Consider the following 144,179-nt stretch of genomic DNA (forward strand, 5'->3'; position numbering starts at 1 on the left):
CTTCTTCCATTCTGACTGACACTTGGTACGTTCTACACCAATCCTCAAGGATAATTCAGAAGTGAGACTATTATCTGGCACTGAATTCACACTTCCTAATGGGAAATGACCAGGTCCAGAAAATCACCTAGTGAAACATAGATAAAGCACACACAATGCACAACAGAACCAGAATTTTATTGGGATCAAAGACTTTTAAATGAGAGGAGACACGGTCCTTGCAAGAATCCGAATGTGAGCTGGACAATTATCTCACTCTCATCAGTTTCTCTGGGGATGCAGTGTCCATCTCACTGCTGTCTGGTCAGTTCATCTGTTCTCATTCAGAGTGAGTTGTGGCTGACCACATGGTGGCCTGGGGTCAAGAGGTTAGAGGGTAAAGGTCAACTTGGATAGAGGGGATCTTGTGTCATGCTAGTGAGGTCAGGTGTTGCTGATTTACTCAACTTATAATAATCAGGGACAAGGGGATGTCAGACTGGGCTTGTATCAGTTCAAGCTTAGAAGAACCAGATGATCTGATGGAGGTGTATGACATCTGAAGAGGACTTTACATTCACATTGTTATGTCCACTCATTTCTAGCCAGACACTAGCCTCTCATTTAAGATAAGAGAGTTTTGTTTTTCTCTCAAAGATTCCCGAATCTTTGAAATTCATTTTTTTAGGGAAACATGGAGTAGTGGTACAGTGGTTAGCACTGCTGCCTCACGGCATCAGTGACCCTAGTGTGGTTCTACCCTCGGACCAACTGTCTGCGTGGAGTTTGCACATTCTGCCCCTGTGTCTGCCTGGGTTTCCTCTGGTGCTCTGGCCTCCTCCCACAAGATGTGAAGGTGAGGGTGGATTGGCCATGGGAAATGCACAGTTCCGGGATAGGATAGCAGAGTGGGTCTGGGTGGGATAGTCAGTGCTGATTCAATGGGATGAATGGCCTGCTTGCACACTAAGGATTCTAGAACCGCCTGGAACCTGTAACTGACCAGCTGACACGTGGACACTTTTCTTACACTGCTTTTATTCAAGCCTGCAGAGCCATTTCCACAAGATGGCAACAAACTCCCCAAATACTAAAATACATCCGTTTTATATACTGTTGTTATTTTAAGAGCAGTTTACATATACCAAATCAATAGTATACAGTTGTTTTATGGTTATCGTTATCCAGTTACAATTAGTGGTTCTGGTTATTTCATCTGCCTTACCTTATTGTATTCAACCAACTACAAAATCCAATGTTCGAACAGTATTTTTCTTTTTGTCGTGACCGTTACCTTGAATACTGACTTGTGACCTCCTTATTGCTCTCAAAGTTCCTCATTTGTCCATACATTGTCAAGGTTTTACTTTAGTCGAATGTGTTCCTGGCTTTTTGCAGTTAGCACCCGATCTTCTGCCCTGGTCAACGTTTTCCCTTTCCAGGTCTATACTGAGGATTTCATGAGAAACCTCAGAATGTGGTGAGACTGTGGAACTCACTAACATCGCAACAGGTTGGCATGAAAAGCATTACAACCAAGGGTAAGCCAGCCAATACAAATGAGTGTCACTGTCACCAGATTCACAACACAATGAAATTAAAACATGCAAAGTCCCTCAAAATTTCTCAACTGTTCCTAACCAGACTTGATGAACAGATCTTGCACACCAAAATTATAATTTAAACAAAAACCAACAATTATAAATACTGAAACTTTGCTAGGGCAAAGTTAAGCACGATAATCTAATTAATAGCAATGATCATTTCCCCACCATCTCAGAAACAGAGACTGAAGAAAGAAAATTTTAAAATTACCAATTCAAAAATGGATTGCCAAGCATTTGTGCAATCCTTAGACAATGGATTGTTCACAGGCACGTAACTGTAAATCTAAATTCAAAGTCACTGCTGAATACGAATGGACACCCCAAAGTATTTAGCTATTTATTGTAGACTCGTTCCCAGAAAGAGACAACAAATCTTTATGTGGGCAGAAAAAACTAGAAAGAACACTCCCGGGCACAATGAGCAGCAATGCCCACTGGAAGCAAAGTTGGGGGTGGGGGGGTGGGGGCACGCTGACTCTCCCACTGCAGTCACTGTCAGAATGGGAAGGGTTCAGTCCTGGGAGTGACCCACAGCAGTGTCACCGGCAGAATCAGATTGTTGAGAGCACTGGTGCTTCCACAAGTTGCAGGATGATGAGAACCTCTGCCCACACTAGGGACAGGACTACGGCCTGTCCCCAGTGTGGATCCGCTGGTGCCTCAGCAGGTTGGAGGAATTGCTGAAGGCTTTCCCGCACTTGGGGCAGGGGAAGGGCCTCTCCCCCGTGTGGACCCGCTGATGGGCCAGTAGGTGGGATGTCTGGGTAAAGCCCTTCCCACACTCGGGGCAGGAAAATGCCCTCTCCCCGGTGTGGACCTGCTGGTGCCTCAGCCAGGCAGAGGTATCCTTGAAGGCCTTCCTGCACTTGGGGCAAGTGAAGGGCTTCTCCCCTGTGTGGACCCCCTGGTGCCTCTTCAGGTGGGAGGAACTGCTGAAAGTCTTCCCACACTCTGGGCAGGCAAACGGCTTATCTCCAGTGTGGACTCGCTGGTGCCTCTGCAGGTGGGAGCTATTACTGAAGGCATTCCCGCACTCGGGGCAGCTGAAAGGCCTCTCCCCGGTGTGGATCCGCTGGTGCATCAGCCGGGCAGAGGAATTGCTGAAGCCCTTCCCGCACTCGGGGCAGCTGAAGGGCCTCTCCCCTGTGTGGACCCGGTGGTGCCTCAGCCGGGCGGAGGAATTGCTGAATGTCTTCCCGCATTCAGGGCAGCTGAAGGGTTTCTCCCCCGTGTGGACCCGCAGGTGCCTCAGCTGGTTGGAGGAATTGCTGAATGTCTTGCCACATTCAGGGCAGCTGAAGGGTTTCTCCCCCGTGTGGACCCGGTGGTGGGTCAGGAGGGCAGAGGAATAGCTGAAGGTCTTCCTGCACTCAGAGCAAGTGAATGGCTTATCAGCTGTGTGGACCAGCTGGTGCCTTTGCAGGTGGGAGGAACTGCTAAAGGTCTTCCCACAGTCGGGGCAGCAGTAGGGTCTCTCCCCTGTGTGGACCTGCCGGTGCCTCAGCAGGTGGAAGGAATTGCTAAATCCTTTTCCGCACTCATGACAGGAGAATGGCCTCTCCCCGGTGTGACTGCGCCGATGAGTGTCTAGGTCAGACGGGAAATGGAAGCCTTTCCCACAGTTGTCACACTTCCACGGTTTCTCCACAGGGCGGGATTCCTTGGGTTTCTCCATGACCGAAGCTTCATCCGCACACAAAAGCACGTACAGCTCTTCCTCGGCGTGAATTCCTCTTCCCAGGCCGTATAACTTTTTCAGGCTCCACACTCAGAGCGATGCAATAATAGGGTCTCTCATCTCGTCCCACTGATGCTGAAAACGTATTGAAACAGGAACGAAAAAGCTTGGTTCCTTCTCACAGAATCATAGTCGAAAATTGTTGCAGTCCTGATGAATTGAGTGACTGTCAGTCATTGACATGAAAGTGAGGACTGCAAATGCTGAAGAGTCAGAGTTGAAAAGTGCGATGCTGGAAAAAGCACAGCAGATCAGGCAGCATCCGAGGAGTAGTAGAGTTGATGTTTCGGGCATAAGCCCTTGATCTGTTGATTTTGAAACTTCTGTCTTCAGATCTTCAAATACTCTTAAAAAAAAATTACAAAAATCATCACTGTCAGTCCAGGGTAGAAATTCAGAACAAGCAACTCTACTTTCTGCACAACGTTGTTTTCTTTTTCCACAAAATTGAAAGCACCATCTCTCTCTCTCTTTTTCTCGAGTTTTGGATACCTCCACCTGAAAGTTATTATCTTTCACGATGTTGGGATACTGCTGAGAGTGAGCAGGTCTGATTTGGGAAGCAAAAAAGTGTCAATTCAGGATGAACCTACAGCTTCTGGAGAAATAACCAGACACAAAATGGTTAATGTCCGGGGAGATGGTGAGGAAGAAATGAGACATCAAGGCATTGGCACCAACACCAGAGAAAAACTGAACATACAGACGTAGTAAATATTAGTGGCAAGCCAAAGTCAGAGATATACAGCAGAGAAACAGGTCCTTCGGTCCAACTCATCCATGCTGACCAGATATCCTAAATTAATCTAGTCCCATTTGATAGCACTTGGCTCATATCCCTCTAAACCCGTCCTATTCATCTAACCATCCAGATGCCTTTTAAACTGTTGTAATCATACCAGCCTCCACCACTTCCTTTGGCAGCTCATTCCTTGCACGCACCACCTTCTGCATGAAAAAGTTGCACGATGGGCCCCCTTTAAATCTCCCCGCTCCTCACTCTAACCCTATTATCCTCTAATTCTGGACTCCGCCAATTCCCCACCTTGTCATCTATCATACCCTATCTATGCCCCTCATGATTTTATAAATGTGTATAAGGTCACACCTCAGCCTCCCTTGGGTAAACCTTACCCTTGGATAAACAACCCCAGCCTATTCAGCTCAAACCCTGGCAACCTCCTTGTAAATATTTTCTGAACCCTTTCAGGTTTCACAACATCCTTCCGATAGGAGGGAGACCAGAATTGCACACAATATTCCAAAAGTGGCCTAACCAATGTCCTATACATCCACAACATAACTGCCCAACTCCTCTACTCAGAGGATTGGGAATTTTTTTCAAAATGCACAAAAACACAACCAGGAAAGAATGCAGGGACAAACTGAACTTTTGATGGTCAGCTTGGAAGCACCAATGCCTCAGGGCAAAGATCCTTTTGTTACACAATGATTGTTCAATTTTGTGACCAAAATAATTGGATTTGTAATTACTTATATCAGATATTGTCATCATCTCAGGCAAGAACACAACCAATTTTTTTCCGACAGTACATTTACATGATTCGATACATTTCCCTATTCCTTACTTTACCAGATTACCAGGAATGGAGGGTTTGAATTATAAGTAGAGGCGGGATAGACTAGGAGCTGGAGCCTAGAAAGTTGAGAGGTGATGTTGTAGAGGTTTAGAAAATCGTAAGAGTATAGATAAGGTGTCTTTTCCCTAGGGTTGGCAGAAAAGCAGCTCATAAAGTCAGTACCGTATGGAAACAGGCCCTTCAGCCCAACAAGTCCACACCGAGTCCGGAAGAGTAACCCACCTAGACATATTACCCAACATTTACCCCCTGACCAATGCACCTAAGCTGCACATACATCCTCACCCCCACGCTGTATTCCATACCAGGTGCCGTCGCCACCTCCTCCAGGTCCCGCCCCCACACTGTATTCCATACCAGGTGCCACCTCCATGTCTTCTTCAAATACCACCAGGGATATATTTCCCTCCCCTCCCCTATCAGCATTCCGAAAACACCACTCCCTCTGTGACTCACTCGTCAGGTCCACACCCCCCACCAATCCAACCTCCACCCCCGACACCTGCCCCTGCAACCGCAAGAAATGCAAAACTTGCACCCACACCTCCCCCCTTACTTCCCTCCAAGGCCCCAAGTTATCCTTCCATATCCGCCACAAATTCACCTGCACTTCCACACACATCATTTATTGCATCCGCTGCACCCAATGTGGCCTCCTCTATATTGGGGAGACAGGCCGCCTACTTGCGGAACGTTTCAGAGAACACCCGGACCAACCACCCCGTGGCTGAACACTTCAACTGCCCCTCCCACTCCACCAAGGACATGCAGATCCTTGGACTCCTCCATCGCCAGACCATAGCAACATGACGGTTGGAGGAAGTGCGCCTCATCTTCCACCTAGGAACCCTCCAACCACAAGGGATGAACTCAGATTTCTCCAGTTTCCTCATTTCCCCTCCAACCACCTTGTCTCAGTCAAATCCCTCGAACTCAGCACCGCCTTCCTAACCTGCAATCTTCTTCCTGACCTCTCCGCCCCCACCCCCACTCCAGTCTATCACCCTCACCTTGACCTCCTTTCACCTATCGCATTTCCAACCCCCCCTTCCCCAAGTCCCTTCTCCCTCCCCTTTATCTTAGCCTGCTGAGCACACTTGCCTCATTCTTGAAAAAGGGCTCATACCCGAAAGGTCGGTTCTCCTGCTCCTTGGATGCTGCCTGACGTGCTGCGCTTTTCCAGCAACACATTTTCAGCCACCTTCATGTTGTCGCCTCCTCCTCCAGGCCCCGCCCCCACGCTGCCTTCTATATCAGGCCCCGCCCCCACGGTGCCACGCTGCGTTCTACCCCAGGCCCCGCCCCCACCGTCTCCCAGGCCCCGCCCCCACGGTGCCACGCTGCGTTCTACCCCAGGCCCCGCCCACACTGCCGTGTCGCCCACGTGGAGACCTCGAGCTGAAAATGTGGCTTCTTCAGGGCTCATCCCCGAAACGTCGATTCTCCTGCTCCTTGGATGATGCCTGACCTGCTGCGCTTTTCCAGCATCGCATTTTCAGCTCTGATCTGCAGCATCTGCAGTCCTCACTTTCTCCACGTGGAGACTCTATCCAGCACCGGGCCTTTCCAGTCCAATGTGAGTTCCGGGTCGGTAGCCAGGCCATCGCGACCGCCCCAGTACTCACCCGCAACCTCGGTCTCCGGTAACGCTGCCCCGGAATCTGCCGATAACAAAACTCGGACCGACCTCGACTTCATTCCAGCTTCTGACTCAAAGTAGACAGGCAGGAGGCTGAAAGAACACAGCGAGCCAGGCAGCAGCAGGAGGGGAAGAAGTCGACGTTTCTGGTGTAACTCTTCCTCAGGTTTGGGGGTGGGTGTCGGGGGAGCTGCAGATAAAGGGGGTTGTGGGGGCAGGGTGGCGGAGTGGGGATTGGTGTAGACAGGTAGAGGGTTTGACGTGGTTGGCCAATTGGAGAAACGAATCCGGTTGGTGGCCTACGGGGGTTCGGGGGAGGGGAGGAGAGGGACGGTATTTGAAATTGGAGAACTCAATGGTGAGTCCTCCAGGCTGAAGGCTGCCCAAGCGGAAGTTGAGGTGTGGTTTGTCATGGCAATAGAGGAAGCGGAGGATGGTCAAGTTGGAAAGGGAATTACAATGAGCGGATCTGGGAGGTCCTGTCGGCCCGGCTGAGATGGTTGGTGAACTTTCCCTCAGTTTATGTTTTGTCTCCCCGATGTAAAAAAGACCACATCAGGCGCATCTGATATTGTAAATTAGGTTGAAAGAGGTGCAGGTTAACCTCTGTCTCAGCTGGAAAGACTACTTGGGGCTCTGGATTGAGGTGAGGGGGTGGTGCCTGCTTGGAGCATTTCTATCTATACACAGTATCACCTTTCGTAGAACAAAAAATCCTAAGGAGCACCATAAAACATAAGATCACTATCTTGGTCATAGCATCATACAGCATGGAAACAGACCCTTCGGTCCAACTAGTCCATGCTGACCCTGTTCCCAAACTAAACTAGTCCCCCTGCCTGTGTTTGGCTCATATCCCTTCAAACATTTCCTATTCATGTACCTATCCAAATGGAGATTTGGCCGAGCAGGGGAGTGTAGCTACATCATATACTCTAGTCCGGCGGAGCAATTCACTTCTAGGGGGGCATCCTTCACGACCGAGCGTTGAGCTTCAGGAGGGACGCACATGGAACTGTGAGGGAAGAGGGACAACCACCTACCTAGCCAGATCAGCCAAATCAACCCTGAAAATCAATGGGGTGACAGATGTCGCACCCAGATCGCACCATGGGTTGGGGGAGTTCAGAACTATAGGGCATATGTTTAGGGTTAAGGGGGGGTGAGATTTAGAGGAGACCGAAGGGGCAACTTTTTCACATAGAGGGTGGTACGTGTTGAGTTGCCAGAGGGAGTGGTGGAGGATAGTACAATTGCAACCATTAAAAGCCATCTGGATAGGTATATGAATAGGAAGGGTTTGGAGGGATATGAGCTGGGTGCTGGCAGGTGGGATTAGATTGGGTTGGGATATCTGGTCAGTATGGAGAGTTGGACCAAAGGGTCTGTTTCTGTTCTGTTCATCACTTTGGCTCTATGACTTTTAAACATTCAGCACTTCCTCTAACAGTTCACTTCACACACAAACCTGTGTAAAAACAGTTGCCCCTCCAGTCCTTTTGTCAGTCTTTTTCCTCTCACTTTAAAAATATATGCCCTAATTTTGAACTCCCCTACCCTTAGAGAAAAGACATTTGCTATTCACGTTATCTTTGCCCCTCATGACTTTATAAACCTCCATAAGGTGGCCCCTCTACCTCCTACACTCCAGTGAAAAAACATCCCAGCCTATCCAGTCTATAAATCATTCCAGCAACATCCTGGTCAAAAAGGGTGAGTTTTAACAATTGACCATAAGGGCAATGAAGACTCAACCAGCTTACAGTGGGTTTGGAATCACACGTAGGCCAGACCAGGTTCAGACAGCAGAAAACCAGATGAGTTTGTTTTAAAGGATTAGATTAGATTCCTTACAGATTCTTTACAGTGTGGAAACCAGCCCTTCAGCCCAACCAGTCCACACCGACCCTCCGAAAAGTAACCTACCCAAACCCAATTCCCTCTGACTAATGCACCTAACACTATGGGCAATTTAGCATGGCTAATTCACCTAACCTGCACATCTTTGGACTGTGGGAGGAAACCGAAGCACCCGGAGGTAACCCACACAGGGAGAATGTGCAAACTCCACACAGACAGTTGCCCAAGGTTAACCACTGAGCCACCGTACCGCCCATTTTTACAACAATCCACAACAGTTTTGTAATTAGACTCTTCATTCCAGATTTATATTGAATTTACATTCCACCATCTGTCTTAGTAGGTTTTGAACCGAGGGAATGTTTACCTCTGTCACCACTGCAAAGAATGTCAAACATGACCTTGATAAGAACAGTTTCAGGGGCGGAAACCAGACTAGAGGGCTTTAAATGTGGAAGTCTGGAAAAGATGGGAATGGCTATTTCAACAACATTACATCCAAACCAACACTTCCATTGACGCGATAGTAACAGGAAATTTTATTTTAGTTAGAAGATTTTCAGCAACACTGAGTAAGAAGGAACAAAATTGATATAAGAAACACAGCAATTGCTACAATGTGCTCACTCCCAATATAAGGTCATCTGGTGTTCAATTAACTGTCTACAAGAGGCAATATTGGAAAGGAATGACCCAGTTCAAGGATATAAGAGGGGAGACACAGACTCCTTGGTAAAGACATACAATGGGCGGGAGTAGGCCACTCGGCCCTTCGAGCCTGCTGCAACATTCAATAAGATCATGGCTGATCTGAATATAACCTCAGCTCTACATTCCTCCACATCCCCGACAATCTGTCACCCGCTTGGTTAGCAAGAACCTATCTACCTCTGCCTTAAAGATACTGAATCCTGAATACTGACACACAACCCTGAGAGAGAAAAGAAATCCTCATTTCTGTCTTAAATGTGCAACCTCACACTTTTAACATATGACTCCCTAGTTCCAGATGTTAAGATAGTGATACAAGCTGCATTCAAATAACATCTGTGGTATAGTCAACTGCCTTAAAGTGCCTCAGCCAGTCAGGCAACACTGGTGGAGAGTGAGAGAGAGAGAAAGAAACTGAGTCAATATCCTGTCCTAAGTCCAGAACAGCTGTGAAGAAGGGTCAAAATGCACTCGAAATGCTAACTCTGATTCTTTCTCAACACGTGCTGCTAGTCCTGCTGAGTTTCTCCAGCAATTTCTGCCTGTGTGTATTTCAGATCTCCAGTATCCGCAGTTCTTCATTACACTGACTTAGATTAGATTAGATTACTTACAGTGTGGAAACAGGCCCTTCGGCCCAACAAGTCCACACCGACCCGCCGAAGCGCAACCCACCCATACCCCTACATTTACCCCTTTAACCTAACACTACGGGCAATTTAGTATGGCCAATTCACCTGACCCGCACATCTTTTGGACTGTGGGAGGAAACCGGAGCACCCGGAGGAAACCCACGCAGACACGGGGAGAATGTGCAAACTCCACACAGTCAGTCGCCTAAGTCGGGAATTGAACCCGGGTCTACAGGCGCTGTGAGGCAGCAGTGCTAACCACTGGGCCACCGTGCCGCCCACGAAGCTTAGGGAAGCTCAAATCCCATTAAAGGGTAACGCAGAAGGGCTGGAATTACTCAGCAAGTCTGGCAGCAGCTATGGAGATAAAAACAGTTAGCTCTTCAAGTCATTGAATGATCTTACATCAGGGAAATATTTTTGGGGAAGTTGTAACTGCAACATCTGGGTGAACTCTCTCAGCCATGGGTCAGGCTGACTCAGCATTCTGGTCCAAATTACCATCCTGCTCATTACCTGTTACCTGCTCAATTTGTTGCTCTTGTTATATTTCTACGGTTGCCACATTCCTATGTTTTAAAATGATATTGCAACCAAATATGAATTTTCCAATGTAAGTAATCAGAGGGTTTCGAATATAAAAGTTAACTTTTAAACAAAAAGTATTTATTCATTCTTGGGGTGTAGGCATCGCTGGCAATGCCAGCATTTTTACCCATCCTTAACCATCCTGTGGTTGGTTGGAAAAGAGAATGAAGGTGTCTGAGATGGTCTTGATCAGCAGAGCAAAGCCCAAGACGGGTGTGTTCAAGTAAAAGTATCCTCCACTCCCACAACCAAGTCTGCGTTCACTGCAATTACAGAGGTCTTCATGACAGATGGAACAGCTCTCTCCATCAGCACTCTGTCCCATCTAAAACTCCCAGGACAGGGACAGCATGGGAATACAATCAGAATAAAGCCTCCTCTACTCTTTTCAGTTGAAAGTGAAGCAACCATGACACTGTCCCAAACACTGCCAAGAAAGACACATCATTGGGTTAGATACAGGGTAAAACTCCCTCTAACGTTCCCATTCAAACACTCCCAGGACAGGGACAGCAGAGGGTTAAATAAAGAGTTGACCTTCTTCCATTCTGACCGACACTTGGTATGTTCTACACCAATCCTCAACGATAATTCAGAAGTGAGACTATTATCTGGTACTGAATTCACATTTCCTAATGGGAATGACAGGAACAGAAAATCGAGTGAAACACAGATCGATAAAGCACACAACGCGCAACAGAACCAGATTGGGATCAGACATTTAAATGACAGGAGATATTGTCCCTGCAACAATCCGAATGTGAGCTGAACAACTTTCACACTCGAATAGGTTTCTCTGGGGATGCAGTGTCCACCTTACCGCTGTCTGGTCAGTTCATCTGCTCCCGTTCAGAGCTGAGAGTTGTAGCTGACCACATGCTGGCCTGGGGTCAAGATGTTAGAGGGTAAAGGTCAACTTGGATTGAAGGCATCCTGTGTCATGTCAGTGAGGTCAAGGGTCGCTGCATTACTTAGCTTATCGGGGTCAAGGGGATATTGGGCTAGGCTTCTATCAGTTTGAGTTTCGAAGAATTAAATGATCTGATGGAGATGTATAACATCCTGAGAGGACTTAATGTGAATGTATGAATCCCTTTGTGGCAGAGACTAGAAATGAGTGGACACAGTTAACAAATAAGTGGCCTCTCATTTAAGATGGAAAAGTTTTGCTTTTCTGTCAAAGGTTCCCGAGTCTTTGAAATTCACTCCCTCAGAGCTGCACAGGGTGGTGGCTCAATGGTTAGCACTGCTGTCTCACAGCATCAGGGTCCCAGGTTTGATTCCACCCTCAGCCAACTGTTTGTGTGGTGTTTGCACATTCTCCCCATGTCTGTGTGGGCTTCCTCCCACAGTCCAAATGATGTTCGGATTAGGGTGGATTGGCCATAGGAAATGCAGGGTTACCAGAATAGGGTAGTTGGAATGGATGGTCAGTGTCAACTTGATGAGCTGAACGGCCTATTGCACGCTGTAGGGATTCTAGAACTGCCTGGAGCCTGTAACTTACCAGATGATACGTGGACACTTTTCGTACACTGCTTTTATTCAAGCCTGCAGAGCCACTTCCATAAGTTGGCAACAAACCCCCCAAATGATCTGTTTGATATACTGTTCAATTATTTTAAGAGCAGCTTACCTATACCAAATCAACAGTATACACTTGTCTTAGGGAAATCCACAGTTGAAAAATGTGGTGCTGGAAAAACACAGCAGGTCAGGCAGCATTCGAGGAGCAGGAGAATCGATGTTTCAGGCATAAGCCCTTCTTCAGGAAGGGTTTAAGCCCTTCTCCTGCTTCTCAGATGCTGCCTGGCCTGCTGTGTTTTTCCAGCATGACATTTTTCAACTCTGGTACTCCAGCATCTGCAGTCCTCACTTTCTCCGTAGGGAAATCCACATCCAATTATGATTAGTAGTTCTGGTTATTTTATTTGTCTTACCTTATTGTATTTAACCAACTACAGCATCTCAACACTTGCCTAATTACAATATCCAATGTCAATAGAGTACAGTTTTTTGTCATGACTGTTATCTTGAACACTGACTTGTGATCCCTGCATTGTTGTCAAAGTTCCTTATTTTTCCCTACATTGTCAAAAGTTTTACTTTGCCGAATTCTTCCTGGCTTTTTGCAGTTAGCACCTTATATTCTGCTCGTCAACATTTTCCCTTCCAAGTCCGTACGGAGGATTTCATGAGAAATTTCAAATGTGTGGTGAGACTGTGGAACTCACTACCACAGTGAGTAGTTAGGGTGAAAGCAAGGGTAAGCAAGCCAATACAAACGATTGTCATGATCACCAGATTCACAGCACAATGAAATTAAAACACACAATGTCCCTCAGAATTTCTCAGCTCTTCGTAGTCAGACTTGAAGAACAGATCTTGCACATCAAAACTAAACAAAAGTTAAACAAGACAATTTAATTAATAGCAATGATCATGCCCCCACCATCTCACAGACAGAGACTTAAGGGGTAAACTAAAAAAGAAAACAAAGAAATGACCAATTCAACCAGTTTCCAACAATTGATTTCCAAGCTTTTGTGCAATTTTTGGATGATGAGTCGTTCACACGCACATAACCGTATATCTAATTTCAAAGTCACTGCAAATGCGAATGGTTGTCCCGATGCATTCCGCGCCTTCTTACAGACTGTGACTCATTCCCAGAAAAAGCCAACAATTCTTTAACTGGACAGAAAAAAAAAGTAGCTTCTGGGCTCAACATGCTGCAGCTCCCACTGGAAGCAAAGTTGGACGGAGGGAAGTCCAGCAGGAAATAAAAATAGCTCACTGACTCTCCACTGCCAGAACAGGCGGGAGTTTCAGTCCTGGGGGTGACCCACAACAGCATCACCGGTGTAATCCGATTGTTGGGAGCACTGGTGCCCCCCGCAAGTTGCAGGACAACAAAAACCTCCACCTGCACTAGGGGCTGGCAAATGGCCTCTCAACAGTGTGGATCTGCTAGTGCCTCAGCAGATGGGAAGAATTGCTGAAGGCCTTCCTGCACTCGGGGCAGGGGAAGGGCCTCTCCCCGTGTGGACCCGCCGGTGGGTCAGCAGATTGGAGGAATGGCTGAAGCCCTTCCCCTACTCAGGACAGCTAAAGGGCCTCTCCCCCGTGTGGACTTGTTGGTGGATCTGAAGGGTGGAGGCCTGTGTGGATGCACCGATGGGTCTCTAAGGCAGAGGGGACACAGAAACCTTTCCCACAGTCGCCACACCTCCACAGTTTCTCCACAGGACAGGATTCCCCGGGTTTCTCCATGGCCGAAGCTTCAGCCGCACACAAATGTGTGTAGAGCTTCTACCCGCCGTGAATTCCTCTTTCCAAGCTGTATCATTGTTTCAGGCTCCACACTCAGTCCACTGCAACAGTACGGTGGCTCATCCAGTCCATCGGAGTGTCTTAAGTCTGTGAGGGGGTGCGGGGGGGTGGGGGGGGGAGTGTGTGTGTGTGCGCGGGCGCGGGGGAGTGTGTAGTGCAATGGTGATCACCTGTAATGTGACATGAACCCAAGGTCCCGGTTGAGGCCCTCCCTATGGGTACCAAACTTAACTATCAGCCTCTGCTGCCTGTCCCGAAGTCCACCTTGGAGGATGGTCACCCGAAGGTCCGAGGCTGAATGTCCTGGACCACTGAAGTGTTTCCAAACTGGGAGGGAACCCTCCTGTCTGTTGATTGTTGTGCGGTGCCCATTCATCCGTTGTCGCAGCCTTTGCTCGGTTTCCCCAATGTACCATGCACAGGCTTATACTCCATCACACTCTTACATTACCAAACATGCACATAGGCAAACACACGCTCTTACACAAACTCTCAGACACAAACTCACATATACACACACACACACTCTCTCATGCATGCAGAGACACACAAGTCTATGGGATAAATTTACATTTGCAGATAGATTCAATTTTGATCAAAAAGCACAATCTGTAGGTAATCAATATTTTAATAATTTTAAACATTGTAATATTTTAAAACTTCCGACTTTGGAAATGGAACCAGTCTGATTGCCTGTATCCCAATCTTCAGACTCGAATCTCACACCATTCATGTACTGAGCTGTGATGTCACCGATTTTTATAAAACCTTAAGTCATCTCGAGAACCTGACTTAAAAGTACTTCTGGGCTTTACATATTAATGAACCTAAACCTGCAACCCATTCTAAAAGAATGAAGACTAAACCGCAATCTAGGGTTGTTCAATATAGCCCAGTTGCACGACACTGATATTTTCTATAAAATCTGTGTCTTATGATCCTGCTCCACTGCTACCTGAAGGAGCAGCGCTCCAAAAGCTAGTGCTTCCTAATAAACCTGTTGGACTATAACCTGGTTGTGTGTGATTTTTAACTGTATCCACCCCAGTCCAACATCGACTCCTCCACATTGTTTACAGTGAACACAGCCCACACCTCCTGATGCGGTCTGTAAACCTTACAATGCTGACGACATAACGCAGTACCTGCACTCCTGGAAAATTTCTAACCATACTTCCTGGTGCTGCCAGTAAACGTTACAATGGCATGATGCAGTGCCTGCGCTCTTGAAAAAATTACCATTTCTAACGATACTAGCTACTCATTCACTGCTGCAACTGATACACAACATTGGAAACTTAGTGCAGGAGGCTGAAAGAAATGAGCAGTTTTAAAACAAAAACCTGTTGCAGCTCAAAGCTTCCATGAGTCTGAGACTGGTGGTAAGTTCAGGTAACCTTTATTGCAACCCAACTTTGTTACAGCTTCAGATCCTCCCAGCAACAAGGCATAGAAAAAGTAGCTGCTTTTTAAACAGCACAAGGTCAGAGCATTGTCAGTCCAGAGAAGAAATTCAGAATATGCAATTCTACTTTCTGAGGAACGTTTTTTGCTTTTGTTATTCCACAAAATTGAAAGCACAATCCCACTCTCCCACTCCCTGTGTTCTCACTCTGCTTGAACTAATTCTCCTGAAGATTCAGGATCTCACAGACAGAAAAACAAAAAATATCAAAACTGGCATCTCTCTGAATTTTGGACAACCCCATCCAACAGTTAATATCTTTCACAGAATGAGCAGGTCTGATTTTGGGAAGCAAAAACAAAAGGGTGTGTCAATTCGGGGTGAACCAGCAATGCAGCTTCTTGATGAAGAACCAGACATTAAATTGTTAACATCCCCAGGAAAAAAAAGGGTGGGTGTGGAGGAGGTGAGACATCAAGGCATTAACACCAACACTCAAGAGAAACTAAACATACAGACATGGCAAACATTGTTGGAAAGCCAGGGTCATGGAGATATACAGCACAGAAACAGGCCCTTCAGACCAACTCATCCGTCCAGAAAATATATCCTAAATCAATTAGTCCCATTTGTCAGCACCTTAGCCGATAACCCTTTAAACCCTTCTTATTCGTTTTCCTCATTCAGATGCCTTTTCAATATTGTAATTGTACCAGCCTGCATCACTTCCTCTGACAGCTCATTCCTTTCACGCACCACCCTCTGAATGAAAAAGTTGCCCTTTTGCTCCCTTTTAATCTCGCTACCACCCCACCCACCATCCCCCTCCACATCCCCCAACAGTGAACCGATGACCCTCTCATTTCGGACTCCCCTATCCCCAGGAAAAGAGATGGTCTATTTACCTTATCCATGCCCCTCATGATTTTATAAATATCTATAAGGCCACCCCTCAGCCTCTCACACTCCAAGGAAAACAGCCCTAACCTATTCAACCTCTCCCTATAGCTCAAATCTCTCAACCCTGGCAATATTCTTGTAAATCTTTTCTGAACCCTTTCAAGTCTCACAACATCTTTCCAATAGGAGGGAGACCAGAATTGCATACAACATTCCAAAAGTGGCTGCGGTTCTGTTGGGCAATGGTAATTTAGTTCCAAAATGTTAATTCCTTCACCGAGAAGGGAATAATTTGCAACGTAGCTGAGAGAGGCCCCTTGCGGATGAGTGAAAAACAGAGAGAGAACTTTCCATTAAAGGTGGAGAGGAACAGAGTTGATTCTGTGATTGGGGACTTAAATCTAAAGCGAGAAAATTACAACGGCAAAGGCACAAACAGGCCACAACAAATGAGGGAACATTATTTTAAAAAATGACAAACATTTAAATAGCACCTGGAGGAACTGCAATAGTTGTCACTTCCTGTCTGGCAAAATAAAATACAAAAGGTGGTGGTCCAGCCACAGCTAACAAGGGACATCATGGATCGTACTGGATCCAAAGAAATGGTGTACAAATTGGCCAAGGAAAAGCAGATCTGAAGACTGGGAGCACTTCAGGTTTCAGCAAAAGGATTGATTAAAAAGGGGGAAATGGGATATGTAAAGACAAAAAAAAAGGATTAGTGAAAATAATTACAAATGAGAACAGGCAAAGTTCTCATGTGGATCAAAGAGATGGCAGACCAATTAACCACACATGTTGCTTCTATCATCACAAAGCAGGACACAAGTAACATCCCCAAAAGTTTGGGGAACACATGGTCCATCGAGAGCAGAACTGAATAGTTGTTGGGGAAATTGATGGGACTAAAAATTTACAAAGCACCGGCACCTGATAATCCAAACTCCAGGGTATGGACTGAGATAAGTCAGTCCATCGCCCGCGCTACATTGCCCGCGGCAATAGCTGCCGCCGCCGCCAACGACGACGTCACTTCCGCCCCCACCGACCTCGCAGCCTCCGCTATCGCCGCCCAAACAACCGCCGGCAGATTCGCGACCTCCGCGGCTATGGGGAATAACTCTGTCTCTGCGGTCGCCGCAGCCACTTCCGCCCCCAGTAACGTCACTAACCTACACGCCCACAACGCCGCATGTGTCTCCGCCCCCACGCCGATCTCCACGCCTAACCCCGCCCCCCCGGCGAGTTCCGTCACCACGCCTAAACCCGCCCCTTCGCCGATCTCCGACTGCATAACTAACCCCGCCCCCACGCCTATTTCCGTCACCACGTCTAACCCCGCCCCTTCGCCTATCGCCATCACCACGCCAAACCCCGCCCCCACGCCAATCCCCGTCCCCGCCCCCAGACCTAACCCCGCCCCCACACCCACCTCCAGCCCCACACCAGGTCCTAGCTCCTCGTTCCCAGCCGTGTTTTCACTATCCCTCCAGACCGACCCCTCTCTGAGGATGAAAGATCAGTCCTCAGCAGAGGCCTCACCTTCATTCCCCTACGCTCCCGGATTAATGAGTTCAACACGCCGCGTGACATCGAACAATTCTTCCGCTGCCTTCGCCTCCGTGCCTACTTCTTTAACCAAGACTCCCGCCCACCCTCTGACGACACCTTCTCCCGCCTCCAACACACCCCATCCACCTGGACACCCCGTGCTGGCCTCCTACCTGCCCTCGACCTCTTCATAGCCAACTGCCGCCGCGATATTAACCGCCACCTCAACTCCCCCACCCCTCTCACCCACTCCAACCTCTCAACGCGCAGCCCTCTACTCACTCCGTTGCAACCCAACCTCACTATCAAACCAGCAGACAAGGGAGGCACGGTAGTAGTTTGGCGCACCGACCTCTACACCGCTGAGGCCAAACGCCAGCTCGCAGATACCTCCTCCTACTGCCCCCTTGACCATGACCCCACCCCCCACCACCAAACCATCATCTCCCAGACCATCCATAACCTCATCACATCGGGGGATCTCCCATCCACCGCCTCCAACCTCATAGTCCTACAACCCCGCACCTCCCGCTTCTACCTCCTGCCCAAAATCCACAAACCTGACTGCCCTGGCCGACCCATTGTCTCCGCCTGCTCCTGCCCCACCGAACTCATCTCCGCATACCTTGACACCGTCCTGTCCCCCTTAGTCCAAGAACTCCCCACCTGCGTTCGGGACACCACCCATGCCCTCCACCTGCTCCAAGATTTTCGCTTCCCCGGTCCCCAATGCCTTATTTTCACCATGGACATCCAGTCCCTGTACACCTCCATCCCCCATCACGAAGGACTCAAAGCCCTCCGCTTCTTTCTTTCCCGCCGTACCGACCAGTACCCTTCCACAGACACCCTCCTTCGACTGACTGAACTGGTCCTCACCCTGAACAACTTCTCTTTCCAATCCTCCCACTTCCTCCAAACAAAAGGAGTAGCCATCGGCACCCGCATGGGCCCCAGCTATGCCTGCCTCTTCGTAGGATATGTGGAACAATCCATCTTCCGCAACTACACTGGCCCCACTCCCCACCTTTTCCTCCGCTACATCGATGACTGTATCGGCGCCGCCTTGTGCTCCCACGAGGTGGTTGAACAGTTCATCCACTTCACCAACACCTTCCACCCCGACCTCAAATTCACCTGGACAGTCTCAGATTCCTCCCTCCCCTTCCTCGACCTTTCTATTTCTATCTCAGGCGACCGAATCAACACGGACATCTACGACAAACCGACCGACTCCCACAGCTATCTGGACTACACCTCCTCCTATCCTGCCCCCTGTAAAAACGCCATCCCATTCTCCCAATTCCTTCGACTCCGCCGCATCTGCTCCCAGGAGGACCAGTTCCAAAAACGCACAACCCAGATGGACTCCTTCTTCAAGGACCGCAATTTCCCCCCCGACGTGGTCGACAATGCCCTCCACCGCATCTCTTCCACTTCCCGCTCCTCCGCCCTTGAGCCCCGCCCCTCCAACCTCCACCAGGACAGAACCCCACTGGTCCTCACCTACCACCCCACCAATCTCCATGTACAGCGCATCATCCGCCGTCATTTCCGCTACCTCCAAACGGACCCCACCACCAAGGATATATTTCCCTCCCCTCCCCTCTCAGCATTCCGTAAAGACCACTCCCTCCGTGACTCCCTCGTCAGATCCACACCTCCCACCAACCCAACCTCCACTCCCAGCACCTTCCCCTGCAACCGCAGGAGGTGCAAGACTTGCGCCCACACCTCCCCCCTCACCTCCCTCCAAGGCCCCAAAGGAAACTTCCATATCCGCCACAGATTCACCTGCACCTCCACACACATCATCTATTGCATCCTCTGCACCCGATGTGGCCTCCTCTATATTGGGGAGACAGGCCGGCTACTTGCGGAGCGTTTCAGAGAACACCTCTGGGACACCCGGACCAACCAACCCAACCACCCTGTAGCTCAACATTTCAATTCCCCCTCCCACTCCACCAAGGATATGCAGGTCTTTGGACTCCTCCATCGTCAGACCACAACAAAACGACGGTTGGAGGAAGAACACCTCATCTTCTGTCTAGGAACCCTCCAACCACAAGGGATGAACTCGGATTTCACCAGTTTCCTCATTTCCCCTCCCCCCACCCTGTCTCAGTCAAATCCATCGAATTCAGCACCGCCTTCCTAACCTGCAATCTTCTTCCCGACCTCTCCGCCCCCACCCCAGTCTGACCTTTCACCCTCACCTTGACCTCTTTCCACCTATCACATTTCCGACACCCCTCCCCCAAGTCCCTCCTCCCTACCTTTTATCTTATCCTGCTGGACAAACTTTCCACATTCCTGAAGAAGGGCTTATGCCCGAAACGTCGATTCTCCTTTTCCCTGGATGCTGCCTGACCTGCTGCACTTTTCCAGCAACACATTTCCAGCTCTGATCTCCAGCATCTGCAGACCTCACTTTCTCCACTGAGATAAGTCATCCAATTGTCAAATCTTGGGCTGATATTAGCAGGGCTTACACACTTAACAGGAAGGTCTTGGAGAGTGTTACTGAACAACCAGACCATGGAGTGCAGGTTCATAGCTTCTTGGAAGTAAAGTCGCAGGTATTTAGGATAGTGAAGGTGGCATTTGGTATTCTTTCCTTTATTGGTCAGAGCATTGAGTACAGGAGTTGGGAAGACCTTTTGCAGCTGTACAGGACATTGGTTAGGCCACTTTTGGAGTATTGCATGCAATTCTAGTCTCTTTCCTATCAGAAGGATGTTGCTAGTGTTGGAGGATTTAAGCCACAGGGAGAAGTCAAACAGACTGGTGCTGTTTTCTTGGAGAGTCGGAGTCTGAGCAGTGACCTTATAGAAGTTTATAAAATCATGAGGGTCATGGATAGGATAAATAGATAAAGTATTTTCCCTGAGGTGAAGGCATACGTTTAGGGTGAGCAGGAAAAGATATAAAAGAGTCACAAGGGGTAGCTTTTTCACACAGAGGGTGTTGCATGTATGGAATGAGCTTCCAGAGGAAGTAGTGGTGGCTGGTGAAATTGCAACACTTAAAAGGCATCTGGATAGGTATATGAATACAAAGGGTTTGGAGATATATGGGCTGGGTGCTGGCAAGTGGGACAAGATTAGGTTGGAATATCTGGTTGGCATGGACGGGTTGGATTGAATGGTCTGTTTCTGTGCTGTACATCTGTATGACTCTATGATGTTTGTCTTGAATTTCCCATCGGAAACTTGTGACATCCACTAAACAAAATGTACAGAAGACGTCACTGTGAGTACAAGATTAAAAGCTCAGGGGACAGTTCTACTTTCCACAGAACACTTATCTTCTCTAATAGCTGGAAGTATTAAAAATTTCAATCCTACACATTGTCTCTCCCCCTGCATTGAAATTCACATCCACTTCCTCATGTCTTTCTTCCACTCCTGGTGTTCTCCCTTTTCTCCAGTCTACAAACTGAAACCATCAACACGTCAATACTCTCCAGGTGACTGCGATCACCACTTTCTTGTCCAGCGCCACAAGTTATCACATTCAACTCAAATTCAGGATCTCTCTCTCACTCCCTTTTCCTGTGTTAAGGGCAGATATACCAAACTCAGCGCCAGGTCTCTCAAAGTGAAATGAGGAAATTCTAGTTGACACAAAGGCTGTCACGAGGTTGGAGTTCTCTCCCGGAAATGACCGTGGATGGTGCCTTCACCAAGATGGCCGCCCACCTCAAGACGACATGCGCCTTACCCTCACAAAGATGGCGGCCGGTTGCACTGGCAACCCGAGAGGTCCTTCTCCAATAAATACTTGACCTGTGGGGCTTTTATTCGCGGCCTCAGGCCTCCCCCTAGGAGTTTATAAACTCCCCAGTCTCCCTCCTCCCGCGTTTTCCAATCCTACCCTGTCTCCTCTCCCTGGGGGCAGGAGCCAGGTCTTGGCGCTCGGGCCTGGCGACCTCCCCGGGATGTTCCTGAAACCTGGTCCTGTTCTGAAGGAGGATCACCGGACCCGAGACGCGTTTGGGCGGGGGGTTAGAATAAGGGTGATGTCATCACCAGCTGAAGGGACGTGATTGGACGAGTCTTCCAAGAATTTGAAAACAATGGGAGCGGGGCGATAGGTTTGCCCGCCCCCAGCCACCTGATAGATGGGTTTATTGGGGCTTGCTGGGTCTGTATTGTCTGCACTTTTGTATGTAATGGTATTGTCTAATATACAAATGTCATTGTCACTGTCTTATATGTGGAACTGGGATTTGAGGTTTGTCCTCCTCTCCCTGTAAATTGGTTGAACGGTAGGGTTCAGGGCCCAGCTTTGCTGCTCCTCTCCCTTGTAAAATTGCTGTCTTTTGTGTACAGCTGTCAATGTTTTTTTTTGTAAACTGTTTTGTAATTTGTTTAATAAAAAAAAAAATAGATGGGTTTATTTTCGGTTTGAACAAAAGTATGTTTTCAATTTTCAGCCTGTTCAGAAATGGTATTCCAGACGTCTGGAAAGCTGAAACATTGGGAAACTTTCAGACATAAACAATGGGATACTAATAAAATGAATAAAAGGAGGTAAAGTAACCAAAGAAACCTAGCACAAAATATCAAAAAGAAAAGCAAACGCTTCTCGTCATTTGCTAAAGGGAACAGAGTAAATGTTGGTCCCTTGGAAGATGAAACCGGTGAGTTAATCGGGGGAATACTGAAATGGCAGAGCTTCTAAATTAATATTTTTCCTCAGTTTTCACCTTGGATGACAGCAGTACTTATTGGAACAGCCAAGGCAGAAACCATAGAAAGCGTAGCACTTAAACAATCAACGTCGATAGGTGCACTATGAGGATTAAGGGTAGACAAGTTCACTGGGCCTGATGGCCTACATTTTAGGGTACTAAAGGAAGTAATGGCGGAAATAGTGGAAACATTAGTTACAATATTCCAAAATTCCCTGGACAGGAGAAAGACTAATTGAGTGTATTTAAGACTGAGATAGGTCGATTCTTGTTTGACAATGTGAACAAAGGTTACGGAGAGAAAGTGGGAGAATGGAGTTGAGAAACTTATCAGCCATGGCTGAATGGTGGAGCAGACTCGATAGGCTGAATGGCCTGATTTCTGCTCCTATATCTTATGATGTTATGTTTCCAGTTGATTGGAAAAATGCTAATGTAACATCTGTATTTAAAAAGGGAGGGAGGCAATATATAGGAAATTGCAGACCAGTTAGTATAGTATTTGATGTTGGGAAGGTATTCGTATCAATTATAAAGGAAGCAATATCAGGACGTTTGGAAATTCAAAACTCCATCCAGCAGAGTCAGCATGGTTTTATGAAGGGCAAATCAGGTTTGACTAAGTTCTTTGAAGATATAACAGGCGAATTGGATAGTGGGGATCCTGTAGATGTAATATATCTGGCCTTCCAGAAGGCATTTGTGAAAGTGCCACTCAAAAGGTCAATTCACTGGTGGGATCATATGAGTTTAGGGGTGATTAATCTGCTTGAATAGGTGACAAGCTGATGGGGAGGAGACAGACAGTCTGAATCGATGGCTTTTATATTCTGGATGGCAAGATGTAACTGTTGACGTGCCACAGGGTTGGGTCCTTGGAGCCCAACTATTTACAATCTATATACAGGGATTAAAGGCTTGGATTCAGGGATAAAAGGCATTATAGCCTAATTTGCAGATGACACAAAATAGGCATGATGGTAAATTGCATTGAGGAAATAAGAACCTTACAACTAGATATAGATAGGTTAGGAGAGTGAGCCAAAATTTGGCAGATGGAGTTTGGTAGATAAGTGCGAGGTCATGCATTTTGGTCACAAAAACAGGAAGGAGACCTATTATCTAAGTGGTGAGAGGCTTTGGTGTGATCTGATGCACAGGGATCTGGGTATCCTCGTTCATGTGTCACAGAAAACTAGCATGCAGGTACAGCAGATAATAAAGATAGCGAATGGAATGTTGGGTATTACAGGTAAAGGAATAGGATATAAGGTTAAGGAAGTGTTGCTGCAACTGTACATGGTATTGCTGAAACCACACCTGAAGGATTTGGCTAGTTCTAAAACCCTTATTTCAGAAAAGATGTAGTTCACAGGAGGTCCACTAGATTGATCCCACAGATTTTTTTAATATAGGTTAGATTACATTACAGTGTGGAAACAGGCCCTTCGGCCCAACAAGTCCACACCGACCCGCCGAAGCATAACCCACCCATACCCCTAACCTAACACTACGGGCAATTTATTATGGCCAATTCACCTGACCCTGCACATCTTTGGACTGTGGGAGGAAACCGGAGCACCCAGAGGAAACCCACGCAGACACGGGGAGAACGTGCAAACTCCACACAGTCAGTCGCCTGAGGCGGGAATTGAACCCGGGTCTCTGGCGCACCGTGCCACCCACAAAGGTTGTCGAATGAAGAGAAATTGAAAAGTTTAGACCGATACTTTTGAGAATTTAGAAGAATGAGAGCAGATCAAATTGAGGTATTCAAGATGATAAAAGGTATGGATAAAGTAGACATGGAATGGACGCACCCTCTTGTGGGGCATTCTAGGAGAGGTCACAGACTAGGACAAGGGGGAGCAAATTTAAAACAGAGTTGCATGAAACTACTTCTCCCAAAGGGTTGTGAATCTGTGGAATTCGCTCCCATAAAGTGGTGGAAGCTGGGACAGTGAATAAATTTGAAGAGGTGTGAAATAGGTTTTTAATTGGTGATGGGTTGAAGAGTTATGGGGAGAAGGCAGGAAAATGGGGGTGAGGAGCATATCGGCCATGATTGAATGGTGAAGCAGTAAGATTTACAGGGATGTTGCTGGGACTGGTGGTTTTGAATTGTAGGGAGAGGCTGGGGCTTTTTAAAACCTGGAGCGTCATAGTCTGAGTAGTAACGTTATTAGAGGTTTCTAAAATCATGAGCGTCACAGATAAGACGAATAGCCAAGGTCTTATTTCCCAGGATGAGGGAGTCAAAAACTAGAAGGCATAGGTTGAAGGTGAGAGGGCGAAAGATTAAAAAAGGACCGAAAGGGCAATGTTTGGACACAGAGGGTGGTGCTTGTATGGGATGAGCTGCCAGACGAAGTGATGGTGGTTGGTACAATTACAACATTTAAAAGGTGAATGGATGAAGAGTTTGGGTGTAGAGGGATTTGGGCCAAATGCAGTAACTTGGGACTGGGTCAGTTTGGGACATCTGGTCAGCATGAATGAGTTGATCCAAAGGATCAGTTTCTGTGCAGTGTGACTCTATGTCTCTCACTCTATGACTGAAAGCAGGCCTTTTTACTGATAATCTTCCTGTTGGATTTTTTTGGTGCACTCAGTTTCAGGAGATTTGTGGTGGGTGAAATTGGCACACGTCCTGTATCCTGGAAATGCTGGAAAATAAAAATAAATAATTCTGTGTGAATAGTACAATCCACATCCCCCGACATGAATGGCACAATCCTCTCCTTCCCCTCTGCACCTCACCACCAACCCCCCCCCCTCCCCCCCATCCCGAATGGTACAATCATCCTATCTTTCTACCCCTTCCCATGAATGATGCAATCTTCCCCCTCTCAATGGTACAATCCTTTCCTCCCTCACCCATGTAGGGTCTAATTCTCCCGTCCTCCGAATGGTACAATCCTTCCAATTGTCAATGGGAGAGTTCTCCCCTACCCACATCCGCCATGAATGAAACAACCCTCCCTGTCTGGACTGTACAATTCTCCTTTTCCCATGTCCATGGGATGATTCTTCCTCACCCCCACCCCCACCCCCATGAATGACAGCATCCTTTTCATCCCCATTCGCCGCCCCCCACCACCACCCCGACCAGGAATGGAACAATCCTCTGTCGGGGAGTCCAAAACTAGCGGGCATAGGCTCAGGGTGAGAGGGGAAAGATATAAAAGAGACCTAAGGGGCAACTTTCTCACGCAGAGGGTGGTACGTGTATGGAATGAGCTGCCAGAGGAAGTGGTGGAGGCTGGTACAATTGCAACATTTAAGAGGCATTTGGATGGGTATATGAATAGAAAGGGTTTGGAGGGATATGGGCCTGGTGCTAGCAGGTGGTGCTAGATTGTGTTAGGATATTTGGTCGGCATAGATGGGTTGGACCGAAGGGTGTGCTTCCATGCTGTACATCTCTATGACTCTATAAGTTTAAAGACTTCATATTATGTATGTACACTATCTTTGCCACTTGTAATATTTCATCCTCCTGAAGAAATCCTTCAAAAAATATTAGTACCAGGTATGAAACTGACTGTGTGACTACTTCAAGTGAAGGAGTTAATAAGATTGAGAAAGGAGCGGCTGAATATCCAAACCTACCCATGTTACAGTCAAGAAGGCACAACAATGCATTTTCTTCCACATGAGGCTTAAAAATTCAGCATGTCCATAAGATCCTCACCAACATTGACAGATGCACCATAGACAGATGCACCATTTCTGGCTGGAAGAAGGCAGAGGGTAGTAGTTGATGGCAAAGGTTCATCTTGGAGTGCTGTCACTAGCGGTGTTCCGCAAGGATCTGTTTTGGGACCATTGCTGTTTGTCATTTTTATAAATGACCTGGAGGAGGGGTTAGAAGGTTGGGTGAGCAAGTTTGCGGATGATACGAAAGTCGGAGGAGTTGTAGACAGTGAGGAAGGATGTGGCAGGTTACAGCGGGATATAGATAAGCTGCAGAACTGGGCAGAAAGGTGGCAAATGGAGTTCAATGTAGCTAAGTGTGAGGTGATTCACTTTGGTAAGAGTAACAAAAAGATGGGGTACTGGGCTAATGGTCGGATACTTGGTAGTGTGGATGAGCAGAGGGATCTTGGTGTCCATGTACACAGATCTTTGAGAGTTGCCACCCAGGTAAATAGTGCAGTGAAGAAGGCATATAGCGTACTGGCTTTTATTGGTAGAGGAATTGAGTTCCGGAGTCCTGCAGTTGTATAAGACTCTGGTGCGGCCACATCTGGAGTATTGTGTGCAGTTTTGGTCGCCATACTATAGGAAGGATGTGGAGCCATTGGAACGGGTGCAGAGGAGGCTTACCAGGATGTTGCCTGGTATGGTAGAAAGATCGTATGAGGAAAGGCTGAGGCACTTGGGGTTGTTTTCATTGGAGAAAAGAAGGTTTAGGGGTGACTTGATAGAGGTGTACAAGATGATTAGGGGTTTAGATAGGGTCGACAGTGAGAATCTTTTTCCACGTATGGAGTCAGCTATTACAAGGGGGCATAGCTTTAAATTAAGGGGTGGTCGGTATAGGACAGATGTTATAGGTAGGTTCTTTACTCAGCGAGTCGTGAGTTCATGAAAGTGGCAGTGGTGGACTCTCCCTCATTATGGGCATTTAAGCGGGCATTGGATAGACATATGGAGGATAGTGGGCTAGTGTAGGCTAGGTGGGCTTGGATCGGCGCAACATCGAGGGCCGAAGGGCCTGTACTGCGCTGTATTCTTCTATGTTCTAGAAAGCATTGTATCTGGGTGCATCATGGCCTGCAACGGCAACTGCCCTGCCCAGGACTAGAAGAAACTACAGAAGGTTGTGTGCACTGTACCTTCCATTCTGGAAGCCAACCTTCCATCCATGGAATTCATCTTCACTTCTCATTGTCGTGGAAAGGCTGCCAACATCATTCCCGCAGCCACCCCCACCCCGGCCCCCAGGAATGTTCTCCTACACCCTCTTCTGTCAGGCAGAAGATACAGAAGCTTGAACATACGAACCAAAAGTTTGAGAATAGCTTCTTCCCTGCCATTATTAGACTGTTGAATGTAACTCATGAATTTGAAATCTGATGTTGACCTTGCTTTGGTGCACCTTCAGTGCAGCCATAATCCTACACGCCTCGCTCTGTCTAAGCACAGTATGACCTGCATGTCCTTGTTTGCTAGGATCTGACTGTACTGCTCACAAATCAAAACTTTTGACTGTACTTAGGTACATAGAACAATACAACACAGTATAGGCCCTTTGGCCCTCGATGTAGTGCTGACCCTTTATCCTACTCTTAGATCAAACTAATCTACATATCCTTCATTGTACTAACTTCCACATGCCTATACAAGAGTTGCTTAAATGGCCCTAATGTATCTGATTGTACTATAACCGCTGGCAGTGTATTCCATGCACCCACCATTCACTGAGTAAAGAACCTACTCTAACATCTCCCCTGAACTTTCCTCCAATAACCTTAAACTTATGCCCTCTTGTAAGGGCATTTCTGCCAAGGCTATCCATTCTATCTATGCCTCTCAACATCTTGTACACCTCTATCAAGTCACCTCCATCCTTTTTCGCTCCAATGAGAAAAGCTTTAGCTCCCTCAACCTTTTTTCATAAGACATGCCCTCCAGTGCAGGCAGCATCCTGGTAAATCTCCTCTGCATCCTCTCTAAACTTCCACATCTTTCCGACAATGAGCCAACCAGAACTGAACACAATATTGCAAGTGTGGTCCATACAGGATTCTACGGAGCTGCAGAATAGCCTCATAGCATTTACACGAAGTCTTCCTGCTAATTAAAGCCAACATACCATACGCCTTCATAACAGCCCTATCAATCTGCATGGCAACTTTGAGGGATCAGTGGACATGGACCCCAAGATCCCTCCATCCCTCTACCTGCCAAGAATCTTGCCTTTAACCCTGTATTCTACATTCAAATACGACCTTCCAAAATGAATAACTTCACATTTTTCCACGTTGAACTCCACCTGCCACTTATCTGCCCAGTTCTGCATCTTGTCAATGTCTAATTGCAAACTAGAACAGCCCTCCACACTACCCACAACTCCACCAACCCAATGTGGGACATATGGCAATAAATCAAGTCAAAAAGCTCTCACAAAGAACTCTCAGAGGGAATCTCCCCCCTGACCAGTGCCGTTTCTCATGTAGATCCAATATTTTTGTATCTATGTTAGAGTGGTGCTGGAAAAGCAAAGCAGGTTAGGCAGCATCCGAGGAGCAGGTAAATCGACGTTTTGGTCAAAAGCCCTTCATCAGGAATGACGTTGATTTTCCTGCTCCTCAGATGCTGCCTGATCTGCTGTGCTTTTCCAGCACCACTCTAATCTGGACTCTGGTTTCCAGCATCTGCAGTCATAGTTTTTACCTACATTCTTGTATCTATTCTGACTGCAGATCAAGAGGCCATCCTTTTTACGAGAGAAATAAATGTGTCAAGTTGAGGAAACAAAGCCTGTCAATGTCTTTAATAGACACAGATCGAGACCAACATTTTCCAGAGACTGTCCCCTCCCCTGGATTGACTTGCTTTCCCTCCAGCTGCAACAAACCAACAGTTGAACCCGAGGATGACAAATAGAAAAGGAGGGGAGGGTGAGAAAAGAGGGTGTTGTGCTCACAGATAGAACAAAGAAATTTTATAGTCCAGGAATATGCCCTTCAGCTGTCCAAGCCTGAGCAAATCCAAATCTTCTCTCTGTCTAAACCTGTTGCCCAATTCCTAAGCATCTGTATCACTCTGCTCCCCACCTACTCATGCATCTGTCCAGGTGCATTTTAAATGAATTTACCGTGCCTGCCTCTACTACCTCTGCTGGCAATACATTCCAGACACCCACCACCCTCTGTCTAAAGTACTTGCCACATGTATCCCCCTTAAAAACTTTTCACCTCTCGTTATTGAATCTTTCATCCTGGGAAAGAAAGCTCATCTCTATCTACCCTGTCTATATCGTTCATCATTTTGTAAACCTCAATCAGGTCCCCCCTCAATCTCCTTTTTTCTAATGAAAACAAACCTAACCTACTCAACCTTTCTTCATAGCTAGCATCTTCCATACAAGGCAACATCCTCATAAACCTTCTCTGCACCCTCTCCAAATTGTCCACATCATTTTGATAATGTGGCGACCAGAACTGTACACAATATTCTAAAACTAGTCGAACCAACATCATTTAAACTTTTAACATGACCTGCCAGCTCTTATATTCAACACCCTGTCTGATGAAGGCAAGCATACCATATGCCTTCTTGACCACTCTATCCACCAGCAACCTTCAGGGGACAATGGACCTGCACTCTCAGATCTCTCTGCTCATCAACTTTTCCCAAGGCTCTTCTGTTCACTGTATAATTTGCTCTAGAATTAGACTAGCCAAAATGCATCACCTCATATTTGCCTGGATTGAACTCCATCTGCCACTTCTCTGCCTAACTCTCTAGTCTGTCTATATTCCCCTGTATTCTTTGACAATCCCTTATGCTTTCCGCGACTCCACCAATCGTTGTGTCATCTGCAAATGTGCTAATCATACCAACAGTGCTCTCTTCCAGAGCCCTGATCCCTGTGGAACACCACTGGTCACCTTTCTTCATTTCAAGAAACTCCCTTCAACTACTACTCTCTGTCTCTTGTTGCTCAACCAGTTCTTTATCCTCCTAGCTAGAACACTCTTTGATTGGTAGGAGGACCAGACTCTGATTGGCAAGAGGACCAGACTCTTTCCGGTCCTCCAGGGTTTCCCAAAGGTTGGCGAAGGCGAAAGTGAGGACAGTAAATGCTGGAGATCAGAGTCTAGATTAGAATGGTGCTTGAAAAGCACAGCAGATCAGGCAGCTTCCGAGGAGGAGGAAAATCGACATTTCGGGCAGAAGCCCTTCATCAGGATCAAAGGTTGGTCTGCCGTCCATCAGAACAATGTGGGACGGGCCACATTCCGATCTCACACATGCGCACTGCCTGCGATCGACGGAGCGGGTTCTGCAGCGCATGGGATTGTGGGAGATATAGCCGCCAGTAACGAGGTGAAATGAAGTGTCTCACATGCCGTCTTAATCGTACTATTCACGTGATATTGAAGTACACGTTAGAGCCAACCTTGAATCAATTTTAAATGTATACACTGAATGAAATACTATAGGTGTTTAACTCTAAACTCTATTTCCAGTTCAGTGCCAGTATATTGCTCCTTATCTGTCCTCAAATAAGGACCGAATCAATGCCCTCCATCTGTCCCTCCTTAACGTTAATTTTTCTTTAGTTTGTACAATTCAACGCTCTGTTTCAATGATTTATTAAAAGTTACTCGCGGTAAATAGGCGTTGCTGGCTGGCCAGCATTTTATTCCCCTTGTGGTGGTGGGCTGCCTTCTTGAACTGCTGAAGTCTATATGTTGTATGATAACCCACAATGCCCTTAGGGAGGGAATTCCAGGATTTACACCTAGCAACACTGAAAGAATAGCGATATGTTTCCAAGTCAAGATGGTGAGTGGCTTGGAGGGGTACTTGCAAGAGGTTGTGTTCCCCAGTATCTGTTGTCCTGGTCCTTCTAGATGGAAGTAGTTGTTGGTTTGGAAGCTATTTTCTAAGGATCTTTGGTGAATTTCTGCAGTGCATCTTGTAGATAATACACACTACTGCTTCTGAACAGTGGGGCAGAGGAAGTGAATGTATGTGGACATCGTGCCAATCGAGCAGGTTATTTTGTCCTGGATGGTATCAAGTCTTTGCTTGAAAACTGTTGAAGCTGCAGCCATCCAAGCTGATGGGAGAGTATTCCATTACATTGCTGACTTGTGCCTTGTAGAAGATGGACAGATGAAAATATTTGACAAATAGACTATTTCCACAAGACCTAGTATTCCCAAAGTTAAAGTATTTTTAATAACCCCTTTGTATTTTCCAGAATTTCCAGGATTGGGGACTTGCACCACTTTAACCCACCACAAATCTCCTGAAACTGGGTGCAGTAAAAAAAAAATCCAGCAGGACGATTTTCAGTAAAAAAAAAAGGTCTGGTTTTGATCATAAAAATAATCAATTTATAGAGTGACACTGCATGGAAACAGACCCTTCAGTTCAACACATCCACGCTGACCAATTGTCAATGGACAGAGAGCGCTGGGGGTTGTTGGGGAAATAGACAGGGGGTGCTATAGGTCACGTGGATGAATGGACGGGGCACTGTGGGTGGCGGGGCAGAAAGGACAGGGGATGCTGTTTGTGGCAGAGCAGAATAGATAGGAGGCGCTGTAGGTGGCGTGGGGGGCAATGGACCGGGGGAGCTTTGGGTGCCGTGGGCGATTGACGGGGGGAACTAGACAGAGGGTGCTTTGGGTGGCACAGGGAATGGATGGGGGCGCTGTAGGTGGCATGGGGAATGGACGGGGAATCCGAATTTCCAGTCCCTTAATCCACATCCCTGCCACTCTGTGACAGCACCACCTGTCTATTCAAGACTGTCACCCGCAGTGCCGCCTGTCTCTTCCCCCCCGCCACACACAGCGTCCCCTGTCCATTCCCCAACGCCACCCACAACACCTCCTGTCCCTTCCACCCCGCCACACACAGCGCCGCTGGCCATTCCCTCTGGCACCCACTGCAGCCCCGTCCATTCCCCATGCCACCTACAGCGCCCCCATCCATTCCCTGTGCCACCCAAAGCACCCTCTGTCTAGTTCCCCCCGTCAATCGCCCACGGCACCCAAAGCTCCCCCGGTCCATTGCCCCCCACGCCACCTACAGCGCCTCCTATCTATTCTGCTCTGCCACAAACAGCATCCCCTGTCCTTTCTGCCCCGCCACCCACAGTGCCCCGTCCATTCATCCACGTGACCTATAGCACCCCCTGTCTATTTCCCCAACAACCCCCAGCGCTCTCTGTCCATTGACCCCCACATTCCACAGCATCCCCTGTCCAGTCCCACCTGCCACCCAATGCACTCCAAGTCCATTCTCTCTCTATCCCCAGCTTCTTGTCCATTATCCCTCTCTAACCCGAACACCCCGTCCATTCTATCTCCCCATCTTCTGCCCCTGTCCTTTCTCTCCCCACCCAGTGCACCCCATCCATTCTCTCTCTCCCCACGCTCTGCACCCCCAACCATTCTCTCTCTCCTCACACTCTGCACCCCACACTATTCTCTCTCATTCCTTCCCAACACTCTGCCTCCCCCATTCTCCCTCTGTGGCCCCTCTCACATTCTCTGTCCTGCCATCCTCTGTTCCCCCCCCCCATCGTCTTTCTCTACCCCCACCCTCTGCTCCCCTGTCCATTCTGCCTCTTTTCTCCCCAGCCCACAAACCCACCCCCCGTCCTTTCCGGTGCCTTGAGACCTCTTTGATCGCTGTATCAAGCCCTTCCAAGAAGAGTGAGAGAGAGAGAGACAAAATATATGTGATGACTCTACCTGGGAGACGGGAGGGACGAGAAATTGTTAATCTTTAAAAGTGAGAAAAGCTAAAATGTTATATTTAGAAACATCGTTAAAGTCTGAAAGCACGTACATTTGTTTAAAAAGAGCTCCTGAAATCGTTCTGAAACTTGCAGTGAAATATGCGCAGTTAGGCTACAGCTCAGGACAGGCTGTAAGGGGTGAATGGCCTACACCTAGTCACGTGAAATTGGTTCCCTTGTGAATTAGAGTTGTAAAGCACGGGAACAAAACCTTGAGTGCAGGCCGACCAGATATCCTAATTTGGCCGATATCCCTCTAAACCCTTCCATCCAGATGCCTTTTTAATGTTGTAATTGTACCAGCTACCACGACTTCCTCCGGAAGCTCATTCCAAACACACACCACCCTCTGTGTGAAAAGTCGCCCCTTCGGTCCCTCATAAATCTTTCCCCCCTCACCCTAAATCTATGCTTCTCGTTCTGGATTCGCCCCTTCCACTACCCTGAGGAAAAGGCATAAAAATGTTGAGCAGCCAGACAGAATGCAAAGGAAAAAAATTGTGGCTCGACACTCTTTTTCTCCTATTGACATTTGAACACTTAACTATCAGTAACAGCAGCATCTCTACGGAGCATACTGCGCATGCTTTACAGTGTCAGTAAGGCACTACGCATGTTTCTCAGTGTCAACAAATCACTGCGCATGTTCCTTGCTGTCCGCGAAAAAGGCGCGCGACCTACTTTTGATGAACCAATAGGAAACCAAGAGGACCGGAAGATGACTGGTCCTCCCGTCAATCAGAGCCCCCAATGTCTAAATGCGGAAGTTTGACCATGAGCTTCTGAAGTTGCTGCTGGTTCTCTCAATGAAGATTGTGCTTCACTCTGGACTGCAACTTCCTTCCTCTGTCCAACTTCTGTGAGCACATAATTCTCTTTTCCGACTCCGTGTTTCCATTTATTTTTCATTCTTAAATTAAGGGGCGTGGGTTTCCTCCAAGTGCTCCGTAGTCATCCCACAATCCAAAAACGGAGAGATTAGGTGAATTGGCCATGCTAAATTGCCCATAGTAATCAGGGATGTGTAGGTTAGGTGCATTAGTCAGGGTAAATTGAGAGTAATAGAGTAAGGCAATGGATCTGGATGGGTTGCTCTTTGGAGGGTTGGTGTGGACTTGTTGGGCTGAAAGGCCTCTTTCCACACTGCAGGGATTCTATAAATTGTTGACTTGTAGCAACTGAAAGGTAAGGAGGGGGCAGACTCGGGAAATATTGGTCCAGATCAATGTCTGAATTGGCAAAATACACAGGCAGGATGCTGGAAGAACACAGCAAGCCAGGCAGCGTCAGGAGGTGGACAAGTTGATGTTTTGGGTGTAAACCTTCTTCAGGACTGAGCGTGGGAGCTGCAGAACAAGTGGGTGCTGGGGGCAGGGTGGGGAAATGGGGACAGGTGAACACCTGGTTGGTCAATGGGAGGAAGGAATCTGGTTGGTGGCAGGGTGGGAGAGGGGATCGGGATGGGAAAGGAGGTTACTTGAAATTGGAGAACTCAATGTTGAGGTGTTGTTCCTCCATTTTGCAGTTTTGTTTGTTGTGGCAATGGAGGAGGCCAAAGATGATCATGTCAGAAAGGAAATGGGAAGGGGAATTAAAATGGGTGGTGACTGGGAGGTCCGGCCGGCCTCTGCGGACCCAGCTGCGATGCTCTGTGAAGTGTTCCCCAAGTTTACACTTGGTCTCCCCGATTGTAGAGAAGGCCACAATTGGCAAACACATGGCAAATACAGTACCACAATGTGAAGTTATAGCCTTTGCTGTGAAAAAAGTAGAAAGGAGGTGTATTGTTTAAGTGGTGATCTATTGGGATGTGGTGAAAGTGAGAACTGCAGATCCTGGAGTCGGAAAGTGTGGCACTGGAAAAGCACAGCAGGTCAGGTAGAATCCGAGGAACAAGAGCCCTTCATCAGGAATGATGTGTGGATTTACAAAAGGGCCTCAGCGTCCTTCTACACCAGTCACTGCCAGTTGTCAATCAGGTGCAGCAAACCATCAGCAAGGCAAGTGGTATATTACCAAGAGGAATTGAGTTCAGAAGTGGGGATGTCTTCCTGCAGTTGGGGTGTCATTGAATATATTCAAGGCTGAGTTAATCTGATTTTTGAACAAGAAAGAAGGGGATGTTTATCGGGGAAGGCAAGAAAATCCTTTTAAGACCAGTACAGAACAGTTACAGAGTCATACAGCATAGAAACAGATCCTTCAGTCCAAATAGACCATGCTGACTGTGTTCTCAAACTAAAGGAATCCCACCTGCCTGTGTTTGCCCCATATCCCTCTGAACCTTTCCTATTCATGTACCTATCCATGAACATCCATATGTCTTTTAAACATTGTAACTGTACCTGCATCCACCACTTCCTCTGGACATTCATTCCACACACAAACCACTCTCTTAAAAGAAAAAAGGTGCAACTCAAGTCTTTTTAACATTTTTCTTGTCTCACCTTCATAATTTGCTCATGAATCTTGAAGCCCCACCTGTCGGAAAGGATACCTGCTGTTCACCTCCTCTATCACCCTCATGATTTTAAAAACCTCTCCTGTGCTCCAGTGAAAAAGTCCCAGCCTATTAAACTAAATGTAGGGATATTCATATCCAGTTATGATCTGTTCAATGCTGGTGCAGGCTTCAAAGACCAAATGGCCGACAACTGCTCCCAATTCTGTGTCCAGGACAGAAATAGACCATAAGACCTAGGAGCAGAAATTAGGCTATTCAGCCCATCAGGTCTGCACATACCATTCAACCATGACTGATGGGGTTTCTCAACCCCATTCTCCCACTTTCTCCCCGTAACCCTCAGTCCCCTTGATACTCAAGAACCTATCTATCCCCGTCTTAAATATCCTCAGTGACGTGGCCTCCACAGCCTTCTGTGGCAAAGAATTCCATAGATTCACCGGTCTCTGGCTGAAGGAGTTTCTTCTTATCTCCATTCTAAAAGGTCTTCCCTTTACTGTGCCCTCAGGTCCTAGTCTGTCCTCCCAATGGAAAAATTTTCCCAACATCCACTCTGTCCAGGCCATTCAGTATTCTTTATGTTTCAATTAGATCGCCCCTGAGTGTAGGCCTGTTAATCAGCATGAACCAGGCCCTTCAAGATGAGGTGCAGCAGGGATTAGATTTCGCGAAGTGAGAATGGAGGGAGAGTGGGTGGGATGGACATTTTCAGCTTTGAGGGAATAAGAGAGGAAAAAGAGTTCCCTATGAATTATAATTGATCGATGGATCATGGATTGGCAGATGGAGTTTAATTTGGAGAAATTAGTCAATCCAGGCAGGACAGACACAGTTAAGGGGAGTGTTGTAGAACAAAGTAACCGTAGAGTGCAGGTTCATATTTCCTTGAAAGTGGAGTCTCAGGCAGACAGGATAGTGAAGAGGGCATTTCATGTGCTTTCCTTTATTGGTCAGAGCATTGAGTATAGGAGTTGGGACATCATATTGCAGCTGTACAGGACATTGGGTAGACCACTTTTGGAATACTGCATTCTGTTCTGGTCTCCCTGCTACAGGATAGATGTTGTGAAACTTTGAATGGCGTCAGAAAAGATTTACAAGGCTTTTGCTAGATTTGGAGAGTTTGAACTACTGGGAGAGACTGAATAGGCCAGGGATATTTTCCCTGGAGCATCGGAGGCTGAGGGGTGATCTTACAGATGTTTGTCAGGGGCATGAATAAGGTGAATATCCAAGGTGTTTTCCCCAGGGTAGAGAAGCCCAAAACTAGAAGGCATACGTTTGAGGTAAGAGGACAATGATTTAAAAGGGACCTGAGGGGCAACCTTTTCACTCAGAGGGTGTTGCATGTATGGAACGAACTGGCAGAGGAAGTGTGGAGACTGGTACAATTACAACATTTAAAGGCTGGATGTCTATCTGTTCTCAGCTTTGCTAGATTTCTGCTCAAGCTTTGACCCCCCCTTTTACACCTTTTGGAACAGTAAAACAAGACCCAACCCACAATCTCCCAGCCTGTCAACCATCCAGACACAGAGTGTAGTCATAGCAGGGAATAAAACAAGAAAAATGAAACAAAATTACAAATTAATAGGTGATCATGCTTAATGCTTTGTTCATGAGGAAGTAAACCAGAAATAGGGCTCTCTCAGGATTCTTCTGGTGCCCGACTTAAGGAATTCTGTCTCCCTTACATCTAACTATTAGTACCCAGCTGTGATTTACAATATTGACACCAACAGAAATAAGGCATCTGTTATCAAACAGACATAGAAATATACAGCACAGAAATAGACCTTTTTTCTCTATCATGCACATTCACATGTATAAGTCCATGGGGGAGAATTTGTACTTGCAGAATGGTATTTGCAGATCCATTCTATTTTGCTCAAAAAAAATGTACAGCCTGCAGGCAGTTGATCCATGTACTATTTCGTAAATTCCACTTTGAAAATAGAATCAGTCTGACTCAAGATTGAGATACAGGTTGATTCTGACCTCACACCTTAAATACATTGTCTGAGCTGAGATGTCACCTTTTGCTATAAAACCTTTAGTGCTCTTGAGAAGGTGACACACAAGAAGTTATGGGATTTACATAGTAATGATACCTGCAACCCATTCTAAAAGTTGAAAGACTTAACAATTCAGGTTTGTTCAATATATCATTTCAGTGGCAGGTCACTGTAATGATTTTCCATAAATTCTGTCTTATGATCTTATTCTCCACAACCACCTGATGAAGGAGCAGCGCTCCAAATGCTAGTCCTTCCAAAAAATCCTATTGGACTCTAACCTGTGATTTTTAACTTTGTCCAAGTTAGGGTGGATTGGCCATGCTAAATTAGCTATAGTGCCCAGAGATGTGCAGGTTAGGTGCTTGAGTCAGGGGTAAATATAGAGCAACTGTGGGGAGGAGAATGGGTGTGAGTGGGTTACCCTTCGCAGGGCCAGTGAGAACTCATGGGGGTTCTCTGAAGGGAAGGGATTTTGACAAACTCATTTTTTGGCTTCCCAAAATCAGACCTGCTCACTCTCAGCAGTATCCCAATGTTGTGGAAGATATTAACTTTCAGGTGGAGTTATCCAAAATTCAGAGAGATGTCCCTCTTGATGTTTTTGCTTTTCTGTAAGATCCTGGATCAGTACCCTCAGGAGAATTAGTTAGAGTGGAGTGAGAACAGCAGGGGGGAAGAGAGAGAGAGAGAGATTTTTGTAGAATAACAAATCTGAATTTCTACCCTGGACTGACAGTGATGACTTTTGTAATCTCTCTTTACAAAGCATCTGAAGAGCTGAAGATGCAATATTCAAAATCAGCAGTGAAGGGCTTATGCCTGAAGCGTTGACTGCCCTGCTGCTCGGATGTTGCCTGACCTGCTGTGCTTTTCCAGAGCCACACGTTTTGACTCTCCAGTGTCTACAGTCCTCACTTTGACATCAAAGTCTGACATTCATTCAATCCATCAGGACTGCAATGATTTTTGACTGTAATTTTGTGAGGAGCAAAACGTTTTGGTTCCTGTGGAGTATGTTTTCAGCATCACTAGGACTGGATGAGACCCTACTGTTGCAGCACATTGTGTGGAGTCTGAAACAGTCAAACGGCCTAGATAGAGGAATTCACGGTGGGGAGAGGCTCCACACATGTCTGTGTGCGGTAGGAGCTTTGGCTATGGAGAATCCCGAGGAATCCTGCCCATTGGAGAAACGATGGAAGTGTGGTGACTGTGCGAAAGGTTTCCGTTTCCCATCTTGCCCTGGAGACGCATCGGCGCAGTCACACAGGGAAGAGGCCGTTCCCCTGCAGTGAGTGCAGGAAAGCCTTCAGCCATTACTCCGACCTGCTGAGACACCAGCTGGACCACCCTGGGGGAGAGGCCCTTCAGCTGCCCCGAGTGTGGGAAGGTCTTCAGCAATACCTCCTACTTGCTGACCCGCTGGCGGGTCCACACAGGGGAGAGGCCCTTCAGCTGTCCTGTATGTCGGAAAGCCTTCAGTAATTCTTCCTCCCTGCTGTGGCACAGGCGGGTCAACTCGGGGGAGAGGCCATTCACCTGCCCCAAGTGCGGGAAGGCCTTCAGCAATTCCTCTGACGAGCTGAAGCAAAAGTGGGTCCACGAAGAGGAGAGGCCCTTCCTCTGCCCTGAGTGCGGGAAGGAATTCATTCAGGTGGGCAATGTGCAGAGGCACCAGCAGGTCCATACCAGGGAGATGCCCTTCAGTTGCCCTGAGTGCAGGAAGGGCTTCACCCGCTCCTCCCACCTGCAGAGGCACCAGCGAGTTCACATGCTGTCGCAGGGTGATTGAAAGAGCGACGGCTGAGTGTCATTATCGACTGCACTATTAACCAAGTTCCGGGGATTCCCAGGTTCAAATCCTGCCGCTGCAGATGGCGGAATTAGAATTCGGTTAGAAATCTGGAGTTCCGAATCTAACGATGAAACAATTTTCAGGGGGATGGGCCTGGAGAAACTCCTATCTGATTCACTTACATCATTTTTGGGGAAGGATGCTGCCGTTGTGGGAATGGATTCACTCAGTTGTCCCAGCTGCATCCTTTACTCATCTGGCCTACACGTGACTCCAACCAAAGTAATGTAGTTGACTACACTGCCCCAACCTGGCAAATGAGCAGGGAGAAACTTACTTGGATACAGGATATGGGTTGAAATTGCTGTGTGAGGAAATACTTCCTATAGGTTGAGGCTGTACTAAGGATCCAATTACAAAGGGACAACTCAGTGGTGAGCAATATTAAAGAAAGATGGGGTGAGTACGTAGTGGAGTGTGTGCGCTTTGACCTTGAGCTGTTTTTTTTAAAAATAACTATTTTTTGTACGCGATTTTCCTGGGGGGGATCTGAAGCTGTAACAAAGTTGGGTCACAATAGAGGTCACCTGAACTTACAGCTGGGTTCAGGTTCTCATTGAAAGCTTTGAGCTCCAAGAGGTTTTTGTTTTAAAGCTGCTCATTTCTTTCTGCCTCCTGCACTAAGTTTCCAATGACGTGTATCAGAAGGAGCAGTGAATGAGTAGCTGGTATCGTTAGAAATGGTAAATTTTTCAAGAGCGCAGGCACTGCATCATGCCATTGTAACGTTTACTGGCAGCACCAGGAAGTCTGGGCTGGGTTCACTAGAAATGATGTGGAGGAGCTGGTGTTGGACTGGGGTGGATAAAGTTAAAAATCACACAACACCAGGTTAAAGTCCAACAGGTTTATTTGGAAGCACTAGCTTTTGAAGCGCTGCTCCTTCATCAGGTAGCTGCGGAGCAGGATCATCAGGCACAGATTTTATAGCAAAAAGATCACAGTGTCATGCAACTGATACGGCATATTGATCAAAACTAGATTGCGGATTAGTCTTATAAATTAATCTTATGTAAGTCTACAAGGTCACCCCTCAGACGCTATTCTTCCGTCTCCCCTCACCCAGGTAATTAAGAGACGTACCAGAGTTTGGTCCCTTCCTGAATTCAATCCAGTTGCGACAAGTGAACAGATCTCTTCTTCTTCCCCCCCCCCCCCCCCCCCCCCCCACCCCCGGATTCAGTCCAGTTGCTCCAACTGAACAAATTTCCCTCCGCCCCCCCTCCCATCCCCCGCTGGATTCAATCCAGTTGCTACAAGTGAACAGATTTTCCCCCGTCTCTTCTCGCAGGATGAAGAGTTAGCTAGACGGAGGGTCTGCGTTGTGATGTCATCAATGGATCGGCAGGCAGAGGCAGGCCTAAGGTTTGGGAGATGGAGCGAGACAAGGGGTTGGGCCAAGACAGTGGGCAGGGCGAGGCAGGCAGCAGAAACCCCCACCGCGCCTGCTACGGACGGCTGGCCTGCACTTCCCTGCACAGTTTGCAAAATTACCAACCTATCAAAGAATACCCACAGTGTGGAATAGGCCATTCAGCCCAAAGACTCCACATCAACTCTCCCAAGGGTAATCCACCCACACTCATTTCCCTATTGCTCTACATTTACCCCTGACTAATGCACCTAACCTGCACATCCCTGGACACTATTGTGTCTGAATTACCCGAATGAGGAGTGACAGTAGGATTGATTGGGATGGGGCAGTGGTTGAAATCTTTTCTGTTTTTATTTTTAAAATGCTCCTGAGTCCCACAAATAAATGCAACCAGTACAAGTATGCACATGCAATACTCCTCATTGTAGCTCCAACCCAGATTTGCATCTTCTGTTCCTCCTCCACCTTGGCTCCAGCACACTCTTCTTCCTTCCCTCACCTCATGGATGGTAAAGAAGGCATTTAGCACCATTGCCTTCACTGCTCACATCATTGAGTGTAGGAGTTCGGATATCATGTTAAGGTTGTACAGGATGTTGGTATGGCCACTTTCTGGGTACTGAGTATAGTTCTGGTGGCTCTGTGATAGGAAGAATACTAGTAGAGACGGTTCCGTAAAGATTTACCAGGATTTTGCCAGGACTGGAGGGTTTGAGGTATAAGGAAAGGTTGGGACTGTTTTCATTGGAGTGTTGGGGTTGAGGGGTGACCTTACTAAGATTTATAAAATCATGGAGAGTGGAGGTAAGGTGAATAGCAAAGAGCTCTTCCTTAAGACCATAAGACACAGGAGGGGAAGTAAGGCCATAAGTCCACTCCGCCATTTAATCATGGCTGATGTGCATATCAAATCGATTTACCCGCACTCTCCCCATAGCTGTTAATTCCTTGCGATACCAAGAATTTATCAATCTCTGCCTTGAAGACATTTAATGTCCTGGTCTCCACTGCACTCCACGGCAATGAATTCCACAGGCCCACCACTCAGTCTGAAGAAATGTTCGTCACTTGCATTCTAAATTGACCCCCTCTAATTATCAGGCTGTGTCCATGGGTGCAAGTCTCCCCACCTAATGGAAAAAAACTTACCAGCATCCACTCTTTCTAAGCCATGCACTATCTTGTAAGTTTCTAATAGATCTCCCCTCGACCTTCTAAACTCTAATGAATATAATTCCAGGATCCTCAGCTGTTCATTGTATGTTAGGCCTACGATATCAGGGATCATCTTGTGAATCTCCGCTGGACATGCTCCAGTGCCACTGTGTCCTTCCTCAGGTGTGGAGCCCAAAATTGGACACCGTATTCTAAATGGGGCCGAACCAGAGCTTTATAAAGTCTCAGTAGCACATCGCTGCTTTTACATTCCAACCCTCTTGAGATAAATGGCAACATTACATTGCTTTCTTAACCACTGACTCAATCTGCAAGCCAACCTTTAGACCAACAGTCCCAGATCCCTTTCTACTTTGGCTTTATGAATTTTCTCACTGTTTAGAAAATAGTCCATGCCTGTTTCTTTTTTTCAAAGTGCAAGACCTCACATTTGCTTACATTGAATTTCATCAGCTATTTCCTGGACCACTCTCCTAAACTGTCCAAATCTTTCTGCAGCCTCCCCACCTCCTCAGAACACCTGCCTGTCTGCCTAACTTTGTATCATCAGCGAACTTCGTGGGAATACCCCCAGTCCCTTTATCCAGATCATTAACATCTAAAGTGAACAGCTGCAGCCCCAACACTGAGCCCTGCGGGACACCACTTGTCACCGGCTGCTATTCTGAAAAAGAACCTTTTATCCCAACTCTCTGCCTTCTGCCAGGCAGCCAATGCTCAATCCATGCCAGTAGCTCACCTCTAACACCATGGGCCCTCACCTTACTCAGCAGCCTTCCATGAGGCACCTTATCAAAGGCCTTTTGGAAATCTAGGTAGGTGACATCCACTGGGTTTTCCAAGTCTAACTCACTTGTTAACTCTTCAAAGAATTCTAACAGGTTTGTCAGGCACGACCTCCACTTACTAAATCCATGCTGACTTATTGTAATCCAACCATGCACTTCCAAGAATTTAGAAATCTCATCCTTTACGATGGATTCTAGAATTTTACCTACAACTGAGGTTAGGCTAATCGGCGTATAATTTTCCATCTTTTGTCTTGATCCTTTCTTGAACAAAGGACTTACGACAGTGATTTTTCAATTGCCTGGGACTTTCCCTGACTCCAGTGACTTTTGAAAGATTACAACCAACATCTTTGCGAATTCTTCAGCCACCTCCCGCAGAACGCCAGGATGTAGCCATCAGAACCAGGAGATTTCTCAATCTTTAGACCTTTTAGCTTTTCCAGCACTTTCTCTTTTGTAATGGCGACCATACTCAACTCTGTTCCTTACCTCCTTAATTGTTAGGATATTACTCATGTCTTCCACTGTGAAAACTGATACAAAGTATTTATTAAGTTCTTCAGCTATTTCCTTATCGCTGTTGAAACTTTATTGCTGGAACAGCACAGCAGGTCAGGCAGCATCCAGGGAACAGGAGATTCGACGTTTCGGGCACAGGCCCTTCTTCAGGAATGAGCAGAGTGTGTTCAGCAGGAGAAGATAAAAGGTAGGGAGGAGGGACTTGGAGGAGGGGCGTTGGAAATGTGATAGGTGGAAAGAGGTCAAGGTGAGGGTGATAGGTCGGAGTAGGATGGAGGCGGAGAGGTCAAGAAGAAGACTGCAGGTCAGGAAGGCGGTGCCGGGCTGGTGGGATTCGGCTGAGACAAGGGGGGGGGGGGGGGGGGATGAAGAAACTGGTGAAGTCCAAGTTCATCCCCTGTGGTTGGAGGGTTCCCAGTCGGAAGATAAGACGCTCCTCCTCCGACCGTCGCGTTGTTGTGGTTTGGCGGTGGATGAGTCCAATGACCTGCATATCCTCGGTGGAGTGGGAGGGGGAGTTGAAATGCTGTGCTACAGGGTGGTTGGGTTGGTTCGTCCGGGTGGCCCAGAGGTGCTCTCTGAATCGCTCCGCAAGTAGGCGGCCTGTCTCCCCAATATAGAGGAGGCCACACCGGCTGCAGCGGATGCAGTAGATGATGTGGGTGGAGGTGCAGGTGAATCTGTGGCGGATATGGAAGTTTCCTTTGGGGCCTTGGAGAGAAGTGAGGGGGGAGGTGTGGGCGCAAGTGTTGCACCTCCTGCGGTTGCAAGGGAAGGTGCCGGGAGTGGAGGTTGGGTCGGTGGGGGGTGTGGATCTGACAAGGGAGTCGCGGAGGGAGTGGTCTCTACGGAAAGCTGATAGGGGAGGGGAGGGAAATATATCCTTGGTGCTGGGGTCTGTTTGGAGGTGGCGGAAGTGACGGCGGATGATGCGCTGTACATGGAGATTGGTGGGGTGGTAGGTGAGGACCAGTGGGGTTCTGTCCTGGTGGCGGTTGGAGGGGCGGGGCTCAAGGGCGAAGGAGCGGGAAGTGGAGGAGATGCGGTGGAGGGCACCGTCGACCACGTCGGGGGGGAAATTGCGGTCCTTGAAGAAGGAGGCCATCTGTGTTGTATGTATTTTGAACTGGTCCTCCTGGGAGCAGATGCGGCGGAGACGAAGGAATTGGGAGAATGGGATGGCGTTTTTACAGGGGGCAGGATGGGAGGAGGTGTAGTCCAGGTAGCTGTGGGAGTCGGTTGGTTTGTAGTAGATGTCCGTGTTGATTCGGTCGCCTGAGATAGAAACAGAAAGGTCTAGGAAGGGGAGGGAGGAGTCCGAGACTGTCCAGGTGAATTTGAGGTCGGGGTGGACAGTCTCGGACCATTACATCCAATTTTGCCTTCTCTCTTTCAAACTGCACACTGAACTCTACCATATTATAACTGCTGCCTCCTAAGTGTTCCTTTGCTTTAAGATATTTTTATAAAGTCTGGCTCATTACATAGCACTACGAATTGAAATATGCTCAGTTCGGCCACAGTTGAGGACAGTGTGTAAGGGGCAAATGGCCTATTCCTAGTCTTGTGAAATTGGTTCTGGCTCTGTAGAAATAGAACCATATAGTTGTACAGCACAAAAACAACCCTTCAGTATATGATGACCAGATAGCCTAAATTAATCTAGTCCTGTTTGCCAGCACTTTGTCCATATCCCTCTAAAACTTCCTATTCATATACTTATCCAGATGCCTTTTAAATGTTGTATTTGTACCAGCCTCCACCATTTTTCCTGGCAGCTCATTCAGTTCACACACCAACCTATATGTGAAAAAGTTGCCCCTTGAGGCCCTTTTAAATCTTTCCCCTCTTGTACTGGACTCCTCCACCCCAGGGAAAAAACCTTATCTTTTTGTCCTATCCATGCCTGTCGTGATCTTACAAGCCTCCATCAGGTCACCCCTCAGCCTCTGGTGCTCCAGTGAAAACGGCCCCAGCCAATATAGCCTCTCCCTGGAGCTCAAACCCTCCAACCCTAGCAACATTCTTATAAATAATTTCTGAACTCTTTTAAGTTTCACAACATCCTTCTTGTTTAGTGAGTAATAGGCTGTGAACAATCTATTTTGTTCAGGTCGTAAGAGGGAGCTTTTCTTGAGGTGAACTAACTTTCACACTTTTTTTTCTAATCCATGGGATCCTTTTAAATTTTTCCCCTCTCACCCTAAACCTGTGCCCTCTAGTTTGGGATTCCCCTCCCCTGGGGAGGAGAAAAGCAAGGAGAATGAGAAGTGCAACCACAGGGAAAAGAAATTGTGGCTCCTGCCTTTTTATTGGCAATTGGATACAAAAGCTGTCAATAACAACCGGCGCCGACCGCCATTGGTCAGATGGAGTAGGTGCGCTCTGATTGGACGGGGCGTGGATGACGCGCGTCACAGAAGGAGGAGACAGAAAGAAGAGAAAAACAAAGATGGCGGCGCGAGGCTGCGGTTTTCTCATCGACTCAGCGGGCGGTTTCTGACGGAGGGAGGGGGGCAGACAGGCACCGTTTACCTCAGAAAATACCTTTAAAATACATTTCAAATTAAAGCCGGAACTTTTCAAACAAAAGTTGTGAAGAAAAGGAGACAGTCCCCGGTGGGGTTTATTGTTTATTTGCGTATAATTCCCGGGGAGGGGGAGGTGACGGTTACCGGGTGAACGAGAAAACAAATTAAAAATGTCGGCGGTGGAGGAGAGAGAGCCGGCGCCCGCGGCTTCTTCGGCGGCGGGAGGTGGAGGAGCGGCGGCGGCGGGGGGTAAAGTCCGGCGGAACACAAGCTGGAGGAGAGGCTGCACTCGGTGCTGTGCTGGACCGTGAGCCTGGAGCTACCCGCGGCTTCACTCTACCAGGTACCGGGCTGGGCTGAGGGGGAACCCGGGGGATAAGGCGGATCGCCATTAGCCTGGAGCCACAATCACTCCCATTCCTCAAACAAACATAATTTCTATTAGAATCACCATCTAATCCTCCATACACCTTCTATAATCCATGTAGGAGAGCAGGCTGTACCATCTGACTGAACTGTTCCGATATTCAATTGTGTATAATGTATAGATATCTTTTTTTATAAAATATACAATGTTATTTAACACGAGATATGAAATACTGTCATCATGGGATTTGCAGCACTTCACAGCGCTGTAGAAGGTCACAGGCAATATTGTGTACGAGAGCCTGTGTAAACCTCTATGGTTATGTTTTATAAATGTGATTTGAGGTAATTGCACGTAAAATGGGTCGGATTGTGTGTGTGTGTGTATGTAGGTATGTTATTTAGATCCTGGGGTTTTATCTTGCCCAGTGATGATTTGGCTGTGGAGGGAGGGGAGTGAGGGTACTAATTAATCTTTCTACCAAATCCATCATTTTGTTGAAGAGCTTCATTTCTTTGCGATTGTCATCTTCCAAAGAATCAACCTACCCAGTATTTAAATGGACATGTGCACATGTATAGTTGTATATGAATGCTGGAAATCTCTTTTTTTTAAAAAAAATTCTTTACTTTATTTCCTGTTCTCCATGCATGGCGAATTGGACGTCTTTGATTTCTTTTTCTTGCAAGTGTTGTGAAAAGTAGTCTGATCATGTAAAAGTCGACCCTAGTTCTTCATAGACAACAGACCCATGTTTGTGAGACAGTGTGATGGCCGTCATGTTCCACTCCAGCTCTGCAGTCTGTCGGTTGTTCAGCTCTGTTCCTGTCTTCCAGTGCGTTGTCTGTATGCTCCACTGTTTTCAGAATTACCATAATTGTTTTTGCTTTATTCATCAGTTGAGCGTCTGCTTATGATACGGTATGAATCTTGACAGGCATGAATTTCAGCCCCTCAAGTAGTATCCAAGTAACAGTCGACCCCCTAAATTTAACCTTAAAAAGTAGTCAAAAATTTTACTATTATTTGAGTATATATGATATAAATGAATTAATGTTCATTGCTTCTTCGCTTTACGCTATTTTGCCTTATGAAAGGTTTCATAGGAACGCTCCACTTTTGGATAGTGGGGAAAACCTGCATCAGTACAACAAGCCATTCTTATTTGGTTTAGGCACCCCTGTCAAGCCTGTGCCAATTCTTAATTCTCACTTGGACCTGCTATTTATTGCCCATGTGCGGTTTCTATCCTTCTGTTCATCTCGCATTCATGTGTCTATCAAGATACACCTTAAACGTTGCTAAGATGCCTCCTTCCACCACCCATCACCCCTCTGTGTGAAAAACCTTCCCCTCCACTTCTCCTGTAGACTGCCCTCCTCGTGCCTTGAACCTGTGCCCTTTTGTTGTTGATATTTTCACTCTGGGGAATAAAAAAACCTCTGAGTAACATAGAATCCCTAGTGTGGAAAAGACCATTCGGCGCAACATGTGCACACTGACCCTCTGAAGAGTAACTGACACAGACTTATTCACCTACTCCTATTACGCAACATTAGCCCTTGACTAAAGCACCCTCTCCCAGAGCATCCACGTCCTTCTGATAGCATGGTGACCAGAACTGCATACAATATTCCGAATGTGGTTGAAATAAATAGCTGTAATGTAACTTGCCAACTCTCACACCCAGGAAAGGCAAGCGTCCTATGTGCCTTCTTGACCACCATACCCACCTCTGTTTCCACTTCCAGATCCCTCTGCATGCCAGTGCTCCTAAGAGTTCTGTCATTTATTGTACAGTTCTTGTATTTCTTTCTCCCTTGTGGCTGTATCCAGCTTCCCTTTAATTCTACTCCCTCTTCATCTCTTTGCCCACTCATCACCTCTCCACACATCAGCATATGATAAGACCATAGGAGCTGAAATTAGGCCATTCATCCCATTGAGTCAACTCCACCATTCAATCGTGCTGTTAACTTTCTCAAGCCCATTCGTCCCGGAACCCTTGATCCCCTTGATCCTCTTGATACTCAAGAACATTTCTGTCTCCATCTTAAATCTGCTCAATGACCTGACCTCCACAGCCTTCTGTGGCTGTGAATTCCATAGATACACCACTCTCTGGCTGAAGAAGGCTTTCCTTATCTCCCAACTAAAGGGTCTTCCTTTTCTTCTTAAGTCTGTACTCTCGGGTCCTACTTTGTCCTAACAATGGAAACATCTTCCCAACATCCACTCTGTCCAGGCCGTTCAATATCCTGTAGGTTTCAATTGTAACCCCCCTCATCCTTCTAAACTCCATATAGTCCCAGAGTCCTCAAAAGTTCCTCATATGTTAAATGTTTCATTCCTGGGACCATTCTCGTGAACCTCCTCTCAACACCCTCCTGGGCCAATACATCCTTGCTAATAGGAGGCTCAAAACTGCTCACAATGCTGCAAATGTGGCCTGACCAGAGCCTTATAGAGTCTCAGAAGTACATCCCTGCTTTTGTATTCAAGTCCTGTCAAAATAAATGCCATTATTGCATTTGCCTTCCTAACTACTGACTCAACCTGCAAGTTTACTTGGAGAAAATCCTGGACTTGAACTCCCAAGTCTCTTTGCACTTCAGATTTCTGTATTTTCTTCCCATAATCCTTCTGTTCCAACCGTGACTGTCTGGTGTCAGGGCAGCACTAGTGATTTCCTGACATGTGGATTGTATTTGGGGATACCAAGGAATGTCAGGAACTGCGAGTATCTCAGGAGCAGTCGTTATTCCTGGAAGAGGCAGACAGGAATGTGGTGTGGTCCTGTAAACTCCAGAACTTTGATAACTTCATGAGTCAGCAATAACGCTTTCTGGACCAAGAAACGAAAAGGTCAATGAGAAAATGCCAGAAGGGAGTTAACAAATAACATACATTAACTATCGCTGGGAAGAAGGAGGCAAAACCATGAGCTGTTTCTTTGGACAGATGAGATAATGGTGTTTAATAACTGTGTGACAAAAGGACAATTAATTCTGCTTGTAGAAGGAAGGCCTTGGTGTAGAGGGCATACAAGGAGCAGGAAAATCAACATTTCGGGCAAAAGCCCTTCATCAGGAATCCTGTATTCCTGATGAAGGGCTTTTGCTCGAAATGTCAATTTTTCCTGCTCCTTGAATGCTGTCTGAACTGCTGTGCTTTTCCAGCACCACTCTAATCTCGACTCTGGTTTCCAGCATCTGCAGTCATTGTTTTTACCTTGGCGTAAAGGGGTTAATTGCAGGACAGGCTGTTTCAAACAGGTGGAAAACCCTCAAGGATAAGAAGGTAAGCTACAGACCTGAGGTCTCCAGAAGTGTGGGGAGATGGTGTTAGAATCTAAAGAAACGTTACACCACAAATCTGAAAGTAACGGAACTCCACCAGAATTCAACTCCAGAACGTTTCAGCTGCAGTGCTTGGAAGAACAACCCTGCATCAAACCCCTGTAAACTTCCAGAGATGGGCACTGTTGGTAGAAACAATGTTAAATTCCGCCATCATTTGGGTGATAGCCAAGATTTGGGGGGTGAGGGTGAACTTGGTTACTTGAGGGGTTTTATATTTTGGTTCCTACCTACAATAAAGTGCAAATTATGATTCAACAGTTGGTTGTCTGTGCAGTTTCTGAGTCAGTATTCAAATTAAAGCGATTCACCCACAATCAGAGTGAGAGGCTAGGATTAATAATGACTCCTTTGCATTCAGCAGGACGGCACGTCAATACTGTTATAAAGCGAATGCTGAATCCCCTCCCCTCTGAGATCTCAAACCGAAACACCAAAAGAGGAGCGCATTGCCCTATAATCAGAAAATTAGTGTGAAAAGTAGTGTCATCTGCTCTAGTCTTAAAAACAAAAATAAATCCCTGACACTTTAAAAATCAACAAAAAGCAATTTACATATCCAACTTGAATGGTGAACAACTGAACTAAACTATTAACAAACCTAATAAATCCCTTCGAACTACTGACGATTCTGGCATGAAACAGGATTTTTGTCATATGCTGTTCCAGTAAATACAAGACCCACTAAAACAACAAGAAATAGAATTTAGTCTCTCAGATTACATCTTCCAGAATATTCTAAGCATCCTTCTATTGAATCTTTTGTCAGGAATGCCTCCTGCAATTCCTGCTCTTCTGGTTTTTTTGTAAATGATGCTGTCTCATTCACAGCTGACTGTCAGAGCTGATGTCTCTCTCTAGTGCTGAGGACTCTTAGCTCTAGCAATGGGGAGTTAGTTCTGGGTTCTGTCCAACTGTCCCCTTCTTTTATACCCTTGATGCCATATTGAGTTTTTACAATAGGACTGGTCCTCTGTTGTCAAAACCATCAGATTTAAATTTAATAGATATTGGGAGCCAAAGGACCGGATTTAAATTGATTGGCTAAATTGAAAAGTCATTATCTTGGCCTGTTAACTGTACAACCTTGTGATAGAAATGTTTCTGTTTGTGTGCTCTCTGTTGTGATGATGTTACTCCTTTAAGAAGATTATGTCATCTTGATTTTTTTTCCCCAAGAGGGGTTGTAAAAGGCAGAGGGTCCGATTCGACTGGGGCTAAGGGACTTCACTAATGGCCAACAGATGTTGGCAAAGGCAACAATCGGAAAAAGGTTTGAGATTTTTTTTTCTGAATCACTTCTACAGCGAAACAGTCTGTAAGGTCACCCCTCAGCCTCTGACCCTCCAGGGAAAATAGACTGGGGCTATTTCAGCCTCTTGCAACAGCTCAAACCCTCCAACCCTGGCAGTATCTTTGTAAATCTTTTCAGAACCCTTTCATGTTTCACAACTTGTTACAAACATGTCGACTAATTCAGAGAAGCCTCTCAATTACAGCTGTAAATAGAGAAAGTGTGTTTAATCATGAGTCATGAATAAAGGCTGTATTAATCTTTTATTGTGAAGTTTTACTCCTACATCTCCAAACAGAGCATACAAACCTGGTCAGAGGGGAGTGATTGAAAAAATATGTGGGGCAAAAAATTTAGTGTGGCTTGTGTATGGAATGAGCTGCCAGTGGAAGTGGTTGAGGTAGGTACATTAACAACATTTAAAAGACATTTGGTCAAACACATGGAGAGGAAAGGCTTAGAAGGATAGTGGCCAAGTGCAGGGAAATGGGGTTACTGTTGATGGACATTTTGGTCGGCATGGACCAGTTTGGGCCGATGGGCCTGTCTCCGTGCTGTAGCACTGACTCGTGTCTCTTTGTCTCTCCAACAGTTTTGAGTTTTCAGATGAGCATCTCACTTAATCTCACAGAATAAAATCCGATCTCATTAGTCAACTCTGCTGTGGAAGTGCTGGTGTTGGTTCGGGCTGGACAAGGTCAGAAGTCAAATGGCACCAGGTTAGAGTCCAACAGGTTTATTTGAACTCAAGATTTCAGAGCACTGCTCCTTTGTCGGTGATGTGATGAAGCAGCAGCATTGAAGAAGGAGCAATGCTCCTAAAGCTTGTAATTTCAAATAAACCTGTTGGTCTCTAAGCTGGTGTTGTGTGATTTCTGATATCTTCAGCTGTGGGTTTGTGTCGAACTTAATGGGATATTTTGTCCAACTCGGCATTTTTAAACAGTATCACTTGGAGGATTCACTTGAAACCTTTCAAGAGGTGAGTTCAACAAGACTGAACTATTCAAAGTTACTTGGACTCAATTTTAAAACTTACATCAGGACCGGTCGACATAGAGATGTACAGCACGGAAACAGACCCTTCGGTCCAACTCATCGACGCTGACAAGACATCCTAAATTAATTTGGTTCCATTTGTCAGTATTTGGCCCATTATCTTTCTGAACCCTTCCTGTTCATGTCCGAAACCAGATGCCTTCTCAGTGGTATAATTGTACCAGCCTCCACTTTCTCTGGAAACTCATTCCATACATGCACTACCCTCTGCGTGAAAACATTGCCCCTTACGTCCCTTTTAAATCTCTCACCCAGCCAAATAGCCTCTCCCTGCAGCTCAAACCCTCCAACCCCCGGCAACATCCTGGTAAATTGTTTCTGATACGGAAGTCAATGTTTTGGGAAGAATCCTTCTTCAGTCCTGAAGGAGGGTTAATACCCGAAATGCTAACTTCACCTCCTAATGCTACTTGGCTTGCTGCGTTCTCCCAGCCTCCTGCTTGCCTACTTTGGATTCCAGCAACCGCAATTATTTTTTGTTTCTAACAAATGGTGGAGCAGACTCAATGGGCTGAATGGCCTCATGTCTGCTCCAGTGGTCTTGTGGTCTTAGGTTTCTGCGGATTCTTAGGAACGTGCAGTCCCAGACTCCGAGTAATGTCGCCCACTGGAAGCAAAGTTTATGGAATCACAGAATCCCTACAGAATGTAAACAGGCCTTTTGGACCAACAAGGCAACACCAACCCTCCGTACAGTTACCCACCCAGACCTATTCTCTTAACCCTATTACTTTACATTTACTTGGAGAAAGTGAGGACTGCAGATGCTGGAGATCAGAGTCAAGAATGTGGTGCTGGAAAAGCACAGCAGATCAGGCAGCATCCGAAGACCAGGAGAATCCTGATGAAGGACTTATGCCCAAAACGTCGATTCTCCTGCGCCTCAGATGCTGCCTGACAGGCTATGCTTTTCCAGCACCACACTTTTGACCAGTCTACATTTACCCCTGACTACTGCACCACACTTACACATCCCTGAACACTATGGACAATTTAGCTAGGCTAACTCACCCTAACTTGTACATCTTTGTATTGTGGGAGCAAAACCGGAACACCCGGAGGAAACCCATGCAGACACGGGAGAATCAAACAGTAGATTCAAACCCGAATCCATGGCTCTATGAGGCAGCTGTGCTAACCACTGAGCCACCATGTCGCCCCGAGCCACTTTAGAGTTGCACTTGGGGGTGCAAGGCAGTGTGCAGTCCAGAAATTTTTAAAAGCCCACCAACTTTCCCACTGCACCCATTGTCAGAGTGGGGCACAAGGTTTAATCCACAGTAGCGTCACTGGCAGTATCCGATTGTTGGGAGCACTGGTGCCCCCACTGGTGTCTTCGCAGGTTGCTGGAAAATGTGAACCTCTTGCCACACTCAGGGCAGCTGAATGGCCTCTCCCCTCTATGGACCCGCTGGTGGGTCAGCAGAGCAGAAGAATTGCTGAAGCCCTTCCTGCACTCAGGACAGTAGAACGGCCACTCTCCCATGTGGACCCGCTGGTGGGTCAGTAGGTGGGAGGAGCAGTTAAAGTGTTTCTCGCACTCTGGGCAGGAGAACAGCTTCTCCCCAGTGTGGACCCGCTGATGCCTCGGCAGGTGGGAGGAATTGCTGAAAGCCTTCCCGCACTTGCGACAGCTGAAGGGCCTTTTCCCCCGTGTGGACCCGCCGGTGGGCCACGAGGTTGGAGGAGACCGCAAAGCCCTTCCTGCACACTGAGCAGGAGAATGGCTTCTTCCCAGTATGGACCCGCCGGTGGGTCAGCAGTTGGGAGGGCTGGGGAAAATTCTTCCCACACTCAGGGCAGGCAAATGGCCTCTCCCCAGTGTGGACCTGCTGGTGTGTCAGCAGGGAGGAGGAACTGCTGAAGCCCTTCCCACATTCAGGGCAGGGGAACGGCTTCTTGCCTGTGTGGACCCACTGGTGCCTCAGCAGGGCAGAGGAATCGCTAAAGGCCTTCCCGCACTCGGGGCAACTGAATGGCCGCTCCCCCGTGTGGACCCGCTGGTGCTTCAGCAGGTCAGAGGATTTGCTGAAGGCCTTCCCACAATCAGAGCAGGGGAAGGGCCTCTCTCCGGTGTGGACACGCTGATGCGCCACAAGTGGGAGGAGTGGGTGAAGCTGTTCCCGCACTCGGGGCAGGTGAATGGTCTCTCCCCAGTGTGGACTCGGCGGTGGTCCAGCAGGTGGCAAGAGCGGATAAATCCCTTCCCACACTCTGGGCAGGAGAACGGCCTCTCCCTGGTGTGACTGCCCTGATGAATTTCCAGGGCAGATGGGACACTGAAGCCTTTCCCGCAGTCACCACACTTCCACGGTTTCTCCATGGGGCGAGATTCCTCTGGTTTCTCCATGGCCAAAGCTTCAGCTGCACACAAACACATGTACAAACCCTCCCTGCCGTGAATTCCTCTTTCCAGGCTGTATAATTGTGACAGGCTGCACATTCAATGCGCTGCTACAGTAGCGTCTCTCATCCAGCTCCACTGATGCTGAAAGCGTACTGAAACAGAAACCAAAGAATTTTGCTCCTTCTCACAGAATCATAGTCAAAAATCGTTACAGTCTCAATGGATTGATTGACTGTCTGTCATTGACATGAAAATGAGGACTGCAGACGCTGGAGAGTCAGTCAAAATGTGTGGTGCTGGAAATACACAGCAGGTCAGGCAGCATCCAAGGAGCAGGAGAGTTGCTGTTTCGGGCATAAGCCCTTCAACTACTGAATTTGAAACTTCAGTCTTCAAATCTTCAAATGCACTGGAAAAAACAGATTATGAAAGTCATCACTGTCAGTCAGGGTAGAAATTCAGAACAAGCAATTCGACTTTATGCGGAACATTCTTTTCTTTTGTAATTCCATGAAATTGAAAGCACCATTACCCTACTCTGATTGCTCTACATTTACACCTGATTAATGCATCTAACCTACACATCCTGGACACTATGGACAATTTAACATGGCTAATTCACCCAAACCTGCACATCTTTGGATAGTGGGAAGAAACAGGTGCACTGGAAGAAATCTGCCGCAAACACCAGACGGAGAATGTGCAATATTCACACAGACAACGGCTCTAAGGCTGGAATTGTATCTGGCTCTCTGGTGCCGTGAGGCAGCATCACTAACCACAGACACTGTACCTTCTTTTTCCAGTCCGCCACCAAGTCACTCAGCTTGAGCTCAAGCAAAGCACTACGTTTAATTTTCGCTTCACACACACTGAATTTCGGCCCGTCCCCACTTCCCCTACAGGAAATGCAAACAGCTGGGTGGTTGCCACATCGAATCCCGACAGTGCGGAATGAGGCCATTTGGCCCAACAACTCTCCATTTACTCCCGACTAATATACCTAACCCACACATCCCTGAACACTATGGGGCAATTGAGCATGGCCAATTCATCCTAACCTGTACATCTTTGGACTGTGGGAGGAAACCGGAGCATCTAGATGAAACCCACACAGCCACGGGGAGGACAATGTCTGTGTGGAGTTTGCACAGTCACCTGAAGCTGGAGTCAAATCCTTGTCCCTGGTGCTGTGAGGCAGCAGTGCTAACCACTGAGCCACGTGCTGCCCGTGTGTGCTGAAAGAGATGCAATGTGGAACTTTATTGACTGTACCGCACAGTGGATTGTTGAGTATGGTTGAATCTCAAAGGATCTGGAAAGAGGTAGCCAACATTTAGGAGTGCATTGCGACAGATGCTGGAATCATTCCTGAAAACAACAAATGCTGTAGATCACAGCTGGTCAGGCAGCGTCCACATAGAGAGAGCAAGCTAACATTTCAGGTCTTCTTTGAGATTTATAAAATCTTGCTGGATACAGAGAAGGTGAATGTCAGGAGTCATTTCCCTGGAATGAGGGATTTCAAGACTAGCGGACATATTTTTAAGGTGAGAACAGAAAGATTTAAAAACAAAATAAGGGGCAACATTTTTACACAGAGTGCTTCACGTGTGGAATGAATTTCCAAAGGAAGTGGTAGATGCGCTTACAGTCACAACATTTAAATGCCATTTGGATAAGTACATGAATAAGAAATATTCAGAGGGATATTGGGCCAAGCACATGTAGGTGGGACTAGTTTAATATGGGATTATGGTCAACATGGACTGGTTGGACCGAAGGATCTGTTTCCGTGCTGTGTGACTCTGACTGGATACAGTGGATGTGGGGAAGATGTTTCCACCAGTAGGAGAAACGAGGACCAGAGGACACAGGCTCAGGGTGAAGGAATGCCCTTCAGAACTGGGATGAGGAGGAATTTCTGCAGCCAGAGGATGGTGAATCTGTGGATCTCATTGCTGCAGAGCGCTGTGGAGGCCAAGTCATTGAGGGCATTTAAGACAGGGATAGATAGGTCTTTGATAAGTAAGGGGATCAAGGGTTACGAGGAGAAGGCAACAGAATGGGGTTGAGAAACATATCGGCCATGATCGACTGGTGGAGCATACTCAATGGGCCAAATGGCCTCATTCTGCTCCTGTATATTGTAGTCTTAAAACTGGGCAGATTACTGAAGTGGTTTTCATGAACAATTTCAGAGTCCTGAAGTAAAGTCATAGAGATGTACAGCACAGAAACAGACCCTTTAGTCCAACTCGTCCATGTCGACCAGTTATCCTAACCTAATCTCGTCCCATTTGCCAGGACTTGGCCGCTATCGCTCTAAACCCTTCCTATTCATATACCCATCCAGATGCCTTTTAAATGCCGTAATTGTACCATCCTCCATCACTTACTCTGACACTCGTTCCATACATGCACCACCCTCTGCATGAAACACTTATCCCTGAGGTGCCTTTTAAAATCTTTCCCCTCTCACTCTAAACCTATACCCTCTAGTTCTGGACTCCACAACCCTGGGAAAAGATCTTGTCTGTTTATAAAATCATGAGGATTATGGATAGAATAAACATGTGGAAGGTCACACCCACCCCCCCCCCCAAAAGCTTCCTCACTGTTCTATCTACCTGCGACTCTACTGTCAAGAAGCTATGAACCTGCACTCCAAGGTTTCTTTGATCAGCAACACTCCCTCGGACCTTACCTGATTTGCTTTTCCAAATGTAGTACCTCACATTTATCTAAATTAAACTCCATCTGCCATTCCTTAGCCCATTGGCCCATCGGATCAAGATCCCATTGTCATCTGAGGTAACCTTATTTGCTGTCCACTACACCTCCAATTTTGGTGTCATCTGCAAACTTACTAACTATACCTCTTATGCTCACATCCAAATCATTCATATGAATGATGAAAAGTAGTTGAACCAGCACCAATCCTTGTGGCACAACACTGGTCACAGGCCTCCAGTCTAAAAATCAACCCTTCACCACCACCCTCTGTCTTCTTCCTTCAAGCCAGATCTGTATCCAAATGGCTAGTTCTCCCTGTATTTCTCAAGATCTAATCTTGCTAACCAGTCTCTCATGAGGAACCTTGTTGAATGCCTTTCTGAAGTTCATGGAGATCATGTCGACTGCTCTGCCCTCGTCAATCCCTTGTTGCTTCTTCAAAAAATTCAATCAAGTTCGTGAGACATGATTTCTCACGCACAAAGCCATGCTGACTATCCCTAATCAATCCTTGCCTTTCCAAATACATGTAAATCCTGTCCCTCAGGATTACCTCCAACCACTTGCCCTCCGGCAATGTCAGGCTCACTGGTTGATAGTTCCCTGGCTTTTCCTTGCAATCTTTCTTAAATATTGGTACCACGTTAGACAACCTCCAGTCTTTCATCACCTCACTTGTAACTATCGATGGGACAAATACCTCAGCAAGGGACCCAGCAATCACTTCTCTAACTTCCCACAGAGTTCTAGGGTATAACTGATCAGGTTCTGGGGATTTATCCACTTGCATGCATTTCAAGACATCCAGCACCACCTCCTTTGTAGTATGGACATTTTTACATTTTTCAAGATATCATCATCTGTTTCCACACATTCTATTTCTTCCATGTCCTTCCCTACAGTAAACACTGATGCAAAATACTAGTTTATTATCTCCCCCAACTCCTGCAGCTCCACACAGAGACTGTCTTGCTGATCTTTGAGGGGCCCTGTTCTCTCCCTAGTTACCCTTTTCTCCTTAATGTATTTATAAAAACCCTTTGGATTTTCCTTAACTCTTCTTGTCGAAGCTATCTCATGTTCCCTTTTTGCCCTCCTGAGTTTACTCTTAAGTATACTCCAACTGCCTTTATACTGTCAGGATTCACTCGATCTCTCCTGTCTTTACTTGTCATATGCTTCCTTCTTTTTCTGAACCAAAAGCTCAATTCCTCCAGTCATTCAGCATTCACTACACCTACCAGCCTCCCCTTTCACCCTCGGTTCTAGATGAGAGTGGTGCTGGAAAAACAGCAGTTCAGGCAGCATCCGAGGAGCAGGAAAATTGATGTTTTGGGCAAAAGCCCTTCATCTAATCTAGAATCTGGTTTCCAGCAGTCCTTGTTTTTACCTAGTTTTTCCCCTTTCACCCTAACAGGAATATACTGTCTCTGGACTCTCAGTTTCTTATTTTTGAAGGCTTCCCATTTTCTAGCCATCCCTTTACCTGCGAACATCTACTCCCAGTTAGCTTTTGGAAGATCTTGCCTAATACCAAGTTAGCCATCCTCCAATTTAGATCTGGTCTATACTTTATCTTCACTCTTTTATAGCTCATAGAATTATGGTCACTGTCCCCAAAGTGCTCCTCCACTGACAGCTCAGTCACCTGCTCTGCCTTATTTCCCAAGAGGAGGTCACGGTTTGCACCTTCACTAGTCAGAACATCCACTTACTGAATCAGAAAATTTTCTTGTACACATTTAAATTCCTCCTTAGCTCTACTTGTCGAAGCTATCTCATGTTCCCTTTTTGCCCTCCTGAGTTTACTCTTAAGTATACTCCAACTGCCTTTGTACTGCCTTTAAACACTATGGCAGTCCCAGTCTATGTTGGTAAAGTTAAAATCCCTGACCATAACCACCCTATTATTATTACAGATAACTGAAATCTCCTTACAATTTTTTTCTCAATTTCCCTCTGACTATTAGGGAGTCTGTAATAAAATCCCAATAAGGTGATCATCCCTTTTCTTATTTCTCAGTTCCACCCAAATAAGCTTCCTGCATGTATTCCCAGGAATATCCTCCCTAAGCACAGTAATATATCCCTTATCAAAAAAGCCACTCTCCCTCCTCTCCTGCCCCCCTTTCTATCCTTCCAATACCATGTGTGTTCTAGAACATTAAGCTGCCAGTGCTGTCCATCCTTGAGCCATGTTTCTGTAACTGCCATGATATCTCAGTCCCAAGTTCCTAACCATCATCTGCCTTCCCTGTTTGGCCTCTTGCAATTGAAATAAATGCAGTTTAATTTACCAGTCCTACCTTGTTCTCTGCTTTGTTACTTCCTGCTCTGATTGTTTAACTCAGTCCCTTTCCCAACTGGGGTTGAGAAATTTATCAGCCATGATTGAATGGTGGAGCAGACCCAGTGGGCTGATTGGCCTAATTTCTGCTCCTGTGTCTTATAGGCTCTTGCTGTTCTGGACACAGTGAGAGAAACTTGGGAGCAGGAGTAGGCCATTTAGTCTTTCAAGCCTGCACCAGCATTCAACAGATCATGACTGGATATTAATCTACCTACATCTAGGTCGATAAACTGGGATTTTTTTTCACTGGAACACAGAGGTGACCTCACAGAGGATTATAAAATCACGAAGGATAGAGATGTCCTTTCGCTCAGATGTGAGCTTCAAGATTAGGGAGCACATTTTTAAGGCGAGAGGAGAAAGATTTTAAAAAGACATCAGAAGCACCCTTTTTTAAGAGAGTAGTTTGTGTGTGGAATGAATGTCCAGAGAAATTCCAGAGGTCAGATAAGTTTTCCTTCGTGTGAATCAAGGAAAGCGATGGGATCAGACGTAGGACCAGGCCATGCACTCAGAGCATGTGCAGACTAACTGGCAGAGGTCTTCCCGTACACCTTCAACCTCTCCCTGCAGCAGGCCACTGTCCCTGCCTGTTTCAAGAGGGCCAACATCATCCCTGTGCCTCAGAAGACTCATGCAGCACGTTTCAATGACTACCGCCCAGTTGCCCTAACTTCGGTGGTCATGAATTGCTTTGAAAAGCTGGTCATGGCATTAATCAACTCCAGCCTTCCCACTACTCTTGCCCCACTCCAATTTGCCCATCGGCAAATTGGGATCCACGTCAGATGCCATATCATTTGCCCTTCCCTCCTCCCTGGAACATCTTGACACCAAGAACAGGTACATAAGAATCCAACTTGACTACAGTTCAGCCTTCAACACTGTTATCCCCTCAAGACTGATTACTAAACTTAGTGATCTCGGACTAAGCCCCACTCTCTGCAACTGGATCCTCAGTTTCCTGACCCACAGGCCACAATCAGTGAAGACTGGGGACAATATTTGATCCTCACTAACACTCAACACTGGAGCCCTCCAGGGGTGCATACTCAGCCCCCGACTGTACTCACTGTATACCCATGACTGCGTCACCAAATGCAAGACTAATGCCATTTACAAGTTCACTGGCACCACTATAGTCAGTCAAATCTCAGATGGCACCAAAACAGACTGCTGACGGGAGATGGAAGACCTGGAAAAATGATGCACTGAAAACAAACTAGATCTCAATGCTAGCAAAATCAAGAAACTCGTTATTGACTTTTGGCGGGATGTTACTCATGCCCCCATACACATTAACAGCACAGAGGTGGAATGAGAGGAGAGTGTCAAGCTCCTGGGAGTGGTCATCCACAACAAGCTGTCTTGGATGTATCACGACCTGGTATGGCAACTGTACCATTCAAGATTGGAGACGGCAACAGAGAGTGGTGAACTCAGCCCGGACAATCACAAAGGCCAACCTCCCATCTATAGAATCCATCTACCAGGCCTGCTGTCAAGGGAAGCCACCAGCATTCTTAAAGATCCATCCCACTCTGGCAATGTTTGTCTACAACCTCTACCATCGAGGAGAAGGTACAGAAGCCTGAACAAACACACCAGCCAGTTTTGTAACAGTTTCTACCCTACTATTGTTAGAACACTGAATGGACTCTCAAACTCTCAGGATTTGCCTGAACCTTTGTTTTTGTTTTTGCCGCTGTTTACCTATTATTTACTATGCTACTTAACTATGTGATCGCAAGACAACGCTTTTCACTGTGCCTCAGTACATGTGACAATAAATAAATTCAATTCAGTTCAATTGGTGGATGTAGTCCAGTTAAAAGGGTTAAAAAGCATTTGGATCAGCACATGAATAGGAATGGTTCGGAGAGATGTGGGCCAAACACTGGCAGGTGCAACTAGTTTAGTTTGAGAACATAGTCAGCATGGACTAGTTGGACAGAACAGTCTGTTTCTGCACTGTCTGACTGTCTAACTGTTCTATACTGGTCTTAAACCCATTTTCTTGCCTCCCCCCATGACCATCCACTACCTTGTTGTCGAAAATTCAAATGAACTCAGCCTTGAATATATTCAATGAACCCCCCCCCCCCCAACTGCAGGAAGACATCGCCACCTCTGAATTCCTCTTGCTAATGTACCACTTGTCTTGCTCATTGCTTGCTGGTATAGAAGGACGCTGAGGCCTGTTTGTACATCAACACATCATTCCTGATGAAGGGCTCGAGCCTTAAACGTCGAATCTCCTGCTTCTCAGATGCTGCCTGAACCTGCTATGCTTTTCCAGCGCTACACTTTTCGACTCTGATCTCCAGCATATGCAGTCCTCACTTTCTTCACATCCCAATATATCACTATTTAAGGAATGCGTCTCCTTTCTGTTTTTTTTTTAAAAAACAGCAAATGCGATAACCTCACATTGTGCTACTACATTTGCCATGTGTTTGCTAACTGAGACATAATCTTGGACCAACTTTTCCAGACTCTCTCCCCTCGCCGGGATTCACTCCCTTTCCTTTCAATTGCTGCAAAACAAAAATTGAACCCCAGAATGAAAACAAATGGAAAAGGGGGTAAGAAAAGAAAGTGCCGTACTCACAGATGTTGGACAGAGGAAAGAAGTTGCAGTCTAGGGTGAAGCTCAATCTTCATTCAGAGAGGAACAACAGCAGTAGCAATTTCAGCAGCTCCTGGGCAAACTTCCGTATTCAGACAATAGCAAGCCTCTGACTGACAAAGGAACCAGGCTCCTTCCGGTCATCCCGAGCTCCCCATTGGCCCATCAAAAGAAGGTCGCGGTCCGTAATTGCGGACAGCGTGGGGCATGCGCAGTTCTTGTTAACGCCGCCGAACATGCGCAGTACTTACTGACACCGAGGCGTATGCGCAGTGTGGTCTGTGGCGATGCTGACAAGATTTTGTACCCGAATGTCAAATGTCAACAGGAGTTTAAAAAAAAGCTGAAGCCACATTTTTTTAAATATGTAGCTCGACATTTTATTGCGTTTGCATTTTGTGTGACTCCTCAACTTTTGAATGTCTTTTCCCCAGGGTAGGGGAGTCCCCTAGAGGCATAGATTTCGGTTGAGAGGGAAAAGATTTCAAGGGACCTCAGGGTCAGAAAAAAACACTTTGAAAGTTAATTCCCCTCAACAAATGCCCCCTCTTATGCCCTGAACAAGATAGATTGTTCACAGCCTATTAATCATGAGTAGCAATGATGTTGTGAAACTTAGAAGGGTTCAAAAACGATTTACAAATATGTTGCAAAGGTTGGAGGAGTTCAGTTGCAGGGAGAGGCTGAATAGCCTGGGGCTGTTTTTCATACAGCGTTGGATGCTGAGGGTTTATAAAACCTTATAGAGATTTATAAAATCATGAGGGGCATTGATAGGTTAAATACACAAGGTCTTTTCACTGGGGTGGGAGAGTCCAGAACTAGAGGGCATTCATTTTGGGTGAGCGGGGAAAGATATTAAAAGGACCTAAGGGGTAAATTTTTCACGCAAAGGGTGGTGCATGTATTGAATTAGCTGCCAGAAGAAGTGGTGGAGGCTGGTACAATTACAAAATTTAAAAGACATTTGGATGGGTATATGGGCCAAGATTAATTTAGGATACCTGGTCAGCATGGACCGACGGGTTTGTACAACTCTATGGTTCTATTTCTGCATAGTCAGAATCAATTTCACAAGACTAGGAATGGGCCATCCACAAATTACACCCTGTCCTCAACTGTGGACTAACTGGACATATTTGAATGCAAGTTTCAGAAAGATGTCGGCAGCTTTTCTATAAAGTTGAACATGCTTTCATGATATTTCTGAATATATAATTTTAGCTATTCTCAATTTTAAAGATCAGTCATTTCTCGTGCAGCCGTGTCTACCAGGTAGAGTCATCAACATCCATTCTCTTTCTCTCTTCCTAGAAGGGTTTGATACAGCGATCGAAGAGGGTTTGAGGCATCCGCAAGGACAGGGAGTGGGTGGAAGAGAAGGAGAGAGAATGGACAGAGGGGGCAGAGTGTCAGGGGATGAGAGAGATAATTGACAGGGGGACAGAGGGTGGGAGGATGAGAACACTGGGGGGAACAGAGAGTGTTGGGAATGGAGAAGGTTGTGGGGACCGATGGTGAGGGAAAGAGAAAGACTGGTGGGCAGAGGTGGGGAGGAAGAGAATGCAGGGCAGAGGGTGGGGGTTGAGAGAGAATGGACGGAGACAGTGGGTGAGGAGAGATTGGACAGGGGAGCAGAGGGTGGGGGGGAGAGACTGCCCAAATGCCACCTTCCCCAGGACCGGTGTTGATAACTCATGAACTGGAACCCACTCCTCCCACAGCAGACCTGTGTCAATCATTTCTCAATAAATACGTGGCAAAAGCAGTAGAATCATAATTCTGACAGGCCATTCGGCCCATCGAATTCACACTGACATTCCAAATAACATCCCATCCAGACCCATCTGCTGACCCTACAGCCCTGCAGTTCCTCATGGCTAACCCACTCTAATCTGCACACTTCAGCAAGGCCAATCCACCCTAAACTGCAGATCTTTGGACTGTGGGAGGAAACCAGAGCACTCGCAGGTAACCTACACAGACAAAAGGAGGAGGATGTGCCAAAGTCCACACAGACAGTTGCCCAAGGATGGAATCAAACATGAACCCCTGGCACTGTGAGGCAGTGGTACTAACCACTGAGCCACTGTGCCGTCCAGAGTTAGCTTCTAATTTTTCACGCAGCCTCAGCAGAGGCTCTCTCCTGACATTTGTGGACCACACCTGCTGTAACCTCCCTTTCCCACATCTTCAGCCTGAACACATTGGTTCCCGAATCCTGGCACCAGATAGACACCGATGTCATCTGGCCTCCTGCTACCAATTGCGGAGACCGGAGACAATCCCTGTCAGTATTCTGTCCCTTACCACCTCCGCCCCAATGTTGTTCGTACTCCCAGCACCCAGCCAGTTCGCTCTTCCACTCCCTTGCAGCCCTCTCTCAGATCCCCTTTACCTGCCTCATCCACGCTCACACCTCCTGAGTCAGTGGACAGGGTAAATCAGAAGGGTCTGTCCGGAGAGGAATGACCAACTCCTGGAATAAAATGTCTGGTTATCTTTTTCATAAAAGGTCTGCAGCCTGGCTTTCAGCTCCATTCTCTGAGCCAAATGTCCACCAGCATGTGTTTGCCCTGGATCACAGCATCCAGAGCCTCCCACCTTCTGCAAATCAAAAGACAAGTCCCACCTTACACTCTCCAATGTGTGTTGTGTAACTGCTTAATCATTTCTGGTGGCCGAGCAGAGGCTAAGTTCTACTTGGATTCCAAACTTGGGTATCAATAGCCATGAGGATGGCTTCAAATGGACCTTGGGTTGATGTCACACTACATGTGACTCCACTACACTATACAGTCTCTCTCTCTCTCTCTCACACAGACACACACAGACACACACACACACACTCATACACACACACATGCACGTAAATCAATAGGGTGAATTTGCGGAATTATATTTGCAAATACATTGTATTTTGCTCAAAAAGTGCACAATCTGCAGGCAGTCAATGCATGTAATAATTTTATAAATTCCTACTTTGGAAATAGAACCAGTCTGACTCAAGATTAGGATACTGACAGACTTGAACCTCACACCTTCCATGCATTGTCTGAGCTGTCACTTCTTTTTATAAAATAGAGTCATAGAGTCTTAGAGATGTACAGCATGGAAATAGACCCTGTGGTCCAATCCGTCTACGCCGACCAGACATCCCAACCCAATCTCATCCCACCTGCCAGCACCCAGCCCATATCCCTCCAAACCCTTCCTATTCATATACCCATCCAAATGCCTCTTAAATGTTACAATTGTACCAGCCTCCACGACATCCTCTGGCAGCTCATTCCATACACGTACCACCCTCTGCGTGAAAAACTTGCCCCTTAGATTACTTTTATATCTTTCCCCTCTAACCCAAACGGAATGTCCTCCAGTTCTGGACTCCCCGATCCCAGGGAAAATACTTTGTCTATTTATCCTATCCATGCCCCTCATAATTTTGTAAACCTCTATAAGGTCACCCCTCAGCCTCCGACGCTCCAGGAAAAACAGCCCCAGCCTGTTCAGCCTCTCCCTGTAACTCAAATCCTCCAACCCTGGAAACATCCTTGTAAATCTTTTCTGAACCCTTTCAAGTTTCACAACATCTTATGGGCGGCACAGTGGCACAGTGGTAAGCACTGCTGCCTCACAGCGCCAGAGACCCGGGTTCAATTCCCGCCTCAGGCGACTGACTGTGTGGAGTTTGCACGTTCTCCGCATGTCTGCGTGGGTTTCCTCTGGGTGCTCCAGTTTCCTCCCACATTCCAAAGATGCGCAGGTCAGGTGAATTTGCCATGATAAATTGCCCCTAGTGTTAGGTAAGAGGTAAATGTAGGGGTATGGGTGGTTTGTGCTTCGGCGGGTTGGTGTGGACTTGTGTAGACCAGAATTGCATGCAATATTCCAACAGTGGCCGAACCAATGTCCTGAACAGCTGCAACATGATCTCCCAATTCCTGTACTCAATACTCTGACCAATAAAGGAAAGCATACCAAACGCCTTCTTCACTATCCTATCTCCCTTAAGTTATCTCGAGGATATGACTTAAAAGAAGTTCTAGGATTTGCATATTAATGAACTGAAACCTGCAACCCATTCTAAAAGATGAAAGACTTAACAGCAATCTTGGTTTGTTCAATATATCATTTCAGTTGCATGACACTGATCTTTTGCTATAAATTCTGTGTCTTATGATCCAGCTCCACAGCTACCTGATGAAGGAGCAGCGCTCCGAAAGCTAGTGCTCCCAAATAAACCTGTTGGACTATATCCTGGTGATATGTGATTTTTAACGTTGTTTCTCATGAACATAGCCACAACACTTCCTGCTGCTGCCAGTAAACATTACAATGCTGATGAAACGATGCAGTACCTGCAGAGATGAAAATCTTAACAGTTTCTAACGATACTTGCTACTGATTCACTGCTCCTTCTGATACACCTCTTTGGTAACGTCGTGCTGGAAGCTGAGTGAGCAGCTTTAAAACAGAAATTTAAATCTTTCAATGTCTGAGTCCGAATTTAGGTAACCTTTATTGCGACCCAACTTTGTTACAGCTTCATGATCTCTCCAGCAAAAAAATTACAAAACGTAGCTTTCCTTTTCTTCAACAGCTGAAGCTCAAAGCACACACACACACCCCTGACCTCCCCTGCCACCCCAGTTGCTTTATTATTGGTAAGCACTGAGGTGTCCCTTTGTAACTGAATCCTTGATACAGTCTTAACCCGGAGGAAGTAATGCCTCACTCAGCAATTTCAACCCATATACTGTATCCAAGTAAGTTTCTCCCCACTCATTTTCCGGGGCAGGGGTTGGGACGGGGTTTAAAGTCGACCATATTGCTGAGAGTCTGGAGTCATGTGTAGGCCAGACCGGGTAAAGGATGCATCTGGGACGACTGAGTGAATCCTTTCCCACAACAGCAGTTTCCTTCCCTAATAAAATCATGAGTGAATCAGATGAGGATGTTTTCATCATTCGATTCTGAACTCCAGATTTCTGACCAAATTCCAATCTGCCATGGCGGGATTCAAACCCGGGAATTCCCCAAAGTTGAGGTAGTAATCCAGTTGATAATACCACTCGGCCATTGCTCCTTCGATCCCAGTGATGGCACATGAACTCACTAGTGCTTCCGGAAGTTGTCCACCGAACTAAATCCCTTCCTGCACTCAGGGCAGGAGAACAGCCTCTCCCAGTGTGGACCCACTGGTATGTCTGCAGGGTGGATGAACTCATGAACCTCTTCCTGCAGTGACAGTAGGTGAACGGCCTCTCCCCAGTGCGGACCCAAGGATGTTTCAGCAGGCCAGGAGAATTGACGAATGTATTCCTGTACTTGGAGCAAGTGAATGGCTTCTCCCCGGTGTGAACATGCCAGTGCATCAGCTGGTTGCACAGCCAACTGAATCCCTTCCCACACACAGAGCGGGAGAATGGCCTCTCCCCTTTGTGAATGCTTCTATGAGTCTCCAGCACTGACGGGGAAGGGAACCCTTTCCCACAGTCCCCTCATTTCCACAGTTTCCCCATGGGGAGAGCTTTCCTTGTGTCGCTCTGGGTTTGAAATTACCAACAGAATGGGTACACAGTCTCTCTCCACCGTGAGGGGTGAGACTTTGATTCCCCAAACTGAGTAACTGGTTTCAAGCACTTTTCACAGTCAGTGTACTGAATCTCCCTCACTTGGGTGTCTCCGTATTCTTCCTGCCAAAGTGTCCAAAATCTCTCAAGCAAACAAAAGCAAACATTTCTTCCCAATTGGAATGGTTGCTGATATTTAAGTCCCAATGAATCAAGTGGCTCTGTCAGAAGTTGATGTATCATTTGCTGTCAGATTTCTTTCTACATGTCTTCCTGCAAAAATAAATTCACAAAACACGTGATCACAGTCAATACTGTTAAATGAACATAACATAGGTGACAATTCCTGTAGTTTGCCAGATGCCTGATCACATATTATCCAGGACACAGAAACCTGAAAACCCTCATGCAGCCAGATAGCCTTAAGTGTGTATGGAGGAAATCTTCATTTCGGTGACAATAACCTGGAACAAGCTGCCGACAAAGGCACTGGAAATGGAGCTGAATCAAGGACAATGAAAATGAAATGTCAAGGCTTCTTGAGAAAAACAAACCAGTAAAGTTGCTGAATGACTTTCTGCTGTCCTATTCAATAAAAAAGATGACAAGAAATACAGAACATCACTTCAGTGCTAGATTAGAATGTGAAAAATAATAGCCACAAGGCTTTTATAACAGCGAATAATATCAGATATACACCATATGAAGCAACATATGTCTACATTTTATATCAATGTGCCAATCCCTTAGATTCTGCTCCATCCCATGAGTAACTACCCTTTTAATTCTGAAGCTATCTTTTACCACAATGCAAATTGTATTTAAATAAACCTATCAAACTGAGGGGAAAAAAAAATAATATACCGTTAAGAAGGACAGAGAGCATCTGACACCTTTGCAGAGTCTGCTCCCTCCCTGGATTCACTTCAGTTGCTACAAGTGAATAGTGTTTCCTCCCTCTCTCTCTCCCTCCCAGGATGAGGAATGGAAAGGGCAAAGATATTGGCTCTCACGATTTCTCCATGATGTGGGAATCCTTGTCTCTCTCCAGCTTTGACAATTGGTTGAAAGACCACTCATGTATGGAACGTGTTCCATCTATTGCTGTTGCAAATGGGGTGTTGCTATTTCAGGCTGTGTACCCTCTTAAGGCTATTCCCACAGTCAGTTCATTGGAACACTCTCACTCAGGTATGCATACCTCAGTCTCACTGATGTTTGAAACCTTGTGAAGCAGACAGGACAGGAGAGAAATAAAAAAATTCTACGAGATTCAAAGGCCGATGATATTCCCGTGCCAATGAATTGATTGTCTCTATCAGATCTTGTTTTGAGATTTCTGGCTGCAAATCCTCCCTTTCTCGTATCTTGTAAAAGGAGATTACAGAAGACATTGCTGTCTACACAGTATAGAAATTTAATACAGACAATTCTGGTTTCTGTGGAACATTCTTTCTTTTCTCCTTCCCTCAAAAATGTGAATCGTAATGCTACAGTCTCCCTCCATTCTTACTCTACTGTGGCTATTATCACCCTCATTCCCGTTCTCCTAAAAATGCTGAAAAATGTTGACTGACAGATCCTGTGGAACCCTCGGTCTGAATATCAAACATAAGTTGAAGCATTTTATCCATATCTCCCCTGTCAAGGTCCCACAGGATGTTTATAAGCCCTTCGGCCAAAATAATCCATTCACCCCATCGAATCTGCTCCACCATTTATTACCATAATGATTAATATTATAATCCAAAAATCCACATTCATGCCTTATTATTGATTCCCCTATTGATTAAAATTCTGCCCAACATCTGCCTTGACTATACTTAGTGACTGAACTTCAATAGCCCTGTCATTCATTACCCTCTGAGAGAAGATATCCCTACCCTGGGGAAAAGACTTTAAGTACTCACCCTATCCATGCCCTTCACAAACGTCTATAAGATCACCATGCAGCCTCCGATGCTCCAGGGTAAATATTCTCAGCCTATTCAGCCTCTCCATGTAGCTCAAACCCTCAAAATCTGGCAACAGCCTTGTCAATCTTTCAAAGTATCACACATGTTTCCTACAGCAGGGAGACCAGAACTGAACACAGTATTCCAAAAGTGGTCTGACCAATGCCCTGCACATCCACAACTTAACCTCCCAACTCCTGTGCTCTCTGCACTGACCAATAAAGGCCAGCATACCAAACGCCTTCTTCACTATCCTGCCTACCTGCGACTCCAATTTCAAGGAACTATGAACCTGCAGTCCAAGGTCTCTTTGCTCTACAACACTCGCCTTAACTGTGTCAGTCCTGGCTGTATTCACTTCTCCTTATCAACAGCTCAAGGCCAGGAGCCTGGAACATTTGAGGTCCTTTTCATGTATGGAATTGTTTTTCTTATTCCTTGACTGTTGATATGGTAGTTTACTGGCCTTGAAAGTCTGCTGTTAGGTCGGTTTAACTTTACATTTTTTTTCTGCCTGTCTCCAAAGTCAGGCCCTTATTTCTTTGTTTCCCCGTGCTTTTATAGATTTCACAATAAATGTTAATTTTCCATTACACCAGCTGGGTACCTTTTAAATGCTGTAACTGTACCAGCCGCCACCACTTCCTCTGGCAGCTCATTCCTTACACGCACCATCCTCTGAATATAGGAGTTGCCTCTTCGGTTCATTTTAAATTTCAGTTAATTCATTCACTTTTGTTACAATGCGGCACACATTCAGACACACCATGTATCGTTTCAGTTTTTGTGACATTAGTATCCAGTTTCGATTGTTGGTCCATTGGTGACGCTGTTGCTTGGTGACGGTGAGGCTCCCCCGGCCCCGCCCATCCCTCCGTGCAGACGTCACGCGGGGGCGAAGGCAGTTGTGAGGAGAAGTCGCTCGAGCGGGGAAGCGGCGGGAGGGCGGCCGTTAGGAAAACGGCACTGCGCGGCCCGGGGCAGACATCTGTCACTAACCTTGTACTTGTACTTTTTATCGTCACTGATTTTTTTAAAATCCTTGTACTTTTCACCCTTGCGGACTAATCTAATTTATAGATTAAGGTGTAGGTTATGTTGGATTAGCCATGCTAAATTACCCATAGTGCCCCGGGATGAGCAGGCTGTGGTGCATTGGTCATGTTAAATTACCCATAGTGCCCTGGGTTGTGCAGGTTAGGGTGCATGAGCCATGGGAAATACAGGGTAAAAACAAGGACTGCAGATGCTGGAAACCAGATTCTTGATTAGAGTGGTGCTGGAAAAGCACAGCAGTGCAGGCAGCATCCGAGGAGCAGGAAAATGGACGTTTCAGGCAAAAGCCCTTCATCAGGAATAGAGGCAGAGTGCCTGCAGGGTGGAGAGACAATTGAGAGGAGGGTGAGGGTGGGGATGGGGGTGGTGGGAAAGTAGCATAGAGTCCAATAGGTGAATGTGGGTGGGGATGGAGGGGATAGGACAGGGAGGAGGGTGGGGGGAAGGTAGCAAAGAGTACGATGGGTGAATGGGGGTGAGGATGAAGGTGATAGGTCAGAGAGAAGGGGGGAGTGGATGGGTGGAAAAGAAGATAGGCAAGTAAGACATGTCATGGGGACAGTGCTGAGCTGGAAGTTTGGAGCTGGGGTGAGGTGGGGGAAGGGGAAATACAGAGTGAGGGGATGGATATGGGTGGGACACTTTTCAGAGGGCCAGTGTGGAATAGATAGGCCGAATGGCCTGCTTCCACATTGTTGGGATTCTATTGACTCTCCCCAAAAAGGAGCATTTTATCGGCATCTATCTTATCAATACCTTTTCAGAATTCTATTGGTTTCAATAAGATCACCTCCAGTTCATAGAGGTATACAGCACAGAAACAGACCCTTCGGTCCAACTTGTCCATGCCGACCAGGATTCCCAAACTAAACCAGTCCCACTTGCCTGCATTTGTCCCATATTCCTCTAAACGTTTCTATTCATGTACCCATCCGAATGTCGTTTAAATGTTGTAACTGTACCTGCATCTACCACTTCCTCAGCAAATTCATTCCACACACAAACCACCCTCTGTCAAAACAGTGCCCCTCCGGTTCCTTTTAAATCTCTCTCCTCTCACCTTGAAAGAATATGCCCCCTAGTTTTGAGCTCCCCTACACGAAGGAAGAGCCCTTTGCTATTTACCGAACTTCACTCCTTATGATCTTATAAATCTCGATGAGGTCACCCCTCAACCTCCTTGTGCTCAGTGAAAGATGTCCCGGCCTCTCCTTATAACTCAAACCTTCCAGTCCTGGCAATGTCCGAGTAAATCTTTACCGAACCCTCTCTAATAGTCTTCTTCGTATTACAGGGCCACCCGAACTGTACCCAGTACTCTAAACCACCCTGTCTACCAGTGATACAACTTTCAAAGAACCACATACCTAAACCCCACCTCCCCATGTCTCGGGTTTGGAGAGATACGGGCCGGGTGCTGGCAGGTGGGACTAGATTGGGTTGGGATATCTGGTCGGCGTGGATAGGTTGGACCGAAGGGTCTGTTTCCATGCTGTATATCTCTATGACTCTATGTCTCTCTCTTTTACAACATGACCCAGTGTCCTATAATTAACTGTACACATCCTGGCCTTTCTTGTTTTAGTAAACATAAAGCCTTGCGTTCATACCTGTCTCATACACACATACACCCACACTCTCACAGACTTATACTCCAACACACTTTCACTTTACCAAGCATGCACACACTCTTACATGCACACTCACGCACAAACTCACATGCACACAATCACAGCAATCTAGGTTTGTTCAATATATCCGATCAGTTGCATGACACGGTGATCTTTTGCTATAAAATGTAATGTCTTTGATCCTGCTTCACAGCTACCCAATGAAGGAGCAGCACTCCAAAAGCTGGTGCTTTCAAATAAACCTGGTGTTGTGAGAGTTTTTAAATTTTATCCACCCTAGTCCAAAACTGGCACCTCCACATCTAGTGAGCACAGTCCCAGTGCTGCCAGGAAACTTTACAATGCTGATGAAATGACGCAGTACCTGCACTCCTGAAGAATTTACAATTTCTAACGATACTAGCTACTCATTCACTGCTCGATCTGAAACACAACATTGGAAACTCAGTGCAGGAGGCTGAAAGAAATGAGCAGCTTTAAAATAAAAACCTCTTGGAGCTCAAAACTTTCAATGAGAGTCTGAGCCTAGCAGTAAGTTCAGGTAACCTTAATTGCGATCCAGCTTTGTTACAGCTTCAGATCCCTCCCCCCCCAGCAAAAATGCATAGAAAAAGTAGCTACTTTTCAAACAGCTCAAGACCAAAGTGCACGCACATCCCCCCACAACCACACTTTCCTTAGTATTGGTCACCACCGAGTTGTCCCTTTGTAGTTGGATCCTTGGTACAGCCTTAACCTGTGGGAAGTATTGCCTCACTCAGTAATTTCAACCTGTATCCAAGTAAGTTGGATGGGCAGTGTCGAGTCAACCACACTGCTGTGGGTCTGGAGTCACGTGTAGGCCAGCCTGGGTAAAGAATGCAGCTGGAACGACTGAGTGAATTCTTTCCCACAACGGCAGTTTCCTCCCCTAAAAAGGATGTGAGTGAATCAGATGGGGGTTTTCTCCACCCACCCCCCCCAACAAAAAATGGTTTCATCATTAGATGCTGAACTCCAGTTTCTGACCAAATTCCAATTCCGCCATCTGCCGCGGCTGGATTCGAACCCTGCAGCCCCGAAACTGGGTTGACAGTCCAGCCGATAATGGCATTCGGCCGTCGCCGCTTAAGTGCGTCCACAGTTGGGAGGAGCAGGTGAACGGCCTCTCCCTGGTGTGGAGACACTGGTGGATCAGCAGCTTAAATCGAGCAGGTAAACCCCGTCCTGCACTCGGGGCCCCTGAAGGGCCTCTCCCCCTAGTGGAGCCGCTAGTGCCTCTGCAGGTGGCTCACCTGACTGAACCCCTCCCCAAACTCTGAGCAGCTGAAAGGCCTCTCCCCCGTGTGGATCTGCCGGTGGGTCAGCAGGGTGGAGGCCTGGGTAAAGGTCTTCCCGCACTCGGGGCAGCTGAAGGACCTCTCCCCCATGTGGATCCTCCGATGCCTCAGCAGGGCAGAGGCCTGGGTAAAGGCCTTCCTGCACTGGGGGCAGCTGAACGGCCTCTCCCCTGTGTGGACCCGCCAGTGCGTCAGTAGGTTGGAGGAATTGCTAAAGGCCTTCCCGCACTCTGTGCAGGGGAACGGCCTCTCCCCCAAGTGGATCCGCCGGTGCCTCAGCAGGATGGAGGCCTGGGTAAAGGCCTTCCTGCACTGGGGGCAGCTGAACGGCCTCTCCCCCATGTGGACCCACTGGTGGGTCAGTAGGTTGGAGGAATTGCTGAAGGCCTTCCTGCACTCGGGGCAGCTGAAGGGCCTCTCCCCGGTGTGGACCCGCCGGTGGGTCAGCAGGGCTGAGGAATCACGAAAAGCCTTCCCGCACATGGGGCAGCTGAAGGGCCTCTCCCCTGTGTGGATCCGCTGGTGGGTCTGAAGGCTGGAGGAATTGCTGAAGGCCTTCCTGCACTCGGGGCAGCTGAAGGGCCTCTCCCCTGTGTGGATCCGCTGGTGGGTCAGCAGGGCAGAGGAATCATGAAAAGCCTTCCCGCACTCAGGGCAGATGAAGGGCCTCTCACCCGTGTGGACTCGCTGGTGGGTCAGCAGGTTGGAGGAATCGCTGAAGCCTTTCCCGCAGACATAGCAGAAGAACGGCTTCTCCCCGGTGTGGCTGCGCCGATGAGTCTCCAGGACAGACGGGACATGGAAACCTTTCCCACAGTCGCCACACTTCCACGGTTTCTGTACGAGGCAGGATTCCTCGGGTTTCTCCATGGCCAACGCTTCAGCCACACACAAACGCGTGTGGAGCCCCTCCCCACCGTGAATTTCTTTTTCCAGGCCGTATAACTGCTTCAGGCTCCACACTCAGTGCACTGCAACAGTAGGGTCTCTCATCCAGTCCCACTGATGCTGAAAATGTACTCAAACCGGAACCAAAAAGCTTTGCTCCTTCTCACAAAATCATAGTTGGAAAATTGTTGTCGTCCCAATGGAGTGAGTGACTGTCAGACATTGATGTCAAAGTGAGGACTGCAGACAATGGAGAGCCCTTCATCTGTTGATTTTGAAACTTCTGTCTTCAGATCGTCCAATACTCTGTTAAAAGAGATTACAAAAGTGATCATTGTTAGTGCAGGGTAGAAATTCAGAACAAGGAATTCTACTTTCTGTGGAATATTCTTTTCTTTTGTTATTCCACAAAATTGAAAGCACCATCCCACTCTCTCTCTCCCCATCTGTTCTCACTCCGCTCGAACTAACTCCCCTGAAGATGCTGATTCAGGATCTTACAGGGGCAGAAAAGCAAAAATGTCAAGACTAACGTCAAGACAAATCCACCTGAAAGTGGGATACTGCTGAGAGCGAGCAGGTCTGCCCCTCAGGTCCCTATTAAATCATTCCCCTCTCAGCTCAAACATATGCCCTCTAGTTCTGGACTCCCATACCCAGGGAAAAAGACCTTGGATATTCACCCAATCCATGCCCCTTATGAAGATCCATCAGACAATAGACAATAGGTGCTGGAGTAGGCCATTCTGCCCTGAGAGCCAGCACCATCATGGCTGATCATCCGCAATCAGTATCCTGTTCCTGCCTTATCCCCATAACCTTGGATTCTACTATCCTTAAGAGCTCTATCCAACTCTTTCTTGAAAGTATCCAGAGACTTGACCTCCACAGCCTTCTGGGGCAGAGCATTCCATACACCCACCACTCTCTGGGTGAAGAAGTTTCTCTTCAACTCCGTTCTAAGTGGCCTACCCCTTGTTTTTAAACTGTTTCCTCTGGTTCAGGACTCACCCATCAGCGGAAACATGCTTCCTGCCTCCAGAGTGTCCAATCCTTTAATAATCTTGTACATCTCAATCAGATCCCCTCTCAGCCTTCCAAACTCAAGCGTACACAAGCCCAGTCACTCCAATCTTTCAGCATAAGATAGTCCCGCCATTCTGGGACTTGACCTCGTGAACCTATGCTGCATTCCCTCAATAGCCGGAATGTCTTTCCTCAAATTTGGAGACCAAAACTGCGCACAATATTCCAGGTGCAGTCTCACCAGGGCCCTGTATAGTTGCAGAAGGACCTCTTTGCTTCTTTACTCAATTCCTCTTGTTATGAAGGCCAGGATGCTATTAGCTTACTTCACTGCCTGCTGTACCTGCATGCTTACTTTCATTGACTGATGTACAAGAACACCTAGATCTCCTTTACCTAACTTGACTCCATTTAGGTAGTAATCTGCCTTCCTGTTCTTGCCAAAGTGGATAACCACACATTTATCCACATTAAACACCATCTGCCATGCATCCGTCCACCCACCTAGCCTATCCAGGTCACCCTGTATTCTCCTAACATCCTCCTCACATTTCACTCTGCCACTCAGCTTTGTGTCATCAGCAAATTTGATATTACTTTAATACCTTCATCTATATCATTAATGTACATTGTAAAAAGCTGCAGTCCCAGCACTGATCCCTGCGGCACACCACTGGTCACTGCCTGCCATTATTCTTACTTTCATCATCACTATTCTTTGTTTCCTGTCAGCCAACCAATTTTCAATCCATGTCAGTATTTTGCCCTCAATACCATGTGCCCTAATTTTGCTCACTAACCTCCTATGTGGGACTTTGTCAAAGACTTTCTGAAAGTCCAGGTATACTACATCCACTGGATCTCCCTTGTCCGTCTTCAGAGTTACATCCTCAAAAAATTCCAGAAGATTAGTCAAGCATGATTTCTCCTTCATAAATCCACGCCAACTCTGACCTATCCTGTTACTGCTATCTAGATGTGTTGTAATTTCATCCTTTATAATTGACTCCAGCATTTTACCCACCACTGAGGTCAGACTAACTGGTCTATAATTCTGTTTTCTCTCACCCTCCCTTCTTAAAAAGTGGGACAACATTAGCCACCCTCCAATCTGCAGGAACTGATCCTGAATTTATAGAACATTGGAAAATGATCACCAATGCATCCACGATTTCTCCCAGTCTACCTGCATGTTGAAATCCCCCATAACAACTGTACTAATATCTTTGTGACAGGCCAATTTCAGCCCCTTATTCAACTTACACACTACATCCAGGCTACTGTTTGGGGGCCTGTAGATAATTCCCATTAGGATCTTTCTACCCTTAGAATTTCTCAGTTCTTGCCATACTGACTCTACATCCCCTGATTCTAGGTCCCTCCATGCAAGGGACTGAATATCATTCCTTACCAACAGGGCTACCCCACCCCCTCTACCAATTAGTCTGTTCTTATGATAGCACGTATACCCTTGAATATTCATTTCCCAGGCTCTGTCCACTTGAAGCCACATCTCAGTTATCCCCACATCATCGTAACTGCCAATTTCCAAATGAGCCTCAAGCTCATCCACTTTATTCCTAATGCTTCGTGCATTCATATTTAATATTTTTAATTTGTTACTCCCCTCACCCTTCCTATCAATCCCTATTTCACTTGACCTTACGGCATGATCCTTTTCTTTTGAGTTTTCTGCTCCATTGATTCCATTGTCTTCCTTGACTTCTCTTGTTCTAACTTTCTTCTTAAACTTCCAGTTTGTCCCCTCTACCCCCCCCCCCCCCCCCAGCTACTTAATTTAAACGCAGCTGTGTGCAGTGGCAAACCTACCTGCCAGAATGCTGGTTCCCCACCTATTAAGGTGCAACCCGTCCCTCTTGTATAATTTATCCTAACTGCTAAACATCAGCCTTTCATGCTCCAGGGAAAATATCTCTGGCCTATTCAGCCTCCCCCTGTAGCTCAAACCCTCCAACCCTGGCAACAGCCTTGTAAATCTTTTCCAACTCCTGTCAAAGTTTCACAACATCTTTCCTCTAGCAGAGAGACCAGAACTGAATGCAGTATTCCAAAAATGGTCTCACCAATGTCCTGTACAGCTGCAACATGACCTCCCAACCCCTATACTCAATGCTCTGACCAATAAAGGAAAGCATCCCAAACGCTTTCTTCACTATGTTCCTGAGACTCCACTCTCAAGGAACTATGAACCTGCACTCCAAGGTCTCTTCGTTCTACAACTTAACATTTGGATAAGTACATGAATAGGAAAGGTTCGGAGGGATATGGCCCAATCTAGGTGGGACTAGCTTAGTTTCTGAATATAGTCAGCATGGACTAGTTGGACTGAAGGGTCTGTTTCTGTGCTGTCTGACTAACTATTCTGGACTGGTCTTGAAACCATTTTCTTGCCTTCCCCCACAAACATCCACTTCTTCGTTGTTCCAAAATCAGATGAGTTCAGCCTTGAATATATTCAATGATCCTCTAACTGCAGGGAGACATTCCCACTTCTGAACTCAATTCCTCTTGCTAATATACCACTTGCCTTGCTGATTGCTTGCTGCACCTGTCTGACAACTGGCAGTGACTGGTGTAGGAGGACGCTGAGGCCCCTTTGCACATCCACACATCATTCCTGATGAAGGGCTGGTGCCTGAAACATCAACTCTCCTGCTCCTCGGATGCTGTCTGACCTGCTGTGCTTTTCCAGCACCACTTTTCGACTCTGATCTCCAGCATTGGAAATTCACCTCCTTTCTGCTTTTTTTCCCCATAGCAAAGGCTGTAACTTTACATTGTAGCACTCCATTTGCCATGTGTTTGCCAACTGTAATCTTCTCTACATCATGGAGACTGAGCATAAACTTGGGGAATGGTTCGCCGAGCATCGCAGCTGAGTTCACAGAAGCCGACTGGACCTCCCAGTTACCACTCATTTTAATTCCCCTTCCCAATATGACCATCTTTGGCCTCTTCCATTGCCACAACAAAGCAAACTGCAAATTGGAGGAACACCACCTCATCTTGTGCCTGGGCAGCCTGCATCCCTGAGGATCAACATTGAGTTCTCCAATTTCAAATCACCTCCCTTCACCACTCTGGAAAAAGGTGGTGAGAAAAGAGAGTACCGTGCTCAGAGATGTTGGACAGTGGAAGGGCATTGCAGTCTGGGGTGAAGCTCAATCTTCATTCAGAGAGAGAGAGGAGAGCAATAGCAGCTTCAGAAGCTCATCGTCCAACTTCTGCATTTAGACAATGGGGGGGCTCTGATAGGCAGGAGGACAATTCCAACTCTGGACTCCTCCCGTGAGTTAAAATTGTATGTCTGATGATCTTGCTCTATGGGTTATTGACTGTGTACATTATGCAACTCTCGGTGGTGCCCGTTCAGTCGCCCTCTTTCTCCTGACGGCTTGGTGGCATCCCCGCCTGCAACAACGAGCTCAAAGGGTTAGCGGCCGGTGTCTTATTTGTCAGGAACATAACCCCGGAAAAGGCTTGCCTTGCACTTTGGGTAGAACTCCCTTGCCGGAGGGTCCCTTTGAGACACTTCAACTGGACTTCATTGAGTTGCAGAAATGTCAGTACTATAAATATGTTTAGCTTATTGTTGATGTTTTTTCTAAGTGGATTGAAGCCTATCCTTCCCCTAACACTGCTGCTGAGACTGTGAAGATTTTGCTTAAGGAAATTATTCCCTGCTTCGCTATACCTGCGTGCATTAGCTTGGACAATGGATCGCACTTTGTTGGTAATAGTAATGAAGAACTCTTGATAAAGTACAGATTTGAGACGGCCCAAGGAATTCCTTATGAACTCAACTTGCAAGCCTCTCTTGGTTTATCCCGGAGATCGTACCTTTGGTAGTCTGGAATTTTACAAAAACTCTTGCAGACAGTTTTAGTTTAATTTTAATCATCCCTTTCCTTTACTAATAACATCACTGTTACAACATAACACTGATACCTATAAGCCAGGCTAACTGGATTCTAATAACACAGGAGAGTAGGACATTGTTCTTCCTTCAAGAGCCCTGTCAGGCTACTCTGTTGTACTATCACAAACAGACTACCTTTATAGCTGAAAACGTGTTGCTGGAAAAGTGCAGCAGGTCAGGCAGCATGCAGGGTCGTATGAGAATTGCTTTAATGGAACCAGCTATGGGTGTGTATGTTCCACATAACATCTCCTGCCTATTTGAGACTTGTCTCACCCACTCCTGTAAGACAAAGGGGCCATATACCTCCTGCCCGTATAGACAAACAGCTTGCGTTCCACTGGCTGGGATACAGCAGGCCTTATGCAGCATAAGTAACCATACCCATCTCCATGTATGGAATCCTTCCCTTGCGCATTTATGGGTCCTGTTTCTTTTCAGAATCTCATACTGTCACCAAGACCATTTGCAAGAGAGTTAAGGGAGAGCCTGATGGGAACAGAATTCTGAGGACCACTGTCTACCAGATGTACAGCACAGAAACAGGCCCTTCAGTCCAACTCATCCATGCTAATCAGATATCCTAAATCAATCTGGTCCCATTTACCAGCACTTGGCCCACATCCCTGTTAACCCTTCCTAGTTGTGAAGGGCACTGCTTGTCATTGGCCACTCGGGTGTTTCCTTTCTTCCTGGTGGTGGAAATTGAATAAAGATTCATACACCTTGTGTCTCTCACGGTGTCTCACACCTGCACACACACAACATGGGTTCTGGGGTAAAAATAAGCACTACCGCAGTTAGGCGGTAGCGTGGGGGTTAAAAGGAAAAAAAAAATTTTTTTAAATACACAGGAAAGACAGACATCCTGTTCATTCTGAGAGCTGCCAATTAAAAAAAAAAAAGAGCCCTTCCTATTCATTTACACATCCAGATGCCTTTTAAATGTTGTGATTGTACCAGCCTCCACCACTTTCTCTGGCAGCTCATTCCTTACATACACTACCCTCAACATAGGCATTGCCCCAAAGGTCTCTTTTAAACCTTCCCCACGCCCTCATCCTAAACCTATTATCCTGTAATTCTGGACTCCCCCAGGCCAGGGAAAACATTTTGTCTATTTATCGTATCCATGCCCCCTCATGATTTTATAGAAATCTGTAGGGTCACCCTGCAGCCTCTGGCGCTCGAAGGAAAAACAGCCCAACCCTGTTCAGCTCAAACCCTGACAACATTCTTGTCAATCTTTTCTGAATCCTTTCAGGTTTCACAACATCCTTCCTCTAGCAGAGAGACCAGAACTGCACACAACATTCCAAAAGTGCCCTAACCTCGTGCAGCTACAACATAACTTCCCAACTCATCTACTCAATTAAAGGATTGAGAAAGTTTTCAAAACCCACAAAAGACACTGGAGAAAGAATGGAGGAACTTTTGCGGGTCAGCTTGGACATCAGGGCGTGGGGATGGGAATGAGGGAAGGAAGCTGAATGTGCTGGAGCCAAGGTGGAGGAAGAACAGAGGATGCATAACCGGCTTGAAGCTGCAATGAGGAATATTGCATGTGCTGTACTTGTACCTGTTGCAGTTACTGGTGGGAATCGGGTGCATTTTAAACAGAAAAACAGAAAAAAATGTCCACCCCTCCCCCTTTCCAATTTCTATCCTTCAATCCCTCTTCACTGGGGTAATTAAGAAACCTACCTGAGTTTGCGGAGACTGCTCCCTCCCTGAATTCACTCCAGTTGCAACAAAAGAACAGACTTCCCCGCCTACCGTCTCTCCGGCCCTCCCAGGATGAAGATTTGCCCAGAGGGAGGGCCACTTCTGTCTTGTGACGTCATTAAAGGGCGGGGAATGGTGACGGTAACGGGGAGGGGCGAGGTGGACAGCGGGCCACCTCACTGCACCTGCGGGGCCCTGCAACAGAAGGGGAGGAGAATCCCTTCCCTTCAGGGAATCCCCACAGTGTGGAAGCAGGCTACTCTGACCCACGAGTCCCACAGTGACCTTCCCAAGGGTAACCCACCCACACCCATTCCCCCACCGCTCGACATTTAACCCTGAGTAATACACCTAACCTGCACACCCCTGGATATTATGCGGAATTTGGCATAGCCAATCCACCCGAACGTGCACATCCCTGGGTACTATGGGTAATTTAGCAGAACCAATACACCCTAACCTACACATACCTGGGCACTATGGGTAATTTAGCATTACCAATCCACCCTAACCTGCACATCCTTGGGCACTATGGGTAATTTAGCATGACCAATCCACCCTAACCTGCACATCCCTGGGCACTATGGGTAATATAGCATGGCCAATCCACTCTAACCTGCACATCCCTGGGCACTATGGGTAACTTAGCATGACCAATTCACCCTAACCTGCACATCCCTGGGCACTATGGGTAATTTAGCATGGCCAACTATGAGTGATTTGGCATGTCCAATCCACCCTAACTTGCACATCCCTGGGCACTATGGGTAATTTAGCAGGGTCAACCCACCCTAATCTGGACAAAGTTAAAAACCACACAACACCAGGTTTTGTCCAACAGGTTTCTTTGGAACCAGCAGCTTTCGGAGTGCTGCTCCTCCATCAGGTGGTTGTGGAGAATAATATCACAAACACAGAATTTATAGCAAAACATTCCAGTGTCCTGCCACTGAAATGATATATTGAACAAACCTGGATTGTTAAGTTTTACATCTTTTCAAATGGGTTGCAGGTATCATTACTGTGTAAATCCCACATCTTCCGTCTGTCACCTTCTCAAGATAACTCAAGGTTTTATAGCAAAATGTGACATCTCAGCTCAGACAATTCATTAAAGGTGTGAGGTCAGAGTCTTCTGTGTCCCAATCTTGAGTCAGACTGATTCTATTTCCAAAACAAAATTCACAAAATATTACATGTATTGACTGCCTGCAGATTGTGCATTTTTTGAGCAAAATAGAATGTATCTGCAAGTTTAATTCTGCAGATACACATTCACTGCCATGGACTTCTATGTGTGCGTATGCGCATGAGGGAGGCAGATAGATAGAGAGAAAAAGGGAGAGAGAGAGAAAGGGGGAGAGAGAGTAGTGCAGGCAGACAGAGAGTGTGTTTGCTAACAACCTCCTTGCCTGGTCAGCCTTTTTCCCTGTCTACAACTTGCTTTTATAGAATCACCTCGCGTACATTGTTATGAATATTGTCTAATAAGATTAAATGTATTTAGTAGATGAATCAAAACCATCCCAATGGCTGAAACAGCTGACACTCTAATGTTGGACAAGTGGGAAATATTTGCATCAGTTAACCAAAACTCTTCAGAGTTTACATTCATGGGTACGCCAACCCTCAGCATTAGGACCGGGACATATTGGCGCTGAGATGGACAGGCCCGTTCCTACTCCTGCTGGGTTACCCGGTCAGAAGTCAAGGTCAAGCGGAGGCTGCATGGACACACACAACACAATGCAAACGAGCGCCACCTCCTGGAGGAACACCAGAAGACCCCGTCAGAGACACATCTTCAGCCTTCATTCGTGAATGCCTCAGCCTGATCATTCTGCCTTTCACTGCACTCTTCCTTATCTTTCTTTCACGAACTATGTTTGATTGGGCCTGATAACCTCTAGTAAACAGAAATTACAGTTTAATACTTTTCTTTATGCACAGAAGGTCAACCACTCTAGCTGCTGGCTATGTGCCCATATCCCCATCCATCCCAAACTCATACTCGAGCCCTTATGTAATTTGAGCAACTTGAAGCTTTCTTTCCCCCTGCCTTTGGAACTGCTCGATTGGAAATCAAAGTCATCCCGCATACAATCCTGTGCTCGGCTCAGTTCACTGTTGTGGCCCTCCTCTCCAGTGATCTCCCAGTTGCCGAGATTTCCTCTTCCTGATGAAACCCCTGATGATGATTCCCAATCCCTGGAGCATTCTGCCCCTGTCCTTACTGAACCCGAGGACTAACAGTTCGCTCTCCAAACACTACCTCCCGACAATCCCCCTGGCTCTGGGTATAATCCCCTTTTTGCTGACACCCCCAAACTCCTCTTTTTAATAAAAAATGAGGGATTGTGGGAGATTTTGATCAAAATTGACACAAAACTACGTGGAAGCCATTTTATCACAAAGCAATGTTTGGAGGAAAATGTAGACTGTTAACAGAATGCTGTCTGAGCCCTGGCTAAGGAATTCTGGTTTGATAGCCTGACCTTGCAGCTGCAGGCTGTCTCTGCTCCTCAGGCCATTAGACTGTGCTGCTTCATAGAATGATGGATTGGTTCTCTCTGTCCCTTATTAGTAATTCGAGCCTAGCTGAACATGCAGTATAAGAAAACATTCAGTTTTGCAGGCATTAGGAAGTGTAGGTCTGGACAATGTATGTGAACCTTACAACTGCCCCTCAGTTGCATAATTATTGGAGAGTGGGGCTTGTGTTTTACATAAAACTTGTAACATTCTGTATTTTATTGGAATACGTCAGACTTTGTTTTGAACTAAGAGGTATTCCCCATGGCAATGAATAAAGCTAGTCAATTGCTCAAGGTCTCCTCTCCTGACTACTTTGCTTTAAACGGTTTGACACACGAGTTACTTTGCCCCAACAATACTAATAGTTACATCTAGGGAGAGAGAATTCCTCAAGTAGGGCACTCTCAGGATCCTGGGAGACCCCTATTTCTGGTTTACTTTCTAATGAACAAACATTAAGCATTTATTTATTTCTGATTTTGTTTCATTTTTCTTGTTTGATTCCCTGCTGTGACTACACTCTGTGTCTGGATGGGTGACAGGCTGAGATTGTGGGTTGGCTTTCGATTGACTGAATGTTTTCTTGTTCTGGAAGCTGTAAAAGAGGCGTGAAAGCTTCTGCAGAAGTCCAGCAAAGCTGAGAACAGACCGACATCTTATTCCGTGGGAACAGGGAGATCAGAGGACAGAGAAATCAGGACCTGAAACCCAAGCTGACACCAGACTACTGTGTGCTCAGTGCTTTGGTGAGCAGTGCCAACCCTCTGCCTTTACCTCGCTTCCCATCTGACTACACCTCAATATCCAGGATCCAATCCTTGCCATCCTGAAGCCATGTCTCTGTAAGGAGTCTCAGACCATAATTATTCACTTCCAATGTGTGCAGTTAATTCATTCACTTTTGTTACAATGCAGCACACATTCAGACTCACCATGTATCATTTCAATTTTTGTGACATTAGTATTCAGTTTCGATTGCTGATACATTTACTCTCCTTGTCCCTTTCTGTTGTTCTGATGTTCATTTTCCACATCACTGCATTGCTCAGCGGCCATGATTTGGATTGGCCATGCTAAATTGGCCACAGTGCCAGGGATATGCAGGTTAGGTGGGTTAGCCATGGGAAATGCAGGGTTATAGTTTCATAGTAATAGAAGCAGGAATAGGCCATTTGGCCCTTCCACCCTGCTTCACCATTCATTAAGATGATGGCTGATCTATCCATTATCTGTGCTCCTCCTCCCTGCATTGTCCCAACTACCCTTAATTCCCTTGCAGCTGTACTGCTACCTGATAAACAAATTCTTTCCTTCCATGGGAATATCCTTCTCTTTGCAAGGACCTATTGCACACTTATCAGCTACTAACCAACACCGTCCAGACACTACGTCGCTGGGCAAATTGACTTAGTTGCTCAATATCCTGCTATTAACAGTTTGCTAATTGTTAAATGACTGTAACCTATATAATCACATAACTCTCTGTTTCTCGACGGAGTGCCTTGTGAGTATTAGGTCGACTTGGCTCTCCCCGTGAGCTCCCGAATAAACAGTCAATAACTCAAGGTTTGTGTGTCATAAATACTTATCCAATACTTATTGGACGACTACGAACAAGTCACCCACAGCATAATCCATTACCATCCCAAACATGGATCAAGAGGCCATCCTTTTTTGCCAGACAACTGAATGTATCAAGCTCAGGAAACAAAGCCTGTCAAACATCAACAGGCACAGATCTAAACCAACCTTTTCCAGAGTCTGCCCCTTTCCCTCGATTGACTTCCTTTTTCCCTCAGCTCCTACAAAGCAACAGCTTAACCCAAGGATAAGAAAAGAAATGGGAAAGGGGGCGAGAAAAGAGAGTGCTGTACTCCCAGATGTTAAACAGAGAAAGGAAGATGCAGTATGTACTGAAACTCAATCTTCATTCAGCGAGAGAAGAGCTTCAGACGCTCATGGTCGAACTTCCGCATTCAGACAATGGCGGGGGTTTTAATTGGCAGGAGGACCAGACTCCTTCCGGTCCTCCTGGGATTCCCAAAGGTTGGTCGCACCGTCCATCAGAACGACGAGAGGCGGGGCCCCATTCCGATCTCACACATGCGCACCATGAACATTGCTCACAGCTGATAGAGCAGTATCTGGATCGCATGGGATTGTGGGTAGTACATCAGCCATGAAAGAGATGAAATCAAGAGTCCCTCATGCCTTCTTAACCGTCCTTTTTCAGGTGTTCCTGACGTACACGCCAGGAGCCAATCTTTAATCGATTTTCAATTGATACACTGAGTGAAACACTACAGGTGTTTAACTCGAAACTCTATTTCCAATTCAGTGTTAGTATATCACTCTTTGTCCGTCCTCAAATAAGGACCAAATCAAAGCCCGACGTCTGTTCCACCTGAACGTTGATTTTTTTTTTAGTTTGCAGATTCCAACCTTTTATTAAAAGTTATTCATGGTACATGAGCATTGCTGGCTGGCCAGCATCTAGTTCCGCTTGAAAAGGTAATGGTGACCTGCCTTCTTCAACTGCTCTGGTCCACACGCTGTACTGTGACCCATAATGTCCTTACGGAGGGTATTCCAGGATTTAGGCCCAGCAACACTGAAGGAACAGCAATATATTTCCAAGTCAAGATGGCGAGTGGCTTAGAGGGGTACTTGCAAGAAGTTGTGTTCCCAAGTATCTTTTGCCTGATCCATCTGGACGGAAGTGGTTGTTGGTTTGGAAGGTATTTTCTAAGGATCTTTGGTGAATTTCTGTGTTGTGTCTTGTAGATCATATGCACTCCTGCTTCTTAACAGTCGGGCAGAGGGAGTGGATGTATGTGGAGATGGTGCCAATCAAGCAGGCGACTTTGTCCTGGATGGTATCAAGCTTTTTGAATGTTTTTGAAGCTGCACCCATCCAAGCTGGTGGGAGAGTATTCCATTACACAGTTGACTTGTGCCTTGTAGAAGATGGACAGGGTTTGGGGAGTTTCTTGCCACAATATTCCTGACCTGTTGCCTGCTCTCGTTGCCATTGTGTCTGTTGTTAGTCTAGTTGAGTTTCTGGTCAATGGTAAACCCCAAGGATGTTGATAGCGGGGTGTTTAGTGACAGTAACACTGTTGAATATCACGGGGCAGCGGTCAGATTATCTCTTTTGGGGATGAGTCATTGTTTGGCATTGGCGTGGCATAAATGTTACTTGCCACTCATCAGCCCATTGGATATTGTTAAGATCTTGTTGCATTTCAAACTGAACTGCTTCAGTTTGTGAGGAATTGTGAACATCGTGCAATTATTGGTGAATATCACCACTTCTGACCTTATGATGGAAGAAGGTCACTGATGAAGATGGTTGAGCCTAAGACACTACCCTATGAATTCCTGCAGAGACGGTCCTGGAACTGAGATGACTGACCTCCAACAACCACAGCCATCTCTCTATGTGCCAGGTATACCTTAACAATTAAGATACACAACAATTATTTTAAAACAAATTTAAGGATTACATACGAGACACCCCTCTTCTGGGAGACGCCAGTGCAAGTTTGTCTGTTCCAGAAACAATCTGATAAATGTTGACTGTCATCAACTTTTTTGATCTTGGCCAGCCACAGCTCCCCCTGACCATTCCCCCCATCACCCACAGCTCCCACTGTCTATTCTCCCCCGCCATCCACAGCGCCCTTTGTCCATTCTCTTTCCATCCCCAGCTTCTTGTCCATTCTCCCTCTATACTTCAAACAGCCTGGCAATTCTATCTCACGCAACCCTCTGCAACCCTGTCATTTCATTCCTCACCCTCTGCCTTCTGACCAGTCCTTCTACACACCCTCTGCCCCATCTATTCTCTCTCCACCACACCCGTTGCCCCCATCTATTCTCTCACCATACCCTCTGTCCCATTTCTATTCTTCCAGGCCTCCACCATCTCCTCTCTCTCCATTCTCTCTCTCCCTCCCCCCACCATCTGCCACCCCCGCCCATTCTCTCTCTCCTGTTGTGGGGAAGAACACCAGGCTCGGATTCAGAATTGAGGTTCAATGACAGAGTTTATTGCACAAGGAAATACCGGGGCACCGAAGAGAAAAAAACACCAACAGCACAGTGTCAGCTGCGAGACTTCTCTCGACCTGGAGAACACGTCAAGAAACTTTTATACATCTTGTGATACAATCGGTCAGGGATGAGATTATTGTCTTTGTAACATGATTTGTTTATGGTAATCATTATAGAATCGTTGATAGTTTCGGTACAGTCTTTGTCAGTTCAGGCACAGCCTTTGTTAATTTCCGCACAGTCGTTGTCAGTTTCAGTGCAGACATTGTCCATTTCAATGTCTGCATGAAAATCCATTGTTGTAGTAATGGGCGCTAATTGCTCTTCCTGAGAAGGAGGATTCCTGCAGCCCTGGCTATTAGCATTTGGTATTGAGTTTGTATCAAGCTGTTAGCACTTCTATAATGGGTGTTGGCCGGACCCAGACACTTCGGCGGGCAGTGTTCATTACTCGTGTGTATTCTCTCCCCCACCCGCCTTAAACTAATCAACTGGGTTGTGAGTCCATTGTGCTGGCATTCTGGTGGCGCCAGGCAGTGTCTGTATCAGCTCTGCTGTTTCTCTCCGTATTGTCATCCGGCGGCCATCTTGTGTGTCAAGTTGGCCAACTGATGGCTCAGTGATCATCTTGTGTATCAGTGTGCCTAGTATCACCGTGCCCTGTGCCATCTCCCACTTCTCCGCCACGCCCACTCTCTCTCCCCCGCCCAATCTCTCTGTCAACCCCACTTATTCTCTCTCGGTTCCCCCCCCACAGTTTCTCTCTATCCCTTCCATTTTCTCCCTCTCTGTCCCCCATCCATTCTGTCTCTTTTCTCCCCAGCCCCCATCACATCCGTCCTTTCTCATGCCTCGAACCAGCTTTGACTGCTGTATCAAGCCCTTCAAAGGACACACACACACACCGAGAAAATGGATGGTGATGACTCTACCTGGGAGTCGGGAAGGGTAAGAAATGGAGAAAGTGAGGACTGCAGATGCTGGAGATCAGAGCTGAAAATGTGTTGCTGGAAAAACGCAGCAGGTCAGGCAGCATCCAAGGAACAGGAGAATCGACGTTTCGGGCATAAGCCCTTCTTCAGGAATTCTCCTGTTCCTTGGATGCTGATCTTCAAAATTGAGAATACCTAAAATGATATCTTCAGAAACATTGTTAAAGTCAGAAAGCACATTCAAGTTTTTCAATGAGCTGCTGAAATCTTTCTGAAACTTTCACTGAAATAAGCATAGTCAGGCCACAGCTCAGGAGAGGCTGGGAGGTGTGAATGGGCGAAAGTGAGGACTGTAGGTGCTGGAGATTAGAGTGGTGCTGGAAAAGCACAGCAAGTCAGGCAGCATTCAAGGCTTTTGTCTGAAACGTCGATTTTCCTGCTCCCTTGGATGCTGCCTGACCTGCTGTGCATTTCCAGCACCACTCTGATCTTGACTGTAAGGGGTGAATGGCCTAATGAAGTTGTTCCAACTATCTAGAAATAGCGTCACAGAGCACAGAAACATACCCTTCGGTCTATGCCGAACAGATATCCTGAATTAATCTAGTGACCCATTTGCCAGTATTTGGCCCCTTATCCCTCCGAATCTGTCCTATTCATATCCCCATGCAGATGCATTTAAAATATCATACGTACTAGCCTCCACCAATTTCTCTGGCTGACACGCACTACCGTCTTTGCAAAAAGGTTACCCCTCAGAAACCTTTCCCCTCTCACCATAAACCCGTGCCCTCCAGTTCTGGACTCGCCCCCCAACGTGGTGAAAAGACATACAAAAGTTGAGCATCCAGACAGAATGCAAAAGCAATGAAGTGTCGAACCACAGCGAAGAAACAAATTGTGCCTCTACCCCTTTTTTACCCATTGGCATTTGGACTCTTAAAATCTGACAGGAACACCAGCATCCCCAGTGAGCATACTGCGCATGTTACCCGGTGTCAGCAACGCAGTGCACATGCCCACCGGTATCAGCAAAACTCTGGATTCCTGAAGAAGGGCCTATGCCCGAAACATCGATTCTCCTGTTCCCTGGATGTTGCCTGACCTGCTGCGCTTTTCCAGCAACACATTTTCAGCTCAGCAAAACTCTGGCCATGCTCATCGCGTTCCGCAAAAAAAGGCCCGCGACCTTCCTTTGATGGCCCAGGAGGGAACCCTGGAGGACCGGAAGGAGACTGGTCCTCCTGCCAATCAGAGCCACTGCATTGTCTGAATGCGGAAGTTGGACAATGAGTTTCTGAAGCTGTTACTCCTGCTCCTCTCTTTCTGAATCAACATTGAGCTTCACCCAGACTGCAAATTCCTTCCTCTGTCTAAGATCTGTGAGTACAGCACTCTCTTTTCTCGCCCCCTTTTCCGTTTCGTTTTGATTCTGGGATTCAATTGTTGATTTGCAGCAACTGAAAGGAAAGGGAGTGAACCCAGGGAGGGGACAGACTCTGGAAACATGGTCGAGGTGTGTGTCTCAATTGGCAAAATAGACAGGCAGGAGGCTGGAAGGACACAGCAAACCAGGAAGCATCAGGAAGTGGAGAAGTTGATGTTTCGGGTGTAACTCTTCTTCAGGACTGGGGATGGGTGCTGGGGCAGGGGGCTAAAGTGGGGATATGTGAAGACAGGGAGATGGTACGGCCTGATGAGTCAATGGGTGGAAGAAATCAGGTTAGTGAAAGGGAAAAGTGGAAATGAGGGGCACGGGGCTGAGAAGGGAGTAGGGGGATGGAAAGGGAGGTTATTTGAAATTGGAGAACTTGATGTTGAGTCCTACAGGCTGTAGGCTGCCTGGGCAGAAGATGGGGTGTTGTTTCCCCAATTTACGGTTTGGTTCGTTGTGGCAATAGAGGAAGCCTAAGATGTTCTTGTCAGAAAGGGAGTGGGAAGGGGAACTAAAATGAGTGGCGACTGGGAGGTCTGGTCAGCCTCTGTGGACCCAGCTGTGATGCTCGCCAAACTGTTCCCCAGTTACACTCAGTCTTCCCGATGTAGAGAAGACCACAATTTACAAACACGTGATAAATGCAGTATCTCAATGTGAAGTTATAACCATTGCTGTGAAAAAAAAAGCAGAAAGGAGATATATTGTTTAAATGGTGATATATTGGGATGTGGAGCAAGTGAGAACTGCAGATGCTGGAGAGAAGAGTCAAAGTGTGGCTGGAAAAAGGCAGTAGGTCAGGCAGCATCCGAGGACCAGGAAAGTGGACATTTTGTTCCCGAGCACTTCATCAGGAATGATGTGTGGATGTGCAAAGGGGCCTCAGCATCCTTCTACACCAGTCAGTGCCAGTTGTCAGACAGGTGCAGGTGAAGAGCTTTTCCCTGAAATGTTGATTTTTCCTGTTCCTCAGATGCTGCCTGACCGGCTGTGCTTTTCCAGCATCACTCTAATCTCGACTCTGATTTCCAGCATCTACAGTCCTCACTTTTGCCTGGACAGGTGCAGCAAGCAATCAGCAAGGCAAGGGGTATATTAACAAGAGGAATTGAGTTCAGAAGTGGGGATGTCTTCCTGCATTAGGGGGTCATTGAATATTATTCAAGGCTGAGTTCATCTGATTTTTGAACACCAAAGAAGTGGATGTTTCTGGGAGAAGGCAAGTAAATGATTTAACACCAGTATAGAACGGTTACAGAGTCAGACACCAACAGAACCAGACCCTTTAGTCAAACTAGTCTAAGGCTGACTATATTCACAAGCTAAACTAATTCCACCTACCTGTGATTGGCACATATTCCTCCGAACCTTTCCTATTCATATACTTATCCAAATGTCTTTTCAATGTTGTTACTCAACCTGCATCCACATTCATTCCACATACAAACCACTCTGTGTAAAAAGAAAAGTGCCCCCCCTGCCTTTTTAAAATCCTTTCTCCTCACACCTTCAAATTTGCTGCCTAATCTTGAAACCCCCACCTTAGGGAAAGGATACTAGCGGTCACCTCATCTCTGCCTCTCTTGATTTTATAAACCTCTGTTAGGTCACCTCTAAACCTCCTGTGATCCAGTGAACAAGTCCCAACCTATTCATCTCGATGGTTGTGAATCTGCCGATAATCTGTTGAATGTTGGTGCAGGCTTGAAAGACCAAACAGCCTACTCCTGCTTCCAATGCGCTCTGTGTGTGTCCAGGACAGCAAGAGAACATAAGACATCGGAGCAGAAATTGAACCATTCAAGGTTTGCTCTGCCGTTCAATCATGGCCGATAGGTTCCTCAGCCACATTCTCCCACTTCATCTCCGTAACCCTCCATCACCATGAGACTCAAAAACGTCTCCATCTCAATCTTGAATATCCTCGGTGACCTGGCCTGCACAGCCTTCTGTGGCAGTGAATTCCATAGATTCACCGCTGTCTGGCTGAAGAAGTTTCTCCGTACCTCCATGCTGAAAGGTCTTCCCTTTACTCTAAGGCTGTGCCCACTGGTTCTAATCCCTCCAACCAATGGAAACAGCTTTCCAAATTCCACTCTGTCCAGGCTGTTCAGTATTCCTTGTTTCAATTAGGTCCCCACCCCCTCTCCACCCTGAGTGTGGGCCTGTTAATCAGCATGAAGCAGACCCTTCAGGATGAGGTTCAGCAAACTGAGAATGGAGAGAGTGTGTAGGGTGGAGATTTTCAACTTCAAAGGAATAAGAGAGGAAATAGAGTTCACTATGAATGAGAATTGATCAGGTGAGCTGATGGGCCATCCAGCCGCTCCGCCATTCATTAAGATCAGGGCTGATCTATCCATTCTCTCAGCTCCTCCTCCCTGCATTAGTTTAAGAGGTGTGTCGTTTGCATTTTGGTCAAGCAATCCAGGCAGGACTGACACAGTTAAGGGGAGTGTTGCAGAACAAAGAGACCTTAGAGTGCAGGTTCATAGTTCCTTGAAAGTGGAGTCACCAGTAGACAGAATAGTGAAGAAGGCATTTGGTATGCTTTCCTTTATTGGTCAGAGCAGAGAGTACAGGAATTGGGAGGTCATGTTGCAGCTGTGTGAGTCCACATTTGGAAGACTGCATTCATTTCTGGTCTCCCTGTTATAGAAAAGATGTTGTGAAACTTTGAAAGGGGTCGGAAAAGATTTTTAAGGCTCCTGTCAGAGTTGGAGGGTTCGAGCTACAGGGAGAGACTCAAATGACTGGGGATATTTTCCCTAGAGCACTGGAGGCTGAAGGGTGACCTTATAGACGTTCGTAAGGGGCATGGATAGGGTGAATACCCAAGTTACTTTTGCCAAAGTAGAAAGGTCCAAAACTACAAAGTTTTTGTTTGAGGTGAGGGAGAATTTTAAAAGGCATTTGGATGGGTACATGAAAAGGAAGGGTTTTGAGGGATATGAGCCACATGCAGGCAAATTGGATTAGGTTGATTTAGGATATCTGTTTGGCCGGACAAGTTGGACCAACTGGGCTGTTTCCGTGCTGTATGACTCTAATCTTTGGTGAAAGCAGAAGTGTGATTGTGAAGGCTGGAGTTTCAGAGCAGCTTTCAAAGATGTTTTGCCCTTAATGGGAACAGAAGAAGTTACAATGAAATCTTGCATTTGTGAGACAGCAACTGAATGAGTTGCATCCAGGATTTTGGTGGAAAGTGGGAATTCATTGCACTGTGGGGATGATGCTCTACCTATTGAGTAATTTCTGCTGGTGAATGAAACCAGGCCTCAAGATTAGGAGGAGTAAATTTAGGACAGAGATGAGGAGGAACTGCTTTTCCTGGAGAGTAGTGAATCTTTGGAATTCTCTGCCCAAAGAAGCAGTGGAGGCAGCTTCATTAAGTATATTGAAGACACAGTTGGATGGGTTTTTGCAATGGTAGGGGAATTAAGGGTAGTTGGAATAATGCAGGGAGGAGGAGCTGAGAGAATGGATAGATCAGCCCTGATCTAAATGAATGGCGGAGCGGCTGGATGGGCCAAATGGCCTACTCCTGCTTCTATTACTCTGAAACTATAACCCTGCATTTCCCATGGCTAACCCACCTAACATGCACGTCCCTGGACATTATGGCTAATCCAAATCAAGGCCAGTGACTAATGTAGTAATGTGGAAAATGAACATCAGAGAACAGTTGAAAGGGACAAGGAGAGTAAATGTACCAGCATCAAAACTAGACTCTAAAGATCACAAAAATTGAAACTAAAAATGGTGTGTCTAAATGTGTGCTGCATTGTAACAAAAGTGAATGAATTGACTACATACATTGAAGTGAATAATTGCAATCTGACACTCCTACAGAGACATGGCTTCAGGATGACAAGGATTGGATCCTGAATATTGAGGGTGTCCTCAAATGGGAAGTTAAGTAAAGGTAGAGGGTTGGCACTGCTAATCAAAGCACTGATCACAGGGTCAGCTGGTGTCAGGTCAGATTTCAGGTCCTGATTTCTCTGTCCTCTGTTGATCTCCCTGTTCCCTTCTACACCTTCTGGAACAATAAAACATTCAGTCAATCAAGCCCCAACCAACAATCTCCCAGCCTGTCAACCATCCAGGCACAGTGTAGTCACAACAGGGAATCACACAAGAAAAATGAAACCAAATTTGAAATAAATAGGTGCTTGTGTTTAATGTTTGTTCATTAGCAAGTAAACCAGAAATAGGGCTCTCCCAGGATTCTTATACTGCCCTATTTGAGGAATTCTCTTCCCGCTTATATCTAACTATTAGTACCCAGCTATGATTTACAACAATACTTACACCAACAGAAGTAAGGCATCTGTTCTCAAATAGGTAGAGACATACAGGATGGAAATAGACATTTTCTCTCTCTCATGACCACACCGCACCGCACTACACTTCACTTGCAGAGCTGGGCTAAAATGTCACTTTTTGTTGGGGAGAAAGTGAGGACTGCAGATGCTGGAGATCAGAGCTGAAAATGTGTTGCTGGAAAAGTGCAGCAGGTCAGGCAGCATCCAGGGGACAGGAGAATCGACGTTTCGGACAGAAGCCCTTCCTGAAGAAGGGCTTATGCCCGAAACGTCGATTCTCCTGTTCCCTGGATGCTGCCTGACCTGCTGCGCTTTTCCAGCAACACATTTTCAGCTCTGTCACTTTTTGTTATAAAACTTTAAGTTCTCATGAGAAGGTGCCTTACAGGTAGTTCTGGGATTTGCATGTTAATGATGCCTGCAACCCAATCGAAAAGATGAAAGACTGAACAATCCAGGTTTGTTCAACATGTCATTTCAATGACGTGGACACTGTCATGTTTTTCCATAAATTCTATGTCTTATGACCTTATTCTCGACAACCACCGAATGAAGGAGCAGCGCTCCAAATGCTAATGCTTTCAAACAAACGTGTTGGTCTTCAACCTGGTGTTGTGTGATTTTTAATTTTATCCATTTTAGCGGGGGATTTGCAATACAAAATTATCCATGGTGTGTAGGGATGTGCAGGTTAGGGTGGATTGGCAGTTCTAAATTACCCATAGTGCCCAGGGATGTGCAGGTTAGGTGTATTCGTCAGGAGCGTTAGTATTGTTAGAAACAAGTTTAATAAAATTTAGACAAGACCACCAAAACTGGAAACAAGACAATTTATTCTACGATCTTGCAAGAAAGGGCATCAAATGCAGAAGCAAATGAGCATATTAGAACTTAGGTTAGTGTACAGTTATACCTTTTGAGCTGAGTGAGGGCATCTCTCCAGACTCCTAATTACCCAATCTCTCTTACTGTACCAGACCACTGCCCAGCTGCACTCCACCCTTATTACTTCCCCCTTCCCCAGGTTGGCAACCTTCCTTTCTGTAAATGCCGACACATACATTTATTTTGTCAAGATCTGGTTTAACATTTTGTATCAATTCTGCTGGTACATTCCATCCTCGGACATTTCATTAACTTGTATCGTTTTGTATAGCTCAAGCATTTCGGTTATCTCAGCTTTTTGCTGAAAGCATAATTTTACAAAAAGAACTTTTTGTTATAGTAATTACACACCAATGTTAGCATTTAATTAACCACAATAATACACTGAAAAGTCCCTAAATACCTGCAGGGTTAATAGTTCTCTTGCTGTACCCCTTTCCTGTATGCTTTTTCTACATCTGCAAAAACAATACTTTACCCATTTCTAACAATTCCCCCATTTCTTTTCTTAACCATTTGTTGTTTTTGCAATCTTATGTTCTGCCCTCTTTTCACCCTATGGTGTCGAGGTTCACAATCTAGTCATTTCTGTCCTTCTAAGTTTGTACCATTATTGGTTGTTGTCCTCCCAAAGACATTACCAGCTTAGTCATTATCCATTTTAACACATTAAACCCTATCAGTCAACCTACAATTATTAGTAGCACATAAATGCCTAAATTCACGAACGGTTTTCCCACCAGTTACCCCATCCCTATCCTTCATCTTTTTGGAGTTCATCTTCAATTTCTCTTATTGCTTATCTTTTTCTTTACTATTTCCACCTTATCTTCCACGATGGAAGAGGTGTCTGGGATGAAGGTGCAGCATTCTTTACCAATCAGAGCACAGGTTCCCCCTTTTTCGGCCAAAAGATAGTCTAAAGCCATTCGATTCTGTAAAGCTGTCAGTCTTGTGGCAATCATTTCAGTGGTTATGGCCGATATTTGGGATTGAGTTTCTCCCATCGCGCCGGTGGTATCATTAATTAAATTTTCAAGGGCAGCCGCTATTTCTGTATTTCCACCCCTGCCCTTGTAGTGCCGTATTGGGAGTAGTGTCCACAGTAGACGGTCTCCTTCTGAGACCTCTCTGGTCTTGCGTCTTATCCCCCCCTCCTTTCTCAGGTTGGGCTCATGCTTTTCTATTCGGAGGTGAGGGACTATATAAGCGAGGTAACAGCAGCCGCTCCAACCTTTCTGGTTTTGGGGAAGTGTTTCGTCAACTTCATAACATGACACATTTGATCACACAAACATATTTTTCCCCTTGAATAAATGGATAGGCCTTCAGACCGCATACCCAATATGTTCCGTTTAATATTCGGGGAGTGGTCGTGGCAGTGGCTTGACTGGTGTGGACACAAGATGATTTTCCTAGTTGGAAAGGTGCAGCATCATTCTGATTACAGAAACCGGTGGTATTTACTGCTCCTTTCGGTGGGGAAATTCTAAGACTATCAATAGTGCCCTGATGTTTTGGAGCTGGCCTTGGGAGCCATCCCGCAAAGCTATATTTGCTTCTTTCAAACCTCCACTTTGTATTATTTGAACCCACATCAAATTATTGTGCATCGTATACTTCTTTTTTCGTGAGCGGTATTACCGAGGTGGGGATCCCAGATTTGCCATGGTGTGGGACCTCTGCACAGACCCAACAGTCGGCAAGTCCCTCTTGTTTAGCATAATTCTGGCACAGCGTAGTGAAATGATTTTTTGCATTTCCTTGAATAGTTAGTACTACTAACATTACAATACTATACCAGTATCTACCCATCTCTGAACTCTGCCTACCGTCCTGTCTTAACATTTTAGGTGTCACACAGCCCTTTCTTTTGTCTCCATTCATTCTTTCTTTCTTAACTTTCAGAGGGTTGTCTGTAGGATGAGCGTGCCACTCCGCCTTTGGGGCATTCACAGGACCTTTAACGCGAGTGTGATGACTCCACCCTTTCTCAGCAGTCCGAATAGCTGTTTCACTAGTCAGGAGGGTTAGGAATGGTCCCTCCCAGCACGGGTGCAGTTTGGTATCTTTCCAGGTCTTGATCAGGACCCAATCACCCGGGTGTATTCGATGTACTGCAAACTCGAGTGGCAGTGTCTGTACCAACAGGCCTTTATTCCTAAGAATAGACAAAGAAGAGCCGAGCGCCACAGTATAGTTCTTTAAAAACTTATCATTGAACTCTGACCAGCCGTTAGGCAGTCTTTCTGCCTCGATAATGCTTCCCTCTATCCCGTCTACTACAGTATATTCATTGTGCTTTTTACCCTCAATCAGCCGGGAGGACCCATCAATAAACAACCGAGCTCCCGCATGCAACGGTACGTCTCTTAAGTTCATTCGCACTTAGTCTGATATTCAGTAATATCAAGACAGTCATATTCTAGATTGACAGGGGCTACCCCCCTCTCTCCGCCACAGAAATGCAGCTGGATTCAAGCAACTGTCTGTGACTAACACAAGGTCATCCTGTTCTATTAAGATTGTCTCATATTTCAAGATCCTCGAGTCTGTGAGCCATTGTCCTGCATTCTGATTTAAGAATTCTTTGCCTTTTACTCCAGGAACCTTGAGACCTTTGTTAGTTAATTTAACACCGCTAGGTCTAAAGCTTAGGGATGATCGTGCTGCTCCCGTATCCACTAAAAACACTGTTTCCTCTCCTTCAGGTCCCACCTTTAAATTTATCAAGGGTTCCCGGTGGGTCACAGGAGGAGGGAACCCCTGACTCCCCTAATCTTCATCAAAAATCATCAATGATACCGCTTCTCTTTGTCGTCTTAACCTTGGACATTGTCGATCGTAATTTCTTCAACTGCTGCAACCATTATTTTAGCTTTTTGTTTTTGTTTCTCCTCTTCCCTTTTCACACACACTTTCTGTGCCTCATATAACAGATCTTCTATCTGTTTTTCACTCCAGCCTTCTAATTTCTGTAATTTCTTCTGTATGTCCGGCCATGATTTAGTCACAAATTGGACCTTTAAAAGTCCCTGTGCTACCGGATCATCGGGATTCATTCCCGAATATTTTCTAGTGGCTTCTTTTAATCTCTGTAAAAAGGATGACAGGGCTTCCTCCTTTTCCTGTCTTACTTCAAAAGCTTTAAAAAACTTCTGAGATTTAGGTGCTGCTTCTTTAATACCCAAAATGACCATTTCTCGTAAGTCCCTCATTTTTCCTCTATCATGTTCATCGATATCCTTCCAATGTGGGTCCACATTGGGGAATTTGTTTTTGGCTGGTATCACTCCCTCACCCACCGGATGTCTCTTTTCCATTCCCTCAGAGTAGCTCTTCTAATCATGAAGAAGCTCTCCATTCCCTCAGAGTAGCTCTTCTAATCATGCATTCCTGAAGAAGGGCCTGTGCCCGAAACGTCGAATCTCCTGTTCCCTGGATGCTGCCTGACCTGCTGTGCTGTTCCAGCAATAAAGTTTCAACTTTGATCTCCAGCATCTGCAGACCTCACTTTCTCCTTCTAATCATGCCCCTTTCTTCTCCTGACCGTACCTGATGTGGGGTGCTGACTACTAAGGCTCCCCTAAAAGTAAGTTTCCGACTCTCCTCTACCAATAAGGCTATTGCTACCACTGCCTGCACACACACTGGCCAGTAATGTAGTTTTCCATTCTTTAATTAACAATGAATTAATGCAGTCATGTTTTAAATTAACCATGAATCAATATGACAGGCCACTGAGAATGCATGAAGGAATCCTGCCAATTAATATAGATTCAGGCTAACACAATTGAATTATTATAAATATTAATTATTAATTATATATTTTTGCTCAAGCACATTCATTTATAAGAACCTCAACAGATTCAATAGCACCTTTTGCAGTTAACTAAATCCCCAATTTGGTGGCAATATCTCGTCATGAACGCAAAACTGATTCTTCATGCCTCTCATCACAAAACTGTCACCATAATCCAATTAACTTTTGTTTTTGTTCCCACTCCCTTGGGCTTAAAATTTAAGGATGACCTTGCTGCCCCCGTCTCGACTAGGAAAACTACGTCCTCTTTGTAAGGTCCCACCTTTAAATTTATCAAGGGTTCCTGGTGGGTCCCCGGGGGCAGGAACTCCTGACACCCCTATTTTTCATCAAGGTTCATAAACGGCACTGCCTTTACTTCCTTTTTCAGATCTGGACACTCTCTCTTAAAGTGACCTGTCTTTCCACAGTAATAACATCCCGCCTGTGGGGATTTCCACTTTGATCCTTGTTCATGTCTACCAGACCCCTTAACATCTCCTCCCCAATCCTTTCTCCTCCCTTTTGTAACATCTCCTCACCCAATGTTTTGTTTAAACCTTGATTCTTTTTTGCTCCCTGTAATCTCAAATACAATTTATCAATTGATGCTTGCTTTTCTTTAAAACCTGTTCCTAACTATACATTTTGGAATCTTACTTGTAAATATATATTTATATATTATAAATTCTTTTATTCAGTGTTTAATATTCAAAATGCACACAGTTCCCAACTCTGAAATCCACCACAATCACCCGGTTCCAGTCCCCTGATTCAAATCCAAAACTAGTCCTCCCAAGTAGTCCTGACCAGTCATTGCTCAATTACAATGCTATAGGTCGTGAAATAACCAGAGCTGCCTTAAAAGGATTTGTCTATTCAAGTTAAAACTTCAACTGTCCACCATAAATCACTTTTATGTAAGGATAAAAGAGGTTAGTTAGAAACTGATAGTAAGGCAGTCATGACCTTGTAAAAGAACATTTTATTTCATAATCTTGCAAAATCCTTAACCTGAAAAGAAATCATGTTAAAATTTCCATAATAGAAATCAGATTCAAAACAATCCCGGATCTCAAGCTCCAGGGAACATTCAATCACCAACAAACAATTGTGCATTCACACTGAATCACAAAGGGTTAAACTTTCTACTAGCTGTACAGCTCTTTTCTCTCTCTCACACACACACACACACAGACACCATGTCTCACAGATACTTTGAGTTTCCCGCAACGACTCCTCTAGCTTTTGAATATTTTTCTGGGCGTCTGCCATAAGTTAGTTACGAAGTGCCTCCTCAGTAGCCCTTCAGCTACTAGCCCTTCTGACACGAAGCATGATCTGATTCCTCCTGACTATAAGGCTGTTTTTCATTGACATTTTATCATTCGTATTTTATCCTTTCCTCGCGTCCGAGGATTGTACTTCCAATCTCTTAACATTTTTCCTAAAGGACTGTCCGTTGGGATGTGGTCCTCGAACGTCCCTCTCATGTCCCCTTCTACATCTAAATTGCTATTCTTATTTCCCATTTTAATACTCGGCCGTTTTCTTTATATAATTTAAATTAACCTCTCTGAAGTTCGGTGTTACCTTCTTCCACACCCACTTCAGGGTCCTAATCTCCGCGTGGGGGTTTCCCTTCTTAATAACCGGTCTAAGGCTGGGTGATCGAGTCAGTTAGACACCTTACTTGTTAGATTAATCTAGCCAATTAAAGACCTTTATTCTCTATTTTTTTAAGTTGCCAATTCCCCCGTACTTCTCGTACGGAACTGACCACCAAGGTAATACTTAAAGGTCAATTTTCATACCTTGGTCTGTGCACAAATGTTACTTGGTCGAATGCGCACCCCGTCCCGCGGCAATACCAGACAGCAAAATACGTTGTCAATCGAGGTCGCCCGAAATTTACCTTTACCCAGGTCTTATGTACACAAGAGTAACCTGACCGAACCACCACGTCTTAGTGCCCTTCGCAGCACGGCGAAACAGCAAGTAATGCTGCAAATCCTGGCCGCCCGCGAATGTGGGTCTTAAGTCCATAAGAGTTACCCGACCAACCCGCCGTGTCTTAGTGCGCCTCGCTCGTGGCAAAGACTGACAACAAAACAAAACCCTGTGCCTACCCCAGTCACCCAGATAATACTTATTTAAGACCTTTTTCTTACCCGGGTCTTGTGCACAAGAGTTACCCGACCGAACCCGCTGCGTCGCGTCTGCCCGTCCTGTCTCCAGGGTCTCCCAGTCCGGATCACGCTCGCCCAGAGCTGCCTCGGCAACAAGGGGAAACTAGAGATCGCCGAAATCAGCGAGGTGCACCTTCTCCGTTTCTCCAAGAATGCCGAGTGACCGGAGCTTGGGATCCTGGAACACGCCCCCAAATCTTTTAGAAACAAGTTTAATAAAATTTAGACGAGACCACCAAAACTGGAAACAAGACAATTTATTCTACGATCTTGCACGAAAGGGCATCAAATGCAGAAGCAAATGAGCAAATTAGAACTCAGGTTAGTGTACAGTTATACCCTTTGAGCTGAGTGAGGGCATCTCTCCAGACTCCTAATTACCCAATCTCTCTTACTGTACCAGACCACTGCCCAGCTGCACTCCACCCTTATTACTTCCCCCTTCCCCAGGTTGGCAACCTTCCTTTCTGTAAATGCTGACACATACATTTATTTTGTCAAGATCTGGTTTCACATTTTGTATCAATTCTGCTGGTACATTCCATCCTCGGACATTTCATTAACTTGTATCGTTTTGTGTAGCTCAAGCATTTCGGTTATCTCAGCTTTTTGCTGAAAGCATAATTTTACAAAAAGAATTTTTTGTTATAGTAATTACACACCAATGTTAGCATTTAATTAACCACAATTATACACTGAAAAGTCCCTAAATACCTGCAGGGTTAATAGTTATCTTGCTGTACCGCTTTTCTGTATGCTTTTTCTACATCTGCAAAAACAACACTTTACCCCATTTCTAACAGTTTTGAGCAAAAAGGCTAGGGGAATGGTTGAGGGTGAGTTACCCTTTGGAGGGTCGGTGTGGACTCGTTGCGCCGAGTGGCCTGCTTCTACACTGGGGATTCTCTGAAGGGAAGGAATTTCTGCAAACTGTGCAGGGCAGCGCAGGCGGAGTGCGGGGTCCCGCTTCCGGCCGAGCCCCGCATCTCGTCCCGCCCCTTTCTCTTGCCCCGTCTCCCATACCCTCCCCCACCCCCGACCCATTGATGGCGTCACAATGCGCGGAAGTGGCCCTGTCAGTTTCAGAGTGAAACTCCCTCCCTCTGGAGGAATTGTTCATCCTGGGAAGGCGAGAGAGGGGAGGGGTGGAAATCTGTTCACTTGTAGCAGCTGGAGTGAATCCAGGGAGGGAGCAGACTCTGCAAACTCAGGTATGTGTCTTAATTACCTGGGCGAGGAGAGATTGAAGAATGGGTGGGGCTGTTTTCCCCAGAGTCTGAAGGGTGACATTACAGACGTTTTATAGAATCCTGAGGGGCATGGATAGGGTCAATACTCAAGGTCTTTTCCTTCGGATGGGGGAGTCCCGAACGAGAGGGTAATAGGTTTCCGGTAAGGCCGGAGATGTAAAAGAGATCTTATGGGAAACTTTTTTGATGGAGAGGGTGGTGCAGTTATGGAATGAGCTGCCAGACGAGGTGGTGGGTTCTGGTACAATTCCAGCAGTTAAAAGGCACTTGGATGGGTGTATGAATACGAAGGGTTCAGTGGATCGGGGCCAAGTGATGGCAAATGCGACTGGAGTCATAGAGATGTACAGCACGGAAACAGATCCTTTGGTCCAACTCATTCTTGCCGAACAGATAGCCAACCCAATTTATCCCAGCTGCCAGCACCCGGCCCATATAGGGGCCAAGTGATGGCAAATGTGGCTAGATTAATTTAGGATATCTGCTCAGCTCGGACAAGTTGAGCCAAAGGGTCTGTTTCCGTGCTGTATGACTCTAATTATCTTTGGTGAAAGCAGAAGTGTGGTTGTGAAGACTGGACTTTCAGAGCAGCTTTCAAAGATGTTTTGCCCTGACTGGGAGCAGAAGAGTTTCACTGAAGTGTGACGGTGTTAATGCCTTGATGTCTCAATTTGCTCCCACCTTCCTGGGGACGTTAACCATTTCGTTCCACAAATAGCTGCATTGCAGGTTACCCCATGAATTGATACACTTATGTTTGCTTCCCAGAATCAGACCTGCTCACTGTCAACTGTATCCCAGTGTTGTGGAGTTATCCACAATGCAGAGAGATGTCAGTCTTGACGTTTTTGCTTTTCTGCCCCTTTAAGATTCTGAATCAGCACCTTCAGGGAATTAGTTAGAGTGGAGTGAGAACAGAGGGGGGAAGAGAGTGGGATGGTGCTTTCAATTTTGTGGAATAACAAAAGAAAAGAATATTCCACAGAAAGTAGAATTCCTTGTTCAGAATTTCTACCCTGCACTGACAGTGATGGCTTTTGTAATCTCTTTTTACAGAGCATTTGAAGATCTGAAGATGGAAGTTTCAAAATCAACAGATGAAGACCTTATGCCCAAAATGTTGACTCTCCTGCTCCTCAGATGCTGCCTGACCTGCTGTGCTTTTCCAGCGCCACATTTTCTGACTCTCCATTGTTTGCAGTCCTCACTTTGACAGTCACTCAATCCATCGGGATTGCAACCGTTTTCAACTATGATTCTGTGAGAAGGAGCAAAGCGTTTTGGTTCCTGTTTGAGTACGTTTTCAGCATCAGTGGGACTGGATGAGAGACCCTACCATTGCAGTGCACTGAGTGTGGAGCCTGAAGGGGTTATATGGCCTGGAAAGAGGAATTCACAGTGGGGAATAGGCTCTGCACATGTTTGTGTGTGGCTGAAGCTCTGGCCATGGAGAAACCAGAAGATTCCCGCCCCGTGGAGAAACCGTGGAAGTGTGGCGACTGCAAAAAAGGCTTCCGTTTCCCGTCTGCCCTGGAGACTCATCGGCACAGCCACACTGGGGAGAGGCGCTTCCCCTGCCCTGTCTGTGGGAAGGGCTTCAGTGATTCCACCAACCTCCACACCCACCAGCGGGTCCACATGGGGGAGAGGCCCTTCAGCTGCCACAAGTGTGGGAAGGCCTTTTCCCAGGCCTCCAACCTCCAGACCCACCAGCGAGTCCACACAGGGGAGAGGCCCTTCAGCTGCCCTGAGTGTGGGAAGGCCTTTACCCATGCCTCCAACCTCCAGACCCACTGGCGAGTCCACACGGGGGAGAGGCCCTTCAGCTGCCTCGAGTGCGGGAAGGCCTTCAGCAATTCCTCCCACCTGCTGACCCACCGGCGGGTCCACACAGGGGAGAGGCCCTTCAGATGCCTCGAATGCGGGAAGGCCTTCAGGAATTCCTCCCACTTGCTGACCCACCAGCGGGTCCACACGGGGGAGAGGCCCTTCAGCTGCCCTGAATGTGGGAAGTCCTTCAGCAATTCCTCCCACCTGCGGAGCCACCAGTGGGTCCACACGGGGGAGAGGCCCTTCAGCTGCCCTGAGTGTGGGAAGGCCTTCAGCAATTCCCCCCACCTGCGGAGCCACCAGTGGGTCCACACCGGGGAGAGGCCCTTCAGCTGCCCTGAGTGCGGGAAGGCCTTCAGTAATTCCTCCACCCTTCTGAGGCACCAGCAGGTCCACACGGGGGAAAGGCCCTTCAGCTGCCCTGAGTGCGGGAAGGCCTTCACCAATTCTTCTAACCTGCTAAGCCACCAGCAGGTCCACACTGGGAAGAGGCTGTTCCCTTGCACAGAGTGTGGGAAGGCCTTCAGGTATTCTTCTCACTTGCTGACCCACTGGCGGGTCCACACCGGGGAGAGGCCCTTCAGCTGCCCCGAGTGTGGGAAGGCCTTCAGGCATTCCACTAACCTGCTGACCCACCGGCGGGTGCACACAGGGGTGAGGCCGTTCCCATGCCAGGAGTGCGGGAAGGCCTTCAGCAATTCCTCTAACCTGCTGAGGCACCAGCAGGTCCACACGGGGGAGAGGCCCTTTAGCTGCCCCGAGTGCGGGAAGGCCTTCACCCGCTCGTCCTACCTGCGGAGCCACCAGCGAGTTCATGTGCCATCGCAGGGGGATTGAAGGAATGACGGCCAAGTGCCATTATCGACTGGACTATCAACCTGTTTCCAGGGACTCCCGGGTTCGATTTCCACTGCAGCAGATGGTGGAATTGGAATTTAGTCAGAAATCTGGAGTTCAGAATCTAACGGTGAAACCATTGTCGGTGGGGTGGGGGTGGAAGAAAACTCCCACCTGATTCACGCAGTTCTTTTTTAGGGAGAGGATTCACTCAGTCGTCCCAGCTGCATCCTTTACCTGATCTGGCCTACACGTGACTCCAGACCCACAGCTGTATGATTGACTCTGCACTGTCCATCCAACTTACTTGGATACAGGATACGGGTTGAAAATGCTGAATGAGGCAATACTTTCTCCAGGTTAAAGGTGTACCAAGGATCCAATTACAAACGGCAACTTGGTGGTGACCGATAATGAAGACAGTGAGGGGTCGGAGGGAGTGTGTGCACTTTGACTGTGAGCTGTTTTTAAAACATTGCTACTTTTTCAATGCCTTTCTGTTGGGAGATTCTGAAGCTGTAACAAAGTTGGGTCGCAATAAAGATTACTTGAACTTCACGCCGAGTTCAGACTCTCATTGAGAGCTTTGAATTGCAACCAGGTTTTTGTTTTAAAACTGCTCATTTCTTACAGGTGAAAGTGAGAACTGCTGATGCTGGAGATCAGAGTCAAGATTAGAGTGGTGCTGGCAACGCACAGCAGGTCAGGCAGCATCTAAGGAGCAGGAAAATCGACATTTTTCGGGCAATGTTGATTTTCCTGCTCCTCAGATGCTGCCTGACCTGTTGTGCTCATTTCTGACAGTCTCCTGCACTATGTTTCCAATGTTGTTTATCGGTTGCAGCATTGAATGAGTGGCCAGTATTGTTAGAAATTGTGAATTTTTCAGGAGTGCATGTACTACATCATCCCATTGTCATTGTACAGTTTCCTGGCAGTACTGGGAGGTGTGGGCTGTGTCCACTGGAAATGATGTGGAGGTGCCGGTGTTGGACTAGGGTGGATAAAGTTAAAAATCACACAACACCAGGTTATCTTCCTTCTGGTTTATTTGGAAGCACTGGCTTTTGAAGCGCTGCTCCTTCATCAGGTAGCTGTGGAGCAGAATCATAAGACACAGAATTTATAGCAAAAGCTGACGGTGTCATGCAACTGATAAGATATTGAACAAATCTAGATTGCGGATTAGTCTTTCATCTTTTACCATGGGTTGCAGGTTTCAGTTCATTAATATGTAAACCCCAGAACTACTTTTAATTCACCTTCTCGAGATGGTTTAAGGTTTTATAAAAATAGGTGACGTCTCAGCTCAGATACTGCATAAAAGGTGTGAGGTTCGAGTCTGTATCTGTTAGAAACGAAAATCGCTTCTCAATAATCGCTCTAGACAAATTCAGGAAAACAAAGTTTTATTAACAAGTCAAGTCTGCAGAGTCGGGCACCCTTAAAGAAAAGGCGCGCTGAGGCTTACAAAGTCTCCCATTATATACAGCACAAGTCCCTCCTCTCCTTGGCTCCAACAAGCCATGAGGTTCACATTCTTAAAAACATCATTATTTTTATCACAAAGTCTGCAACAAATGTTTTCAGAGTCTCTAAAGTTGTTGTTTTTCTCACCCTGTAGTCTTATCAGTCAAAGACTTATTCTTCTCTGTCTGTGCTAGCAGTCTTATCAGTCAAGGACTCATCCTTCCCTGCCTGTGTTAGTAGCTTCATCAATCAAGAGCCTGCTTGTTTTTACTATCGCTCACAAATTGTCAGCATTCTGCACAATTTAAACTATTCTTCTTTTGAGTATATAAAATGGTTGTTAGAAAAGAAACAAAAGTTTTGTCTTTTATTATAGATCAGTCTGTGGTCCAGGCACATCTTAAAGTTTAAACCGAAATTCCCTCTCACAATTCCACCCTTTTCTTTCTTTAAGATGTGCCTGACCAAGATAAGCCCCCCCTTCCCTCAAGGGCCCGGGAAATCCTTGGTCTTTCGCAGCAACATCACTTTAAGTTCCCGCGTCCCATGTTGTGGAACCACCACTGCCTGGAGTCGGGAAATATTTTCCTGAATTAAAAACTGAATACAGGGAGTTAGGCAGGGTAATACGAGAAGAAGAATCATGCCTCCCCCAACCACCAGCAACTGCTAACATTTAAAACAGTGGCTATTCTAGAGGTGAGATCAATAAACAGGTTTTGTGTAACATCAGGGAGTTCAATCTTTCCTTCCACCTCTGCGTATACAGATGGCACTTTAGGGAGTACGACCGTGCCCTGACGGTCTTGCTCTTACCCCAACCCCCGATCAGTGATCTGTATCTTGGTCTCCTTGACTCTGTAAACCTGCTCCCTGAGCAACACGGAGGATAGGTCCCACCTCCCAGTTTTGCTGATACACACCCAGCGGTCATTTATAGGGCATCCATGGATTTTGCCACCGTATCCTTTATTATATACCTGATAATAGGGTCTCCCATCCTCCCAACATTCATGGCGTGCACTCACATCGTAACACCTATCGTCCACATAGGAATGGGACACAAATGATCCCGAATAGTTTCGAATCCCAAGTCTTACTGTAGTTCGACATTTGTCACATCTCCCCTCACCCTCCCCCACATACAGGAGTAAACTGATCAATATCCCCACCAATACAGTCCAAGTAGAGTTCATTATTGCTGTCTTTTCAGTTTTACCGACAACGGCTTGTCCCCTTGCTCGCATGTCCAGGTGCTTTCGTCTTCAGGCGGAACAGGCCCCTTTATCCTTGATGCGTGGACCCACCCTTTTTCTTTCGTCCGGACAGCTGCTTCAGTTGTTAACAAAACCAGGAACGGACCTTCCCACCGCGGCTGGAGCTTTTCGGCCTTGCAGGTCTTAACAAGTATCCAATCTCCGGGCTCCACCTTATGCAGGAGGAAGTCGAGCGGCGGAGTCTGAGCCAGGAGACCTTTCCTCCGGAGTTCTGCAAAAGAACGGGATAAGGCCAGTAAATAGGTTCGGATAAATACATCCCCCCTTGTAGAGTGGGACATCCATCAACCTTACTCCAATACGGTAATCCGAACAGCATTTCATAGGGGGAAACCCCGACATCTCGGCGAGGTGCCGTACGTATCCTCAATAGGGCAATGGGCAGGCACTTTGGCCAGGGTAACTTAGTTTCTAACATCAGCTTAGTCAATTGGGTCTTGAGCGTGCCATTCATTCTCTCAACTCGACCCGAACTCTGAGGATGCCAGGGTGTGTGGAATTTCCATTGGATACCCAGGGCATTACAGATCAAATGGTGTAGCTTAGAAATAAAATGCGTCCCGCAGTCGGAGTCGATAGATTCCATTATGCCATATCTCGGGATTATGTTCTCTAACAACAGTCGGGCCACGGTTGGTGCATCGTCTTTGGCAGTTGGGAAAGCCTCTACCCAGTGAGTGAAATGGTCTACTATTACTAGCAGATATTTCCATCTCTGTACTGGGGGTAATTCTGTAAAGTCGACTTGGATCCTCTGAAATGGCCTAATCGCTAGGGGCTGACCACCAGCTGGCATAGAACGCATGGCTTTCTGATTAATACGCCGGCAAGTGGGGCATCCGACTACCTCTTGTCGGGCTAATGTGTATATCCCCCTGCATACATAGTCTCTCAGGATTGTGTCACACATGGCTTGCACCCCCCCAGTGGGTCTGATGGTGTAATCGGTGCAGAATACCCCGGGTGATCTGTTTGTTCAGTACTTGTCTCCCATCAGGAACCGTCCACTTCCCGTTAGTATCTAGCCGGGCACCCAATTGATCCATTTTATCAATCTCCCCCTGGGTGAAGACGGGTTGTTTAGCTGCCACTGCCTGTATACAGGTCGGCCATCCACATGACACAGGGTCTAACATTTTTGACAAAAATGCAACCGGCTGACGTTTCCCTCCCCGCAGCTGAGTAAGCACACCCTGGGCAATTCCACTGGCGCTATTGACATATAACTGGAACGGTTCCTTCAGGGTGGGTAAAGCCAATACCGGAGCTCGAATCAGTTTATTTTTGATAATATTAAATCGCTGCTCCTCCTCATCTGACCAGTCCACCTTTTGTCCTTCTTGTCCCAGTTTGTCGTACAAAATTTTTAATAAAGTGGTGTAACTTTCAATCCATATCCGGCAATACCCTACTAGTCCCAGGAATTGTCTGACTTCCTTCTTCGTCCTGGGTATTGGCATACCCGTAATCCCTGATATTCGTTCTGGCGTGATACGGCGGTGCCCCTTACTGACTTGACGGCCCAGATATCTTACTTCTCGCTCCACAAACTGGAGTTTTGTCCTGGAGACGCGTAGACTCTGTTTCCCCCGGAAGTTCAGCAGGGCAACGGTGTCTGCTCGTACCTCCTCTTCTCTTGGTCCTGAGAGTAAGAGATCATCGACATACTGGAGCAATTGATTCTCCGCGTTACATCGAAATCCTCCTAAGATCTGCTCCAGTATTTGTCCAAACAAATTGGGTGACTCCGTGAATCCCTGCGGCAAGACCGTCCATCTTAACTGTTGCTTTCGTCCTGAGAAGGGATTCTCCCATTCAAAGGCAAAAAAGGTTCCGACTTTCTTCGTCAAGGGGGCAACTCCAGAAAGCATCCTTCAGATCTATTACGCTGAACCATTCATGTTCGGGGGGAATTTTACTCATTAACGTGTAGGGATTAGGTACCACCGGGTATCTAGCCTGGACTACTTCATTCAACCCCCGCAAGTCTTGCACCAGCCTATATGTCCCGTCCGGCTTCCTCACAGGGAGTATTGGAGTATTGAAAGGGGACATGCATTCCTCCAGTAGTCCATCTGTGATTAATCTTTCTATCACAGGTTGTAACCCCTCCCGTCCTTCCATAGCAATCGGGTATTGTTTCCTTCTTACCGGGCCTCTTCCTGGTAACATGGTGATTTGGAGAGGTTTGATGTTTAGACCCCTTCTGTTCCCCTCTCGGTACCATACTTCCGGGTCTATTTGTTGATCATCTTCTTCGGTGAGGGCGAACAACCTTACCACCATTTCCCCGTTATTTGGTACCGTTCCGATCCCTAGTTTGACCTGCAAGTCTCTTCCTAACAAATTAAACCCCGCCGATGGCAGTAGAAGGAGGTCTCGTTTAGTAGTTCTGTTTTCATACCCAATTTCCACGTCCTCCACCACTGGGACTTGTAATTTCTGTCCTCCAATTCCAGATATCCCCATAACTTTTCCTCCTGCTCGGGTGCCGGGGGGTATTTGGATTATACTTGATCTTTCGGCTCCCGAGTCCACCATAAATGTGATCTCCGATCCTTGGGGCCCTACTTTCAAGTTTACCAGGGGTTCCTGTCGATAGTCCTTTTGCCCCAAGGGTAGGAACCCCCGACCTCCCTAATCTTCCTCCATGAGGGCGTACGACCTCACCTCCTGCTTGTAGCGGGAGCACTCCCGTTTAAAATGTCCCTCTTCATTACAATAGTAACATCTGAGTGTCCTCTTCGTTTCCCTGTCGAGGTCTCGCGTTCCTCCACTCTTCCTTTGTTCCGGCCATGGTTCTCTTTTCCTCTACTCTTGCCACGACTCTCCCCTTTCCTGTTTCTGCCACGGCTCTCCCTTTTCCTTTCTTCCAGCTGTCATTTGTTGCACCGTTTGCATCATTATCTTTGTCGCCTTCTTTTGCTTCTCATCGTCCCTTCTCACAAACACCTTTTGCGCCTCCCGTAGTAGTTCACTTAAAGATTTACTATCCCAATCATCCATTTTCTCTAACTTCTTTCGTATGTCCGGCCAGGCTTTTGATACAAACTCTACCCGTATGAGTTGTTGCCCCACGTCCGTCTCAGGGTCCACCCCAGCAAACTGCTGCAAATTCTTCCTAATCCTGTCTAGGAAGTCCGTAGGGGTTTCCTCCGGGTTTTGATGATTACCAAAGGCCTTGGTAAAATTGTGCCCCTTCGGGGCTGCGTGTCTTATTCCTTTTATCCAATATTCCCGCATGTCTCTCATGTTGCGCCGTCCTCCCTCCGTGTTCTTATCCCACTCGGGGTCGGTGAGGGGAAACTTCTGCTCCCCTCCTTCTCCCCCCTCTCTCTCCCAGACCAAGAGCGCAGCTTGTCGTATCATCTGACGCTCCTGGCTCGAGAACAATGTTTTCATGATGGAACACATCTCTTCTCACGTGTAAGTATTCGGACCCAGGAACTGATCCAATTGTTCAGCAAGTCCCATGGGGTCCTCTAGTAGACCCTTCATCTCCCTCCTGAAATTCCGTACTTCAGTACTCGTCAAGGGAACGTTCACATATCCCGTCCTTCCCTCCTCGCCCCCCATGGGCACTTCCCGGAGTGGATTCATTCTTGCAATCGAGACAGGGTTTTGTCTGTGACCCTTTTCAGCTTGAGATCTGGTCTGTACCCCTGAGGTAGTTTGTGATTCCTCCCCATTTTCTTCCCCTTCCCCTGAATCGTCGTCACCCGAAGGAACATTCTGTGGGGCAGACGGGGTCACGTAGGGCGGCGGTAAGTGATCTAAAGGGTCCCATTCTTTCTGCCCTTTCGAGTCTTTATTAGTTACCTGCATTTGGCAAGATATCGTAACCGGCAGCCAACAAAGGGCATAATCACTTTCTTCCAGATTAACATCAGGTTTTGAATTGACATATAAAATGAGGGCTTGCCGGACCCAGTCTTCGTCAGTACCGAATTTAGGCCACCACACTGAGTCGCCCTGAATAGGTTTCTGGGACCACTTTTGACAGTATTTTACCATCTTCCTTTTAGATTTTCCCTTTCTTCCACCCTCATCCTAATTATTTAGCATTCTCCCTAACGGACTATCGTCAGGTACCCCGGGGTATGTGTCATTGTCCCTGTTTAAGCCTACCTTTCCCTTAATCACCTTAGATCCCTTATTTCCCATTTCCGAGGACTTCGTATTTTTCCCGTGATAATCTATCACAATGTAGCCAATTCCCGGACCTTCAGTCCCGTGATCGCCCAGGTTCCTTTGCAGGCACCCCCGGTCTTTGGATTCCTGTGTCCTACGTCTCTGTGACACAAATCACAGGCACCCCGTAGGTACACGTTCCTCCTCAAACACGGTCTCTGCAAAATCCCTCACAGGCGAGCCCCGGTCTCTAGATTCCTGAGTCCCACATCTCTGTAGAAAAAAATCCACAGGCACCCCGTAGGTCCCCAGTCCTCCGGAAACACGGTCCCCGCAAGTTTTTTCTTACCTGGGTTCGGTGCACCGAAATTACTCGATCGTTAACCGTCCCCACTGCCTCGGGTACACCCCTCCTTTGTTTTCCTGAGCCTCCCGGATATCACTCGCTCAAACCGCGCGGGGCGACAAGCAAGGAATCAGGGACTGCTGAACTCAGCAGGGTGCACCTTCTCCGATATCCTTCCTCAAATCCCCTCGCGGCCGGAGTGTTGATCCCGGATGACGAGCCCCCAAGTTGTTAGAAACGAAAATCGCTTCTCAATAATCGCTCTAGACAAATTCAGGAAAACAAAGTTTTATTAACAAGTCAAGTCTGCAGAGTCGGGCACCCTTAAAGAAAAGGCGCGCTGAGGCTTACAAAGTCTCCCATTATATACAGCACAAGTCCCTCCTCTCCTTGGCTCCAACAAGCCATGAGGTTCACATTCTTAAAAACATCATTATTTTTATCACAAAGTCTGCAACAAATGTTTTCAGAGTCTCTAAAGTTGTTGTTTTTCTCACCCTGTAGTCTTATCAGTCAAAGACTTATTCTTCTCTGTCTGTGCTAGCAGTCTTATCAGTCAAGGACTCATCCTTCCCTGTCTGTGTTAGTGGCTTCATCAATCAAGAGCCTGCTTGTTTTTACTATCACTCACAAATTGTCAGCATTCTGCACAATTTAAACTATTCTACTTTTGAGTATATAAAATGGTTGTTAGAAAAGAAACAAAAGTTTTGTCTTTTATTATAGATCAGTCTGTGGTCCAGGCACATCTTAAAGTTTAAACCGAAATTACCTCTCACAGTATCCCAATCTTGAATCAGATTGGTTCTATTAACCAAAGTAGGAATTTATAAAATATTACATGCAGTTTGTGTGCTTTTTGAGCAAAATTGAATATATCTGCAAATATAATTCTGCAAATGCAAATTCACCCCATAGACTCATGTGTGAATGTGTGTGCATGAGAGTGTGTGTGCGCGCATGCGAGTTTGTGCACATATGCTAATGAAGTGTGTGTGAGAGATGGAGTATAAGCCTGTGATATGGTTTGAGTGTTAGGCTGTGTGTGCGTCTGAGCCAGTGACAGACAAAGGCAAGGGGTTTCATTTTGCTAAAACAAGGAAGGGCAGGACTTGTACAGTTAATGGTAGGGCCCTGCATCGTGTTCTAGAACATATTCATGGGGGGAGGCGGGGCAACGTGGAGTGGTTCTGGTACATAAAGTTAAAAATCTCTCAACGACACGTTATCGTCTAACTGGTTTATCTGGAAGCACAAGCTTTCGGAGCGCTGCTCCTTCATGGGGTGTTTGTGGAGCAGGAGCATAAGACACAACCACCTGATGAAGGAGCAGTGCTCCAAAAGCTAATGCTTGCAAATGAGCCTGTTGGAGTATCACCTGGTGTGGTGTGAATTTTAACTTCGTACACCCCAGTCCAACACCGGCATCTCCAAACCGGGGACATAGTTCTTTGAAAGTTGCATCATTGGTAGACAGGATTGTGAAAGAGGCGTTTAGCACACTTTCCTTCATTGTTCACACCGTTCAGTGCAGGAGTTGGGACATCACGTTGTGGTTGTACAGGATATTGGTGAGACCACGTGGAGAGGACTGAGGACACTTCTGGTCGCCCTATCGACGACCACAAGTTGATGGGTGACCTTATTTCGATTTATAAAGTCTTGGGGCGTATAGGAAAGGTAAATATCACAGGGGGAAAAAATTATGCATCCCCCCTTTTTCACTTCTCTTGGCATTTGGACACTTAAATTCTGTCAGTAACAGCCTCATCACCAGAGAGCATACTGCACGTGCTCGCCGGCGTCAGGATGAACTTGCGCATGCTCCTCAGTGCACGCAAGGCACGCTTCGCGACTTTCTTTTGATGGGCCAATCAGGAGTACTGGAGGACCGGAAGGTGACTGGTCCACCTGCCAATCAGAGCCTTCCTATTGTCTGAATGCAGAAGCTGGAACACGAGTTTCGGAAGTTGCTGCTCTCTCTCTGAATGAAGATTGAGTTTGTTCCAGACTCCCTTCTTACTTCTGCTAATCTAATCGTTTTACCACATCTGTCTGTAGTGTGCAACCCCCCCCCCCCCCCCCCCCCCCCCCCCGATAGCTGGGTCTTATTACTTTTGCTGATGCAACACAGGGTCTTATTTGGTTACCTTGTTCATACTAACTCCCTATGTGCGTGACCATTGCTACTGTCATGTCAATACATCTGCTTCTACCAGTCGACCACCTCCCTTTTCAGTTAGTTATTTTTTGGAATATACCCTCATGATTCTGCCTTGCGATTTTTGCAGAAGCAAGATGCAGCTACTTGTAACTGCTTGCAAGCATATCTAGCTTAACATATTCCCCCCAGCACGGACGAGTTGGGGCGGAAGGTCTGTTTCTGTGCTGTAATACTGGAATTGTCTTCGATGAATGCAGAAGTGTGGTTGGACTTTCAGAGCAGCTTTCCAAGATGGTGTGCCCTTACTGGGAGCAAAAGACGTTACAATGAAATCTTTCGTTTGTGAGACAGCAACTGAGTGAGTACATCTGAGAATTTGGTGGAAAGTGGCAATTCATTGCACTGTGGGGATGAAGCCCTACCCTAGCTAGTCATTTCTGCTGTTGGATGAGACCAGGCCTCAAGTTGAGGGGAGTAGATTTAGGACAGAAATGAGGAGGAACTGCTTTTCCCAGAGAGCAGTCAATCTATGGAATTCTCTGCCCAAGGAAGCAGTAGCGGCATCTTCATTAAGTATATTCAAAACACAGTTGGATGGGTACTTGCATGCTAGGGGAATTAAGGGTGGTTGGGACAATGCAGTGAGGAGGATCTCAGACGGTGGATATATCAGCCATGATCATAATGAATGGTGGAGCAAGTTAAATGGGCCAAATGGCCAACTCCTACTTCTTTTACTATGAAACTATAACCCTGTATTTCCCATGGCTAACCCACCTAACCTACACATCCCTGGATATTATGGGCAATTTAGCATGGCCAATCAGCAATGTAGTGATGTGAAAAATGAACATCAGAGAACGATAGAAAGGGACAAAGTGAGTAAATGTACCAGCAATCAAAACTGAATTCTGAAGATCACAAAACTTGAAACGAAAAACTATGTTTCTGAATGTGTGGTGCATTGTAACAAAATTGCACACATTGAAGAGATAATTATGACCGGAGACTCCTTACAGAGGCATGGCTTCAGGATCCTGAATGTCGAGGTGATTGTCAAATGGGAAGCTTGGTGAAGGTAGAGGCTTGGTGCTGCTCATCAAAGCACTGATCACAGGAAGGTCTGGTGTCAGCTTGGATTCAGGTCCTGATTTCTCTGTCCTCTGATGTCCCTGTACCCACAGAGTAACATATTGGTCTGTTCTCTGCTCTGCTGGATTTCTGCTCAAGCTTTGACCCCACACCTTCTGAAACAATAAAACGTTCAATCAATCAAAACCAAGCCACAATCCCCCAGCCTGTCAACTATCCAGACACAGAGTGTAGTCCTAGCTGGGAATCAAACAAGAAAAACAGAACAAAATTAGAAATAAATAAATGCTCGTGCTTAATGTTTGTTCATGAGGAAGTAAACCAGAAATAGGGCTCTCCCACGATTCTTATAGTGCCCCTCTTGAGGGATTCTCTCATCCTAACATCTAACTATTCATACCCAACTATGATTTACAACAATATTTACACCAGCAGAATTAAAGCATCTGTTATCGAGTAGACATCGGGATATTCAGCACGAAATAGACTTTTCTCTATCTCATTCACACACATATACATGAATTTGTATTTACAGATACATTCTATTTTTCTCAAAAAATGCACAATATACAGGCAGTCAATCCATGTAATATTTTGTAAATTCCACTTTGGAAATAGAACCAGTCTGATTAGGATACAGACAGACCCTGACTTCACACCTTTAATGCATTGTCAGAGCTGAGATGTCACCTTTTCATATAAAACCTTGAGTTATTTAAAGAAGATATCTTTCAGGAAATTTCGGGATTTACAAATGAATGATACGAGCAGCCCATACTAAAAGATGAAAGACTTAACAATCCAGGGTTTTTCAATATATCATTTCAGTGCATTGTAATGTTTTTCCATCCATTCTGTGCCTTATGATTTTATTTTCCACAACCACCTGATGAAGGAGCCACGCTCCGAGTGCTCGTCATAGAGATGTACAGTATGGAAACAAACCCTTCGGTCCAACCCGCCCATACCGACCAGATATCCCAACCCAATCTAATCCCATCTGCCAGCACCCGGCCCATATCCCTCCAAACCCTTCCTATTCATATACCCATCCAAATGCCTCTTCAATGTTGCAATTGTACCCACCTCCACCACTTCCTCTGGCAGCTCATTCCATACTCGCATAACCCTCTGCATGAAAAGTTGTCCCTTAGGCCCCTTTTAAATCTTTCCTTTCTCACCTTAAATCTATGCCTTCTAGTTTTTGACTCCCCCACCCTGGGGGGAAAAGACCTAGGCTATTTGCCCTATCTATGCCCCTCATGATTTTATAAACCTCTCTAAGGTCACCCCTCAGGCTCTGATGCTCCAGGGTAAAATAAATGCCCCAACCCCCCTCTCAGTCTGTATAACTGGTTAAAGCTCCTTCCCATAGTTAGCTCACTGGGACACACACACTCATTCTGTGTAACCAGTTAAAGCTCAGTTCACTGGCTGCTTCTGAGTGCTTCTCTGCTCACACTGATGTCCAGTACCTTTTGAAGCAGGTCGAATGGATTTCTCTTTCCAGACTCAACCCCTCCCCCCCTCCCCCCCCCCCCCCCCCCCCCCCCAATGATATTGAGTGACCCTGTCAGATCTTGTTATGGAATTTCTTCCAAGATTTCTGTCTGCAGATCCTCCCCTTCTGATACCCTGTTAGCAAAGTTGAAACAAGTCATCACTGTCTGTACCGAACAGAAATTCTGATCATATTGTATGTGTCTGTGTGTTTAAAGTATCAGCCCAGGAACATACACACGGTATTATTGATTTAAAATACACAGGAGTTGTGAGGAGGGAGGTGTCAGGACCTGGCACACTCTGAACCCTAACAGGGTGTTCCAAGTGGTAGTGAAAATATTTCAAAATGAAGTGGATGGCCATAAAGCTGTACAGCACAGAAACAGTCCATCTCATCCATGCTCACTAGATATCTGAAATTAATCTATCCTATTTACCAGCACTTGGCCCATATTCCTCGAAATCCTACCTATTCACATACTCATCCAGCTGCCTTTTAAAAATTGTATTTGTGCCAACCTCCACCACTTCCTCCAGCAGCTCATTGCACACACGCACCACCCTCTGTGTGAAAAAGTACAAATCTATGCCTTCCTCATCCCCCGTTTTACCTGTACTGATACCTTCGGGGATCTCTGAACTTGGACAGAGCCTTGTTCCTCAGCACTTGGTAGGGATCTACTATTTATTGCTTACTTCCTTCCCTTATTAAATTTCCCAAACTGCCTGGAGATTAAACTCCATAGTTCTGCCCCATTTACTAGCTGATAGATATCAGAATGTAGCCGGAGACTATCCCCCTCCCTATGAACAATACCACCTTTCCAGAATTTACTCCTGGACAGAGGAGGCAGTGCTTTCTCCAGCTGAGCAGTGTGTTTGTTAGCTTATCAGCATGTCCAACTATATTAATCAAAATACCTCACGCTAGCTACACAATAAACCAGTGATGTTAGTTCCCATTATCTCTTTAGTTGTGCCCTTATAGTTTTTCCTACATTCTACTTAATGTTATTCTAATGTCACGGTTAGAGATTTAGTGTCAGCTTTTGGAACAATGGTCTTGCATTCCAGACCCTACTTAACATTTTCCAAATGTCATGATTAGATATTTATTATCAATAGTCTCAAGCAGGCTGACTCTACTAATTATTAATTAGATATTTAATGTCATGTCCCAAATATTTATTGTCCCAATCCTGTCAATCATATTTAGTAGGTGAGGCTAACTTTACTGACTGTCATCTCATCTTACCATAGTGACCTTTCAGCCTCAACCTTACTCTGCTAATTAGTGTAAGAGCTTTCCACTATCCTTTGCAACAAATTGGCAGTGGTCTCCATGCTCTAACCCTTCCCATGCTTTCATGCTCTTTATTTTCCATCCTATCTAAAAATAGACTCAGAGTTGTATAGCACAGAAACAAACCGTTCAGTCCACGCTGACCAGATGTCCTAAATTAATCTAGTGACCCATTTGCCAGCATTTCACCCCTTACCCCTCTGAATCTTTCCTATCCATATCCGCATTCAGATGCATTTTAAATAATGCAATTGTACCAGCCTCCACCACTTCCTCTGGCAGCTCATTCCATAAACATACCACCCTCTGTGCGAAAAGATTGCCCCTAAGGACCCTCAGAAATCTTTCCCCTCTCACCCTAAACCTATGCCCTCCAGTTCTGATCTTGGCGCCTTGCCCCCACAACAAGAGGAGAAAGTGAGGTCTGCAGATGCTGGAGATCAAAGTTGAAACTTTATTGCTGGAACAGCACAGCAGGTCAGGCAGCATCCAGGGAACAGGAGATTCGACGTTTCGGGCACAGGCCGAAATTCCTGAAGAAGGGCCTGTGCCCGAAACGTCGAATCTCCTGTTCCCTGGATGCTGCCTGACCTGCTGTGCAGTTCCAGCAATAAAGTTTCAACCCACAACAAGAGGAAAAGACATACAAAAATTGAGCAGCCAGACAAAATGCAAAAGGAATAAAATATCGAGCCATAGGGAAAAAAATTGTGGCTCTATCTTTTTTCCCCCTATTGGCATTTGGACACTTACAATCTGTCAGTAACACCAACATCCCCGTAGAGCATACTGCGCATGTTTGCCGGTGTCAGCAACGCAGTGCGCATGCTGGTCGGTGTCAGCAACGCAGTGCGCATGCTGGTCGGTGTCAGCAACGCAGTGCGCATGCTGGTCAGTGTCAGCAAAACACTGAGCATGCTCATCGCTGTACGCACAAAAAGGCGCGAGACCGTCTTTTGATTGACCAATAGGCAGCATTGGAGGACTCCTGCCAATCAGAGCCAGCCCATTTTCTGAATGCGAAAGTTGGACTATAAGCTTCTCAAGCTGCGACCCTTGATCCTCTCTGTTTGAGTAAAGATTGAGCTTTACCCAGACTGCAAATTCCTTCCTGTGTCCCAGATATGTGAGTATGGCACTCTCTTATCTCGCCCCCTTTTCCATCTTTTTCATTCTGGGTTTCAATTGTTGACTTGCAGCAACTGAAAGGAAAGAGACTGAATCCGGGAGGGACAGACTCCGGAAACGTTGATCCAGGTCTGTGTCTCAATTGGCAAAATAGTTAGGCAGGAGGTATCAGATGGTGGAGAAGTCGACGTATCAGGTGTAAACCTTTTTCAGGGCTGGGGCTGGGTGCAGAAGCTGCAGATAAAAGGGGTGGTGGTGGTGAAGTGGGGATAGGTCGAGACAGTTATAGGGTACGACTTGGCTGGTCAATGGGAGGAATGAATCTGGTTGGTGGCAGGGAGGAGGACGGGGATGGGAATGGAGTCAGGGAATGGAGAGGGAGGTTTTTTTTAAAATTGGAAAACTCAACGTTGAGTCCTTTGGGCTGCAGGCTTCCCGGAAGATGAGGTGTTGTTCCTCCAATTTGCGGTTAGATTCGTTGTGGCAATGGAGGAGGCCAAAGATGGTCATTTCAGAAAGGGGGGTGGGAAGGGAAATTGGAATGGGTGGTTACTGAGAGGTCTGCAGACACAGCTGCGATGCTCGGCGAATCGTTCCCCAAGTTTGCACTCGCTCTCCGATATAGAGAAGACCACAATTGGTAAACATATGGCAAATGCAGTACCACAATATGAAGTTATAGCCTTGGCTGTGGGAAAAAAAACGCAGAAAGGAGGTACATTGTTTAAATGGAGATGTATTTATTTGAATGTGGAGAAAGTGAGAACTGCAGATGCTGGAGATCAGAGTCAAAAAGTGTGGTACTGGAAGAGCACAGTAGGTTAGATAGCATCCGAGGAGCAGGAGAGTTGACGTTTTGGACACGAGCCCTTTATCAGGAATGATGTGTGGATGGACAAAGAGGCCTAAGCGTCCTTCTACACCAGTCACTGTCATTTGTCAGACAGGTGTAGCAAGCAATCAACAAGGCAAGTGTATATTGGCAAGAGGAATTGAGTTTAGAAATGGGGATGTCTTCCTGCAGTTAGGGGGTCATTGAATATATTCAAGGCTGAGTTCATCTGATTTTTGAACAACACAGCAGTGAATTTTGTGGGGGAAGGCAAGAGACTAGGACCCGTGGACACAGCCTTAGAATTAGAGGGGGTCATTTCAGAACAGAAATGCGGAGACATTTCTTCAGCCAGAGAATGGTGGGCCTGTGGAATTCATTGCCACAGAGTGCAGTGGAAGCCGGGACGCTAAATGTCTTCAAGGCCGAGATTGATAGATTCTTGTTGTCTAGAGGAATTAAGGGCTACGGGGAGAACGCTGGTAAGTGGAGCTGAAATGCGCATCAGCCATGATTGAATGGCGGAGTGGACTCGATGGGCCGAATGGCCTTACTTCCACTCCTATGTCTTATGGTCTTATAAAATGGTTTTAAGACCAGTTCCAGAGTCATACAGTACAGAAACAGACCCTTTAGTCCAACTAGTCATAGAGATGTACAGCATAGAAACAGACCCTTCGGTTCAACCCGTTCATGCCAAGCAGATATCCCAACCCAATCTAGTCCCACCTGCCAGCATTTGGCCCATATCCCTCCAAACCCTCCCTATTCATAATACCTGTCCAGATGTCTTTTTAAATGTTGCAATTGTACTAGCCTCCACCATTTCCTCTGGCAGATCATTCCATACACGTAATACCCTCTGTGTGAAAAAGTTGCCCCTCAGATCTCTTTTGTATCTTTTCCCCTCACCCTAAACATATGCCCTCTAGTTCTGGACTCTTTTACCCTGACCCCCTTCCCCGGATAAGGCTTTGTCTATTTATCCTATCCATGCCCTTCATGATTTTATAGGTTACTCCTTAGCCTCCAACGCTCAGGGGAAACAGCCCTAGCCTCCCTATAGATCAAATCCTCCAACCCTGGCAACATCCTTGTAAATCTTTTCTGAACACTTTGAAGTTTCACAACATCTTCCCGATAGTAAGGAAACTAGAATTGCACACAATATTCCAAATGTGGCCTAATCAATGTCCTGTACGGCTACAACATAACTTCCCAAATCTTATACTCAGAGGATTGGGAAAGTTTTCAAAACCTACAAAAGACAACTGGGAAAGAATGGAGGGACAAACCGAACCTTTGAGGGTCAGCTTGGAGGCATCAAGGTCTCAGGACAGGAGGTGGGGATGAACCCAGCTATGGGCCACATACCAGCAAATGGAACTGGATTGATTTAGGATATCTGGTCAGTACAGTCGTGTTGGACAGAAGGGTCTGTTTCTGTGCTATATATCTCTATGACTCTGGCTTTCCACTAACTTTTGCCACGTCAATAGGTTCACTTTCTCTCTAATGTCGGTGTTAATGCCTTGACGTCTCATTTTGCTCCCACCTTCCCGGGGACATTAACCATTTTGTGTCTGGTTGTTCCTCAAGAAGCTGCGTGGTTCACCCTGAATTGACACTTTCTTTTTGCTTCCCAAAATCAGACCTGCTCACTCTCAGCAGTATACCAGTGTTGTGAAAGATATTAACTTTTCAGGTGGAGGTATTCAAAATACAGAGAGATGTCCTGAAAGATCCTGAATCAGCACCTTCAGGAGAATTAGTTAGAGCGGAGTGAGAACAGAGGGGGAGAGAGAGTGGGATGGTACTTTCAATTTTGTGGAATAACAAAAGAAAAGAATGTTCTGCAAAAAGTAGAATTGCTTGTTCAGAATTTCTACCCTGCACTGACGGTGATGAGCTTTGTAATCTATTCTGACAGAGTTTTTGAAGATTTGAAGAGGGAAGTTTCAAAATCAACAAATGAAGGGCTTATGCCCGAAACATTGACCCTCCTGCTCCTCGGATGCTGCCTGACTCCCCTGTGCTTTTCCAGCGACACGTTTTTCGACTGACTCTCCAGCATCTCCGGTCCTCATTTTGATGTCAATGTCTGACAGTCACTCAATCCACTGGGGCCAGCAAACATTTTCGACCGTGATTTCTGTGAGAGGGATCAAAGCTTTTTGGTTCCTGTCTGAGTATGTTTTCAGCATCAGTGGGACTGGACGAGAGACCCCACTGTTGCAGCGTACTGTGCGTGGAGCCTGAAACAGTTATACGGCCTGGAAAGGGGATTTCACAGCAGGGAGGGGCTCTACACGTGTTGTGTGCAGCTGAAGCTTTGGCCATGGAGAAACCCGAGGAATCCCGCCCCGTGGAGAAACCGTGGAAGTGTAGCGACTGTGGGAAAGGCTTCCGTTTCCCGCCTGCCTTGGAGACTCATCGGTGCAGTCACACCGGGGAGAGGCCATTCCCCTGCACCGACTGCAGGAAGGCCTTCAGACATTCCTCCCACCTGCTGGCCCACCAGCAGGATCACACTGGGGAAAGGCCCTTCTGCTGCCCCAAGTGCGGGAAGGCCTTCGTGTTTTTCTCTGCCCTGTTGGCCCACTAGCGGTTCCACACAGGGGAGAGGCCATTCAGCTGCCCTGAGTGTGGGAAGGCCTTCAGGTATTCCACCACCCTGCTGAGCCACCAGCGGGTCCACACGGGGGAGAGGCCCTTCAGCTGCCCCGAGCGCGGGAAGGCCTTTACGCAGGCCACCACCCTGCTGACCCACCAGCAGGTCCACACGGGGGAGAGGCTATTCACCTGTTCTCAGTGCAGGAAGAGCTTCAAATGCTCCTCCAACCTGCGGAAGCACCAGCGAGTTCACGTGCCATCGATTGGACTATCAACCCGGTTCCGGGGACTCCTGGGTTTGAATCCCACCACGACAGATGGCAGAATTGGTATTTGGTCAGAAATGTGGAGTTCGGAATCTAACGATGAGACCATTTTAGGGAGAGGGTGGTTCAGGGGAGAGAGCCCCCATCTGATTCACCATCTCCCTTGTTAGGGAAGGGAACCGCTATTGTGGGAAAGGATTCACTCAGTTGTTCCAGCTGCATTCTCTACCCGGTCTGGCCTACACGTGACTCCAGACCCACAGCAGTGTGGTTGACTCTACACTGCCCCTTCCTGACAAATGAGCGGGGAGAAACTTACTTGGAGACAGGGTATGGGTTGAAATTGCTGAGTGAGGCAATTCCTCCGGGTTACGGCTGTACTAAGGATCCAATTACAAATGGACAACTTGGTGCTGGCCAATAGTCAAGACAGTGTGGTGGGTGGTGGGGAGGGGTGGAGAGGAGAGGAGGGGAGGTGTGGTGTGGTGTGTGCACTTTGACCTTGAGCTGTTCAAAAAGCAACTACTTTTTCTCAGCCTTTTTGCTAGGGGATCTGAAGCTGTAACAAAGTTGGGTTGCAATAAAGGTTACCTGAACTTAACACCGGGCTCAGACTCTCATTGAAAGCTTTGAGCTCCAAGAGGTTTTTGTTTTAAAGCTGCTCATTTCTTTCCGCCTCCTGCACTAAGTTTAGAACATAGAACAATCCAGCGCAGAACAGGCCCTTCGGCCCTCGATGTTGCGCCGACCTGTGAACTATTCTCAGCTCATTCCCTGACACTATCCCAAAATCAACCATGCGCTTATCTAAGGATTGTTTAAATCTCCCTAATGTGGCTGAGTTGACTACCTTAGCAGGTAGGGCATTCCACGCCCTTACCACTCTCTGCATAAAGAACTTGCCTCTGACATCTGTCTTTAGTCTATCACCCCTCAATTTGTAGTTATGCCCTCTCGTCCAAGCTGACGTCACCATCCTTGGAAAAAGTCTTTCACTATCTACCATATCTAATCCTCTGATCATCTTGTATGTCCCTATCAAATCCCCCCTTAAGCCGCCTTCTTTCCAATGAGAAAAGACCCAAGTCTATCAGACTTTCCTCATAAGACCTTCCCTCCAGACCAGGCAACATCCTGGTAAATCTCCTCTGCACCTTTTCCAATGCTTCCACATCCTTTCTGTAATTGGGCGACCAGAACTTTACACAATATTCCAAGGGTGGCTGCACCAGCGTTTTGTATGGTTGCAGCATGATATTGCGGTTCCGGAACTCAGGCCCTCTACCAATGAAACCTAACACACCGTATGCCTTCTTACCAGCACTATCCACCTGGGTTGCAACTTTCAGGGATTTATGCACATGGACTCCAAGATCCCTCTGCACATCCACACTACCAAGAATCTTTCCATTGACCAACTACTCTGCCATCCTGTTATTCTTCCCGAAGTGCATCACCTCACATTTAGCTTCATTGAACTCCATTTGCCACCTCTTAGCCCAATTCTGCAGTTTATCCAAGTCCCCCTGCAACCTGTAACATTCTTCCAAACTGTCCAGTACTCCACCGACTTTAGTGTCGTCTGCAAATTTACTAATCCACCCACCTATGCCTGCGTCTAATTCAGTTATAAAAATGACAAACAGCAGTGGTCTCAAAACATCCTTGTGGAACACCACTAGTAACCGGACTCCAGACTGAATATTTTCCATCAACCACCACTCGCTGCCTTCTTCCATTTTCTAATCCAAGCTGCTAAATCACCCTCAATTCCATGCCTCTGCATTTTCTCCATCAGCCTACCATGTGGAACCTTATCGAAGGCTTTACTGAAATCCAAGTATACCACGTCAACTATCCTACCCTCATCTACATGCTTGGTCACCTTCTCAAAAAACTCAATGAGGTTTATGAGACACGACCTGCCCTTGATGAAACCATGTTGACTTATCTGAAATTAAATTGTTGCTTGCTAGATGATTATAAATCTTATCTCTTATAATCCTTTCCAAAATCTTTCCTACAATCGAAGTAAGGCTCACTGGTCTATAATTACCTAGGTCATCTCTGCTGACCTTCTTGAATAAGGGCACAACATTTGCAATCCTCCTCAGGTATTAAACCCGGAGACAATGACGACTCAAATATCAATGCCAAAGGCTCTGCTATCTCCTCCGTAGCTTCCCAGAGAATCCTCTGATAAATCCCATCCAGCCCAGGGGACTTGTCCACTTTCACTCCTTCTCGAATTACACCTGTGTGTAACTAACCTCGATCCTTTCTAGTCTAATATCTCGTACCTCATTCTTTTCTTGAGTGAACACTGATGAGAAATGTTCATTTAGCACCTCTCCGATCTCTACAGTCTCCACACTCAACTTCCCACTTCTGTGTTTGACTGGCCCTATTCCTACCCTCATCATCCTTTTATTCCTCACATACCTTTCAAAAGCTTTGGGGTTCTCCTTTATTCTATTTGCTAAAGACTGCTCGTGTCTTCTCTTTGCTCTTCTTAACTCTCTTTCAATCCTTCCTCAGTGATCTGTAATTCTCCATCGCCTCATCTGTACCATCTTGCCTCATCGACACATAAGCCTCATGGAACAGCATCATAAGACACACAACTTATATCAAAAGATCAGTGTCATGCAACTGATAGAATATATTGAACAAACTTAGATAATCTTCATCTCTTAGAATGGGTGCGGGCTTTGGTTCATTAATATGTAACAATTTTCTTGAGATGACTTAAGGTTTTATAAAAAAAAGACATCTCCTCTCAGACAATGCATTAAAGGTGTGAGATTTGAGTCTGTCAGTATTCCAATTTTGAATCAGACTGGTTCTGTTTCCAAAGTCGGAATTTGTAAAATATTAGATGCATTGACTGCCTGCAGATTGTGTGCTTTTTGAACAAAATTGAATGTATCTGCAAATATAATTCTGCCAATACAATTTCACCCCAAAGAATAGTGTGTGTGCGTGCATGAGAGAGTGAGTGTGCGCAGAAGTGTGTGTGTACATGCTTGGGAAAGTGAGAGTGTGAGAGAGTGTTGAGGGGTGTGTGCGTGTCTGTCTGAGAGATAGAGTATGTGTTTGAGAGAGAGGCTTAATAAAAGTAAGGGGTTGCATTTTTGCTAAAACAAAGACTTGTACAGATTATGGTCGGACCATGAGTCGTGTTATAGAACAGACAGACATGGGGGGGGGGGGGGGGGGGACGGATGTGGGTGGTGTTCAGGTACATAGTTTCTTGGAAATTGCATCACTTGGAAGTTGGAAGTTGCTCGACAGGGTGGTTCAGGTGGCATTTCGCAACATTGCCTTCATTGTTCACACCATTGAGTATAGGGGATGGGACATCATGTTGAGGTTGTACAGGATGTTGGTGAGGCCACTTTCAGGGTACTGAGTACAGTTCTGGTGGCCCTGTAATAGGAAGAATACTATTAGAGAGGGTTTAATAAAGATTTCCTAGGATGTTGTAAGGACTGGAGGGTTTGAGTTATAAGGAGAGGCTGGGACTTTATTCACTGCAGCACAGGGAGTTGGGGGTGACCTGATTGAGATTGATAAAATCATGAGGAGTGGAGGTAAGGTGAATAGCAAATGGCTCTTCCTTAGCGTAGGGGAACTCAAAACTAGGGGGCTTTTTTTAATGTGAGGAGACAAATTTAAAAGGAACCGGAGGGGCAAAAGTTTGAAAGAGGGTGATTTGCATGTGGAATGACCTTGCTGAGGATATGGTAGATACAGGGACAGTTACAACATTGAAACAGCATTCGGATGGGTAGATGAATAGAAAGGTTTAGAGGGAAATGGGCCAAATGCAGAGCTTTTCTAAGAAAAATGTCAGTCTGACTCAACATTGGGACACAGACAGAATTCACACCTATTGTCTCTACTTATAAATCGGGCAACGTCTCTTTGAAATGTAGATTCATTTAGATATAACTGCGTCACTTTACATATTAAGATATCCCTTTGAATGTGCCCACACCGCTTTGAAATGTAATCTTGTCCATTTAAACCTCTTTATTTCCAGAAGTAGCCCGTTAAAATGTCCACGTCCCTTTAAAATGCAGATTGCCCCCTTTAGATATGACGCCGTTCCGTTAGATGTCGGAATATCTGTTTAAATTGAGCCGTGAGCTTTCCCAATGTAGACAGGGCTCCTGGAAACGTGGCAGTGTCCCCCCTGCAGCTGCAGAGCGAGACAGGAGAGTTTGTTTTTGTGAATGAGCAGTTGTAGCGCGAGGTGGCTGTTGCTTGGTGACGGAGTGGTGGTGGATTTCTACTGGTCGTGGGGCGGCCCCTGTGTCAACTATGGGGCCACCTGGAAGGTACTGGGCCCGGGAGGTGAAAGGTGAGGCAGGTTGTGGGGGTGGGGACGGAGGGGAAGGAATGTGGGGCCTGTCCTGTCAGAGTGACATTTTACACTCACTTTCCATCTGCTTTTACTGGCGCTTGTGCTGTTTGCCCCTCACTGTTTGTTTAATCCTTGTGCTGTTTACCCCTCACTGTGTGTTTAATCCTTGTGCTGTTTCCCCCTCACTGTTTGTTTATTCCTTGTGCTGTTTGCCATCACTGTTTGTTTAATCCTTGTGCTGTTTGCCCCTCACTGTTTGTTTAATCCTTGTGCTGTTTGCCCCTCACTGTTTGTTTAATCCTTGTGCTGTTTCCCCCTCGCTGTTTGTTTAATCCTTGTGCTGTTTCCCCTCACTGTTTGTTTGGTTTAATCCTTGTGCTGTTTGCCCTTTACTGTTACTTGTGCAATTGCTGAGGGTAGTGTGTAAATACTAGTGAAGGAGATTATGCACCAGCATGTATATGTTCCTCAGTCATTGAAGGGGCAGGACCTGTTGAGAATGGTTAGTAAAGCATGTGGTGCACTAAGCCTTGTTAACATGGATATAGTTTGTTATTTGGAGAAGTAGACTTTATTATTTAGAGTCACAGAGGTGTACAGCATGGAAACAGACCCATTCGGTCCAACCTGTCCATGCCAACCAGATATCCTAAATTAATCTAGTTCCATTTGCCAGCACTTTGCTCATATCCCTCTAATCCCTTCCTATTCATATACCCATCTAGATGTGTTTTAAATGCTGTAATTATACCGGCTTCCACTACTTCCTCCGGCAGTTCATTCCATACATGCACCACCCTCTGCATGGAAAAGTTGCCCCTCAGGTACCTTTAATATCTTTCTGCTCTCACCCTAAACCTAAACCTATGCCCTCTAGTTGTGAACCTCACCCCTACACTGACGAAAAGACATTTTAAAAAAAAGTTGAGCAGCCAGAGAAAATGCAATAGCTATAAGAGCCACGTGGGGAAAAAGAACTGTGGCTCTATCCTTTAGTTCTCCTCTTGGCATTTGAACACTTAAAATCTGTCAATAACACCAGCATCGTCACAGCATATTGTGTCTGTTCCGCGCACCTGCTCGCTGGTGTCACCAACACATTGTCCATGCTCCTTGCTGTCGGCAGAAAAGGTGACATCGCTTATCTCTGTTCCTAAAGGTCTTCCTTTTATTTTTAAAGCTGTGTCCTCTGGTCCTAGTCTCTCCTACCAATGGAAGCATCTTCCCAATGTCATTGCATTGTGGGGATGAAGCCCTACCCTGTCTGGTAATTTCTGCTGGTGTGAGAGACTAGGCCTTAAGTTTAGAGGGAGGAGCTTTCAGACAGATGAGGAGGAAGTGCTTTTCCCAGAGGGTTGTCTAGATTAGAGTGGTGCTGGAAAAGCACAGCAAGTCGGACAGCATCCGAGGAGCAGGAAAATCGATGTTTTGGGCAAACTGCCTTTGTATGTGAGTTTGTGTATAAGACTGTGCATCAGTGAGTGTGTATTTACATGTGTGCATGCTTGATAAAGTGTGATTGTGATGGAGAATGAGCCTGCGAGAGGGTGAGTGTGTTGAGAGGGTGGTGTATGTGTATGTCTGAGAGAGAGCGTGTGTATGAGAGAGGTATGGATATAAGTGAGGGGTTGCATTTTACTAAAATAAAGGAGGGCAAGACTTGTACAGGTAATGTTAGGGCCTGGGTCGTGTTGTAGAACAGAGACCCGGGGGTGTTCGGGTTCATTGTTCTTGAAAGTTCCATCATTGGTAGACGGGGGTGAAGAAGGTGTTCCGCACACTTGCCTTCATTGTTCACATAGGTCAAACATACCTCTTGCAAAAATGCCATCCCTTATTCCCAATTCCTCCGCCTCCGCCGTATCTGCTCCCAGGAGAACCAGTTCCACCACAGAACACACCAGATGGCCTCCTTCTTTAGAGACCGCAATTTCCCTTCCCACGTGGTTAAAGATGCCCTCCAACGCATCTCATCCACATCCTGCGCCTCCGCCCCCACCCCTCCAACCGTAACAAGGACAGAACGCCCCTGGTGCTCACCTTCCACCCTACCTACCTTTGCATAAACCAAATCATCCGCCGACATTTCCGCCACCTCCAAAAAGACCCCACCACCAGCGATATGTTTCCCTCCCCACCCCTTTCGGCCTTCCGCAAAGATCGTTCCCTCCGTGACTACCTGGTCAGGTCCACGCGCCCCCTACAACCCACCCTCCTATCCTGGCACCTTCTCCTGCCACCACAGGAACTGCAAAACCAGTGCCCACACCACCTCCCTCACCTCCATTCAAGGCCCAAAAGGAGCCTTCCACATCCATCAAAGTTTTACCTGCACATCCCCTAATATCATTTATTGTATCCATTGCTCCCGATGCAGTCTCCTCTACATTAGGGAGACTGGACACCTCCTAGCAGAGTGCTTTAGGGAACATCTCCGGGACACCCGTACCAATCAACCTCACCGCTCCGTGGCCCAACATTTCAACTCCCCCTCCCACTCTGCCGAGGACATGGAGGTCCTGGGCCTATTTCACCGCCGCTCCCTCACCACCAGACGCCTGGAGGAAGAATGCCTCATCTTCTGCCTCGGAACACTTCAACCCCAGGGCATCAATGTGGACTTCAACAGTTTCCTCATTTCCCCTTCCCCCACTTCACCCGAGTTCCAAACTTCCAGCTCAGCACTGTCTCCATGACTTGTCCTACCTGCCTATCTTCTTTTCCACCTATCCACTCCACCCTGCCCCTGCACCCGACCTATCAGCTTCACCCCCTCCCCCACTCACCTATTGTACTCTATGCGACTTTCTCCCCACACCCAATCTCCTCTAGCTTATCTCTCCATGCTTCAGGCTCTCTGCCTTTATTCCTGATGAAGAGCTTTTGCCCAAAACGTCGATTTTACTGCTCCGCGGATGCTGGCTGAACTGCTGTGCTCTTCCAGCACCACTAATCCAGAATTCATTGTTCACATGCTGAGTACAGGAGTTGGGACATTATGTTGGAGATGCACACAGAAAGTACTTTACTCAGAGGGTGATAGATGTCTGGAATGCATTGCCAACAGAAGTAGAGGCAGGGACGGTAGATTCATTTAAGGTGCATCTGGGCGGGGGAGATCCAAGATGGCGGTGACCCAGCAAGTCTGAGTCTGTAGTGCTCTGCCCAAGACTCAGGCAAAGTAGGCTGCCTGCCTCCACCACACCTTCCAAATCATTTAAATAGCTTTTATTTAAATACAGCTAGTTATTTTGCACCAAACTTGAGCAATTTAGTGCCCCATTAAAATGACTAAAGGAAAGAATGCCCGCAGCTCGCAGCACATAGGAACCCCACCCCAGCTGCAGAGGAGGCGTCTGCAGCTGCCCCCGGGGACTTAACTATGGTAGCAAGCCTTGTTGCAGTGATTTCTAAGCTTGAAGAGATAATCGACACCTTCATAGAGTCCAGGAGCAGGTGGGAGTCGCTTTCGGTCGCGCTGCAGAAGCACGACCGAGATATTGAAAGAATCGAACATCGAGTCGGAGGGGCGGAGCTAAAGGTCGCCACCTCTGAGGCTGCTGCAAAATCAGCCGTGGGTCGGGTCTGGACTCTCGAACAGCGAGTCCGGGCCTTGGAAGATCACATCAACAACCTCAAAAATCGAGGTCGTCGAGAAAATATTTGTTTGCTGGGCCTTCCCAAACGGGAAGAGGAAGGCCAGTTTACGACGTTTCTGGAGCAGTGGCTTCCACAATTATTGAATCTGTAGGCTGGATCAGGCCAGGTCAGGGTAGAATGGGCCCACCGGGTTGCAATACATAGGCCCGGCTTGGACCAGCGCCCCTACCCGGTCCTGTTCTGGCTGCAGTGCTTTTTGGAGAAGCCGATGCTCCTGGAAGCTTCCAGAAATCTTGGGAAAGATCCCCAAGCCATGATTTACAAAGGATCCAAGATTATGCTATTTCAGGACGTTCCCCCAGCTCTGGTCCAAAAGAGGAGGGCGTTTAAGGGATTTAAACATTCAGTGCTACCCAGCAGCACTACGTTTTAGACACGAAGGGTCCGTGTATAACTTTGGATCGCTGGAGAAGGCCAAGGAATGTTTGGACTCTCTTAGATAAATTGTAAGAGTTAACTCGTGTGGTGAATGATGTTGTTCTGCCCTCCCCCTTCTCTGGTTCACCTTATTTTTTCTCTTTTATTACTTTATTGCTTAATATTATCTCCAGGGAGTAGGGAGGGGGTGGGGCTTATTTGTTCTCCACTCTGCGATTTTCTCCTCTTTTTTTTGTAAATATATATAGGCCTGGTGGTCCAGTAGATTTAGGTGAGGAGGGGTCTTTGCTTTGTCTTATTCTTTCTCTTAAAACGGGGTTATTTCCCCCTGCTATTTTGTATTACCATAATTAATTATTATCTGCTGAGACTGTAATTTTATAGTTTTATATGTTTATACGTGGTATTAACATCACCAAATATATGTAGGTGTTGATGTGGGTGGGTGGGGAGGCGGAGGAGGGCAGGATACTCATTGTTAACTTTAGCTTGGTCATACACTTGAATTTTCTTCACTTTATTATGGAGTGCGTGGGTCGAGGGTGGGGCACTGGTCAGTAGAGGATATGATGGGTTTTCGGAAAGGAAGTGATTCCCCCGGAAACGTGGGGAAAAAATCTCTGTTTAAACATGTTATGTTTTTTTATTTAGAAATCGTTTTTTATTATATTAGTGTGAGTGTTATAAAGAATCTCTATTTTTGTGAATTTTCTATGGTCCATGCTCAGGGTGTTTTGGATGGGGTTTCTCCTCCCGGGGGTCTCTGACTTGCCTGGACGATTATGGTGTGTCATTCGCTTAAATGGTGCACCTGGAATGTCAAGGGGAGTAATTCTCCAATCAAAAGGAAGAAAATATTACCAAACCTCAAAAAAGAAAGGGTTGATATAGCTCTTCTACAGGAGACCCATTTATTGGATTAAGAACACTTGAAATTACAACAGGGTGGATTTGATCAGGCCTTCTTTTCTTCCTTCAGCTCAAAATGTAGGGGAGTAGTCATTCTTATTTGGAAGAATCTCCCTTTCGAAATCCTAAGTCAGATAAAAGATGAATCTGGGCGATATATACTATTTAAAGCCCTTATAAATGGAGAGGAACATGGGATTTTAAACCAGTTTTGTCCCCGGCACATCCTTTCAAATTTATAACGGAAGCCTTCTCCAAACTGATGGTTCTTGGTGCTTGTCATACAATTATAGGGGGAGACTTGAATTGCATTATGGAGCCGGAAATAGACAGGATACCCAAGAGTACTGCGGGTGGATGCCCCAGATCTGGACAATTGGCGGATTTGAATCAAGAATTAGGATTAATAGATGTGTGGAGGTGCATCCACCCGCAAGGCAGAGATTTCTCTTTTAACTCTAATCCACATAAATGTCACACTAGAATTGACATGTTTTTTGCCCCCTCGAGTTTTTTAAATTACATATCATCCTGTAAAATAGGTGATATGATAATTTCTGATCACGCTGCTGTGTACATGGAAATCAAGGCTAGGAACAATGAGGCATCCCCCTGACATCGGCGTATGGATTATAGTAAATTTGCAAAATATTTTTCTCAAGAATTTATAGCTTTCTTGGAAATTAATTCAGGTACGGCTAGTAACCAGTCAATGATGTGGGAGACTATTGAAGCTTATGCGCGAGGTCTGATCATTTCATACTCGGTGACCCAGAAAAAATTAAAGGGAGAACAATAGCATCTACTTGCTGCTCGCTTAAAAGCAGCTGAAACAGCATACGCTGACAGACCTTCTATTGCCAAATTACAAAGGGTTATGACCCTTAGGACAGCTCTGAATACCGACTTCACCCAAACGGCAAAGAGGGAAATATTATTTGCAAAACAAAGATTATATGAATTTAGCGATAAACCTGGGAGATGCTTAGCATTTCTTGCAAGGAAAAAAAAGGGCCCCTCAATCTATCACAGCTATCAGGGAAGTTCTGGTACTCTGACTCACATCATAAAGGGATCAACACAATCTTCAGAAATTTTTTTATTCTGATCGCAGGATTGTGAAGATAGAGCCAGGAGGATGCAGTCCTTTTTTAAAAGCCTGGCCTTTCCGGACTTAATACCGGAATAGGTATCGGTCCTGAATGCTCCCCCAACAACCCAGGAAATACTTGACACAATCAGGCAACTTCAGAGCGGTAAGGCACCTGGCCCAGAGGGCATTCAGGTTGAATTTTACAAAGAGTTCACAGGAGTATTAGCTGGCCCACTTATGGACATGTATAACTACTCATATAAGTCAGGGCTGCCTCCTGCCTTTACTATAAAAGGTGAATATCTCCCTTTTTTTCACAAAAGGAAAGGATCCAGAAGATTGTGCATCATACAGACCAATATCCTTGCTAACTGTAGATTTTAAAATTCTCTCTAAAACATTAGCATTGAGGCTAGAGAGGGCCAGAAAAGAGGAGCAGACTGGGTTTATTAAGGGCCGTAGATCATCTAATAATATTAGAAGGGTCTTGAATGTGAATCAAGTCTGTCATCAGGAAAAAATACCAGGAATAGTAGTCTCATTGGATGCGGAGAAGGCATTCGACAGGGTTGAATGGACATACCTGTTCTATACATTGGAAAGATTTGGTGTTGGAAACGTATTTGCCAAATGGGTCTCAACACTGTATAATGATCCCAAAACAGTTGTGATCACCAATGGATTAGGCTCAGGTAGCTTCAGTGTGGGTAGGGGCTGCTGTCCGGGATGCCCTCTCTCTCCGTTGCTATTCACGCTAATAATTGAACCACTGGCGGAAGCGATACGGGCTGACTCTAATATAACGGCCCCGAGGGTTGGTACAGGTAAACATAAAATTACCCTATATGCAAATGATCTCCTTTTTCTTAGTAATCCTCTGATGTCCAAGCCCCTCTCCATCCAAGTTATTAATGCATTTACAGGTACAAAATTAATTTTTCAAAATCAGAGGCATGCCTCACTAGTATGTCCCACTTATTGGACCGATCCCACTTCCCCTTTCGGTGGTCTCTTGGGCATTTTTATTACCCCAGTATTTGGCCAGCTTTCCAAGGCCAATTTTGTGCATCTATTGGAAAGGGTAAGACAGGACCTTTAACGTTGGGGAGACCTTCCAATTTCCTAGCTAGGTAGAATAGCCCTAATTAAAAAGAATGTCTTGCCCCGTCTCTTATACCCTACGAGAATGCTTCCGGTGATGCTGCCGAGGCCGGCACTCCGCAAATTGTATGGTTGGCTGGTTTCTTTCATCTGGAATCCTAGATGGCCCCTCATTAAGTTAAGGAAGCTACAACTTCCACAGGCAAGGGGGGAGGGCTGGATTTTTCAGACTTTAGGAAGTCTCAGTTAAGCTACATAGCTGATTGATTGCGGGTCAGACATGACCCAATCTGGATGGACATCGAGGCTTCTCAAGTACAGTGCCCTCTTATTAACCTCTTATTTTTAGATCAGATGAAAATCATTACGAGCCACTGTAGAAACCCTACAATACTCAACACAATTAAAGCTTGGAATATAATGCGGCAAAATGAGGGTAATTCACAAAAAACATCCCCCTATACTCCTATAGTGGGGGCATGGGGTTTTCAACCGGGGCTTACAGATGCCACATTCAAATCCTGGAGATCCAGCGGTATCTCCTGTTTAGGGGATCTGTTTGAGAAGGGGGTCCTGATGTCTTTTGAACAGCTGCATCAGAAATTTGGATTACCTAATGGAGACCTCTTTCGATACTTCTACATTCGAGACTACATGCAGAAGACGACTGCGTTATTAGATGTTCTCTATAAATCAGATAGAGAAGGTAGATTGTTGTGGCCAATGGGTGTACCCTCGGTCAGCACTCTTTATCATTTATTACGTGATGATGTGTCGGAAGACATGGACCATCTGCTTAGAACATGGGATCAGGATTTGGGGCTGGAAGTTTCTACAGAAATGTGGAATGACATCTGGGAAAATGCCAAAAAAAAATCTCCGTTTGTAACAGAACCCAGGCCATTCAGTTAATGATACTTCATAGGGCCCATATGGCCCCAGAACGATTGGCAAAATTTTGGAGCATCTGCAATGCGTCCCAAATGTAACACAGAGGTGGGCATTCTTACACACCGCTTATGGACATGCCATAAGATCCTCAAATACTGGACCGAAGTAGTAAACGCCCTGACAGAAATCTTGGGAATGGAAATTACAGTAGATCCAGTATCTCCTCTTCTGGGTTTCTCAAGCTTACCTTCTGTGGATGTGCACGGGAGGAAATTATTTTCCATTCTCTCCTTCTATGAAAGGAAAAATATCTTGGTAAACTGGGTGGCTGAGGGCTCTCTAGGACTTCCAAATTGGCACAGATTAATCATGGAATGTATTCCCCGTGACTTCCTTACAAATATGGTGCACCAAAAAACTGAATTATTGTATAAAATGTGGCAGCCCTTTTTGAATTACATAGATACAGATATTTCGGCCATTCTTTCAAGGGCTTTCATTTAGTTGAGGTAACAGTTCTGGCTGGTCCCTTGGGAGAGGAATCCCGCATGAATACGGGTTTTATTACAACTTATGTTAACTCATTACGAGCATGTATTTCACTACTTCATTACCATGTTATCCTTTTTTCTTTTGACTAATGTAAGATATTTGATCATACACTCTGGTTAGTTATAGGTTAGATTCGTAGTTAGTTGAGTTTTGTCTTTTTCTTTTTTATATCTCTTTTTGTTTCACAAGTTTTGGCTATTTATTTAAGATTTAATTGTATATTAGTGTTCGTACTTGTGCTTTTCTTACTTGTAAACTGGTAAAAACATGTTAAATTTTCAATAAAAATATCTTTTTTTTTGAAAAGTGCATCTGTACAGATGCATGAGTAAGGGGAGAGCAGAGGGATACAGATTCAGAAATTGTGCAATAGGTTTAGACAGGGGATTTGGATCGGCTTAGGCTTGAAGGGCTGAAGGGCCTGTTCCTGGGTTGTAAATTTTCTTTGTTCTATGTTGAGGTTGTACAGGATGTTGGTGAGGCCATTTTGTTTAGAGTACTGAGTACAGTTCTGGTCACCCTGTAATAGGAAGAATATTATTAGAGATGGTTCGGTAAAGATTTACTTTGACCTTGCCAGGAATGGAGGGTTTGAGTTATAGGGAGAGGCTGGGATTTTTTCACTGGAATGGAGGAGGTTGAGGGATGACCTTACTGAGATTTAAAAAATCATGAGGGGTGAAGGTAAGGAGAATAGCGAGGAACATGCGGGGTTATGTAGAGTCAGGGGTGGGGAAGTGAAACAAAATTGTGGCTCTCCCCTTTTTTCCTCCTTTTGGCATTTGGCCAGTTGAATCTGTCCGGAAGGGGCCTGGTCCTCCTGCCAATCAGAACCCCAGCCATTGTTTGAATGCGGAAGTTCGACCATGAGCTTCTGAAGTTGCTGTTGCTCCTCTCTCTCTGAATGAAGATTGAGCTTCAGTCCAGACTGCAACTTCCTTTCTCTGTTTAACATCTGGGAGTACCGCACTCTCTTTTCTCGCCCTCTTTCCCATTTCTTTTCTCATCCTTGGGTTCAGCTGTTTGTTTGTAGGAGCTGAGGGAAAAAGAAAGTCAATTGAGGTGAAGGGACAGACTCTGGAAAAGGTTGGTCTAGATCTGTGCCTGTTAATGTTTGACAGGCTTTGTTTCCTGAGCTTGACACATTTACTTGTCTGGCAAAAAAGGATGGCCTCTTGATCCATGTTGGGGATGGAAGTGGATTATGCTGTGGGTGACTTGCTGGTAGTAGTCCAATAAGTATTGGATAAGTAATCATGACACACAAACCTTGAGTTATTGACTGTTTATTTGGAACTCACGTGGAGAGCCAAGTCGACCTAATAGTCTCAAGTCACTCCGACGAGAAACAGAGTTGTGTGATTCTATAGGTTACAATCATTTAACAATTAGCAAACTGTTAATTGCAGGAAATTGAGCAAACTGAGACACTTTACCCAGTCACGTAGTGTCTGGACAGTGTTGGTTAGTAGCTGATGTGTACAATAGGTCCTTGCAAAGAGAAAGATATTCCCATGCAAGGAAAGAATTTGTTTATCAGGTAGCAGTACAGCTGCAAGGCAGGCTGTCTCTGTTGAGTCTGGGAATTAAGGGTAGCTGGGACAATGGATAGATCAGCCCTGATCTTAATGAATGGCAGAGCAGGCTGGATTGGTCAAATGGCCTACTCCTGCTTCTATTACTATGAAACTGTAACCCTGCATTTCCCATGGCTAACCCACCAAACCTGCACATCCCTGGACGCTGTGGCCAATTTAGTATGGCCAATCCAAATCGAGGCCAGTGAGCAATGTAGTGATGTGGAAAATGAACATCAGAGAACAATAGAAAGGGACAAGGAGAGTAAATATACCAGCAATCAAAACTGGATAGTAATGTCACAAAAACTGAAACGATACATGGTGAGTCTGAATGTGTGCTGCATTGTAACAAAAGTGAATGACTTAACTGCACACATTGGAAGTGAATAATTATGGTCTGAGACTCCTCACAGAGACATGGCTTCAGGATGGCAAGGATTGGATCCTGAATATTGAGGTGTAGTCAGATGGGAAGCGAGGTAAAGGCAGAGGGTTGGCACTGCTCATCAAAGCACTGATCACACGGTAGTCTGGTGTCAGCTCGGGTTTCAGGGCCTGATTTCCTTGTCCTCTGATCTCCCTGTTCCCACAGAGTAAGATGCCGGTCTGTTCTCAGCTTTGCTGGACTTCTGCAGAAGCTTTCACGCCTCTTTTACAGCTTCCAGAACAAGAAAACATTCAGTCAATCGAAAGCCACACCACAATCTACCAGAAAAAAGACTCACCCAGGATTCTGATAGGGTCCTACTTGAGGAATTCTCTCTCCCTTCAATGTAACTATTAGTATTTGGGCAAAGTAACTCGTATGTCAAATCGTTTAAAGCAAAGTAGTCAGGAGAGGAGACCTTGAGCAATTAACTAGCTTTATTCATTGCCATTGGGGAATACCTCTTAGTTTAAAACAAAGTCCGACGTATTCCAATAAAATACAGAATGTTACAAGTTTTATGGTAAAACACAAGCCCCACTCTCCATTAATTATGCAACTGAGGGGCAGTCGTAAGGTTCACATACATTGTCGAGACCTACATTTCTTAATGTCTACAAAACTGAATGTTATCTTATACTGCAGGTTCAGCTCAGCTCGAATTACCGATAAGGGACAGAGAGAATCAATCCATCATTCTATGAAGCAGCACAGTCTAATGTCCTGAAGAGCAGAGACAGCCTGCAGTTGCAAGGTCAGTCTATCAAAACAGAATTCCTCAGCCAGGGCTCAGACAGCATTATGTTAACAGGCTACATTTTACTGCAAACATTGCTTTGTGACAAAATGGCTTCCATGCAGTTTTGTCAATTTTGATCAAATTCTCCCACAATCCCTCCTTTTTATTAAAAAGAAGAGATTGTGGATGTCAGCAAAAGGAGGAATTATACCCAGAGCCAGGGGGATTGTCAGGGGTTGGTGTTTGGAGATCGGACTGATAGTCCTCGGGTTCAGTAAGGACAGGGGCAGAAGGCTCCAGGGATTGGGAATCATCATCAGGGGTTTCATCAGGAATGGGAAATCTCAGCATCTGGGAGATCGCTGGAGAGGAGGGCCACAACAGTGAACTGAGCAGAGCACAGGATTGTCTGCGGGGTGACTTTGGTATCCAGTTCCAAAGGCAGGGGGAAAGAAAGCTGCAAGTTGCTCAAACTCCATAAGGGCTCGCTTGGTACGAGTTCAGGATGGATAGGGATATGGGCACATACCTAGCAGCTAGAGTGGTTGACCTAAAAACAAAAGCATTATAAAAAAGTATTAAACTGTAATTCCTGTTTACTAGAGGTTATCAGGCCCAATCAAACATAGTTAGTGAAAGAAAGATAAGGAAGAGTGCAGTGAAAGGCAGAATGATCAGGCTGAGCCATTCACGGATGAAGGCTGAAGATGTGTCTCTGACGGGGGTCTTCTGATGTTCCTCCAGGAGGTGGCGCTCGTTTGCATTGTGTTGTGTGTGTCCATGCGGCCTCCCCTTGACCCTGACTGCTGACCGGGTAACCCAGCAGGACTAGGAACGGGCCTTTCCATCTCAGCTCCAATATGCCCCGGTCCTAATGCTGAGGCTTGGTGTACCCATGAATGTAAACTCTAAAGAGTTTTGGTTAACTGATGCAAATATTTCCCACTTGACCAACATTAGAGTGTCAGCTGTTTCAGCCATTGGGATAGTTTGATTCATCTACTAAATACATCTACTCTTATTCGACAATATACGCGAGGTGATTCTATGAAAGCAAGTTGTAGACAGGGAAAAAGGCTGACCAGGCAAGGAGGTGGTTAACAAACACACTCTCTCTGCCTGCCTGCGGCTCTCTGTCTATTTTTTTTCTGTCTCTATTTGCATGCCTGCGCCTCTCTCTCTGCCTGCCTGCCTGCGCCTCTCTCTCTCTCTGCCTGCCTGCGCCTCTCTCTCTGCCTGCCTGCCTGCGCCTCTCTCTCTCTCTGCCTGCCTGCGCCTCTCTCTCTCTCTCTCTGCCTGCCTGCGCCTCTCTCTCTCTCTGCCTGCCTGCGCCTCTCCCTCTCTCTGCCTGCCTGCGCCACTCTCTCTCTCTACCTGCCTGCGCCTCTCTCTCTCTCTGCCTGCCTGCGCCTCTCTCTCTCTGCCTGCCTGCGCCTCTCTCTCTCTCTGCCTGTCTGCGCCTCTCTCTCTCTCTGCCTGCCTGCGCCTCTCTCTCTCTCTGCCTGCCTGCGCCTCTCTCTCTCTCTGCCTGCCTGCGCCTCTCTCTCTCTCTGCCTGCCTGCGCCCCTCTCTCTCTCTGCCTGCCTGCGCCTCTCTCTCTCTCTGCCTGCCTGCGCCTCTCTCTCTCTCTCTGCCTGCCTGCGCCTCTCTCTCTCTCTGCCTGCCTGCGCCTCTCTCTCTCTCTGCCTGCCTGCGCCTCTCTCTCTCTCTGCCTGCCTGCGCCTCTCTCTCTCTCTGCCTGCCTGCGCCCCTCTCTCTCTCTCTGCCTCCCTGCGCCCCTCTCTCTCTCTCTGCCTGCCTGCGCCCCTCTCTGTCTCTGCCCGCCTATGCCCCCCTCTGCCTGCGCGCCTCTCTCTCTCTCTTTCTCTCTCTCTCTGCCTGCGCCCCTCTCTCTCTCTCTGCCCGCCTATGTGCACCTCTCTCTCTCTGCCTGCGCCCCTCTCTCTCTGCCTAGCTGCGTCCCTCTCTCTCTGCCCGCCTATGCCCCCCTCTGCCTGCGCGCCTCTCTCTCTCTGCCTGTCTGCGCGTCTCTCTCTCTGTAACACTCCTCAGCTTTCTACATGTCTCAGTTAATAGTTGCCCAATGTGTCCTGTATGCCAAATTCATTCAAGTCTGGACATCCTGAAGCGAGCAATTATACTTCAGATTTCTACTCGCCAATTAAAACTAACATTGGACACTCAAACAGATCGGGGGCATCCTGAAGCATGCCATGGACCTCAGTGTGGGTCCAGGGCTTATCAAATAGGGTTTCACCTCTCGTAACCCTGGGGTAAGCAAATTCATTATTACTAACTTTGTAAAGCACAAGTGCTCTCAGCAACATAACGTCAGGACACTAGGACCCTGTTGAGTTCTCTCACTAGTATCTTGTGGCTGAGTAGGGAGAATTGTGTCATCATTTCTAACAGCATTTTTGTCCCTGGCCAGCTTTCCCCTTTATTTTGGACACAACAAAATCAGCAACCACCCTCTATATTTCATCTCTCAAACGATATCGGCCGGTGACCTGGCAGGACCCGGGTATCTCCTGCCTGACTCGCCAACTGTGGGGGATGGAAATAAAGCCCCATGTCAGGAAAGAATTTGTTTATCAGGAAGCAGTACAGCTGCAAGGCCAACTGTCTCCGCTGAGCCTGGGAAACACGAGCTTTAACAAGCAGGCACTAAGCTGAGATTCAAAATGGTTTCCAGGCTTTAATATGTGACAAAATGGCTGACCCAAATCTAACAATTCTCCCACATCATCGCAGGGAATAAAACAAGAAAAATGAAACAAAATTAGAAATAAGTAGGGGATCGTGCTTAATGTTTGTTCATTACGAAGTAAACAAGAAATAGCAGTCTCCCAGGATTCGTATGATGCCCTACTTGAGGAATTCTGTCCAACAAGTTTAATTGGAAGCAGTAGCTTTCGGAGTGCAGCTCCTTCATCAGGGGATTGTGGAATATAAAATTGTAAGACACAGAATTTATAGTAACAGTTTATAGTGTGATGTAACTGAAACTATATATTGAAAAAGACCTGGATTGTTTGTTAAGTCTCTCATCTGTTCGAATGACCATGATAGTTTCAGTTCTTTCAAATGTAAATCACAAAACCTTTTAAAATAGTTAAATCCTCAAGTGAACTTGACCAATTGGTGTCGTGTCAGTCCAGATAATGTATTGAAGGTGTGAGCTCCCCTGTGTGAGACTGTCTGTGGCACAATGGTTAAACTGATTTACAGAATCTTACATGGAGTCATGCAGTTTTTGAGCAAAGTAAGACATAATTCTGCAAGTACGAATTCACCCAACAAATTTTTGCGTGCGTGTGTGTGTATGGGGTGGGGGGGGGGGGGTGGAGGAATGTATATTTGCAGATACATTCTAAGTGCATTTTTTTAAGGAAAAATCTGCAGGCAGTCAATACATGTAATAGTTTGTAAATTCGACTTTGGAAACAGAACCAGTCTGACTCAAGATTGGGATACAGGCAGACTCTGACCTCACACCTTTAATGCATTGTCTGAGCTGAGATGTGAGCTTTTGCTATAAAACCTTGTTATCTCGAGAAGGTGACAACAAGAAGTTCTGGGGTTTACATTGTAATGATATCTGCAACCTATTTGAAAAGGTGGAAGACTTAACAATCCAGGTTTGTTCAATATACCATTTCAGTGGCAGGACACTGGAATGTTTTGCTCTAAATTGTGTCTTAGGATCTTATCTTCCACAACCACCTGATGAAGAGGCAGCACTCCAAAAGTTACTGCTTCCAAAGAAGCCTGTTGGACTACAACCTGGAGTTGTGTGATTCTAGAATCTGGTTTCTAGTATCTGCAGTCCTTGTTTTTACCTAGTTGATTTTAACCTTACAGTGAATCCTCTTGCAAAGATGCCTGCCTTGAAGAAGTTTTCCTCCTCTCTCTACAAGAATCTCAAAGAATCCCTCTCCCACTGCAACTCCCAGGTCATTTCCTCTGCCCTGAAGCTCTTCAACCATGTCCTGAAACAGACTCGCTACCACAGCCACATTTGCTTCCTCAGTGCCTGTCTCCGTAACCAACTCATCCTACACAGATTCCGGACCACCTTTAAACCAGCAGAGTTCGGATCCGAACAGGCCACTCCATCCTCCTGTCTGACCTATCACCTTCATCCCCACCCCTATTCATCCATTGTACTCTTTGCTACCTTCCCCCACCCTCCTCCCTGACCTATCCCCACCATCCCCACTCCCATTCACCTATTGTACTCTACGCTACTTTCTCCCCACCCCCACCCTCCTCTCATTTATCTCTCCACCCTGCAGGCTCTATTCCTGATGAAGGACGTTTTCCTGAAACATCGATTTTTCTGCTCCTCGGATGCTGCCTGAACTGCTGTGCTTTTCCTGTACCACTCTAATCAAAAGTGGTTTGGCCATGTTGAATTACCCATAGTGCCCAGGGATGTGCATGTTAGGGTGGATTGGCCATGCTAAATTACCCATAGTGCTGTGAGAAACGAACCCCACTTAATCAATAATTTTCAGTCCGAGTCAAAGAGTTCTGAAGCAGCACATTTATTCAAACATCTTGCAAGATGGGTGGCTGTATGAAGAGAGACACACCCGACAGTAAAATACAGAGTGTTTTATACTTTTCTGAGGGCTCTCTCGACACCCCTACACTGAGCAATAAACCTGTTATGAGTGTCTATTACATTCTATCCCTTTATTTGGTGATTACTTGCGCCCGTTATTCCTTCATTTGGTAATTCCCTGCACCCAAGCCTAAGCCTATCATACTTATTAATTACCTCGCTTGTTTTTCTTTAAATCTACCTTATTTGGCTGTCCTTGTTCGTTACAGCCTTCCTGTTATTTTGTCCAGTTCCTCTTATCTTATCAAACCGTCTGACTTCTGAGATCATCCTTTAATATCTTGATAGTCCAAAAAGCAGACCTACAAACTATGAGCTTATTGCGAAATGCCCCTGCTGCCCTTTTTTTTGTGGTCAGCTACAAGTAATTTCCTTGCTTAAAACTATTTCTGAAAAGACCCTTTATATTCTTTAAAATCAACGTACACCTGACAACCTGAAATTTATCTCTCTCAACCCCAACCCCAACCCCGCGCCCCTCTCATTTATCTCTCCACCCTGCAGGCACTCTGCTTCTATTCCTGATGAAGGGCTTTTGTGCGAAACGTCAATTTTCCTGCTCCTCGTGTGCTGCCTGAGCTGCTGTGCTTTTCCAGTACCACTCTAATCTAAAGTGGATTGGCCATGCTGAAATACCCATAGTGCCTAGGGATGTGCAGGTTAGGGTGAATTGGCCATGCTATATTATCCATAGTGCCTAGGGATGTGGAGGTTAGGGTGAATTGGCTATGCTAAATTACCCATCGTGCCCAGGGATGTGCAGGTTAGGGTGGATTGGCCATGCTAAATTAGGCATAATGTGCAGGTAAGGTGCATGATTCAGGGTTAAATGTAGGGGATTCGGTGTGGGTGGGTGACCCTTGGGAGGTTCGGTGAGGCCGAGTGGCCTGCTTCCACACTGTGGGGATTCTCTGAAGGG

The 144,179-nt window shown here is 46.3% G+C and overlaps 2 protein-coding genes across 2 annotated transcripts; one reads left to right on the forward strand and one right to left on the reverse strand.

The window, feature by feature from the left end:
• Window positions 1-2,211: 2,211 nt before the first annotated feature.
• On the reverse strand, window positions 2,212-95,905 carry LOC148142951 (uncharacterized). The gene is given in 7 exon segments (XM_087975766.1): window positions 2,212-3,173; window positions 6,551-6,657; window positions 49,798-49,880; window positions 53,340-53,644; window positions 53,647-53,780; window positions 73,228-73,439; window positions 95,714-95,905. Coding segments are annotated over 7 exon segments (1,995 nt in total).
• Window positions 95,906-103,585: 7,680 nt separating this feature from the next.
• LOC148142952 (uncharacterized) lies at window positions 103,586-104,806 on the forward strand. The gene has a single exon (XM_087975767.1). The coding sequence runs from the start codon at window positions 103,586-103,588 to the stop codon at window positions 104,804-104,806; it is 1,221 nt and encodes a 406-aa protein (XP_087831893.1).
• The last annotated feature ends 39,373 nt before the right edge of the window (window positions 104,807-144,179 follow it).

This window comes from Chiloscyllium plagiosum, unplaced genomic scaffold, assembly GCF_037043375.1.
Source record: "Chiloscyllium plagiosum isolate Xiang-an unplaced genomic scaffold, Cpla_swu_hap1 HiC_scaffold_27, whole genome shotgun sequence".
Classification (NCBI taxonomy): domain Eukaryota; kingdom Metazoa; phylum Chordata; class Chondrichthyes; order Orectolobiformes; family Hemiscylliidae; genus Chiloscyllium; species Chiloscyllium plagiosum.

Excerpts from the sequence above, each read along its gene's own strand:
- LOC148142952 (XM_087975767.1), top strand. The coding sequence starts at position 103,586 with ATGGAGAAACCAGAAGATTCCCGCCCCGTGGAGAAACCGTGGAAGTGT.